General features: G+C 35.2%; 13 protein-coding genes and 1 pseudogene across 26 annotated transcripts; 3 read left to right on the top strand and 11 right to left on the bottom strand.

The window, feature by feature from the left end:
- Positions 1–11,819: 11,819 nt before the first annotated feature.
- Positions 11,820–16,057, top strand: LOC121253101 (leucine-rich repeat receptor protein kinase EMS1-like). Its single transcript, XM_041153006.1, is given in 2 exon segments — positions 11,820–13,046; positions 13,049–16,057. Coding segments are annotated over 2 exon segments (3,882 nt in total). The 5' UTR covers positions 11,820–11,989; the 3' UTR covers positions 15,874–16,057.
- A 2,265-nt stretch (positions 16,058–18,322) lies between these two features.
- On the bottom strand, positions 18,323–20,028 carry LOC121251444. 2 transcript variants are annotated; one of them, XM_041150705.1, is made up of 3 exons: positions 19,619–20,028; positions 19,134–19,225; positions 18,323–18,694 (listed from the first exon to the last, which is right to left on the bottom strand). In XM_041150705.1, exons 1-3 carry the CDS (start codon positions 20,010–20,012, stop codon positions 18,644–18,646), a joined length of 537 nt encoding a protein of 178 aa, XP_041006639.1. In that variant the 5' UTR covers positions 20,013–20,028; the 3' UTR covers positions 18,323–18,643. The 2 variants fall into 2 exon arrangements, with proteins under 2 accessions (XP_041006639.1, XP_041006640.1); XM_041150706.1 differs by having other exon boundaries at positions 19,134–19,222.
- A 4,402-nt stretch (positions 20,029–24,430) lies between these two features.
- Positions 24,431–24,919, bottom strand: LOC121252399. The gene has a single exon (XM_041152006.1). It carries the CDS (start codon positions 24,917–24,919, stop codon positions 24,431–24,433), a length of 489 nt encoding a protein of 162 aa, XP_041007940.1.
- A 7,381-nt stretch (positions 24,920–32,300) lies between these two features.
- On the bottom strand, positions 32,301–35,864 carry LOC121253139 (protein phosphatase inhibitor 2-like). 3 transcript variants are annotated; one of them, XM_041153072.1, is made up of 6 exons: positions 35,723–35,864; positions 35,561–35,645; positions 34,798–34,851; positions 33,722–33,832; positions 33,261–33,442; positions 32,301–32,700 (listed from the first exon to the last, which is right to left on the bottom strand). In XM_041153072.1, exons 3-6 carry the CDS (start codon positions 34,800–34,802, stop codon positions 32,435–32,437), a joined length of 564 nt encoding a protein of 187 aa, XP_041009006.1. In that variant the 5' UTR covers positions 34,803–34,851; positions 35,561–35,645; positions 35,723–35,864; the 3' UTR covers positions 32,301–32,434. The 3 variants fall into 3 exon arrangements, with proteins under 3 accessions (XP_041009006.1, XP_041009008.1, XP_041009007.1); XM_041153074.1 differs by lacking the exon at positions 34,798–34,851; XM_041153073.1 differs by lacking the exon at positions 35,561–35,645 and having other exon boundaries at positions 35,723–35,820.
- Positions 35,865–36,586: 722 nt separating this feature from the next.
- On the top strand, positions 36,587–39,827 carry LOC121251561 (ADP-ribosylation factor-related protein 1-like). 3 transcript variants are annotated; one of them, XM_041150843.1, is made up of 7 exons: positions 36,587–36,700; positions 37,640–37,846; positions 38,001–38,141; positions 38,403–38,511; positions 38,639–38,700; positions 39,275–39,378; positions 39,504–39,827. In XM_041150843.1, exons 2-7 carry the CDS (start codon positions 37,754–37,756, stop codon positions 39,610–39,612), a joined length of 618 nt encoding a protein of 205 aa, XP_041006777.1. In that variant the 5' UTR covers positions 36,587–36,700; positions 37,640–37,753; the 3' UTR covers positions 39,613–39,827. The 3 variants fall into 3 exon arrangements, with proteins under 3 accessions (XP_041006777.1, XP_041006778.1, XP_041006779.1); XM_041150844.1 differs by having other exon boundaries at positions 36,627–36,700; positions 37,712–37,846; XM_041150845.1 differs by lacking the exon at positions 36,587–36,700 and having other exon boundaries at positions 37,319–37,793.
- Positions 39,828–47,725: 7,898 nt separating this feature from the next.
- On the bottom strand, positions 47,726–62,980 carry LOC121251559 (methyl-CpG-binding domain-containing protein 13-like). 8 transcript variants are annotated; one of them, XM_041150836.1, is made up of 6 exons: positions 62,766–62,980; positions 62,418–62,552; positions 62,212–62,307; positions 61,819–61,965; positions 48,600–48,744; positions 47,726–48,084 (listed from the first exon to the last, which is right to left on the bottom strand). In XM_041150836.1, the coding sequence occupies exons 1-6, from the start codon at positions 62,847–62,849 to the stop codon at positions 48,053–48,055; spliced, it is 639 nt and encodes a 212-aa protein (XP_041006770.1). In that variant the 5' UTR covers positions 62,850–62,980; the 3' UTR covers positions 47,726–48,052. The 8 variants fall into 8 exon arrangements, with proteins under 8 accessions (XP_041006770.1, XP_041006773.1, XP_041006768.1 ...); XM_041150839.1 differs by having other exon boundaries at positions 47,726–48,081; positions 62,766–62,968; XM_041150834.1 differs by having other exon boundaries at positions 48,595–48,744; positions 62,766–62,966.
- Positions 62,981–73,961: 10,981 nt separating this feature from the next.
- On the bottom strand, positions 73,962–75,822 carry LOC121252817 (membrane steroid-binding protein 1-like). The gene is made up of 2 exons (XM_041152639.1): positions 75,418–75,822; positions 73,962–74,488 (listed from the first exon to the last, which is right to left on the bottom strand). Exons 1-2 carry the CDS (start codon positions 75,720–75,722, stop codon positions 74,146–74,148), a joined length of 648 nt encoding a protein of 215 aa, XP_041008573.1. The 5' UTR covers positions 75,723–75,822; the 3' UTR covers positions 73,962–74,145.
- Positions 75,823–86,072: 10,250 nt separating this feature from the next.
- LOC121252397 lies at positions 86,073–90,400 on the bottom strand. Its single transcript, XM_041152004.1, is given in 6 exon segments — positions 86,073–86,490; positions 86,493–86,896; positions 86,899–87,552; positions 88,692–88,810; positions 88,901–89,084; positions 89,286–90,400. Coding segments are annotated over 6 exon segments (2,808 nt in total). The 5' UTR covers positions 90,367–90,400; the 3' UTR covers positions 86,073–86,124.
- A 5,450-nt stretch (positions 90,401–95,850) lies between these two features.
- LOC121252395 (PTI1-like tyrosine-protein kinase At3g15890) lies at positions 95,851–97,791 on the bottom strand. Its single transcript, XM_041152003.1, has 4 exons — positions 97,727–97,791; positions 97,468–97,612; positions 97,057–97,319; positions 95,851–96,607 (listed from the first exon to the last, which is right to left on the bottom strand). The coding sequence occupies exons 1-4, from the start codon at positions 97,789–97,791 to the stop codon at positions 95,950–95,952; spliced, it is 1,131 nt and encodes a 376-aa protein (XP_041007937.1). The 3' UTR covers positions 95,851–95,949.
- A 1,339-nt stretch (positions 97,792–99,130) lies between these two features.
- Positions 99,131–102,089, bottom strand: LOC121251938 (annotated as a pseudogene).
- A 769-nt stretch (positions 102,090–102,858) lies between these two features.
- LOC121251937 (probable protein phosphatase 2C 75) lies at positions 102,859–109,154 on the bottom strand. 2 transcript variants are annotated; one of them, XM_041151352.1, is made up of 5 exons: positions 108,465–109,154; positions 107,917–108,297; positions 106,290–106,395; positions 105,302–105,466; positions 103,576–103,711 (listed from the first exon to the last, which is right to left on the bottom strand). In XM_041151352.1, the coding sequence occupies exons 1-4, from the start codon at positions 108,885–108,887 to the stop codon at positions 105,306–105,308; spliced, it is 1,071 nt and encodes a 356-aa protein (XP_041007286.1). In that variant the 5' UTR covers positions 108,888–109,154; the 3' UTR covers positions 103,576–103,711; positions 105,302–105,305. The 2 variants fall into 2 exon arrangements, with proteins under 2 accessions (XP_041007285.1, XP_041007286.1); XM_041151351.1 differs by lacking the exon at positions 105,302–105,466 and having other exon boundaries at positions 102,859–103,711; positions 108,465–109,148.
- A 9,245-nt stretch (positions 109,155–118,399) lies between these two features.
- On the bottom strand, positions 118,400–119,999 carry LOC121251487 (3-ketoacyl-CoA synthase 6-like). Its single transcript, XM_041150750.1, has one exon. It carries the CDS (start codon positions 119,928–119,930, stop codon positions 118,452–118,454), a length of 1,479 nt encoding a protein of 492 aa, XP_041006684.1. The 5' UTR covers positions 119,931–119,999; the 3' UTR covers positions 118,400–118,451.
- Positions 120,000–131,606: 11,607 nt separating this feature from the next.
- On the top strand, positions 131,607–134,281 carry LOC121253160 (alpha-L-fucosidase 1-like). Its single transcript, XM_041153101.1, has 3 exons — positions 131,607–132,388; positions 132,516–132,755; positions 133,274–134,281. Exons 1-3 carry the CDS (start codon positions 131,844–131,846, stop codon positions 133,965–133,967), a joined length of 1,479 nt encoding a protein of 492 aa, XP_041009035.1. The 5' UTR covers positions 131,607–131,843; the 3' UTR covers positions 133,968–134,281.
- A 1,885-nt stretch (positions 134,282–136,166) lies between these two features.
- LOC121252901 (DEAD-box ATP-dependent RNA helicase 7-like) lies at positions 136,167–141,738 on the bottom strand. Its single transcript, XM_041152735.1, has 14 exons — positions 141,165–141,738; positions 140,440–140,574; positions 140,214–140,354; positions 139,994–140,105; positions 139,623–139,693; positions 139,301–139,455; positions 139,080–139,191; positions 138,260–138,361; positions 138,105–138,165; positions 137,851–138,019; positions 137,672–137,768; positions 137,442–137,536; positions 136,936–137,069; positions 136,167–136,724 (listed from the first exon to the last, which is right to left on the bottom strand). The coding sequence occupies exons 1-14, from the start codon at positions 141,615–141,617 to the stop codon at positions 136,492–136,494; spliced, it is 2,070 nt and encodes a 689-aa protein (XP_041008669.1). The 5' UTR covers positions 141,618–141,738; the 3' UTR covers positions 136,167–136,491.
- Positions 141,739–144,179: the final 2,441 nt, after the last annotated feature.

Here is a 144,179-nt window from a genome sequence, read left to right as displayed (position 1 = left end):
AAAGATGGATGTCATTTTCCAAAGAAAATTCACAGTACTTCATTCATCAACTCAAAGAAAAAGCAAGCTAGCACGAACATTAATGACACCATACAATTACATCTCAAGATCAAAATCAGTGGTGTTGTAGCTAGGTACGTCGTACGTAACTCCACATGATAAATAGACGTTCAAACGACCATGATGAGGAGAAACCCAGCCACACAAAACATGATGCATGCCTTGTCATCCCCTACGATAATTATTCCACGCCTCCCCAACCATAGGATGGAGGCCACCTTTTCCATCTGAGCCCTCAAAGGTATAGCTATAGGATTCTCGATCGAACATCAATGTCAGTTAGCCTTAGTTCGGGCATTGAGGTACCGAATATTTTATTTATTATTACTATTTAGTTAGCCTTATTACTATTTATTATTTATTATTTAATTTGTTTATTACTATTTATAAAATATTTAAAAATATCTTATTACTCAAATACAACCTTAACTTGTCGCATGCGGAAAACGAAAAAAAGTACTTTTTTTTTTTAATTTACACGCAAAAGCAGCACATGCAAAAAGACCAAAGTCCAAATTAAAAGAATTTGGAGGATGCAGATCAGAGACCTATAGCTAGTCCGATATCGGTCTGAAATGGGTGAATGCAGGAATAAACCTGTCCATGCCTGACACGTCTTCGATCGAGCTCCTGATAATTACAATAGTGTGATGATAGGCTGCCATCAGCAGTGACAGATGGCGGGCCGCTGGATAAAATTCATCTTTTTTGTTCTTTTTTGTTTTTTCTAAACATCTTTAAATATTAAAAAAAAAAAAATCAATATATTAATATCCACTTTTTTAATTAATAAGTAAAAAGATTTAATATATGAGTAATTAAAATGAGAGAATGAAAATAAAAAGACATATTAACATAATTTATTATAAAAATGTTTGCCAATAATTTCATGCGAAATGCAAAAGAGCTTTCCTGTTATTCCTCGACCAATCGACACAATGCTTTCACTTCCTCAATCATCGGAGTAAAAACAAGGGGCGTTTGACATGACGTCTCTCTCACTTTTAATAACAGATTTGGAATATTATATGAGATGAATTGTGAATAATATTATATTATAGATTTATTGGAATGGATTTAATTTTTTTAGATTAAGATGTGTTTAATTTTTTAGATTGATATGTATAAAATAAGTTGATATGATTTTAACTCTTTTTTATAAGAAATTAAAAAAATAATAGATTTTATTAATAATTAATTGGAGATATCATGAGCATTTCTCTGTCAAATTAGCCATTAAGTCGTTCCATTAGACCCGTAGAATAATTGACAGTGAAAATAAAAGTAACGGCAATTACTTATACAGCTTCAGCATCAGTAAGTATCTCACGCTTCTTTTAAAAAAATATTAGCTACAAATTTTAAATAAACAAATTACGTTTAGACTCTTTATAAAAAAAAGTGAAATTTATTAAAAATTAATGTATTTTTACACTTTTTCAAAATGAGATCTACTTTTTTATTTATCTATTATAATGACTTGTGCGAGATTTATCTATTTAAAATTTATACAGATAATTTCTCATCTAACATTACTCTAAAAGTAAACTACTTATAACAATTTGTTATTTTCTTCTAGTTTCCATGTGCACTTAAATGAATGAGATTTATTATATATCAGTCAGTATTCACTCTCACACCCCGCACCTATAATTTTTTTATAGAATGTAGAGATATTTTTCATAAAATATGGATGGCGTTTTTCATAGAGTATGGGGTATGAGATGTAGAGTTATAAATAGTAGCTAATGAGAAAAAATCTTCTAAATGAATATATATGTCGTATGTTCAATAATGTATGCTATAAAATCAAAAGTAATGTTACATGCAGTCATGGAGAATGCAAGCATTGTACAGTCATTTTGAAAAAGAATAGGATCTACTATTAAAAAATTAATTTTTTTTATGTATGTCTCGTATTTATTCACTTTTTTCAAAGTAATTGCACGACGCGTACGCACTCACGACTGCAACTATCATTTCTCTAAAATTAATGACTAAAGAGCAATTATTCCTAATCATGCAGATTGCATATATATGAGGAAAAGACATTTAATATATAAATGAATCAGAACTCTACCATAGAAACTTATAATCATGTACTACGTTAAGGAAATCTGTTAACAAATCCAAATGATTTGATCAAAATTAATAGGGAGGGAAGCCAATTTCTAAGCTGTTCTTCATCTGTAAGAAGTACAAATCAGAGGGCCTAATTACTGTATTCAATTTAGTACAGAAGTCATCATGGCCAAGTTTCTAGCATTTTTTGTTGTTTTTTCTCTTTATTTATTTAATTCGAAACCCAAAGACGATGTTTATGCTTTACTCTTTTTGCTTAGAGATGCGGATCAGATAATTTATAGCTTTTTGATTTACTCTTAATGCTTTATGTTTCATTTATGTTTCATTTATGTTTTATATATATATATATATATATATATTATCACTTTTAAATATTTAAAAAAAATTCACGATATCATTAAAAAAAACTTTCTTAATCATTAAATTAAAAAAAAAATTCCAGCGAGGCATCATGTTTGATTTCCTATTGACGTAAACAAATCCAAAACTCGGGTAAAAACAAAGCGAAGTTAACCGAAGTGTATTCTCAGCCCATTGTATGTCGAGCCAAGCCCATACATCGATTCCGAGTAGCTGGGCTTCGAGTGATGCCACTTCTTAGGGGTGGTTTGTATTCGGAAGTCATTTCAAGTCATCTCAAGTCATCTCACTACTATTTATTACTATTCATCAACTTTAACTCATAAATTTTACTACTATTCACAATTTATCTCAATTTATCTCAACTCATCTTTAAATCCAAACAACACCTTAATTTGTTTATTTCATTTTAATATAGAAATTGTTCGTGGATGATTGACAATGACAACAGAAACTCTCCATCGCAACAAAAGTCTCTGGGCTATTAAAACCCAAAACCAGCCCTTTGGTAATGTCCTAGACCAGATAAAATTATTGATAAATTCTAAACATAAGTTTGATATTCTTATACATCACTTCAAAATATATGATTTTATTTTTTTATTTAAATATAAAATATAAAAATAAAAAAATAAAATTATATATTTTTAAGTGGTGTATAGAATACGAGACTTGTGTATATTCCAATTCAAAATTATTAGTAGTTAGTACCTCGTTAAAGAGAATTATGTTTTTCCACGGTGTACGATAACTATATGACTCCTTTTGATGTGATAAAGACATTATATTTCTCCCGTAAATTAAATCAATATTTTTTTAAAATTTTTTTAAAAAAATAAAATAAAAAAAAGATATCGTTTCTATTAAAAAAATAAAAGCTTTTTCAAGACCTGTCTTCTAAAAAAGTAGGAATAGATAATTCTTCCAATTAATTGTCTCTAAACAAAAGAAGAATATCATTCAAAATACTGTCGAACAGGGCATAGTGTGAACCCCATGAATGATGCGTATTGTATGTTGTTGATGGTGGGTGGAGCTAGGGCTACATGGTTAAAAAGAAAACCTTAAAATTGGATAAGGTGAAAAACTCAGTTTTACACCCCCAATAAGAGGAAGACACGTCTGCGGTCTCATACACTTATTGTAGACTAAGAGACTGTCAAATAAAACTAATTATTTCCCTATGCTAGAGACAAACCCTGCCCCCTCAAGTCTCTTTCTCTCAACAAGCTCTATTTATCCGCAAGCTCTCTCTCTCCTCAACCCCGAAGCTCCCTCGATCTCTCTCTCATCAAGCCCGAAACTCTCTCAAACCTTGGTCCATCGCACTATCCTCAAGCCCCACGGTTAGGAGTGTAACGAGTCCGATTTTAGATATATTTTAAAACCGAATCGATATATATTAATCTTGAGATTTTTATAACCAATATCGTACTGATTACACCCATAAATCAATACTTCTGATTTTATCGGTTTCGATTTGATTCGATTCGATTTTTTCGATATATTATATATATAGTATATATAATATTATATATATTATAGTATATAATAATATAGTGATAATATATTATAGTATATTATAATTGTATTATAGACTATAGTGATATATTATAATATATTGTGATATAGTATTAGTAGTTATACTAATATCATAAACTATAGTAATAATATATAGTTATTTACATAGAATTTTAAATTTTAATGTTATATTAATTACTAATTTAGCATATAATACAAAATTATTTTATATATAATTATATATAATATAAAAAATCATACAAAAAGTATTTTATACAATATAAAAAATTAAAAATATATATATATGAACCGGTCCGATTCGATTCAATCCAATCCAATCCGATTTATCCGTTCATTGATTTTTTTTTTTTACCCCTACTCTAGTCCGTAACGGCTCTCTATTTTCAACCTTTTTATTTCGAGATTTTTTCCAGGTGATTATCTCTCTTTGTGTTCATAGATTGGGATGCTAGATGGAAGATCTATTTCGTTTGGATCATTAATTCCTCTCAATTCATCATTACAATTTTTTTAAATTCTAACACAAAATATAATAAATAATTTAATTTTTTTAAATCTCAAAATAATAATAATAATAATAAATAATATTCTAACAATATTTTATCATCTCAACTCAACTCACTTCAACATTCAAACACAACCTGAATATTAAGTTAATTTTGTGCAATGGAGTTATGGAGTAGTTGTCCCAATGGAGTAGTTTTATGTTTTGACTGATGGGCTGGCTTAGCCCTTTGATTTTGAGGAGAGAGAGAACTCGAGAGCGATGGGGGAGTGAGAGTTTCAGAGGTGGGCTCGGCGTTAGAGCATTCTCATTGGTTTGATTAAATACATTTTTAAAATTTAATTAATATTATATATTTTATATTTATCCATTCCATTTAAATTTAATCTCTATATTAGATTAACTATTTACTCTCTATATAATAATAAAATATTATTAAATTAATAATTTATTTATTTAATTTATTTGTATCACATTTTATAATTATACCAATTTGATATTAGTAATAATTATATTATAATTTAATATTAAATAAATCATATTTTCAAAGTTCATTTAATGCTAATAATAAAAAATTGAGATTAAACTTATCTAAAATTTTTATCTAATTTCTTATTCATTAACCACATATCTAGCAACATACCCATTTAAATGTCAATAAAAAATTACCTACATAAACACCTATAAGTGGTTGGAGTGAGAAATTAGTATTTTAATATTTGGTGAATCAATTGTGATTCTCCATCTTTGGCCAACCATTGTAGCAAAGTCTAAATTATTTTAAAGATGTCCAATCTAATGTGAGGTCTTTTTTACACAAATTATCTAAATTTTAGTCATCATTCAACTTTGGCCAAGCCAATGAAGATGCTCTTAATAGAGGCTTTCTATTTGCTCTATTGCATTTGCGTTCACTGTAACAAAGTTAGACAATTGACGTGGCTGTATCCCATTAGGAGAGTGTAAGGCCTAGTTTGGATACATATCAGTTATTTTCAGAATACTTCATTGTTATTCATTATTTTATTATTAATTTTCACATATTTTTCACTATTATTCAATATTCTATCATTATTTTTTCACTATAATTCATAGAATATCTGAGAATACCTCATCACTCAAACGCAACCTTAAATCTCAATTTTACGCCTTATTCATATCAACGTGGCTTCTCTCAGATAACCTTAGCATCAAATTACGTTTGGATGCTGAGGTAATTTCAAATTATCTGAATTGATATGTGAATAATAATATTTTATAGATCTTATTGAAATGTGCTTAAATGTAAATAAGTTGATATATGTATTTAAATGTATGAAATATGTTGATATGAGTTTAATTTTTTTTATAAAAAATTAAAAAAATAATAGATTTCATCAATAAATAATTTAGGATAAATTGAGCTTACTCCAACAATCAAATACAACACGACTCCAGTCCAACTAATTGGAGTTTAGACAAACAGAAAAGAGTGGTGTTAGAGCCACAGAAACTTCTTCACCTTCTTTTTACCGAACAGTGTAAACTTTTTATTTTTATTTTTATTTTTGTTTTTATATTTTTCAAACCTTTTTTTTAATCCATTTAAACATTTTTAAAAATAAGAAAAATTTACAAACTCATTAAAAAATATTTTTTTAATTATTAAATATAAATAAATAAATAAATAAATCGGTACAAAATTTATATTCGGATTGGTTTGATTAAACAACCAAATTATCTAATCTCATTTCATATAATTATTATAATTTTATTAAACTTTTAAATAAAATATAATAAATAATTCAATTTTTTAAATTTTAAAATAAAAATTATATTAAAAAATTATATTATAATAATATGTTATATAAATTTTAATAAAATATATCATTTCATCTAACTGTATAATCACGAGGCGGAAATCTTACGTGGATCATCTATCATTTCTCAGCAAAAAAAAAAAAAATCTAAATCCCGCGAAACAAACAACAGAAGAATCTTGCCTCTCCACTTCTCTCTCTCTTTTTCCATCACTCACTGCTGTGTACTGAGAGTTTTCTGGTTACCACTTATGTATTAAGAAGAGAGAGAGAGAGGTTCAGTGCAGAGAAAGCCTGAGAGTCACTTAGCAGATTTGGGATGGCTCGGTTACTTTAGTCACGCAAAGTACTTCCACGATCTTTCTGAATCTTCTATTTTTGGCATTTACTTTTCACGGTTTCAAACTTCCATCATAAAAGCTTCTTTCATTCTCAGAACTGGACCTGTGTTCTTTCCTAGTCTTTTCACTCTTTTTTTTCATCTATCTATAATTTGCGTGCACGCATCAATGCCCTTTGGCTTGGAAATGTATTACTGTCACAAAAACACATTTTACAATAGAAAATTTTTATTCTTGAGCATTGTACATCACACCATTATTTTTATGATTTTTTTAATTTTATTTTCTTATCAAATGTATGATATATAAATTATAAGTAAAATAATTTAATTATTTTAAGAGTAATAAAATGAAAAGAAAAACTTTAAAAAAATTTAAAAAAAATAAAAAAAATTATAGTGTGTGGTATATGGATTTATGAATAACAATGCTCTATAAAAATATCTCTCCTTTTAAAATACTATTGTATAAAATATTATAAAAACGACGTATATTTATCATTTTTTATCTTCCTTTTTTTAACATTGAACCCTTTGGCTTGGAAAAAAAATATTTGTTTGGAAACATAAATTTTAAAAAGAATAATCCTACTTAACATCCACACACTACACATCTTTTATTTTTTCTTTTCTTTTTTTTATAACAAATATGTGGTGTATAGATGATAACTGATAAGTATAAAAATTTAATTAATTTAATAAGAAAAAGATAAATAATAATAACAAAAATTTTAAAAATATATAATATGTGATGTAAGATGATGAGCATAACCCTTTTAAAAAACTCAAAATCTTTTCGGTCTCGGTTCAAATAATTTTACGAAGACACAAAAGTCAAAAGCTTGAACCCATAATATTTGTTTTTTCTAACATCTAAACACTTAACATTTAACTATTAAATTTAACTTAATTCAAAACTTTTTTTATACATAGAACTCATAATATTTTTCAACTCAATACCTATTTATATGTGGAACATATAATTTTTTTCAACTTCTCATAAATATATTCATTTTAAACTCATTTTAAATATATTCTACAAAACTTACTTTATCATCTCAACTCATTATTATTCATAAATAATCGATTCAGTTTAATATCTAAACACAGTTTTAGATATTGTTTGAATAATGAGATGAATTGAGATAATAGTTAAAAAAAATTATTATTAAAAAATTATTTTTTAATATTATTATTATTTTAAAATTAAAAAAATTAAATTATTTATTATATTTTAGGTAAGAATTTAAAAAAATTATAATAATAAAATAAGATAAAATAAAATAAAATAATTATTTATCAGATCTTATTCTTTTTAAAAAGAATTATTATAACTTTTCTTAAAAAAAAAAAATCAAACGTACCAAGATAAGCCGTTGATGGGTTGCTCGATGTGAAGAGACAGCTAGCAGCTGTGGCCTTGGGCCACAGTCCCGCCTTTGGGTTTTCTGATTCTCATGTCTCATCAAATATCACCCAGAGAGTGAAGTTGAAGAACCAGTACGAGAGCTTCGTTTTGTACGTAAATTCAATTTAACTCAATATTATAATTTTTTTAATCTTAAAATAATAATAATATTATTAAAAAATAATATTTTAATAATATTTTATCATTTCAACTCAATTCAATTTAAAATTTAAATTAAAAAATACACGCCACGGTGAGAAGACAGCCCTGATCTTGAGAATGCCCTTTACCTCCGTTTGGGTAGTAGTGTTTTTTAGAAAATATTATAATAATATTATTATTATTATTATTTACAAAATATCTGAAGTCGGTACTAAAATGCAACCTTATTATCCATCCGCATCTGGGCTCCGGTCATCCCCTCCCTCCCATTCTCTGTTGTCTTTAAAATCCCAACTCCGTCACTTGCGAGGATTTTCTCGTCAATTCATCATTCCTGGGGATAAAAGACCGCACCTTGGACTCTGACTGTACCTTAATATATATATATATTATTATTTTTCCCAGAAATTCCTGGGGCCCAAATAATGTTTGCGTGATGGAAGCTAATAAATCAGCTATGTGTCAGAGATTGGGGGGGTCCCCCATTCATATGCTGTATAAATTATTAATATATGTAGAATTTGGATTTTGTATGCGCAATTAAGGCATTGCTCCTTCTTTCCCAATAAACAAGTTTGAGTCATGAGTTCAAATAATAATAATTCATGCTCTTCAGCCAGTACACAACAAACTCACTCTTTTCTACCTCTGTCCATCTGCCCAATGCATTAATATCCCATAGTACCCTCTCCACCCTCAACTGTATCTTTGTAGTTGTATGCTCTGCATCAAGCCATTTTTTTCAAAATATGGAAAATAAAAAATAAAATAAATTCTCAGGGACATTCACACAACTCACGTTGAAGATTAAAAGCATATCTCTCGTTCGTTTTTTAGAGGAGTTAAATTGAGTTGAAATAAATATTAAAAATTAAATAAAATATTATTAAATTATATTTTTTCATATTATTTTTATTTTCAGATTTAAAAAAATTAAAAATTTTTTTATTTCATGTAAAAATTAAAAAAATTTATAAAAATAAAATAAAATAAAATAAAATGAGATAAAATTTTTTATAAAAGTGGACGAGACCTAGTGACCCAAATCATCCGGGACCACATGACAATAGACTTGTTAATAATAATGATGATGATGATAATAAAACTTGCACCTTGCATTAGTTTCATTAAAGTGAATAGGGTACACGAAAATAAAGTCAGTAGAAGATTCAAAATATTGTCTCGTGAAACTTGGGTCAAGATAATTAAAGGAAAAGTCAATATATAAGACAATTCGCAATAGTCCAAAGTACTGTATATTGAGGTGCTGCGGTTGGCCGTTACAGTTTATTAATGCAGGACATTGAAGCTGACTGTTTTTTTATTTATTTTTTGGATAACAAAGCAATTCATTTCAGCAAAACCTTAATGAGTTTTCCAGACCAGACGACTTGTGAGATACAATCTGAAAAAGAATCTCATTACACACAAATATCATCTACATGCCAAGCATATTTTGGCGCTTCAACGCCACCCGTTGAAACTACCGTAGCGGAGCGGAGGCAAATTTGTCTATTGCGTATGGAAGATCAATCGGAACAGAAGCTTATGGACAGCCTCATTCCCATCACATATTTTGAAGCTGACTTTTTGGATGCTTAGATGGAAACGTCATATGCATGCACCTGATACATACCTCTCAATTGCACTCATCAAGAAAAGCATGGCACCAGCAAAGAGGAGATGAGCAGCTTGATCCCTTCTTGCAAGATGGTGCCCGCACATATGGGAATGGGGTGGGGGATACTTGGACAAGGCAGATATTGAAGATATAAGGTTGAGGACTCCCGATCATGTTGTGATCAAGTGTGTTACTGTTAGATGTAGAAAATTGCATGGCGCGCATGAGATCATAGGCTAAATGTAGGGTATGTGAAACTCGCGCATTGGCTTATTAATAACATTTTCAAGCTAGCTTGAACAATTTAGTTGTCTGAAAGTTCTATAAAATAGCGCGTTTGAGCATTAGGTGGTGGTGATTGGTTGAAAAATCAATAGATTGAACCATTTTTTAGTTAGAGAAGAAACACAAAAAAGAAAAAGAAAATACAACTAATGTTAATTAAAGGGACGGAATTAAGAAGGAATAAAGCCTCCATCCCCTTTGGAGGGTTAGATATCCTTAAGATATAGGGCTGGTTTAGATTTTGAGATGAGATGGTTTTAGATGAAAGTTAAAAAAAATATTGTTAGAATATTAATTTTTACTATTATTATATTTTTGAGATTTGAAAAATTTGAATTGAGATTTAAAAAAATGTAATTGTTTATTATATTTTGTGTGAGAGTTTGAAAAAATTATAATAATGAGATGAGATGAAATATTTTTTGAATTAAAACGGATCATAGAGGTTTTAAAGGGAATTAGCGGAGTGATTATTGAGGGGGAAAGAACAACTAATATTAAAAGAAAAAAAAAATATCAATGGCTATGATCATAACAAAGTGCTGCATGTAATGGCTTTTGAATCTAAATTGGCTCAAAAAAATATAAAATGTGGTGACTTCTCCATGTCAGGCCACCCTGGATTTTTCATACTTTAATTGGGATAATATTCGTGATCTTCATTCACCATATATATTTCAATATATAAAATAGTGCCGGAGTTGTTAGATTCCACTCAACCACGAAGCTAGAACCATGAAAAGTGCAAAAGTCACGAGAGTGATCATGGAGAGTATCCATTCATGAACGAACAAACGAACAAAATTAAGGTCTCGTTTGGATTTAAAAATGAGTTAAAGTAAGTTAAGATAGATTGTGAATAGTAATAAAATAGATTGTGAATAGTAATAAAATTTATGAATTAAAGTTAATGAATAGTAATAAATAATAGTGAGATGAGTTGAGATGAATACTAATAATGATATACTAGTAACATATTGTATAATATATTATATAATAATATTATAAAATAAGATATTTTTATGAAATAATATTATTTTTATAAAATATTTTATAAAAATACTTCTCATTTAAAATATAATTATATAAAATATTATATATAAATCATTTTCTCAAAATTATAGATAAAAAACCACAACAACAAAAAAAGGACGTACGAAAAGTGAGAGGCAAAATTGGCCATATTTGCCAACCAAAATGAAAAGAAAAAGAGAGAGTAAAGACAAAACCCGGGTTTTCTGACGTAGCAGCAGCCAAGCAGTAGGAGGAGGATTCCTTGTATGTTGCGTGATGGATGTACATTGTCACTATCACAATTTTTTTATTTATTTATTCTATTTTTATGGATTTTGGTCTAAAAGGATAAATAGCGAGGCCTTTGGTGGTTTCTTACAAAATTAAAAGAGTAATGATAGATATAAGTATAAATAGATAAATTTTATATAAATTTTTTTTGTAAAAAAATTAGGTCTTAATAATAAATAATAATTTTTTTATATTTTTTTTTATCACGAGACTTATCTATTTATTTAAAATTTATAAAAATCATTTCTCGCATAAAAAACTGAGTTGCCGTTACAATGTCTCAAAGTCACGTGAGCTGAGTGCCCTTTCTCTGACACATGTAACTTCTTTTGGCCCCTTCCAGCACCGTACCTCTCCTTCTGCGTTAATTTGTGTGTGTGTAATGGGAAATGCATTGGCCATGGCTTTCAAGCTTCCCAACCTCCATGCCCCTCTCTTTATTGATGGACTCCTTTATATAAGCTTTCTTCATGTGTAAAAAAAAGTTCATTTCTTCACACGTTAAACCCTAACAGTTATGGCTCCCAAGCTCCAGATTCTCACCCTCTTTGTGCTCCACTTTTTCCTTTTGGCCTTTTCAGACCTCAATGAGCAAATACCAGAAAGAAAAGCTCTTCTGGCCTTCAAAACCTCTCTTGAAGACCCACATGTTCTTTTTCAATGGAACCCATCTACCCCTCACTGCAACTGGGTCGGCGTCTCCTGCCACCTTGGCCGAATCGTCCAACTCTCCCTTCCAACACGGTCCCTCAAAGGTCCACTCTCTCCTTCTCTGTTCTCTCTTTCCAGCCTCATTTCTCTAGACCTCTCCTCCAACTTCCTCTACGGAAAAATCCCGTCTCAGATATCCAATCTTCAAAGCCTGACAGAGCTCTCTCTAGGCGGCAACGAGTTGTCCGGGGAGATCCCGCTTCAACTCACTGAGTTAACCCAGCTGCAGACCCTCAAACTCGGGCCCAACTCTCTTACTGGTAAAATCCCAGAACAGCTCGGAGAACTGACCCAGCTGAGAACCCTCGACCTCTCCGGGAACGCACTCACCGGAAATGTCCCGCCCCGGATAGGGAGCTTGACCCGGCTCCAGTTCCTGGACGTTGGAAATAATCTCCTCTCAGGTTCTCTCCCACCAATACTTTTTACAAACCTTCAGTCTCTAACTTCATTGGACATATCGAACAATTCCTTTTCTGGGACAATCCCACCGGAAATTGGTTCCTTGAAGAACCTCACTGATCTTTATATCGGAATTAACAAGTTTTCTGGTCAGGTTCCTAAAGAAATTGGCGAGCTGCAAAAGCTCGAAAACTTTTTTTCACCGTCCTGTTTACTAACGGGTCCGTTGCCCGATGAATTTTCTCAGTTAGAATCACTCAGCAAACTCGACCTTTCATATAACCCGTTAAGGTGTTCAATACCAAAGTCTATTGGGAAGTTGCAGAACTTGAGCATTTTGAATCTCGTATTTGCTGAGCTGAATGGGTCCGTTCCGGCCGAGCTTGGAAACTGTAGTAACTTAAAAACTTTGATGCTTTCGTTTAATTCGTTATCCGGGTCATTGCCAGAGGAGCTATCTGAGCTCCCATGTTGACATTTTCTGCTGAAAAGAATGAACTTTCGGGGCCATTGCCTTCTTGGCTAGGAAAGTGGGAAATGATGGAGTCGCTTTTACTTTCAAGCAATCGGTTCACCGGGGAAATCCCGCCCGAGATTGGGAATTTCTCTATGCTCAACCATCTCAGCTTGAGCAATAACTTGTTGACGGGTTCGATACCAGAGGAGTTGTGTAATGCCTTATCACTTACAGAGATTGATCTTGATAGTAATTTCCTGTCAGGGACGATTGAGAACACGTTTCTGAAGTGCAGGAATCTTACCCAGTTGGTTTTGGTGAATAATGAGATCGTTGGTACGATACCGGTGTACCTTTTTGAGCTTCCACTGATGGTACTTGATCTCGACTCCAATAACTTCACGGGTACAATACCTGCGAGTCTATGGAATTCAACGAGTTTGATGGAATTCTCTGCTGGGAATAATCTGTTGGAGGGCTCTCTTCCTATGGAGATTGGCAGCGCAGTTGCTTTGCAAAGGCTTGTTCTCAGTAATAACCAGTTGAGAGGCGGTATACCAAAGGAGTTTGGAAATCTCACAGCTCTTTCTGTTCTTAATTTGAATTTGAATCTCCTGGAAGGGAACATTCCAACGGAGCTTGGAGACTGCACTTCACTTACGACTTTGGACCTTGGAAACAATCTTCTTGATGGCTCTATTCCGGAGAAACTTGCTGACCTGGCTCAGCTACAATGCCTGGTCCTTTCTCACAACAATCTGTCTGGGTTCATTCCTTCAAATCCGTCCTTGTATTTTCGTCAGGCCACCATGCCTGATTTGAGCTTTGTTCAACACCACGGGGTGTTTGATCTGTCTTTCAATAGATTTTCTGGCACAATCCCTGAAGAGTTGGGAAACTGTGTGGTGGTGGTGGATCTTTTAATCAGCAACAACATGCTTTCTGGAGGAATTCCAAGATCCCTCTCTCGCTTAACAAACCTTACGACGTTGGATTTGTCAGGTAATTTGCTAACTGGCTCCATTCCACCGGAATTTGGTGATTCCCGCAAGCTTCAAGGATTGTATCTTGGAAACAATCTGCTCACAGGCATGATCCCTGGAAGCTTAGGTCGTTTGAGTAGTTTGGTGAAGCTCAACTTGACTGGTAATAAGTTATCTGGTTCACTTCCAATGAGTTTGGGGAACTTAACAGAGCTGACCCACTTAGATTTGAGCTCTAACGATCTCAATGGTGAGCTTCCTGCTTCTTTATCAAGCATGCTGAACCTTGTGGGTCTTTATGTTCAGCAGAACAGGCTTTCTGGTCAGGTTGATGAGCTGTTCTCCAATTCCATGTCCTGGAAGATTGAAACTATGAATTTCAGTAATAATTTCTTTGGTGGGGAGTTGCCAAGGTCTTTGGGCAATTTGTCCTACTTGACACGTTTGGATCTACATGGAAATTTGTTTGCTGGGTATATTCCACCAGACCTTGGGAATCTGATGCAACTTGAGTATTTTGATCTTTCGAGGAATAGGCTTTCTGGACATATACCAGAAAAAATATGTGGCCTAATGAACCTGTTTTTCCTGAATTTAGAGGAAAATAGATTGGAAGGGCCTGTTCCCAGAAACGGTATTTGTCTGAACCTATCAAGAATTCTGCTTGCGGGGAACAAAAACCTTTGTGGGAGAATTATGGGTTTGGACTGCCAGATTAGAAGCTTTGAGAAGTCAGCATTGTTAAATGCCTGGGGGCTGGCTGGGATTGTAGTTGGAGTTACACTCATCATTCTTACTGTAGTTTTTGCTATGCGGAGATGGATTCCTGGAAACTGCTGGCAGAATGGTCCTGAGGAAATCGAGGAAAGCAAATTAGACAGTTTTATAGATCAAAATCTCTACTTCTTAAGCAGCAGCAGATCTAAGGAACCTTTGAGCATCAATCTAGCCATGTTTGAGCAGCCTCTCCTGAAACTAACCTTGGTTGATATTCTTGAAGCCACGAACAATTTCTGCAAGACAAACATAATTGGAGATGGAGGTTTTGGAACTGTATACAAAGCAACCTTGCCCAATGGTAAAACCGTTGCTGTTAAGAAGCTAAGCGAAGCTAAAACACAGGGTAATCGGGAATTTATTGCTGAAATGGAAACTTTGGGAAAGGTTAAGCACCAAAATCTCGTCCCATTGCTTGGGTACTGCTCCTTCGGGGAGGAAAAGCTCCTGGTGTATGAATATATGGTCAATGGGAGCCTAGATCTTTGGCTGAGAAGTCGGACAGGGGCTCTTGAAATCCTCAACTGGGACAGACGCTTCAAGATTGCAACTGGTGCTGCACGTGGGCTTGCTTTTCTTCACCATGGGTTCGTCCCCCATATAATTCACAGGGATATTAAAGCCAGCAACATCTTACTCGATGAAGACTTTGAACCCAAGGTTGCAGACTTTGGGCTTGCAAGATTGATCAGTGCTTGTGAGACTCATGTTACAACTGACATTGCAGGAACATTTGGCTACATTCCTCCCGAGTATGGGCAGAGTGGGAGGTCCACTTCAAGGGGAGATGTTTACAGTTTTGGGGTAATTTTACTTGAATTAGTGACCGGGAAAGAGCCAACTGGACCTGTTTTTAAAGAGATTGAAGGCGGGAATCTGGTCGGTTGGGTGTTTCAAAAGATCAATAGCCGGAAGGCCATTGATGTTCTTGATCCTGTTGTTCTTAATGCTGATTCAAAGCAGATGATGCTTCAAATGCTGCAGATTGCTTGTGTATGTCTGTCTGACATTCCTGCCAACAGGCCTTCCATGCTTCAAGTACTGAAGTTACTGAAAGCGCTCAAAGAGTAGTAGTAGATGTAGAGTTTCTGTTTGATTAGGGGTAATAGGTTTATTGTTACAATAATTTACTGTGAATCTTTAGTTGTAAAGAGTTTCAGTTTAGTAAAATCTAACTGCAATTTGGTGTTTCAAACACGCTTATGAGTAATTTGATATCTCTGCAAGTACTGTAAAAAAAAAACTTTTACGTATCGATTCTGGGAGTTGCACCATTTTGTAGTTTGGAATTTCATGATTGCAGCGAAAAAAGGAGGATGAAAGTCAGTCCATTATGTGTAGCATTGTCGTGATCCAGGGCGCCAAAATGATATCATTTTCAACTCTTTAATCCGTTACTTTTATGGGGTTTTTTGTTTTGTTTGGGCAACTCGTATTCCAATTCACAACGGTACTATAAGGTTGGAAAAGAGAAATCCAACCCATCACATTTCGTGGGCGATCCATTAATCTGTTCATTTTCTGTCTTTGAATTTTTGCTGAGCAAAGTTTGTGAACAGGGCTTCCAGGTGGAGGGATCTTTCTCGTCCAACAACCATTGCTTCTTTTGTTTGATCCATTAGTAAAGAGCTTACAACCAACAGCGTACATACTTTGAGCTGGAATTCAAAAGTCTTGTACCCACAACATAGGCATACATTATCCTAAAATCTGTCTCTTCTGGTGAATGTTCGTTTTTCAATGGTTATTGGCCACCTCGTATCCCTGTCAACCCAAACAAAATGGTTTTAAGAAGTTTGACTCATTAGAGATGCGATAGTTATTAGGTTTCGTTTGGATTGAGAGTTGAGATGAAATAAAAGTTGAATAAAATATTATTTTTTTAATATTATTATTATTTTAAGATTTAAAAAATTTAAATTATTTATTATATTTTATATAAAAATTTAAAAAAATTATAATAATAAGATGAGTTAATATCACTTCTCAATCAAACGGAGCCTCACAATGCAGAAGTTGAACCTCTTCCTTTTCTATCCATTTATGCAAAATATTGTGGATTTTTTAAATAATAGTTTCTTAAGTTCTACTTTTTTTATTTTAAAAAAAAAAAAAAAGTAAAAAATAAAAATAGTAGGAGTGGATGATTGGGGGTAGTTTCCCTCTGCCCGAACATACCATAATAGCACTCTACCTTCTATACGTTGGAAACGTGACAAGAAGGGCCTAGACGGTAAAGGACCGCAGGTGCTCCTTCGGATTTAAGCCATAACTTAGACCCTAATCTCATTAAAAAAATAAATCTAATAACTTAATAATAAGAAGTGAATCAATATTAAAATTGCCTAATATATACTAAATCACTTGAGAGTAATCTACCTTTTGTCACTACTTCCTCTATAAAGTACTCTTTTGAGAAAGAAAAAAACCCAAAATATTAACATAAAAAAAGTGGAAACAGGAAAAAATCTTCCCTAGATCTTCTCTTCTGGATAGATAAGCTTCAAAGTCTAACAAATCCATTGGACTGGATTGCATTATAAGATGAATGGATAGCACAACAAACTTTATTATTAAAATGTGATTTGACCAACAGATCGATATGCAAACTCTCCGTCTGGACGTCCACGTCTCTTATCTCCTTTATCCCTTTTGTACCATCTTCGGCCATGCACTAAATTTCACAATAATTATTGATTGACACGTTCTGTAAATTTATAAATTGAATATGATTTTATATAAATATATTTTATCATAAAAATAATTTTAAAATTTAATGTATTATATCGCAAGAAATTGTGATTTTATAAAAATAAATTTACAAATTAAGAATATTAAAACTCTAACACTCTTATTTAAAAGTGATAATATACGATACAATCCGTTAACTCAACACAAACACGATAATAACAAGTTTAAATTTAATCTTAACAGGTTTGAGTAAAAAACGAATTGATTTATTAAGATATTTTTTTTAACATATTGATAATGGGTCCACTCATTTTGACTCATTAAAAAATTTAAAATTAACAATTATATTCTTATACCTAAAAATAAAATTATTAAAATTTTAAATTTAATATTTTTATTATTTAGATTGTAATTTTGAATTTATAATTAATTTTATATTTTTTTATAGGTCAAACGAGTTAAAACTTAATTAGGTCAAACGAGTTAATTTTAAATTTGTTCAACCCATTAATATAAACAGATTGAAATAAGTCAAGTGGTGTTAATCTATTTTATAGTATTCACTAACTAGTAAAAATGGATATACACGACCCAACAAGTTATGTTAAAAAGTCTGTTAAGATTTAAAATTTTAACACGATAAACTTAATAAGCAGTATTCAAGTTAACCCATATAGTATAATATATAAAACTTGACATGACACGATGCGTTAACCCAATTCGACATCCTACACCTACCCTAAGCAAAATATCTCGTATAAACAATCCTTAAAAGAGAAGAAATTAATAGCAAACTTTATTAGGAATACTAAAAAGAAGAAAACGCTAATTTTCAACCTATGACACACCGTGGCACTGAACCAAATTGACGATCCAGAAGAATATACAAAATGGGTTTGACACCTATGAAGAGTGCACTAAAACGGCCACTAGCATAGCACATTAAATCCTTTTAAGTGCACTCAAATGGTGATCTCCCATGCACAAATCTTCCAGCCATATTATTACAGAAGCTAGCAAATAAAACAAGAAAGAAGAGAGTATAAGGGTGAAAAAAACACAGCAGAAAATAAAACAAAAGAAAAAAATTTATTACAGAAAGAATCTTTCACAGATGACAGGTGCCACCGGTACGTTAAAGCGGTCTCTCTCATGTCCCATCTTGATCACCGTCTGTTTTACTTTCCAGCTGTGGGACCACCTATTGGGACACAAAAATCTTTAATCTATCATAAAGATCAACTGCATTATACCTTCTCAAACAGACTCCAATTAAGATGCAGAACCCAGAAAAAAGGGTGCAATTTCAGCCTCTCCCATGTTGTGGAAGCAATGATAAACCCATGTATACATATAGCAGAAGCACGTATAAAAACAAAGGCTTTTTGACTATAAGGTCGTTCATTGTAATCAATAGCTCACAAAGATCTGTACTTTTGGGTTGAAGAGGAACCCAGAAGCTGAGAGGGGTCAGGTTAAATTTCTCTAATCAGGATCGGGTAGTTAAGTACCTCAAAACTCTTAAATTACACTGCCCAATAAGCATTTGTAGACAAGTTCACATCTTTCACACCCAGTCCAAAATAAAAAACCTATAAATAACACACTCGACATGTTTATTGCAAAAATGTGTAACCAACCTGATCTTTTGATGGATTACAGGGGCGGGATGACACTCTAGCCCTTGGTCTCTTGTCAGCTCTAGTGCTGTCCTTTCTGGATCCTCCGCCTACTGCAAGAAAACCAAAACAAATTATAACTAACGCGATTAACTCAAAAGAACTCCAAAAAGAGCACAGAGAGAATAAGACCAAAAAGGATGTCATAATGTCACAAATATCTGAAGGCATCTTCGACAATTACAGTACCCATATTTCTGCAGGTTGCGTTTGTTTGGCATGTCGAAACCCATTAATTGTACAAGTTTAAAACATTAATATTTCATCGGGAAAATGTTTTTCACCTCTCTACATGATGTTAATAAAAATCCGTTCTTTCTAGACAAACAGAAATGTGCACCAAATAAAGAATTTTAGTTAGCAACTTCAAATGAAACCCATTGACAAGAACATGCGCCACTTGCACCACCAGTGCACGATAGATCACAGCATGCAGTTAACATTACCGGAGGTGGCGTGCTTATCTCTCCTCTGTGCCTTCGAATCTAAGGTCGACTCCGAGCTGTCCGGCAAGTGACGGTCCAGACGGAGAACATTCCGATCGTTGCTCTCAAACATTGAACGCACAAACGTGGCCTCCATGGTGTTCAAGAAGCGCACGTGCTTCTCGTTGGTCCATGAACCAGTTTGATGGGTTGGTACGTGCGAGTCCATGACAACCGGAAAACCACGTCCGACGCCGCCGGTAAACAGCCCGGTGGTTTTGATGCGAGTCGTATGAAATTTGAATAGCAAAGATGGAAACTCTCGTGGTTCTTTATAGAGGGTGTGCAGTTCGGTAGGAAAGGGTAGTTGACTGGAGAATATAGAAAGGATATACTCGCCGCCGTTAAAGCACATGTGGATTTAAAAAATAACTTTCTTCTCTCTCATGCCTTATTGAATGAAATTTAATAAATATTTTATGGAAAAACGCGAGTACCAAAGATTTAGGTAGACGAGGGGTTACCGGTACTGATCAGGTGGGTTAAAAATATCTGATTGCTTTTGAAGGTTCTTGAGATGTTGGTGAAGTGATAGATATTTTTGGCTACGGGAGGGACTGAAGTAAAGCATCAGTCCTGAGAATTTGGAAATAAATATCTGATCAGGGGATTTTTTTTCAAAATGTGTTCTTTTTTTTTTTTACTAAATTAATTTTGGATAAATAATTGAGTAAATCAAATACTGTTTCAATATCTATCTTTTTTTTTTATATAAATTAAATTTAGATAAATAATTGAGTAATATTAGATTTACTTTCAATATCCGTTCATACTCTTTTTATAAAAGTAGCCAGATTTATTGTTAAAAAATTATTTTTTTTTGGTGTCTCATATTTACCTATTTTTTAAGAAAAATACTAGTCTGTCCATGGTTTTGCCTTTTTGGATTTGACGGATAATGTATTTTAATTTTTTTTTCTTTTTTAAATATTTAAACAAGATACTATTAATATATTTAGATATATATATTAAAAAATTTTTAAAGATATTTAAAAGAAAAATAAAAAAAAATACAATTGCACGTGGGATACGCCATACGGTACATGCTCGGAGGAAGAATAGCAGGATTCTTTTTTTAAAGGAATTTGTACGCTGTACAGATTATTTTTTTAAAAAAATTATATTCGATTTGTAGGGTATTATAAGTTAAAAAATGATATTTACAGTTTTAAAATGTATAAATTTTATACATTCATTTTAAAAAAGATAGATAAATATAAAATCTACATTTAAAAATTATTAATTTTTAGTGAATCACACTTTTTTTTTTTCAAATAAATGCGTAAAACTTATACATCAGATATCATTACTATGCTATATATTGCATATTTGTATCTGATAGCAGTGAAGAAAAAAGGGCACAATTTGGCTCAGTTTTGACGTAAAACTAGCTTGATGGTTTTAAGAAAGCTGAATTAATGTAGAATTATAAATGAAATACAAATATGAAGAATTTCGGGGTTCATTATTCTCAATTGTCATATCTTAATTTTAAGAATTATATATATATATATATATATTTATTTTATTATGTGTTGGTCACGATTTTCACGAAATAGTTGTCGCGACAATGGCAACCTCGACGGAATTTATTCGACACAAAAGGTGGCAAAGTGCATTCCAGGAGGCTCTCTTTTTATGTGGACTACTACTTGTGGACCAAAAGCATGCATGGCTTCCCAAAATATCTGTTCGAATTTTTTGTCAATCTACGTTTGTTTTCTTTGTTTTTTTTTTTTTTTCAGTAAAAAACTTATAATGCCTAGCAAGTAAAAAAATTTCATCCTCTCTCTGCTGTCTTTGTAAGTCATGAGTTAAAACATGATTGTCTGTTCATAACAATGACAAAAGAGCAGAGCAGCAAATACTGTAGGCCACCTGTCATATGGAGAGTTGGATATTGTGATAAATGTATTTATTTCATCCTCTCTCTGCTGTCTTGTAAGTCATGAGTTAAAACAGGATTGTCTGTTCATAACAATGACAAAAGAGCAGAGCAGCAAATACTGTAGGCCACCTGTCATATGGAGAGTTGGATATTGTGATAAATGTATTTATATCAAGATAAGGAAACATGGATAGTGATTGAAGAACAGTACTTTTGCTTGTGCTGGGTCCCAAAATCCAGTCCTCGCAAATGCTCGATTTTGAGTGATTTATATTAGGTTCTGTTTTTGTTTTGTTTTTTTGAAGATTCACAACATCGCCGAGGATAAGGCCAAGCTGCAAAGAAAGAGATATTAAGAACATATTTGGGAAGCAAGGGAGTCCATTGAAGTCTCTCTCTCTCTCTCTGATTTGAACATTTGTATTATTGTTTTAGCTTCGATTTGGATAGTGAGTGTGGCGCCCTCGACCCCCACGTGTTATTTTTATGGAGTTCGTGACACCGGGATGATGACCTCATGGATCACGCACCCCAATAACTCTGATGCTCAAAGTGTACAACATACATAAAATGTACAGTAATTTTCGCAGCGGAAATGAAAGGTCTTTCTTTATAAAGTACCAGAATTGTTCATAAAACAGCAAAATAACTTTACAAATATTTTACAGTCTTCCGTCAGATAATTTAAAGAAAGCAAATAACATAAAGGAAACAAGTCCCAAAAACGCTGAACAACAAAACAGCGACTTAAGCTTCAGGCAGAGTTGGTCCTTCAGGTTCATACACGGGCTCTGCGTCAAAATCTACGGCACCATAAACGGAACCGTAGGGTAAACACCACTATGAGATTTTGACATCTCAGCATGTAATTAACCAAATAACATCAAAGAGATTTAAATCATAATTATGCAAACACGTGATCCCAAGCGGACAAATAACAACTTACATTACTTTCCCAAAAATATCATTTTTATTCTTTCACCCAAAATTTCATTTTTGTCCCATTCATATAATAAGAATTCACGCATGCACCACGGTCTCCCCTATGGACCGTCCGCACACCCTGGCTCTCTTCGTCACATCACGGGTAACGTCCGTGCATGAGACTTCGTAACGAGCGATGCTCAGTTCCGCGCTCAGCGCGTACATGGCCAAGCATCCTCTAACCTCGCCAGCCAAAGGTCACGGAATCAGTACGAGAGCGTTACCGTCTCGTCCGTTCCCGTCGTCGCCCTGCGACAACTCAGAGGATGTCACGTCAGTCTGTTACGCTTCCGAGTGACCAGAGAAGCTCCACCGAGATAATGCCCCATCTCGGCTTGGGGTCGTGAAACACACGCACTCATGCAACAGTATCAATATGTAACAGACTTCGTGACGTTTCCGCATAATTTTAACAAAATGATAATTTATGCTTTTTCAACAGTTTATTAAAATACACATTTAAATAATTCATTTTACAAATTCTCAATAAATGCCGAAACATAATTTCATAAGTACACGCATAGTCTCATCCGCTAATCTGGCCCAAAGCCCAATTACATTTAATAACCCAACAATTTTGACGGCCCAAGGCCCATTTATTTCACAATACCATTAAAGCCCAACACTCCAATAAATACAATTCATTTCATCAAATCAATAATGTACAATAACCAACAGTTTATAAAACCAATAAATATAACAATTTATTTATAACTTTGAGAATTTACAAATAAAGAGAAAATTACATACACACAATGAAATAAAAATCTGGAAGATCACGTGAAAGGAAATGCAGCCAACAGTGGCGACGGCGTCTCACGGCTGAAACCGTTTCTCTCAACTCACGGTTTTGAACAACACAGATGAAAAACTTAACAACAACTCCCAACCAAAATACAAGATTTGGTAGCACAAGAGTTCGGCAACCTCACACACCTCACGGATTCAAAACCCAGAAATTTTTCGAGAAATTGTTCTCGGATCACACAAAAATCCCGATTTGTTTAACACAAACAACACCAAACACACACCCATGGAGATCCCTAAACCAAGAGAAGCCGTGGCCTATTTATAGGCCAAAAGTGGCGGTTCGCATGGCGTGCGTGTCGCACGGTGGAGGAAGGAAATAACGGCAGCATGCCGTGGAGGAAAAGAGCTCCTCTTGCGGACGCGTGGCACGGCGGCACACACGGAAGCCATGCCCGACGCCACCGAGGAGCTTGCGGAAATGGTGGCGACCGTGCGATGCCACGGGTTTGATGGCAACCTTCGGGGTGCATGCCGAACGACACGAGTAGGTGGAGGTGGCTCACGGCTGGGATTTACTCCGGTAGTAGCTGCGTGGAGATCGGCAGCAGCTGCGTGGAGAAGAAATCGTAGAAGAAAGGAGAAGGAAGGAGAAGAATCGGGAAGGAGAAGGTGCGGCGCAAGAAGGGAATAAGATGGAGCTAGGGCTCCATCCCAAAACGACGCCGTTTCTGTAATGAGTGGCTGAGCACTCACGGGCCGCACGGCTGGGCTGTGTTCCGCACAGGCCTGGGCCCCCCTTGCTGGGCTGGGCCGGTTTTCGGGTCACACATACACACACACCCACGGCCCGCAGAGAAAAATACACACAAAGCCCAATAAAAATCAAGCAAAGCCTATAAGTCCAAAAATAAAGAGCAAATAAAAATAAATTCTCTAAATTAAAATAAAATACTAAAACAAATAACATATTTAATTAATACAATAAAATAACACTTAGAATAATAAGGATAAAAATCAAGTGAACTAGAGATCTCACAACCTCCCCTCCTTAAAAGAAATTTCGTCCTCGAAATTGCCAAGTTCCTAAATTGATTCCAAAACATAATACAAAACTCTTAAACAAACTTGAGAAAGAATACAAATATTCAAAACTACCCGAATAAGTAAGGGTAGAACTTTCTCATGTCTGCCTCTCTCTCCCACGAAAAATCCTGGGCTAACGGATCTCCCCAAGATACCATAACTAGAGGTATTGACTTGGATCTTAATCGTTGCTCCTTCATGTCAAGGATCTGAGTTGGAACAACTTCGTAAGTGAGATCAGACCGGAGTTGAATGCTCCCTGGATCAACGAAACGAGGCTCCTGCTGACCAAAGCTTTTCTTTAAGGATGATACGTGGAAAACATCATGAATTCCACCAAAATGCTCTGGCAGAGCAATACGATAAGCAACTGGTCCAACCTTCTCCAGAATCTGAAAAGGGCCAACATATCTCGGACTAAGTTTCCCTTTCTTACCAAAACGCTTAACAACTTTCATTGGAGAAACTTTGAGGTAAACCCAATCACCAATCTCAAATAATAAATCTCTTCTCCTCGTGTCCGAATAGCTCTTCTGACGACTCTGCGCAGCTGCCATCTTATCTCTTATAATTTGAACCTGATTCTTCATCTCCTGAACAATATTCGGTCCAAGTAGATTCCCTTCACCAACTTCATCCCAAAATAAGGGAGATCGACACTTCCTCCCATAAAGGGCTTCATAAGGGGCCATTTGAATAGTCGCTTGAAAACTGTTATTATACGCAAACTCTATAAGCGACAGATGATTTTCCCAACTTCCCTTAAAATCCAAAACACAAGCTCGCAGCATATCCTCAAGAGTCTGAATAGTGCGTTCTGATTGACCGTCGGTTTGAGGATGATAAGCACTGCTGAATTTCAACTTGGTGCCCAAGGCTGTTTGCAAACTTTTCCAGAAGTGAGACATGAATCGTGGGTCTCTATCTGACACTATACTCATGGGTATTCCATGAAGACGTACGATTTCCTTGATATAAATCCGAGTCAAGGTTCCCAAAGTATCAGTGTTAGAAATAGGTAAGAAATGGGCGCTTTTGGTCAACCGATCAACAATCACCCAAATTGAGTTCTTCCCACTAGGAGTCCTCGGCAACCCTACCACAAAATCCATTGCGATGTCGTCCCATTTCCACTCAGGAATAGGGAGTGGTTGAAGATAGCCAGCGGGCCTCTGATGCTCACTTTAACCTGCCGACAAGTTGTACATTTCGCAATAAACAAAGCAATGTCTCATTTCATTCCTTCCCACCAAAAACTTTTCTTTAAGTCTCGGTACATTTTTGTACTTCCAGGGTGAACTGAATAAGGTGCTGCATGGGCCTCAGACAAGATTCTTTCTTTAAATTCTGAATCTGTAGGAATCACCCTACGATTACAGAATAAAAGAATGTCATCTTTGCTTAGACTGAAATGCGCGGGTCCTTGTGACTTCTTGACTCTTTCTTTAATGTCTAGCAACTTAGAGTCATTTTCCTGCAGAGTCTTCAACTCCTCAAAATCAAGAATTCGGATATCAAGAATTGAAGTCAACACCTCCTCCTGCTGAGAACTAGTGGTAAGAAGTCTCCTTATACCAGAAAGAAGGGAGTCCAACCCTGATGATTTAACCTCATCAACTGAATAAGACTTTCGACTTAATGCATCAGCCACCAGGTTTGCTTTCCCTGGGTGATACTTAATTTCACACTGGTAATCACTGATTAACTCCAACCACCTCCTCTGTCTCATGTTAAGATTTTTCTGCGAGAAAAGATGTTTGAGGCTTTTATGATCAGTGTAAATTTCACAAGTCTCGCCATATAAATAGTACCGCCAAATTTTGAGAGCGAAAACCACAGCTGCTAACTCCAAGTCGTGCGTGGGATAATTCTTCTCATGATCTTTCAATTGGCGGGATGCATACGCCACAACTCTTCCCTCCTGCATAAGCACACATCCCAAACCAAATTTGGAAGCATCACTAAAAACTACAAATGGCTTATGAGGTTCCGGAAGTGCCAAAACAGGTGCTGTAGTTAACCTCTTCTTCAGCTCCTGAAAACTTATCTCGCATTTGTCTGACCAAACAAACTCAACATTTTTCCTGGTAAGAGTAGTGAGTGGTCCAGATAATCGAGCAAAGCCTTCCACAAACCTGCGATAGTAACCAGCAAGTCCTAAAAAACTTCGAATTTCGTGCACCGTTGAAGGACGTGGCCATGCCAAAACAGCTTCGACCTTACTTGGATCAACTGCTACTCCATCCCGGGACATAACATGACCAAGAAATTTAATCTCCTTCAACCAAAATTCACACTTGTTCAGATTTGCAAAGAGTTGATGATCTCTTAACTTACCCAACACCAATCGAAGATGGCCGGCGTGCTCTTTTGGTTCTCTAGAATAAACCAAAATATCATCAATAAAGACTATCACAAAGGAATCTATATAGGGTCGGAATACTCTATTCATCATATCCATAAATGCTGCAGGGGCATTTGCTAATCCGAACGGCATCACTTTAAACTCATAATGCCCATACCTAGACCTAAAAGCAGTCTTAGGTATATCCTGTTCCTTTATCCTCAATTGATAGTATCCCGATTTTAAGTCAATTTTTGAAAAAGTAGTAGCACCTTGAAGTTGATCGAATAAATCATTAATCCGAGGTAGGGGGTACTTATTCTTAATGGTTACCTTATTGAGTTCTCGGTAATCTATACACATTCTGAGGGTACCATCCTTCTTTTTAACAAACAACACTGGTGCTCCCCAAGGTGAAAAACTAGGCTGAATAAACCCCTTATCTACCAATTCCTGTAATTGACTTTTCAGTTCTTTCAACTCTGCTGGCGCCATTCGGTACGGGGTCTTATGAACAGGTGCCGCACCGGATTCTAGATCAATGGCGAACTCCAAATCACGAACAGGTGGCAAGCCAGGCAACTCATCCACAAATATATCAGAGAATTCCAACACAATCGGAATATCTGCTACAGATTTCCTCTCCGAAAGTGCAGATACCACTTGAACCAAATAGGCATCCGCCCCATTAGCTAAGTCCCTGCTTGCTTGAACAGCAGATATAACTGCAGGTTTCACCTTTACCTTACTTCCTGCAAACTCTAAATACTTACCCCCAGGTAGTTGGAAACTAACAATTCTGCTTCGACAATTAATGCTGGCAAAATACTGATATAACCAATCCATTCCTAGAATAATGTCAAACTCAAGTAATTTAAACCTTATCAAATCTGCTTTAAGAGTCATTCCATTTAAAACCAGAGGACAACCTAAGGTAACCTTCGAACACCACACAGTTTCCCCATTTGGTAACTTCACTAACAAAGACCGAGATAAAGGTTTAAAAACCAGGTTGCACATCCGAGCAAAGGTGACAGAAATGAATGACTGAGATGCTCCCGAGTCGAATAAAGTGCAAGCATAAAAATCATATAGTCGAACTCTACCTAAAAGATTTAAAACTACCAATTAAGTCTAACCAACATAATACCCAAATAAAGTATCTCGAATGATTGAATAGAATTTATACCTGTGATAACTCCAGCATTTTGGGTTTCCTGAGCTTCATCGTCCACCTCACCAGGTGTCACAGCGTAGACCCTAGCTTGAGCAGGTGGTCTTGGGGTAGTCCTCCCACCACGATATCCGCCTCGATTCGCCTGCATCATGGTAGGACAGCTGCGAGCAAGATGTCCTGTTTGCCCGCATCTGAAACACTGAATCCCAGACATGTGGCACTCGCCGACATGCGACCTATTGCATTTGCCACATACTGGCGCTCGACCTCCCATTCGTACTCCGGTGGCCATCTGCGGTCGGGCCCCAGTCCTGGAAATAAACTTAGGTGCAGACCCCGAACTACTTCCTTCCCCAAAAGCTCTTCTTTTATGCCCCATTGGTGTAGCAACAGGATCAATAAACTCCCGCTCTGCAATCGAAGCAACCTCAACTAATTGCTGAAAAGTCGGAATTTGCAAGCAAGCAACCTGTCTACGGATCTCCCGTCGTAGACCCTCCTGAAATCGCTCGATCCGCATCTCTTCCGTAGCAATCAAATGTGTAGCAAACTTCCCAAGTTCTATAAACTTCCGGGCATACTGCTCAACCGTCATCATCCCTTGTACTAAATTGTTAAACTCTCGTGCCTTTTGTTTCCTCATAGTATTCGGGAAGAAACGATCATTAAATTCCTTTTTAAACCGAGGCCAAGATACTGCCGCAATAGATCCTAACTCCATTTCCAGAAGCTCCTGCTTGGTTTCCCACCAAGCAGTCGCGTCACCTTGCAACAGGTAACTTGCGTATAACACCTTCTGAGTTTCGGTACAACCACAGATTTCAAATGTCTTTTCGAGATCACTAATCCACCTTCCAGCACGAAGTGGATCCTCTTGTCCAGAAAAAGTAGGGGTCCTATGAGCTAAAAAGCGTTCGTACGGACAACCGTTCTGTTGCTCCCTTTGCGGCGGAAAATTCTGCTGAAGAAATTATGTCATACGGGTTAAAGCTCTAGCCATGGCGAGATTCCCATCCGAGCGAGACAAGTCATTCTCAGGTTCCGGATGCGGTATTCCTGATCGGTCCATCTTACTGAAAAAACGTACCTATTTAAAACTTGATAAAATTATAATAAAAATTCTGGTACTATACCTAGGTATTTATACGGTTTTACCCAGAGCCAGACCGCTCTGATACCACCTGTGGCGCCCTCGACCCCCACGTGTTATTTTTATGGAGTTCGTGACACCGGGATGATGACCACACGGATCACGCACCCCAATAACTCTGATGCTCAAAGTGTACAACATACATAAAATGTACAGTAATTTTCGCAGCGGAAATGAAAGGTCTTTCTTTATAAAGTACCAGAATTGTTCATAAAACAGCAAAATAACTTTACAAATATTTTACAGTCTTCCGTCAGATAATTTAAAGAAAGCAAATAACATAAAGGAAACAAGTCCCAAAAACGCTGAACAACAAAACAGCGACTTAAGCTTCAGGCAGAGTTGGTCCTTCAGGTTCATACACGGGCTCTGCGTCAAAATCTACGACACCATAAACGGAACCGTAGGGTAAACACCACTATGAGATTTTGACATCTCAGCATGTAATTAACCAAATAACATCAAAGAGATTTAAATCATAATTATGCAAACACGTGATCCCAAGCGGACAAATAACAACTTACATTACTTTCCCAAAAATATCATTTTTATTCTTTCACCCAAAATTCCATTTTTGTCCCATTCATATAATAAGAATTCACGCATGCACCACGGTCTCCCCTATGGACCGTCCGCACACCCTGGCTCTCTTCGTCACATCACGGGTAACGTCCGTGCATGAGACTTCGTAACGAGCGATGCTCAGTTCCGCGCTCAGCGCGTACATGGCCAAGCATCCTCTAACCTCGCCAGCCAAAGGTCATGGAATCGGTACGAGAGCGTTACCGTCTCGTCCGTTCCCGTCGTCGCCCTGCGACAACTCAGAGGATGTCACGTCAGTCTGTTACGCTTCCGAGTGACCAGAGAAGCTCCACCGAGATAATGCCCCATCTCGGCTTGGGGTCGTGAAACACACGCACTCACGCAACAGTATCAATATGCAACAGACTTCGTGACGTTTCCGCATAATTTTAACAAAATGATAATTTATGCTTTTTCAACAGTTTATTAAAATACACATTTAAATAATTCATTTTACAAATTCTCAATAAATGCCGAAACATAATTTCATAAGTACATGCATAGTCTCATCCGCTAATCTGGCCCAAAGCCCAATTACATTTAATAACCCAACAATTTGATGGCCCAAGGCCCATTTATTTCACAATACCATTAAAGCCCAACACTCCAATAAATACAATTCATTTCATCAAATCAATAATGTACAATAACCAACAGTTTATAAAACCAATAAATATAACAATTTATTTATAACTTTGAGAATTTACAAACAAAGAGAAAATTACATACACACGATGAAATAAAAATCTGGAAGATCACGTGAAAGGAAATGCAGCCAACAGTGGCGACGGCGTCTCACGGCTGAAACCGTTTCTCTCAACTCACGGTTTTGAACAACACAGATGAAAAACTTAACAACAACTCCCAACCAAAATACAAGATTTGGTAGCACAAGAGTTCGGCAACCTCACACACCTCACGGATTCAAAACCCAGAAATTTTCCGAGAAATTGTTCTCGGATCACACAAAAATCCCGATTTGTTTAACACAAACAACACCAAACACACACCCATGGAGATCCCTAAACCAAGAGAAGCCGTGGCCTATTTATAGGCCAAAAGTGGCGGTTCGCATGGCGTGCGTGTCGCACGGTGGAGGAAGGAAATAACGGCAGCATGCCGTGGAGGAAAAGAGCTCCTCTTGCGGACGCGTGGCACGGCGGCACACACGGAAGCCATGCCCGACGCCACCGAGGAGCTTGCGGAAATGGTGGCGACCGTGCGATGCCACGGGTTTGATGGCAACCTTCGGGGTGCATGCCGAACGACACGAGTAGGTGGAGGTGGCTCACGGCTGGGATTTACTCCGGTAGTAGCTGCGTGGAGATCGGCAGCAGCTGCGTGGAGAAGAAATCGTAGAAGAAAGGAGAAGGAAGGAGAAGAATCGGGAAGGAGAAGGTGCGGCGCAAGAAGGGAATAAGATGGAGCTAGGGCTCCATCCCAAAACGACGCCGTTTTTGTAATGAGTGGCTGAGCACTCACGGGCCGCACGGCTGGGCCGTGTTCCGCACAGGCCTGGGCCCCCCTTGCTGGGCTGGGCCGGTTTTCGGGTCACACATACACACACACCCACGGCCCGCAGAGAAAAATACACACAAAGCCCAATAAAAATCAAGCAAAGCCTATAAGTCCAAAAATAAAGTGCAAATAAAAATAAATTCTCTAAATTAAAATAAAATACTAAAACAAATAACATATTTAATTAATACAATAAAATAACACTTAGAATAATAAGGATAAAAATCAAGTGAACTAGAGATCTCACAGTGAGATGAGATAAGATAAAAATTGAATAAAATATTATTTTTTAATATTATTATTACTTTAAGATTTAAAAAAATTGAATTATTTATTATATTTTATATGAAAATTTTAAAAAATTATAATAATAAGATAAGATGAGATGTAATGCTTTTATATTCAAACCAGACTTCAATGAAAATGCCATAAGGAAGAATAACATGCACGATGGTACACAGGCCATGTGGGTTGTAGCGTGGGCTAACTTTGTCTGCTTTTGCCAAAAGGAGGAAGACGGTATTGGTGTGCAAGGTGGATGATAGCAATTGCCCATTGAACGAGTGGGCGTGGGCACGACATTTGGAGAAGATGGATGACACACAAGTCAAAACTCGACTCAACTCAGAGAATAATGAACATATAAAATAGGCTCGATTCGTTTTAAAACATGTAACATACATGTACGAATTACAGCCTAATACATGAATCAGATTATGATATGAAGATCCTCGGTAACATAGATTTCTGGTTTTTGGAACTATATATCGACACTCATTAAATGGCCTTGGTAGGCTAACCAAGGTAAAGATCCAAGATTGGATCCCATTCCGTAATTAAAAAAGTGATTAACCAATAAGGCAACGAAAAACATAACAAAAATGACCCTCAGACAGGCCATATATCTGTTCAACAAAAACCATACTGCTGCGCGAGGCTTTGATACACTACTGCAAACACTATTGCCAACGCTAATCCGCTCAAACACCCACACACTAAAAAAAAAAAAAAAAAATGTGGCAGGGCTTAGATCAGAAAGAAGCTGCTCTTAGCTCATACCTAATTGAGACCACATAGTTGGGTAGTTACTACTAGAATAGGACAAATTGCTTTGTCAAGTGAATAGGCTAAGATGCTTCAAGGAACAGTCACATTAACATGTCATAATGTAAAAAATAAATTATTCACATAAGCATTGACAAAGAAAACTAGCCATACAAGTTTTTTCTTACCAGATGACCACAAAACTGTTAACAATATGCAATGACATTTTCAGTTTTTTAAGCCATGACTGTCTTGATCTAAGCTCCATTAGCCAGAGGCGCAGAAGATTTTTTGGGCAAAGTTGCAGTACCTTCTTCGTTGATGTCTATTTCCTTCACACCAGTAGTTAACGATGAAGATGCATCACATTTCCCAACCCTTTCCATATCATCGTCGCCCTCCTCATCAACTTCATCCTCAATAAATGAACCATTGTGCCGAAGTTCTTTTACTTTCCGAAATTCATCATAGTGAGCTCTTCTGTGCTCCCTAAAACTCATACCATTCCTATCGGTCTCAGAATCTGAGTTTTTTCCACAAAAAGAGACAACAGAGGATATATATCATAAAGGGGAGAGGTAGATGCAAAACCAAGTATTCAATTTCAAACTAAAAAAAGCGTTACAAGAGGGACCACCAGGAAAGAAGGGAAATATTTTGATGATTTTATGTCCTTTAGAACTAGCCAACTGCTATCATTGAACAAGATTAGAACTAAAGTACTCAAAAGTTTTTGACCAAATTGTTAACAGAAGAATATTACATAAGAATATGTTCAAAACTGATAGATGCATCCTCCTAAATCTCAGCAATAATCTTAGATGTCTTTTAAGAACAATCAACATGCTGTGAATATTATAACATATGCAACTCCAACTAAATCCATCTATTAGGTCATGTTTCAATAAATAGGCATGGGATATGGTTCCTAGCTGCTCTCTTTTGAATACCTTGAACATTGTGATCAATTAAGATGATTAAGCACAAAATAGATCCAACACTTAATTAAAAAATATGGAAATGAAGATTATTAGAGTGGATGAATAAAAAGGTGAAAACTGAAGAGAAGCACATCATGAAAACCTTCATCATCCTGCTCCATAGCATCTCCCTCATCCTCAGACAATGTCCAGCCACCCGACTTCTGGCCATCGCTTGTACTTGAAGATGAAGCCACATCACTCAAAGCAGTTCGTATTGCTTCGGCATGCATTGCATCGCCAACACATTCGTCAAATCTACTCCGTATAGGAGACAAAGATCCTACATCGTTCAACGTAATCCAAATAGCACTGATTTAGAAAAATGGAAAAACCTTTCTTAAGGCAGGGATAAGCTCTCAGATACTAGAATAAATCAACTTGATTTGGTCCTTCAAGCATTTGAAATCCTTTATATATTGGTGCTTGGAGCAAGAATGGCACCACTCATTGCCTTTAGTATATACACATCAATATACATAGACAATTGGCTTGACAGGGAATCTGCGGAAGGGATTCCATTTTTTTAGGGGGATTCCAAAATGTAACTTGGACTCACCATCATCATCATCAATCATGGGGTGATATGGTGTCTTGGGTTCAGTGATTTTCTGTCTCACAGGCTTATTTGCTTCAATATCCTCCAAATTAGCCTCATCCCATCTCACACGGCCCCTGATATCCAAATGGGAAGAAATGCTAAGATATTAGTATATATATATTTTTTTGATAAGTAAAAATATTATATATATAATAGAGTAAGATATTAGTATATATTGAAATTAAAATTCATAATATAGAGCAGTTAAAACTCAATAACAAAGAATTCATAATACTATACAGAAATAGAAGGGCACAAACCGAATATCCTACAAGAAAACGTGGAAAGTAAAACTGGAAAGTACAAACCCCAAAAAAGATCTTGCACCCACAGTACCAATTAGTACTATGGGCCATAGGCTATGGCTGCTGAATCCAGATAACTATGGTAGTGCACTTTGGGATGTTAAGCTGATTTTTGAAATAGAAAATGCAAAATTTTCTTCTAATAAATTACACAAAAATTGCAATAACATTTGTTCATGCTTTGCTTCTACAACTTCCAGACACAGTCTATCGTTGTAAGGAAATAACTCTTCCACTTTGATCTCTTTATATTTTAAGACAAACCCAAATACACAATCTCACCCGCCAAAACCATGTATCAGGTAATCCAAGAAAACTCTTAGTGCAGAATCAAAGCCCAGATGTCTGAGTCTGCAGCTCATACCAAGCCTGCCTTTTGGCCGCATCCTAACAAGTTATAATTTATCTATCTCTTTTCATGAAAATTTGTTTAATGAATTTCCAGAGTTTTCATAAATTTAGTTTTTTTAAAGATTTTTCCTCTAAAATAATGAGTATCTGTAGCATCTATAGAATTCATATTGTAACATCCACTTCATCCCTATCGTCATCTAAAATAATCCTAGTCACTGAACACCCTCACTTCTGAAGATCTGATGATAATCAACTTATTGATTGATTATTATCTCCAAAATTCTATATCTAAAGGTGACACAAAATCCTTTCTTTCCATGTTTCAAGAAACAAAATCATTAACAACTTTTGATAAAATCTAAAGAGAATGTGTAAATTACTTCATTTTGCTGATGACCTCAGATGGCAAATAGCAGCACAATCACCTAATTCACCTGAAAAAAGAAAAAAATTCAAAACCTCTAGTCAAATTCTCAATACTAAACACCAGTGGTATTGATTATAACAGGGTATCTACAGAAATATGAGAAAGGAGAGAAAACTTAAGCATTAATAAGTGGAAGTGACACGAAAGAGATATTATCAAACCATTTACAAAAAGGGGAAATCACAAGCAGAAACGCAGTAAGAAGCAATGAATATAAGAAATCTCATGATATTCACCTTCCGAGTAGCCCATCAACATAAAATCTTCAAGTAAGGAATAGGATCACATAGAAGCAAAAATGAATATTCTCACTTAAATCTATCTTACGGAAAATGATTGTTATCATAAATCTTTTTATTGTATCTGAATCCAACACACCATTTCCTTGAAGTACTCGGTCAACATTCAAAGGCAAAGAGGATTCTAAAAAAAAAAAAAAAAGAAGCAGATACAAATACGAGGGCATCTAAGATTGCAAAAAATTGAAAAAAATCCTTCTACGAAACCTAAGTATGAATTTTACAAAACTCAAACACAATTAATTGAACCGCGAAATCCAACAAAGACCAAATTCATAGGCTAAAACCCAGTAACCTATCAATTAAAAAGAACAGAAAAAATCGGTGGAGCCACAGATCAACTATGTATTAAAGCATCAAACACAACGTTGAAAAGATTGAAAACATAAATCTCTACATCCAAGAAGAGATGGATACCTTACACTCCGTTTTGAGCGCTGGAGAAAACACGGGGTCAACTCAATGTTATATTATGGAAGGAATCCATATTTTCTTACGGGCTCTGGAGAATCAAACAGATAATAGAATATATAAATTTGAGGAGTGAAAAGCGTTAAAATCAAGATTAATGAGTTAAACCTGTGAGAGAGTGAAATTTTGCGAGCGAGTTTGTGCGAACTTTGAAGAGCGAAAAAGAGAAAGGGAGAGGGCGTTCGTTCTTATTACATTTCAAGTGTTTTTTCGCTTTCCGTGATTACCCTTCGTCTGAGTATGACCGTATATCATGCATGGAAATAAATTAATATTGGAAGTGAGAGATAAGTGAAAGAAAGTTTATAAAAATAAATTTATATATTAAGGTCTATTTCATGCATTTATTTCTCCCATTTTAAGTCTAGATTGGAATAAAAACTTTTAAAAATTTGATATTGTTATGTATATCTAAAATGGTTAATGTAGAGATATATATATTATTGAAGAGAACTATTTTAATCACAAATAAATTTTATAAAAACAAACTCACAAATTAACTTAATTTGATATTTATTATCAGATTATAAAATTATTTTTATCGTAAAATAGATATAATGTATTATATGAAGTTACATTAAATTTTAAGTTTAATTTTATAAAATCTCTTTATAGTCGTAGCACATTTTGTTATTAAAACATGCTACAAAACACAAATGCATAAGAGATCTTTTTTATCATATAATTTTGATATTTGTGTTTTTAAAAATAATAATTTAAGAGATTAGGTAGGAGATTTTATTGTTTCAATTACCGATAAAAAAAAATAAGATGTTATTGTTTCAACTTAAATTGAGAGAAAAATTTATTGGATCGAAATTTTGTTATAAGAAATAAATATAAACATCCAACGAGACATGGCCAATCAGATCTAACCACATCAGCCATCCGACATTAGAGGGCGAGTTTCTATCAATGGCCCACCAACATGAAGTGAAAACCTCAGCAAGGGTAAAGTCGGTATCAGGGTAAAAAATCAGAGGAATGGGGACAAATCTAAAAGAGTATAATTTGTGAGACTCGGGAGCTCATTTTGCAGGCAGCGAAATCAGAAAGAATCACAGCTGCTCTTCGACGCCGCTACAGGTTTCGACCTCGATCTTGAGTTCGACTATTCTGTCTTGTTTTGTCTTTTCCAACCTTAATATCATTTATGAATCCAACTTTCATTTATCTTAATAGATGAAACCCATGCATGATGATTCTTTCTTGATCTGGGTCTTTTTTGGTTACGGCTTTTATTTTCAGCAGGGAAAAATGACTAGGTATTTGTCGATTGTCAAAATTTATCTCTGTATAAGATTACGGTGGAAGTTAGTTTCACGATGTCGAGGAACAATAAGACATTTTCGATAATAATAAACCCCTAGGGGTTGACTAAGTGATAAAAGCCTTTCTTTGTGGAATGTTCCTTCTAAGGTCCAATCTTCGAATCTCATTAGGTGCAAACAATCTCTAGGGACTATAGAACAAGGGATTTTTCCCTTGAATTACTTGTGGTGCATTCGCGGAAAACTCATTGCCGAGGGCTTGTGCATCCTGGGATTGGTCGGGATGCTGTTCCCAGACCACCTGGTGCCAATAAAAAAAAATTAATCACAATTTTTACTATCTTGATTTGCTCAAATTCTTATTTTTCAGATTGTGCTTGTATATTTATCTTCTGAACTTTGGGGTTGCTTCGGCGTTTGTGCCTTTGTAGTTTGTTATAAATCCTTTTGATAGAAAAGTGTGGGGAGCAAAGAATTGTTGATTGGAATGAACTCAATCGATTGTAACCTTCTTAGATGTACTCTGAAAAGGCAAAGTGAAAATGATTTGGCTGAAACTTGATAACTTGAGCAAGAAAATGAACAATAACTACAGTTTTGCCAAAATTTCACACAATGGGACCCTAGGTAATGCAGACGGCCTAACCAGTAAATCAATAGAAGTAATGCAATGAGAGATTGGGCCCTTAAAACTTGAATCTTCAATTCTGTTATATTTGCCACGTAATATTTACCATATCTATTCCTTCTCCAGGGAGCATTAAATTGAAAGTGAAGCCCGGATCAAATAAGCTGTTATGACTTCCTTTTCTTTCTGCCCTTGAAGGTTAGAAGGAACAGGCGATAAGGAAGAGTACACAAGTCAGAGATGTTCTCATTGTTTTATGGACTTTGGAAGTATATGTTTAGTAAGATTGAGTTTCATATCCTCATTCTTGGAATTGACAAGGCTGGGAAAACAGTAATGCGTCATCTTCTTATTTTCTGTTTAGACTTTAGAATACTCAACTCTTTTGGATGGTTTTGAAATAATAGTCCTCAACTTGACCTTTATCTATGTTGAAATTATCTGCTGGATTTCACTCATAATCCCTGTATAATATATTCAATTGTAGGCTTTGTTGGAAAAGTTGAAGTCAGTGTACTCAAACTTGGAAGGTCTCCCCCCTGATCGAATTGTTCCTACTGTAGGACTCAATATAGGTCGTATTGAAGCGTCAAATACAAAACTTGTGTTCTGGGACCTTGGAGGCCAGGTATGTCAAATTCACACATAAAGAGTATATTTTCAACTTTTTTTGCACACAGAGGCATGCCCACACATATTTCCTGAAAAATAACATTTTGTTTGAAGCAATGTAAGACTTTTGCAAACGGTGAGATTATTTATACTAGTGCAATTGTTTTTTTTTTTTTTTTTTTTTTTTTTGGGTTTGGGAGTTCTTTCCTCTTTTTGTGTGTTGGGGGTGGGGGTGTTGTTTATGGATTAGTCCCTGATGCGATTTTGATCCTATCAGCCTGGTCTACGTTCTATTTGGGAGAAATATTATGAAGAAGCACATGCCGTGATATATGTAATTGATGCTGCTTGTCCGGCACACTTTGAAGATTCAAAATCTGCACTGGGTAAGTGATACTCCTTTTGACTTGTCAATGCATATTGCTGACTGAATCGACCACAATTTTAATAGTAGTGAAGATTTGTTGGAGTTACCACTTCAATCATGCACTAATACCTTTAATTTAATACCAGAAAAGACTCTTCGACATGAAGACTTGCAAGGAGCCCCTCTTTTGATATTAGCAAACAAGCAGGTGAGATCAGCTGTTGCTCAAAATAGACTCCAGATCTTGTTCTCAAATTCGCAACAATGCGATGGAAATTTTTAGCATATTGCACTTGCATTTTCTTGAAGTTAATGAAGAATGCTGGCTATGTTGGAAATTGGAAAACTTTGTGTATGATTTATTCTTCAGGTGAATATCTAATTCACAGTGTCTCTGTCTTCCTCTCTCTGAGTTGGGATTCTTTACTATGACATAGTAAAACCTTTATTGTCTGAATCATTTTGATGTTCCTCTTCTCCTGTACTTCAGCATCATTGATCTTTTGATGTAGTTTCTTTTTGTCTCTTAAGAACTTTGGCCTCCAATGAAACTATTGTATCCATTCTATTTTGCTTTATATGGTGAACTAGGAAATACTTGATGAGGGCATGATATCTTGAGAATGAAAACGTGCTCTACATTGCCTTTTCTTTCTTTGTAAGAACTGAATGGAGAGTCATGGGTTTCTCTTCTTTTGTCTTCTTAGTGTTTTTAAATGACTGGCTCAGTAAATAATAGTAATATTCACTTAGTAGTTAGTTACATAACATTTTGATGGCAGGATCTTGCTGAAGCTGTATCAGCCGAAGAACTTGCCCGATACCTTGATCTTAAAAAATTGGATGAAAGGGTTTACATGTTTGAAGGTGTTTCAGCATATGATGGGTAAGTAGATGTATCAAACTGGTTGCTGTGTGATTCCAGTTTTTTATATTCTTTACCAGCATAGTTCTCAGATTCATCAAATGTTAAAAGTGCACAACCACCAACTTTCTGAAATTTGATTGCAGGATGGGGATTAAAGAAAGTGTAGAATGGCTAGTGGATGCAATGGAGAGAAGCAAGAGAACTGAAACGTTAAGAGCTCGTGCAGGTGTAACCGGCTCTGCTACTGCATAGAAGACGGTATATCACATTGAAGTTGTGTTTTTTTTTTTTTTTGGCCCCACTTTAATTTCTGTAGATAAATCAGGGCTTAGTATTGGATTCTAAATGATTACAAATTAGTTTTCTTTTTCTTTTTCTTTTAAATACATATATTTGGCCTAGTAGTGCTTATTGTAATTTCACCAACAGAATTGCAAATAATACTTATTATTACTAGTTTTATCTTCTGATTTGTATTACAGTAAAGAGAAATTCGGATGGGCAATGGGTACCTTAACTTCCTATTCTTTTTTATTTATTTATTGATGACTGCTGAGAACTCATCTTCCCTATCTTTACGCTAGGAAAGAATTGATGACTGGTTCGTTCATCACTGTTTTCTCATCAACCAAGCAGGTTAACATCATGCACATTATACCTTCTGGCCTCCCCAAATTAGTCACGTCAGCGACTTTTGGTCTTAAAACCCTTATTTCACTTCTCCAACCAATTCTTGTACTCGACTGTCAATTTGAATTATCATCTTCGGTTTGATTAAAGGGATTAAACCCATTAATCCTCCGTTAATTCCATGCTGGATTTGTATTGGGTTCGTTGGTTATAATAAAAGATGTCAACCTCTAAATGCGAGTGTTGGATTCAATTTAACTGAACGAGTCAGATCCCTCAATTCATTTATAAAAAAAAAAATACCCACTTTTTAAGTCACCATCTTAGAGATACAGTGATCCAGAGCACTAACCATCGGATTTTCTCCTCCCAGCAATTAAAGTGGCTGTCAAACTAAACTTGATTACAACACTGGGAGTTGGATGAGAAACTGAAGTTTGTGTTTGATCGATACATTACAGCTTCAGCAAGAACAGCAATTAGAGGCAGTACAAGCCCAATGGCATTTCACAGACTAAAATTGAAATTGAAGAGACTGCCTCATGCATGCCCCCGGACGGATTACTACTGGGTAGCTGCTTCTCAAAAAGCTCGGAGGGTACACAGAATCGGATGTAGATCATAGCAAGCTTGCTGAAGCAAGGAATTAGCACGAGAAATTAAAAGGCTAATGGCCAGGAAGCATCATTCTACAAAATCCATAAAGCTGTGCATATGAACTCAGTAGCAGTGGATCGCCTATTACTGGCCTCTATTGCCTCTCCCTTCACCATCAGCAACAGTGGTACTTGAATTCTGCAAGCCGACACGCACTATTTGCGGTAATACAGGCTCTGCCAGAGCTTGATGCCTATAATCGGGCTTCTCCAGAGTGTCAAATTATTGACACAAAAACCTGGTTTGACAAGAGTTCTTAAAACCAGCATTCGATGACATCTTGCCACTGCTTGCCTGGGTCTGCAGTGAGCTTTGCTGGGCCTGAAAGGAGCAGGGAACTTCAAGAACACAATCCACTGGTATTGCACCAGTTCGAGTTTTTACGGCAAACTCTATGCATGGGTCCATCCATGAATCACAAATGGACATATTGTGAGGCGATCCTGGCTTCTCGTGGTTGTCGTAGTTATTTTCAACCTTCCCAACATGCTGTTCCGGAATAGCTAGGTCCTGGAAAGGAAAAACAACATAACATCCTTGTTTCACGTCTCCCTTATTTTTTATTTCCCCCTTTCTAGTTTGTTCTGGAGTAGCTAGAGTAGCCAAGTGCCCAGTAGCATGTTGGATATTGGTTGATGCCGACAACAGTTGTGTGCTTTTGGGACTATCAATGCCTATTCCAGTGAGAGCTTTTATCGCAAATTGGATGCATGGATCATGCCATAGATCCAAGGAAGGCAGGTCAACAAGAATATCTGGCTTCTCGTTGCCTTCTTTCCCATTTTCAACCTTTCCAGTAAATTCTTCCAAAATAGCTGAATTCGCCACAGGCAAAATAGTAGAGGATTCGTCCTTTTGCTCATCCTTATTCTCTGTGTGTATATTTCCAGTATGCCCAATTGGAGTGGTCAAGTCTTCATAACCATGTGTGTAATTGGTGGACTCCAACGCTTTTGTGCTTTTCTAACTGCCAAAATTACTCCCTCCTTCCACCCCAGCCTCAAGCTCAGCAGGCTTCAAGGATGCCCGATGAGCCAAACTACCAATTTGCCAAGCTCGAGTAGTTTTTAGTTCTGGTGTTGGATCAATACCAAGTCCAGCAAGTCGTTTTGAAGCCCGACGAGGCAAGTTATATTCTTTTTTCTTTCTAGATTTTCTCATGCCAAGTTGGGTCGTCTCATTTTCATGCATTTTCCCCTTACTTTTCAATGATTGATTAGCTGGAAGAAACCCAACTGCAGGAGCAGATACAGCCACATTTTCAGCAAAATCACTTTTTCCTCCTATCTTCTCTGAATCCTTGGCTCCAGGTAGGTTGGGCTGCTAAAATTTGTGTCCAGCCTTCCTGCTGCATGTCGTGAATCCATATAAGATGCAACATCTCAATATTGTCACCTGGAGTAAGGCTTATCAACAAAAACCATGACCCAACTTCCTATATCTATGTTTCCTGTAGATAAATCAATAATCGAAGGAAAATCTTTCTATCAGTTAAATGTATCATTAAGCCCCGAATCAACAGACATGCATGTAAACACAACATTAGACTACTCTATAATAGCTTTAAAAAGGAGACCATAAAAGTTAGCCCCCACCCAAGGAAGAGGGGAATCAAAGAGAACTAATAAGAGGAAAATATGTGACAGCACTAAAATCATGTCATGGTGAGATGGAAATTTAGAAACTGTATGCTGAACAGAAGTGAGTTCACAGAGAGGCATGCATTTTTCTGTAGTGACAGATTTAAGATTCTGATTATCCTTAACCGTCTCATCCAACTTTATGTGTTCCCCTGCGCTGCTGAGTTCTAATTTCTGCTTCTTTGCAACAGCAGGTGACTTAACAAGAAGAAGAGAAAAAGTTTAATTTGTAATGTAAATATATTGGTATCTGATCTTAGCTATTCTCTGAAGATTCATGTGCTAGACTTTATGCACGACAATAAGCAAAGTTTCTAACACAATCAATTTGAACAAACAAAAGCTCACAGTCACAGATTTGGAAAATTCTGGATCTTGGTTATACTGGTCATTTGAGACCTTAATGGTTTTCTTGTTCTTGCGTAGCTTAACAAAATAAAAAGGTGGACTAGACATTGCCATCTGCCAACTGGCTCACTGGGCAACCCTAAAGTTGAAATGAATAAAGGAAATGTATTGTGGATGATAAAGAAATAACCAAATAATAACTAGTGAACCCTACCGAGATGTTATCATTTTCCAACTTCACACCAATTATACCTTTGCCCTTTGGCTTGTATGCAAGCCTTCCTAGTTTCCCAGTTTCAAGATAGTGAGATACATCCTTCATAGAGCGGAAGACATATCCACCGACAGGATCGGTGTAGAGTTGCAGAAAGCAAAATATTGATCAGGACATATTATTTTCTGTGGCAGAAGTAGAGCACAACAATTTGTGGATAATAGATGATGAAGCCAAGCACATCAAGAAACTAAACATATAAGATGACCCATGAATGGACCTAGGGCATCAAATATGCATGCCCTACTACAACGGGGTACGTAGCATTGTGGTCACTATCATAAAGAGACCTCTTTAAGGAATACATACCACTGAAAACTTGTGAACATTCGCATTGGAAGGATACTTCATAAGCAGTACCAGCACTCAGTCGACACTGCAAGGCCTCCCTTTTTTTGATAAGCAAATGTATGTATTCTTGAAGGTAATGACAGTCGGGAAATGGCACAAATTTCTGTTCTGTATTTTTATTCTCTATGCTTCCTAAGAGGAACTCTCTAAGGGACTCCTATCCAGCATAAGAACATCGATTTTCTTTCAATCTTACTGTAGTCATCCACATTCTTCTATGATCTCTATTCTTGATATTACATTTGTAATCACAACATACACACCAGAACTTTCCATCTTTTGGCCTTGAGAAATCTCCAAGTAACAAAGTTCCTTGAAGAAATACTAATTAGACAGCAAGTTTTCCATGTAACATATATGGAATCTATTAACACATCTGCCATTCTCTATACTGCATCGCCCCAGTAGGAAACTCAAACCCAGCGATAAATGAATTTGAATAATGTCAGTAGCTTAACGTTCACAAAGAAACTGTCATTTTTGAAAGCACAAAAATTCTCTTTTTCTAAGCTGTCTATAAACCATAAATAGAAACTAATCAGAGAAATCAAAAGCTAAAATAAATAGTCCCAACAGAAACCTTATATAGAAGATCAGCAAATTTATGAAACATCAAGCTTGAAATGGGTGAGGGTATGTTATAATCTTGTGACTCAAAATAACGCCTCTCTCTCTCTCTCTCTCTCTCTACCTTATCTCTTATGCCGTTCTTTCTCACCCTCACTTCCACGGTCCAACCCGGCGGAAGGCAGTCCACAGAACTCCGGTCTGTCATTTTTCTCCGGAATCTAGCTTTCTTCGTCGACGAGCTTCGAAAAATGACTACCTCTCTCACTCTCTCTCTCTCTCTGTGTATGTGTCTAGAGTCAAGCCCTCAAGAACAGAGCATGGTGAGAGCGTTGGGTTTGACAAATGGTGAACTCCGGAACCACGTATTCCCAAACTCCGTGAGTTGCAATGCAATCAGTGCGGCCCCCAAAAACTTGTCTAAGGCCTGCACTTTATCCTCTGCCGTCACTTTTCCATGATGTTCCCTGACACGTGCTGCTTCCTTCTGTACAACATTTGTGTTTGAAACTGTTCTGTTGATAATTGATAACGTACCCAGTATTTTAATAGACGTCGAAAATTGGATATATAGACCTGATGTATGTTGCCTTCGGTAGGAGAATCAAGAGCAGCTCTGCTCGCAGTCAACGACCCAGAATTCTGGAAATTGGACAGTATCATTCCAGAGGAAGACTCAAAATTTAGAAGTTCTTTTTGACTCTGTTTTTTTCATTTTTCTTGTTTATTTTCTAAAATCTAGAGTTAATATTCATAGGTGCATTCTATTTTGATAAGAAATAAAGATATCGTGAGTCTAATCGTCATGAATCATGATCCTGCATAGGACAATTTTTCTTTTATATAGATATAAAAAAAAAAAACTATGATTAAAATGAGACATACTTCTAAACACTTCAATGTAGTAGATGTGGTTTATTGACAACTCTTTCCATATATTACTACCAATTTTATGGACTGAAAAGAATTTATAATGTAGAGACTGCAAAGAAGTTGGGCGCAATCAAAACATTCATGGTGCAAAGAAAATCAGGGGAGAACAGACGATAAACCAAAGCAAACAATTGTAATTCTGATTTTTACTATTCTATATATATATATTTTAAAATGAATGGCATCGGCTTGGAGGGATCGTTCTCGTGTCTATGAACCCCAAATACAGAGAAAACCCAAATAAAAATGAGAAATGGATGAAGAAATGAACAAAATCGACTGATTTGAGAGGGTCACTCTCCACAAAATCCACTAAAGGCGATCAACTTTAGGTAATACCCTTGATCTTAACAAGAATGAGCTATATTAATAGGAGAAATACTTTATCTTTCGTACTAACGTAATTTGATATGATACGAAATATTGTAAAGCTAATCAATTGTGAAGTGGGTTTGGTCCAACAGGGACAAGTCGGTGCGAAACTGTGTGAACTGAAGAGCTCTTGTTCTTCTTCAGGGCCTCCAGGGAGGTCGGTAAAGCAGAGTAGCTTCTAAAAAATATGGAAGAATTCTTGGTTCTTGAACTTTGTTCTTTTCCTTGATCCGATACTTGGTGAATATGACGAGAGCTGGAACTTTGTGTGAGTGCAAGTATAATGATAAGCAATGGGAAGAGGAATAAGGATTTCTTGGTCTCCATGCTGGAAAAATAGATAGGTAAGGGAAGCTCAAAGCAAAGAGAGCAGATTTTTTTTTTTAGTTCTTGCGAGGTTGGCAGTCCACACACACGTACATATATATTAGAATAATTTTCTCCTCAATTACTATTCACTATCTCACATCTCATATTCTATGAAAAACACCTCACATTCTATTAAAAAAAAAGTATCAGGTGTAAAGTGTGGGAGTGGATAGTGACTGATGTATAGTAAAATCCGATATATTATCAATTCTCAGACAATTTGATTCTCATTTGGAAGCATATCTCATGCTTTCGAAAAACGTCAAGAGATGACTTTTGAGGAAGTCAATTTTATCCGATACATGCTCAACTCATGGCTCCGAGTATAGTCCTTTGTCATCATATTGTATCATCAATCTACTATGACATGTTTTATATTTTATTTTTAAATATCAATCATCTCGACTAGTGATTTATTAACCTCTATATTTTGGTCAAGCCAAATAAGAAATACATTTCTCTCTGTCATTTTCCCATTGGAACAGTCGAGGGATGTTTGCAAACTACATCAACTCCCAACTACCACTGGTCGTCACATCCCGTTTTGAAATATAGACTGAAAATGTGTTTAAAATAAGAGAAATGATATTTGTTATCATAGAGTATGTAAACACCGCGTATTTCTTCTGAAAATGATAAATAAATATGAACTCACATGAAAAAATTAATTTTTTAATAATAAATCTTATTCTTTTTTAAAAAAAATATGCAGTGTTTGTTTAATCCATAATTGTATCTAATATTACATCTATTTATGTGGTATATTTTAAGCGACTCCAACTGCTTAAAATATGGCATATTAGTAGACCAAAGTCGATAAAATCTATAATTATTTAATGAACTTTTTAGACATGGAAATCAAGAATCTCTTGGGATGGTAGACTTCATTTGTTATTTAAGAGAAGTATTATGCATTTCATTTATTATATGTCCCGAAGTCAATAACTCAAGTTGCAAAGCATTATAGAGAACATAAAATTAAAAGTATACAACAAAATAATAACCCACTTTCTTCTTCAATACTATATATACACAATTGATGTTGTCAGCAAGCAGGCTTGTCGATTAAACTGAAATGAAATTACATATAAAAAAAAACCACCAATTGCCATCTTTTGTCTTACATGAGATATGACCTATTCCAATTTTAAAGAATTATTCCCGGTTTTGTATCATTGTATGCCGTTGACTTGACCCCTTCGAATTATTCATGCATCTTGAATGAATTAACTATCAAATATGAGAGAAGAAGAAACCCCTCGTTCTATGAATTGGGCCATTAGTGACAAAGAATGAATCTGGGCTTTCCGAACTAGGAGAATGGTTTGGAATCGTTAACTATCAGGGCAATAACTCGGGTAGTTGCTCGAACAACTTCGTTTGTAAAGATGCTTTGGGAAATTTGTTGCAATTTTGTTTACATTTAGAAATATATGAGAAATATGTGAGTAGTAAAAAGATAGTTTGTAAATAATAGTTAAATAATTTGAGTTAATGTGTTTTATAAGATTTTAAAAAATGAGAGAAAAAAATTGAATAAAAACATTATTAAATTATGTTTTGAAATTTGAAAAGGTCACATTATTTTGTGTTTTGTTTTGAAATTTAAAAAAATTGTAATGATTAGGTAATAATTAGATGAAAAAATTAAAAAATAATTTTTTAATGAAAATTAGATTTTGAGATCAGATAAAATGGTATGAAATGAGATGAGTTAAGACCATCTGTAGATTCAAACAGGGTCTGAGGTTGTTTGAAAATATATCTCATCCCAAAATTATCATTTAATCTCATTCTCAAACATAATTCAAATACAAACATTTTCAAACTAATCATTACAACTTTTTCAAATTAATTATTATAATTTTCCCAAACTTTTTAAATAAAAAATAATTCAACTTTTTCAAATATGCAAACAAAAATAATATTATAAAACTATATTCTAATAATATTTTAACTTTATAATATTTTTTATTCAACTTATTCTCACTTTTTTTTCAAAAATTTTAACTCAAACTATCTTACTACTATTCATAAAATTTTTATCTCATCTCACTTCCCAAACGAGCCGTAAGAGTCCTAATCAAGTTTACTTGCCAAATGCAACGGCAATGATGCCTTGGAAACAAAATCATAACAAAGCCCGTAGGTTATATCTTCTTCCTCTAGCGAGTGTGTGTAAAGATTGACTTTTTATTTCCTAATCGACAAAGTAAAACCAAAGTTACAAAGTCTGAGACTTGTTTTATTATTAATAATGAGGAACTACAGGAGAAGAACATGAAGTTGAAGATAACAAGGAGTCGAGGAGAGTAACGTTCGATTATCAAAGAAACAAACTCCGTAGTGCATTGATGGGGGAGAATGCATCAAATGCAATCTCTGCGACTTTTCGTCAGCTATGAGCCGTAAGCCGCAAATGGTTTTACACAATACATACGCAGCATAGAAATGAACAATTAGCAGATAACCTTAGATGGCGTTCAGAAATTCAGAATCTTGCTGTTGTAATTCTGCATTAGCATTTTAGACTTCTTACTGCTGAAGAATGCTAGAACAGGCTGCTGAAATCAGGCCTTCCTGCTGCATGTCGTGAATACATATCAGATGCGACATCTTAATATTGGCACCTGGAGTAAGGCACCCATGACACAACTTCCTAGACCTATGTTTCCTGTAGTTAACCAATCATTGGATGAAAATCTTTTTTTTTTTTTTATAAGCAAAATGAAAATCTTTCTATCAGTTAAATGTTCCCATTAAGCCCTAAATTAACAGATATGCATGTATTATTGAAAAGGAAATATAATTAATTTCAACCTAGAACAAGCCAGATTCTAATCGGATTTTAGAGTAATTGATTATTACCTTTAATCATTCAATAGATTAAGCTTTTAGAATAAATGATTATTAACAAATTTCATTGGGGATTTTTAAAGAAATTTGTGGAGTTTCACTCTTTCCCATAATAAATATGGAACTATAACAGTCATCCCCCACCCAAAGGAAGACAGTTATCAAAGAGAATTAATATGAGGAAAAATGTTACAGCACTGAAATCATATCAGAGTGAGTAAAATGGAAATTTAGGACCTTACACTGATCAGAAGTGCATTCAGAGAGGACAGATTTAAGTATCTGTTCATACTGCACCTTCTCATCCAACTTTGGGCTCTGATCGCAAATTTTCTGTTCCTCTGTGCTGCTGGGTTCTGGTTTCTGCTTCTTTGCAACAGCAGGTGACTAAGAGAGTAACAAGAAGAAGAGCCAGGTTGAATAACTACATTTGTTCTTCGTCTAAAGCTCATGATGTGACAACGGTAAAAAGATAAAACATATATCCAAAGACTAGATAGAGCTCAATTATGAACGAATCTCCAAATCTACCTATTTTTAACAAGTCACGTGCTCAGACTAGTATATGGCAGACTTGAATATTTAACATTTATATGAATCCAAAAACATAAAAACACTATGTGACAGCCTAACTGATTTGCATCCAGATCACCACTAGTGTAGAGTAACTGTGCAAATGACAACTAAAATTAATTCACAGCAACTCCCCAAAGTGGGCAACAGATGGAAGATTGGCAGAATCTGGGTGGTCCAGCTTCATAGCATACACGCTGCAAAACACGGCACATGATCACACTCACATACTTCATATGTAATAACCACATTGGCTGAACCATGTGAAGGTAAATAAGTTAAATCCCTCGAGTTTGTACAAGAACTAACTGAAGTTTAATGGGAGAGGCTTCTGGCCCAACACTGCACAAGAGTAAACTTCGAGAACCCAGGGATTCCTTGGCAATTCGAAGAAGCGACATCGGGTGAATTGCAAAATTTTGCAATTTTGGAAACCAGGTCAGCTGTAACTCCCACCTAGTGCTTCCTTGAGCAAACTTTGCAACTTAATGAACCACCACCTTTGTCCACCAGAGCAAACTCATGCTTCTTGCCACCTCTGCCCGCAGCCTATCCTCTCTCTAACATTAAGAAAGTGGGTGGTTCGGCTTTTACTTTGAGAGTTATGGAGAGCTATTGAAGATAGAAGTTATTAGAGCCGCTGAATTTAGAGAACTGGACTCTCTTTACTGAGACAATTCAGTTACTTGGTGAGTAACTATGTCCATGGTTCCCTCTTGTTCCAGTCCAATTTTCTGGAGTGATTCTTTAGTCATGATTTATTCAATTAATTTTCATTGTTTGAAAATTCTATGTTCGTCGAAACTTTAGTCTATGTTTCAAGTATTCAGTTTTGGAGTTCAGCTAGCCTCTAGGTCCGATTACTATGTTATGCTTTATTTTTTTATTTTTTATTTTATCAGTGATGCTATGCTTTTATTCTAGCGAAGCTGATCTTTCAATTTCAATCATGGCTCTAACTGTAAGATCGGGGATATGTTTTTTTTATATATAACTAAGAAAAATTTATTAATCCTCATAATTAGGCAAAGCCCAAGTACATTAGTAGAGTATACAAGAGAAATATACCTAATTATAGCCTACAATGGCCTTAGCCCAAACTAACAAAGATTGATCAAAGAAAGCTCTAATACCCCCAAAGAATGTTCTCTATTTTCAAAGCATCGTCCATTCCTCTCGTTCCATATACACCACATATACACCACATAAGACATACAGGCACCGTCTTCCAAACCTCCTCTACTTGACGGTTTCCCCATACTCCACTCCAACAAGCCAAGAGATCCACCACCCTCTTAGGCATCACCCACGAAATGTCCAGCATTACAAATATATCATCCAAATGAGCCTTCACCACATCACAATGGAGAAGAAGATGGTCTGTTGATTCTCTATTCCTTTTGCACATAAAGCACCAATTCATTATGAAAATACCGCGCTTCCTCAGCTTGTCTATGGTCAGAATTTTTGCATGAGAGGCCAACCAACCAAAACAGCAACTTTTAGAGACACTTTGCTTTTCCAAATACGCTTCCAAGGGAAAACAGTAGAAGACTGAGAAGTCAAAGAATTACAAAAGGATCTTGCTGAGAAGTTCTTGTTCCCAGGATGAATCCACAACAGTTTGTCGTCTACACCATGTTCCAAAGTCAATAAGTACAGGTGCTGTTTAAGTTAGAAATATCTCCCACTTCCCAATCTTGAACTGCTCTTATAAATGGCACATTCCACTGCAGCAGGCCATTAGAAGTGTCCATATGATCAGCAACTGAAGCTTCCTTATACAATGCTATTCTGGAAAGAGAAGGAAAAGCCTCCTTAAGAGCAACCTCCCGCACCAAACATCAAACCAAAAACTGACCCCAGTGCCACCATAAATCTGAAACTACAAAAGAAATCCTCCAAGCCATTCTTAATAAATTTCCAAACACCCACACTATACAAACCACGCACTTCATTTGATATCCAGCTACCCCAAGTGCTTCCAAATTTAGCATCAACCACGGTCCTCCATAAAGCATCACTTTCTTGATGGTACCGCCAAAGCCATTTCCCAAGTAAGGCCTTATTGAAAATACTTAGCTTTCTTATCCCCAAACCACCACAAGATAGGGGGAACAAATCTTGCCCCATTTGATCAAATGGAACTTTTTCTCATCTCCAAGTCCACCCTACAAAAAATCACGGAAGATTTTTTCCATTCTATTAGCCACACCAAGAGGAATCAGGAAAAAAGAAAGAAAGTACGTAGGGAGATTAGATAACATACTCTTAATAAGAGTGATTCTCCCCCTTTTGGAGAGATACATCATTTTCCAACCAGCTAATCTATTCTCAATTTTTTCGATAACACTATCCCATATCGACTTGGATTTATGCGGGGCCGCCAATGGAAGATAAGATCGTGGATATGTTATTTGAGCTTTGAATAATTTGGATATATTTTTTTTTTCCTAAGTTATACACTTTTATTAAAAGCTCCAAGGAGCGCACCCCAAGTACATAGGAGGTATACAAAAGGGAACACCCCAACTAACCAGGAGGAAAAGAGCAAGAATCTGTGAAAACTAGAGAATTCGACGCCATGGTGAGCAGCCATATGAAAATAGAGGGTGTGACGCCCAGCCCTTTAGGCCCAAGCCATTGAAAGCCCATCTTGTTTAAACGCACTGTTTAGTCCCATAGGGTTGGTCACCCTGTTCTTTTCCCCTCCCCTGCACTGAGACGCCCAATTTCTATTTTCCCTCTCTCACTTTCAGTTACACACATTTTTCTATTTTCCCTCCCCGTGCACTTTAGCCCACTCCACAACTACTTCCACCCCTTCTCCGTGCCTCACTCCACCATAGATCCCCCATATTCCAACCTTCCCCACGCCTTTTTCAATTTGTTCTCTAACCCCCCCCCCCCAAAAAAAAAATCACTCTCACTCGTTAGTCTCTCTTGCGTCTTCTCCCTTGCGATTTTTGGGTCTGCTGTCTCCTGGAGTTTCACTCGGCTTTCCCTATTCTCCATCGCCAATCATAGCGCCACCATCCATGCTGATCCACTATATGCTCCTCTACGCCAACCAACACCAACCCCTCCCTAGACGCCACCTTAAGAGACCAAACTGCCAAGAAGCCGCCCGAGAACCACTACTTGAAGCCACAGTTGCACCGTGGCCCCTCCCTCCACTTTCAACTGTCCCCAACCACAGCCCCTCAGTGTTCTCAAAAGAAAACGAGGCCCACGCACACAACCCAACCTTTCCACAACCAAGAATACGGCAACCACCAAGCAGCACGACCATGCCCACGTCCAAACTCCCATGTTTTAACCCCACAAAAACAGAGACAGTGCAGCACCACCAGCCACTGCTCCTGCACAACGGAAGCTACCTTAGCACGGCACAACGCCAAAACGCCAACCTCCACCCACAGCGAACCAACCAACCTCCACGTCGCACCAACAACTGCCGCAGTTCCTTCTCCACGACAAATCCTCAAGTCGCGCACCACCATAGCACATTGGGGCCAAACCAAGAGCCACGCCCACCGTAAAAACTAGAGAAACGTTGCCCAAACCGAGAGCAACCGAAGCACCATTCCACGTCTGCCCAACGCCACTGAGTTACCTGCATGTCTCTGGGTTGCCTCACCGTAAGTGCCGCTGCGCCGCAAGACACTATGTTAAGAGGCTCGGTCTAGCCCTTAAACATAAGCCTTCCTCTCCTTAGATCTGAATGATGAAGCCTCCTAGACCGATCAAGGGAAACACAAGATCTCCTCCCACAAGCCTAGATCCGACAATGAGGTTAAATGTTGGTATTTGAGTTAAATGAGGGTTTAGGTAGGTGTTTGGAATGCAAGCAAGAAAATAACATAGAATTGAGTCACTCTTATTCACGGATTGCAAAGAGCCACTCTATACAATGGATTCACAAATTGCACCCTAGTAGCCCAAGTATAGAGCAAATCACCCTAGCACCGAAAATCTAAAGAACTAAACAAGCCTCGCTGAAATTTCTAAAAGCCAAAGAATGAATAAAAACTAGGCCACAAGGCCTTTATTTATAGGGCTTTCTAGCAAATTCCAAACACAAATGAAATGCTAAAAGCAAGGAAAATAAAGTCTAAAACATAGGAGAGAAAGTCTAAAAGCTAGGGGAATGTAGGGATAGGCTTATCCCCTCTTGGTGGCCGGCCACATAGTGCCCTCATGGTGTCTTGGCTTCATCTTGGACTCTTCCTCACTCTTTATCTCTCTTAGAGTCAATCTTGGACTCTACCTTATCTTGTGTAATCACTTAAGAGTCCTGTTTGATCTTGTCTCTATCCTCTCCAACAACCTTATCTTCTAGAAGCCTTGAGTCCCCCTCCTTCATGTCTCCTTGGTGGCCATGGGCTGGGCTTTCTTGGCCATGGGTTGGTCGTGGCTTTGCTTGGGCCATGGCCTTGGCATGGCTTGCCATGGCATGTTGTAGGCTGGCCCGTGGCTAGCCTCTGTTTGGCCCTCGTGGGTTGCTTATGGGCAGGCCATGTGTGGTCGTGGCCTGTCCATGGTTGGTCCTTGGTGCTGCTGAGGCTCAGTCGTGCCATCGCCTGTTGTGGCATGGTCATGGGCGTCCTGTTGGTCGCGGGGAAAGGGTAGGCACGACAAGGTCGAGTCATGGCCTACGTGTGGCACGGGCCATGGTGCAGCTGAGGCTGGGCCATGGCCTACTCGTGGCATGGGTTGTGGTGCAGCCAAAGCTGGGCCACGACCTGTCATGGGTTCAAGGTGCCATGGCTCTGTCATGGCCGAGGCAAAACTCGGCCTTGGTTGAGCCACAAAGTCCTTCTAAGACCTGGCACGTCCCCACCAAGTCTTCAGACGCAGCTGCCCAATCGCTCCTCTTTCCTCTCCCGGCACCTTTTCTTCTAGGGTTCTTGTCACATTGCCCTTGGTTGATCGTTGTTACACCATAAGTCTTTGTCGCTACTCTCTCCCTCTCCTTTTATATTCCATGGTTTTAACCATCCCACTTGGCCATTAGCCGCCGGTGACACCCACAACCATGTCGGAGAACCACCAACGTGCACCATGAACAACTAGTACACACACGCAGCACCATATGTGAGACCCTCTCTAGCTCTCAGTTCCACCCTTTCCCGCAACTTATTATCCCTCTCGGTGAGTATATCTATCTCTCAATCTCAATATTTTTTTTTGGTTTTGTGTTTAAGTCAACTAGTTAGTGGTCTCAAATGCAAAATTAAAAGAGATTAGGTTAGGCATGTATATTAAGTTGGGCTTGGTGTTATATTATTTCAAAATAATATAAATATCTTAAGTGGGCCGATTTTCTTATGGGTTAGAATTTTAAGTTGGACTGATTTGAATGGTGGTAGAGCACCATTATAATATTTTGTAGTGGACTAGGTTGAAAAGAGAATTTTAGGTTTAGGAAATATGAATTATTTAAGCATTTCAGGTTTTAATTGTAAAGTATGTGCTTAATTAGAAATTCATGCATGATTGGAAATTGATGCAAGTCACATGCCTATTTATAGAATGACGACTGATATTCAATTGGCACTATTGAGAGAAAATTCAGAGAAGTTAAAAAGTTCAGGTAAGCGGAGTTCCTACACTAGACTTTACATAAAAAGAAAATGAACTGAGGTTGAATTTATGAAAATTGTGCATGATATGTTTTGAAAAGAAATGTGAAAACAATCTCATTTATGTGTTTTGCATTACTCATGAAATCTATATAAGAGTGTTTATGACATGACTAGTGTAGACATGAGCAATATTTTGACATGTTTTTAAAATGTGCAAAAGAGCAAATATAAAATATGTGAATTTCGTACATGTTATATGAAGATGTTCTGAATCCATTTTGATTATGTGACAATGTTCAGTACTCTATTTGATATGATATAGCATCTGAAAAACCTTTGGCATGATTTTCTGATTTTGTTCTGATTCTATATCTGACTCTGTTTCAGGTTATGATACGATGGTTCTGATTCTGTTATATGCTTGGTACCGACATCTCTGATACGAGTGCACCCACTTTAGAAACAAAGTGATTTTTTTGTGTGTTCTTTCATGTGTGCACACTCGGGACTCCGAGAATGAATTAGAGAAAGTTTCACTTTATGATACTGCCTAGTTTAGCCACCGAGAATAGCAGAATCTTACCACGGGAGTTAAACATGGTATATGATATGATATGCTGACATGGTATATGATATGGTGACATGGTATACGATATGATATGGTGATATGATATGATACGATATGATATGATACGAAATGGTATGATAAGATGAAGATGTTCAGTTATGTTATGTCAAAGGGTCTTTAAATATGAACAATTGGTTTAAATATGAAAAGTTTGAAACATCGCTCTGATATTCTAATAACATGTTTTTGAGATCTGCATATTGAAACTAAAATATTTTGTTTTTGTATTCTGAACTTTCTGAAAAGGCTCATGTTCACATACTAGTATATGTTATCTGTTTACTGAGTTGTTATCTCCACAATATTTTTATATGTTTTGGATATTTCAGCTGAAGTTCAAGAATGAGGTGCATGAGTAAGGCTATGAGAGCATAGTAGATCAAGTACAAATAGCGTATTTTGGTTATTGGAGAATTTTATTCAATAGTTTTGTTTTGCTTTGTTGACTTGATATTTTGGAAGGTTGACATTTATTTTGAGGTTTGGTGGCGTTCTTAGTTAATTACTTTGGGAGTAGTTGGTTTAAAACAATAATATTTATGTGTAATTGAGAAAATTGGAGTTTATATATGTACTGTGATATACGTTTTAAGTGACAAGTAGCTCTCCTACCCATCTGGGATCGGGGCGTTACTGAGGGTGCTGAATAGGATAGCTTTTAATTCGGCAACCATCTCTCTCGGTCCTAAAAAGTTCATGATAACATATCATTTGGATGATTTGGATACTGTCACTCCGAAAAGTAAGGAACTAAGAACCATTCTGCACTCTTGACTATTTCAAATTTGGTGCTTGTGATATTTGAGAATCCATGTTAAGTTAATGAACATCCCTATGAACATTAATACTCTTATTTGTACCCTAAGTTTTCAACACTTCACCCCATACTTTGATTATGCACTATCTCTTAAGTAACTCTGTTTTTCATCTTTTGGGCTATGGAATTAGTTACTGAGCTGTGGTCGCTCATTCAGACTATAGACCAGTTTGGATGAGGTGGCTAGACTATTTGAAATTTGAGTGAATTATGTAGCAACCAAAGCTGAGTCATGATGTGCACCATAGTATACGAAACTCTTAGCTATGCCCTGAACATGATCAATTTGCACAAACAAACGTCACAGCTACATATTTTGGACAATTCAGGATCTTGGGTCATGAAATTATCATTACAATTGAAGTATTGAACCAAACTATAGAAAACAAGAATAATAAGATGATGAGTTCGTGTATCCTGAAAATACTTACAAAACGAGACTTCTGTCAGTCCAAGAAATTTAAGCTTTATATTCCATGGCATTAGTTGTGTTGTTTAGGGCCATTTCAGCCGCCTCCCCCCCCCGCCCCCCCCCCCCAAAACCCAAAATCCCCAAATCAAACAAAAAATAAAGGCTTTGCCATTTTGAGACCTTAGTGGTTTGTTGCGAACTTTTTTTTTTCTTTTCTTTTGTTAATAACTTCTTTCGTAACTTAATTTTCTTTTTGATAAGTAAACAATTGTTTTTTTTTTTTTTATAAGTTATAAGTAAACGATTGTATTAATAGAATAGGCATAGCTCAAAGTACACAAGATCGTAAACAAGAGGAAAACACCTATCTAGGATGAAGAAAAGGAAACAAGAAATTCATTCAAGTCTAAACCATTAAAATCTATAGGTATGGCCCATATGAATAACATTCTAACAAAAAAAGATCTAAGATCCTCCTCAAAATATCTCTCCTTGTCTTCGAACGCCCTGTCATTTCATTCCTGCCATAAGCACCATAGAATACAAATAGGAACCATCTTCCACACGGTTTTGATTTGTGGAACACCTCCTAGATTTGTCCAACAAGCCAAGAGCATCTCCACTGTGGCGGACATAACCCAAGCTAACTCTAATCTGCTGAACACTTCGACCCATAGCGCTCTAGCAACATCACAATGCAGTAGAAGATGATCCATAGTTTCACCACACTTCTTGCACATGCAGCACCAATCTATTATGATTACCCCACGTCTTCTCAGATTATTCGCCGTCAAGATCTTTCCCAGTGAAGCTGTCCATGAAAATTGCTTTGGAAGACGCCTTATTCTGCCAGATCATTTTTCATGGAAACTAAGGCCTCATTTGGATTCAAAAAGTATTTCATCTCATCTTATCTTATCATTACAACTTTTTCAAATTTCAAAACAATAATAATATTAAAAAATAATATTCTAACTATATTTTTTTTAACTTTCAACTTTTATCTTTTATCTAAAACCATTTCATCTCATCTCTGAATTCAAACCAGCCTTGAGTATTTTGCACTTGCGTGAGAGACTTATAGAACGATCGAACTGAGAATGTGTCTTTACCAGCCGGTAACCACCATAATTTGGCATTCCTTAGCTCGGTCTCACAGTATACAAAAGTCGGAAGAACTCCTCAAAACTACCATCTTTCCAGTCTTGAGCCGCCTTGCTTAAGACGATGTTCCACTGTACTTGATCTCTAGCCATCACCATAAATCAGCCACTGACGCTTCTTTATCAAATGCAATCCTGAATACTAAGAGGAATAAATTTTTAGTGTATTATTTCCACAAAAATGTCGCTCTAGAATTTTATTCTAAAACCATCTCCCAACACAAGTCTAGTATGACGAAAAAACACCTCCCATCCCACTAATATGCTTCCAAGTCTCCATTTTGTGAGGCCCATGTGCCTCTACTACACCAACCCCCCCACCCCCCCCCCCCCCCCCCCCCCCCCCCCCCCCCCCCCCCCCCCAAAAAAAAAACATACTTCCATATTATAATTAATCACCGACTTCCATAGAGCTTCCGATTCCATATTATATCGCCATAACCATTTCCCAAGTAATGCCCTGTTGAAAATCTTTAGGTTTCTAATACCTAGCCCTCCCACAGCAAGTGGGGAACATACCTTATCTCATTTAACAAGATGAAATTTAAAACCATCTCCCATGCCACTCCAAAGGAAGTCCCTATACAGTTTCTCAATCCAGGGCCACAATTACTGGAATTGGGAATAGAGATAAAAAAATACATTAGTAGATTAGAGAGAGTACTTTTTATTAAAGTGATCCTACCTCCTTTTGACAAGTACAGTCTCTTCCAATCAACCAATCTACATTCAATCTTCTCGATCACTGTATCCCATATTGTTATAGTCCTTGAGGCAGCCCCCAAAGGTAAACCCAGGTAATTCATAGTTAGGCAGCCACCCTGCATCCCAGAGTGTTAGCTAGTTGTCTGATATTACGAGCATTACCAACTGGCACCAATTATGATTTTTCAAGGTTCATTGTCAACCCCGATGCCGCTTCAAAGCAATGTAGGAGTGCCCTCAGTGCTCGCAATTGGTTTTGCTTTGCCTCACAGACTATAAGCCTATCATCTGCAAATAACAAATGAGAAATGTTAATAATACCCCTAGATGGGTCACCCACTGAGAATCCAACCATGAAGCCACTGCAAACCAACGCCAAAGTCATTCTACTCAGTGCCTCCATAACAATGACAAAGAGGAGTGGGGACAGTGGGTCCCCTTGTCTCAGACCTCGAGAACTGTTGAAGAAGCCAATTGGATTACCATTTACTAGCATAGAGAATCTCATTGTTGATATGCACCATCTAATCCAAGAGCACCGTCTCTCCCCAAACCCACACCTCCTAAGCAAGTAGAGTAAGAAATCCCAATTAACATGATCATAAGCCTTCTCCATATCTAACTTACATAGGATCTCCAAGTTACCAGATTATTGTCTGCTATCTAGACACTTATTGGCAATAAGAACTGAATCTAGGATCTGTCTTCCTCGAACAAATGCATTTTGGGGTTTTGTAATAATCTTCCCCAACACTTCCTCTAAACGGTTTGCAAGCACCTTAAAACTGATCTTATACACCCCACTCACAAGACTAATGAGCCAGAAATCTTTGACATCCAATGCTCCAATTTTCTTAGGAATTAGAGCTATGAATGTGGCATTAAGGTTTTTTCAAATTTTCCAGCCATTCCTAAAACACCTTCATCAAGTCCTCCTTTACCACTTCCCAACAAGTTTGAAAAAATCCCATAGAAAAACCGTTTGGCCCAGGTGCTTTGTCTTTGCCCATTTTCCTCACCACATCATGAACTTCCATCTCCTCGAAAGACTACAACCGACATACTATGGGTCAAAAAAACCAACAACATGATCTCTAATTACAAGGGGCCTCAATACATGTTACACCCTTTATATTCAGCATCTCTATAGTATTGTTTCTCCTGTGTGATTTTTATTTTTTATTTTTTATGTTGGGAAACCTCTCCAAGGTAGGGCCCTTCAGACCCACCCTTGCAGAGTAAACCCAGGTCTCATGCACCACACCCTCGAAAGTTTTCCAACACAGAACTGGTTAAATCGCTAACTTTTCACTAAGAGGTATAGCCCCAAATGATTGTTTGTACCCATGAGGTGTTGAATCTTGGACCTTGAAGAGAATGATATTCCAAGACCAAGACCTTCACCGCTTGGGCCAGCCCCTTGGGGTTTGTTTCTCCTACGAGAATTGGCCATTCTATGATGGAATTTTGTACTTTGATCCCCCTCTTTTAACCACAAAGCTCTCGATTTTTGGCGCCACGAAATCTCTTCCAGCAAGATAACCCTCTCTAATTTAGTAACTACCTTAGACTTTCGAGAACTTTCTTCCAAGGAAAGAACCCGGTCCTCCTGTGTCCTCTCTAGCTCTTGAAGCTCTTCCAATATGGACTTCTTTCGTTCCCCTATATTGCCAAAAGAGTGTGTTCCAAATCTTTAAATCATTTTTTAAAGCTTTCAGTTTACCTGCAAGAATGAAACTAGGGGTTCCTTCAAACTAACATGAGGACCACCATTGTCGAACCCTATCCACAAAACTTTCAATCTTCAGCCACATATTTTCGAATTTAAAATACCAATGCCCTCCTTGGATACTACCTCAATCAAGCAAAATTGGAAAATGATCCCAGCACAAACGCGACAACCTCCTTTGACAAACATCCGGATACTGAGCTTCCCAATCTGAGGATACTAAAAATTTGTCCAATCTAGACCACTAGACCACGTATGATTATTTGACCACGTGAATGCCCCTCCCATGAGAGGGATGTCCACCATATTCAAGTCAAAAATAAATTCTGAAAATTCTCTCATTCCTAGTCGCATCCTACTATCTCCTGAGTGTTCACTTGGAAATCTTACAACATTGAAGTCACCACCTATACACCATGGTAATTCCCACTAGCTAAATACTCCAGTTAATTCTTCCCATAACATACTTCTATCGTTGTCCAAGTTTGGCCCGTAAATACCAACAAAAGCCCACATAAAGTTATCTTCTACACTTCTAAAAGAGACTGCCACTGTGTACTCCCCTATAAAGTCCTCCATTCTCTCCACCACTCTTCTATCATCACTAATACACCCCCCCACCCCCCCCCACCCCGAAGCCCCATCAGCTGCAAGATAAGTCCAATCCACATATGTATAGCTCCAAATACTTCTAACAATTCTTCTTGTAACATATTTCAACCTGGTTTCCTGTAAGCATATGATGTTTGCCCTCCATTCATGAAGCAAATTTTTTATACGAATACGTTTATTTGTCTCGTTAAGCCCTCGGACATTCCAAGAAACAATTTTAGACTTTATAAAACAGGTATTATTCCCTTCCCTTTAGATCTCTCACGACTTGCACTATCCTCATAGTTAAGAGACCACGTTAGCCTCTTTAGCTCCCTTTGTTTTTTAGAAACTGATTTTTTAGGATGACCAGCTTCAATGGCATAAGCAGTGCCATAAATTGCTCCTCAAAACCTTCACACTTCATCCCTACACAATATTGAATTTCTTTTACCTTCTGCAGAACCCAATTCAAAACATTAAACTGATCTGGAAGCACACAGTTTAGAGGAAAGAGTTCCCCCTCCCTGTTAAGCCATTGTGAACTATCGGCATCCTCAGCTCACCCTCCTCTGAAGGACCTTGTATCAGTATAAGGCTCTTAACAGACCCTACATCTGCACCCAAGTCGCTTTTTTCCTCTAGAAAATGTCTCAGATAACTTTTGTATCTTCCAATTGCTGCATAACCTTCATCGGAGAGGATGCCCGAGGAGGAGGGGTGGCAGCCTCATCCTCGTCGCTTGTCGGCATTGTCTGGCTTAGATGCACCAGAGCACTAGCACCTAGGCACTCATTGGCGTTATTTGGCTCGGAAGGGCCGTCAAGTACCATTGCAGGGGCCTCTGCCATCACCTCTCCCGCCGTCGCCTTCACCATCTGCGGCTCCAACGAATACTCCTTAGCCTGTCGCACGATCGACAGTGCTTTTACCGGTGAGGATACCAGCCTCCCGCCAATTGAAGGCCCATGGTCATCCTTTGACCTAATTCTCCACACGGGCTTCACCAAACTCCCAATACCAGAGTGGCTTAATTCGTAACTTAATAAATACAAAAAGTTGGACTAGCCATCTCAATATGGATGTCACTCATCTAATTAAAAAATTTATATGTATTGATGTCATCCATCTATGAACCGGGCAACTCTAAAGTTGACATGAGAGAATGAAAGGTATTGCAGATGTGATAAAGAAACTTAACCATGTGATAAGATAAAGATATGAACTTGGTGAATTCAATCGTGAATGGACTTACAGAGATGTTATCATCTTCCAACTCCACACCAACTATACCCATGTCCTTCGGCTTGTACGCATGCCTACCCAATTCCCCAGTTTCAACATAGCGAGAAGCATCCTTCAATGAGCGAAAGATATATCCACTGACAGGATCAGTGTAGAGCTGCAGATATCAAACATTGATCAAGGTCATATGAATTTCTGCAGCAGCCATCAATAATATATTGAGGAAAACAATTCACAAATAATAGATGATGAAGCCAAGCATATCAAGAAACTAGCGAGATCTGGACGACTAATGAAAAATACATACAGAATTCTAGCAATTAAATGAACATGAAAAGTGTTGTAAACTAAAAAAAATAAGCAAAATTAAACTGACAGAGAAAGAAATTAAATTTTTAAGTACCGCATCTCTTCTGGTCTTACGACCCTTTTTTGTTACTTTGACTTCTTTGATCCATCCTGGAGGTAACCCTTCTGCTATAGCTTTCTCAACTAAAACCTAGACCGCTTGAATAATCAAAGTTTTCATCTCCACATTAATAAGGTCTAATACTAGATGATAAGAACAACAATATCACGATGAGTAGATTGTGTTAGTAGCAAACAGACCTTTTTTGCAGATCGCTTGCGGGTGCCTTTTATGTTCTGTCTTGGCCTAGGATTTCGGACTTCTGGAGTGTTCAGATAGCGAAACACCTTTGCCCTGGAATCGAATTTCAGTCCGCTTGAGGGGGCAAAGTAATACTGCACAACCACAAATGGTCATATTATAATTTTTAGCTTCAACCACAGCTAGAAACTAATCGGAGAAAACAAAACCTAAAATAAATAGCCCCAACAGTAAAATCATATAGAGTATCTAGAATACTTCTGACACTTTAAGCTTGAAATGCGAAAACAAGTAGTAATCTTGTGGCTCAAAAGAACATCTTAATTCTCCATTTTCTCTCTTCATACCTTATCTCTTCTGCCGTTCTTTCTCACCCTCACCTCCACGGTCCAACCCGGCGGAAGCCCGTCTTCAGAATTCTGGTCCGTCATTTGTCGTAGGAATCTGACTTCCTTCGTCGACGATTGTCGGGAAATGACTCTCTCTCTCTCTCTCTTCCCCTCGATAAAGGTGCCGGTGTAGACTCTTGGTGGGTAAGGAGAATTTTACTTTTCTGAAGCGAAACTTACCTAATTTACGTAATTACCCAGAATTAACTGTTGTTAATTTCAAGTTTCCCGTTTTATGCGTTATCCGAGTAGAATTGATATTCATAGTTGCATAAAGTTGGTGCCTTTCTTTAAAAATAAATAAATAAATATCTAATTTATATGAAAAATGTTATTTTTTAATAGTAAATTTTTTTATTTTTTAAAATAAATGCATGATGTCTATATAATTCATAATTATATCTAATATTATTTTATCTTCAATCTTGATCTCATGCGCCACGAGTTATATATAAAATGAAAGAAATCTATATTATATTATATATTAAAAATAGTAAGTACGAAATTTATATAAAAAAATTAATTTTTTAATAATAAATTTTATTTTTTTAAAAATAATTACATTATATTTATACATTCTACTATTACATAAATTACGTAGCATTACTCGTTGTGACCACTTGTCTTTATACGAACCAATGAACTTTTTCTTCTGTATTACTATCCCATCAAAGTGCAACCAAATCGGCAAGGAATTGTGTCAATTGGAGAGAGATTGCTTTTCCTGGACTTCAAAGAGATAAGGACAAGAGTAACTTTGCACAAACATGGAAGAACGCTGGTTCTGCGGTGAGATGAATGAATATGTTAAAAGATGTAATATAAATAATAAAATTTATTAATTTTTATTAGTGTAAAGTTTTTTTTTTTTTTTTGAAGGGATTAGTTTAAAGTTTTAAGATAAATAGTTATTTACAAATTATTAGAAGAGAAATTCTAAATTCAATCTTCACTTTACAATTTATTTTGCCAGAGGGCTAGAAAATATATTCTTAAAAAAGAGCGAAGATTTTTTTCCCCTTTTTGGAGCTGTTGAGGTTATAAGTCTATTTATAAGGATGTAACACTCCTTCAGTTTAGCAAATAGTAACTAATTGAAACAGATACTGCAATGGAAATTGGAAACAAACTGAATATAGAATTGAAATGGAAAGGGAAATGGAGCTGGCTTTGGTCGAGGCTAGCCTTCCTTGGAGGGCAAGAACAGAATATTTTCTTCCTTACTCTTGAGTTATATTCGGCCTTATTAAACTTCTAGGATGGAAGAGCACCTTCTTCCACTTCTCTAGACGTCCATATTCTTCAAAATATAGGAGAAATTTTGAGGAAAACCTCTATTCCCCCTCATATGGTTCCCTAAATTAGGGATTTTATTTGCAGTTGCTACAGTGGTTCTCCAAATATGAGGAGCCACTGTACATCCTCAAATGCATTGTTTATTATTTTATCGCTCTTTGTCTTGCGTTCAACTCTCTTTCGTGCCCTAGTTAGTATCGACCATCTCTCATACCATTTATGTCTATAAACGGTAGCCCCTCCGATCGTCTTCGATAGGTAAGTTTATGCACTTGTCACGTGCAAATTAACAGCCACACACACTTTCAATCTCTCTCATGGGTTTCATCTGGGAGAAATGATCTTTCAAATCCCTTTGTACTCTCTATCTCGCATGTGTTCCATTGGTTCTTTGTGAGTTGAAAATCGAAAACCCTAGCCTAAACTAACTGTATTCACTATTTCGCATGTCTTTGTCTGAGCTTCTCTAGGGTTTCACCAACTGAGGTTTTGTTAGAAATTTTGAAAGAAATTTAGGGAAAATCAATTTCATTGCCATTTGATTCTACAACTTCTTTGATTTGTGCGATTTTCATATTCTCCAATGAAGTCTTTATGCTATATTATCTGAGTTGGGTTTTCTGTCATTACTGGCTTTGTGTGATTCTGTGATTTGAGTCGTTATTGTTTGATAAATTTTGCGAGGACCAAGCAATTTGGGCAATGTCATACTGGACTTTGCAAAAGTTGTTGTTGTGATATTTGGCTTCCACATATGTAATTTGTGATCTCTTGATTATTATTTTGCGTTGCTGGCTTACCTGATTCTCATTATTCAATGGTTATTTGCTTTGTTGTTCAGTTATACCTTTGTCATTTGCAGCTTTTGGTGTTGAGGTAGGGTTGTCATTAAGGCTGCATGTAATGTAAAATTATGATGATGATTGAGTTTTGTATTGGAAGTGTAAAATCACATGTGCTGTGAATGGTGCTCGATTAATATGGCAAGATAACCCGGATGACCATCTTTATTGTGAAAGTTTCACAAAAAATATCAGGATTAAATGTTTTGCAGCCATTCGAGCTTGGGCTCCTTTCCTACGAAAAAAAGAAAACAAAGCCATTCTGAGGCCCATGAGAAAATATTTATAATACTTGGCTGTTACTTATCCCCTATTTACTTATCTTCCCAATTTGTTATATGTTGTGTTGTGGCCCTTGCATCAAGCTATGGACAAATTGAATAAATAAACATATTGTTTTTCAAGCTTGGTCAGATTTGTTTGTTATTTTTCCTGGTGTGCGGTGATGGTTTCATGCTTAACATATTGAAATCTTCAAATCAACAATTGTTTTCATCTTACTTTAATAATGAAACTCCGATTGCTCAATATATTAACCAGTGGTCCCTAAATTTGTTCCATTTAACATGTTGTTTTTATTTGTTGGTTGGATCAAGCAAATGGTTTTCATATTGCATTGTGTTGGTTGTTACTTATCCCCTATTGTCACTTATCCCCTATTTACTTATCCTTAATTTGTTATATGTTGTGTTGTGGTCCCTGTATCAATTACCATAAAATCTCAAACAAAAAATGTTATTGTTAGACAAAAGATAAAAAATATTATTGTTAGATCTTGAACAAAAGAAGTTATTATTAGACAAAAAATAAAAAAATATTACCGTTAGATCTTGGACAAATCATGAGTATTTAAAATTTATCCGTTACAAAATAATAACGTTTGGAAAATGCGGATTTTGATAATAAAAAATTATATTATTTTTAAATCCATAATAATTTACAAACTATTATGGTACTTGAAAAAAAAATCAGCTTTATTTAAAATATTAGCTAGAAAGTGATGGTTCAAAACATAAGAAAAAAACCAAAAGAATGAATAGTTAAGTTTGTAAAGAAAAATGAGAAAAAATTAATAAAGAAAGAGTAGAGAAATATTATTTTAATAGAATAGAGAAATGATAGGAAATGAGATGTAAAAAGTTTTTTAAATATGAGTAAAATTTATGATAAAATTTTAGAAAATATATTTTTTAGTCAAAATTTATTAGGAATCATATGTGATTTCTCTAAATCTGTTACTACACGTGTATCTATTGGCCCCATTACAAACAAATATGAACATGACACTTGACTTTCATATAGCCATCCAATGGCCCAACCAGTGCACATTTTATGGCTATAATTGGCATCCAACCTTTCTACAAAAAGAATGGTTTAACTCAAAGAGATCCTACAATAGTAAAATCACAAATTGATATGATTTGATATAGTATGTTAGATTGTAAGTATATATAATATATCATATGAAATTATGTCAATTTGTGAGTTTATTTTTGTGAAGTCTTTTCGTGGCTATATCATTCTCTTGTGAAAAATACTTCAATAGGCAACTGACAAAGGGACACAACACACAGAGAGGGAAAGACCAATCCAAAACTTACATCTACATTTATTTTCAATTTTCAAGTCTCAGATAATTTTGATTCTTCGTTGCAAGGGTAACTCATACATCTCAAAATGCCAAAAGATTACTTTTGAAGAAGTCGCATCTACATTTCATTTCTTACCTTTCATGAAGTCAATATGCAAAGCATCAATTATAGTGAAGTAAAAATTGAACATGAGTATGAAATGTTTGAGAAAAGTTTAAAGAGAGTATTGTATTTCAAGAAATGATATTCACTGCCATGCGATTTCCAGTACACAGAGACTCCTTTATATAGACAATTGTCATAATAGAATTTTTCCTATAGACATACTGGGATGACACCTAGCCAAGTCAGTTACACAAATATTCTTCTAGAATAACTTGTATTCTATTGAATATTTTCAAAGATTCTAGAAGCTTCTGTGATATAGTTGAGTCTGATGCAGGTACATTTGCTGCCTTAACATCTCCTCATGTTGCAAGCGGCACTGGAGTGAGAGTGAGGCTTGATTGGAGCTAGGAAAACCGTGCAAAGGCAAGAGGCTTTGTGAGGATATTAGCAATCTGATCCTTGTTGGAAATGAATGAAATTTGAAGGTATTTGGCTACAACTCGTTCTCTCACAAAGTGATAGTCCAAGCCTACATGCTTGATCCGAGAGTGTAAGACAAGATTATGAGACAAATATGTAGCACCAAAATTGTCACACAATAAAGTAGGATGTGCAATAAGAAAAATTTCAAGTTCACATAAAAATGACTGCAACCAAAAAAGCTCCTAACACCAGATTTATACTCGGCTTCAGTAGAAGACCAAACAATGGTAGGTTGCTTTTTAGAACCCCAGGAAATGAGATGACTTCCAAAATAAATACAAAAACCATCAATGAATTTACGATCATCAAGGCAAACAGCTCAGTCAACATCAGAAATTGCAGATAATGTAAAGGTGGAAGAGGGGAAAAAACACAAACCTAAATGTCTAGTATGGTTGAGGTAATGAAGTATTCGTTTGACAGCCTACCAGTGGGGAAGGCGGGGAAAATGCATATACTGGCATACTTGATTTACCGCGAAGGAGATATCAAGTCATGTAAAGGCTAGATACCAAAGACTGCCAACTACACTGCGGTACCATTGCGGATCCTCAAATGAACCATCAAATACAGTAAGTTTTTCAGAAGATGACATAGATGTAGAAACTGACTTGGAATTTTTCATGTTGGTTTGAATTAAAAGATCATAAATGTATTTACTCTGAGATATATAAATATATATATATATATAAACCAGCAGATGTTCTATGTACTTCAATACCCAGAAAATAATATAAAGGTCCTAAATCTTTCACAGGGAAATATGAATATAAAGAATTTATGAAATCTGAAATGAGTGTAGGATTAGACCATGTAACGATTATATCATCAACAAAGATCAGGATAAAAATACAACCAGATGCATTTTTTAGTATAAAGAAGGAGGAATCTGAACAGGAACACTGAAAATCAAAAGGAAGTAGTAGTCTATCACTAAGCTTAGCAAACCAGGCCTTAGGAGCCTACTTCAAACCATATATGGATTTTTTTTAACTTACAGACATGTGCTGGAAAGTCAGGATTCGTGAACCTGGGAAGCTGTTTCATATAGACTGCTTCCTCAAGGTCTCCGTGCAAGAAGGTATTCTATATGTCTAGCTGTCAAAGAGGCCAGTTAAAATTAACTGCAAGGAAAAGCAAGAGTCGAATGGTAACATGTTTAAAAACTGGGCTAAACATCTCATTGTAATCGAGATCGGGTTGTTGATGAAATCCCTGAGCTACAAGGCGTGTCTTGCGACACTCTAGGGTCCCATCAGCTCGACGTTTAGTCTTGAGTATCCATTTGGATCTAAGAATGTTGAAATGTGGAGAATGGGAACCAGATCCCACGTCTGGTTGTATAAAAGGGCATCTATTTCGGAATTCATGGCTTGACACCACTCAGGATATTTAGAGGCTTCAAAGAAGGATGAGGGCTTTTCCAGTACTATAGAAATCGAAGGCACCAATTTAGGAGGTGGTTTGATGAGTGAGAGTACCGGTTTGGGAGGAGGCCAAAGGATGGTTCCATCAGTGCGTCGTCGAGGACAAGAAATATTGGATTGGGAACGAGTAACCATTGGGTGGGAAAGGGGCGGTACGATATGTGTTATGAGAGAACAGTTTGTGGGAATTGGAAATTTAGACACAGAACTGGTGGAAGAGGCATCTCGAGTAGAAGAAGGAATTGTGGAAATGTCTCAAAGGGAATCATATGTTCAGGTAGAAGACCTAGTGGGCTGAGGTACTAATGAGGGCTATGATAGACTAGGGTGTAGACATGGGCCTGGGTTTGACTAGGTATGTGGAGTTAGAAAAGAAGGTAAAAATGGAAGTGGAATGGAAGCAGAGGGAGTGCTACGGGAATGTGAGTCCAGAACCAAATTTTGAGACAAATTTGACGTAGGTTGTGATGCAAATAGAAATGTGGTCTCATTAAAAGTGACATCCCTAGAAATATAGGTCTAGCCCGATGGGATATGTAAACAGCAATAACCCTAGTGATTTAGGTTGTAACCCATAAAAACACAAAGTTTAGAGCGATAGTCTAATTTATGACGAGCAAACGGCCTTAAGTTAGGCCAACAGGTTGTTGGTAGACCCAAAAACACATAGGAAATTATAATTCAGGATTTGATGCATTAAGACTTCATAGGAAGACTTATGTTAAAGAATTGTTGTGGGCATGCGATTAATTAAAAATGTAACAGTTTGAAAAGTTTCGGCTCAATATTTGTGAGAGACCGAGACATGAGATAGAAGTGAAAGACCTGTTTCAATAATGTGTTGATGGCGACGTTCAATACTTCTATTTTGTTGATGTGAATAAAGATAAGTGATTCTATGAGAAATCCCAAGGGATTGAAAAATTGATTTAAAAGGGTGAAATTTCCCTCCTCAATCTGACTGAACCGAAACAATATTTGTAAAAAATGTATGACTTACAAAACGGAGAAAAGCAAGAATTAAGGAAAAAAATATTGAATTTAGTTTGCATGGGAAATAACCAAATGATATTAGAAAAGTCATCCACTATTGACAAGTAAAAGTGTGAGCCATTAGAAGATAAAATGGGTGATGGACCTCATACATCTAAAAATAAAAGTTGAAAGTATGAGAGCGAGATGGTGATAACAGATGTGGAAGAGTATGAGTTTTAGCTTGTGAGCACGCTAAACAATGACCAAGGGCTACATTGGAGGTGAGAGGAAGCTAAAATCGACAAAGTATGAGTGATGTGGTACGGGAAGAGGGATGACTCAACCTTGAGTGCCAAAGCTGATATGAGGTACACAAGCTCATCAGTGCATGTGGAGAAGAAGCTATCAAGGTACTGTAGTGGACGACAAGACATACAAGCCATCTTCAACACGACCCTGTAGAAGAACTTCTCGGGAGCGTAAATCCTTCACAAAAAAAAAAATTTGAGCGAAATTCAAAAAAATACCATATTGTCATGACAAAATTGACAAACTGAGAGGAGATTGCGAGATATAGAAGGAACATGAAGGAGATTGCACAATAGAAAATTGCTAGAAGGGGAATGCATCTGTGCTAAGCCCGTGTGTTGTATGGGCAAGGTGGATCCGTCTCCGATGCAAACTTGGTCGGAGCCCTGATATGTCACTGAGTCAAGATTGAGGTTATTGAAGTCAACTGCAAAATGATGTGTAGCTATAATGTCCGAGAACCAGGAGGAAAAGGATGATGTGGTTGTGTGAAGGGACGTATAGTTTGTTGTGAGGGAATTTGAGGTTGAGGCCTGATATATTTAGTTGAAATGATGATAGCATGAAATTGCAATATGACCGGGTTTAAAACATACTTGACATACAGGTCGTGGGTCAAGGCAATTTGAGAAGGTGTTTGAAGGTTGCCCCCTAGGTTGTGGTGTTTGAAGGTTGCCCCCTAGGTTGTGGATTATGAAAAGACCCTCTACCACTATAGTCACGTCGTCCACTACAAAAATAAGAGTTACGACCACGAGAAAAGGATGGTCTGGTCATTGTGTTATGTGTAGCAAGTGTTGTACCAGACAGAAGAGATTGTGTTTGATGTGTAATACGAGATTCATGATTAAAAAGGTAATTGTAAATTTAATGAGGGGAGAGTGGGTCAGGTCGTGTGGTGAGGGAAGTGACAAGAGATTCACAGTCTGTGCCAAGATCAGCTAGGAGATAAATGGAAAACTCAAGCGTCAGAAAGGGTATGTACAGCGGCGCCGAGTGATGCAATCAGTGCTTTGGCTTTGGTAAAATATTCTAAAACTGATTAAGAACCTTTTTTTAGTGTAGCTAGCTGATATTTGGTATGAACAATATGAGCTGATGATTTGGTAGAAAAAAGATTTTGAAGAGTTGTCCAAACCTCACAAGAAATAGTGCAGTCGAGTACTTGAGCCAATACATTATCAGAGATGGAGGAATTAATTGCTGAAATGATCAATTGATCATGTAGAAGCCAACATGTATGTGTTGGGTTAGGATTATCATCAAGAATGGGAGTGGGCATGGAGAAGGAACCATCAACAAAACAGTAGAGTTGATGACCCTTCAAGAACAGCACAATTTGTGCCTTCTACTAAAGGTAGTTGTCGATGGTAAGTTTGATTGTGATGAAATGTGTGGCTGAGTTGATGATAGAGGTATTTACGATGGGTGTTTTGTCTGGTGATTCCATGAGGTGGGAGAGAAGAATTGAAAAAAAAAAAATTGGACATAGGTCCTTTTAGGCTCTAGATACCATAATGAAGTAAAAATCAAACATGAGTATGAAGTGTTTGAGAAAAGTTCAAAGAGAGTATTGTATTTCACGAAATGATATTCACTGCCGTGCGATTTCCAGTACATAGAGAGTCCTTTATATAGACAATTGTCATAACAGAATTTGTCCTATAGTCATACTGTGATGACACCTAGCCAAGTTAGTTACACAAATATTCTTCTAGAATAATTTGTATTCTGCTGAATATTCTCTAAGACTTTGGAAGCTTCAGTGATATGGTTGAGTAAGATGCATGTACATTTGCTGCCTTAACAAATTAGAACATAAAGATTAAAACATATAAAATAACAAGATAATAAAATAACAAAATATTTTCTTCAATGCTATATCCAAAATTGATGGTGTAAGCAAGCAGACTTCTCCATTAAACTACTATGAAGCTAAAATTGCTTCTGCCATACATGAGATCTGACCTATCCCAGCTTGCATAAATCAATCCCGATACCTTGTTTTTATGCCATTGGCATTGACTGTACCCATTATATATAGTTAATAATGCCATATTCTCGCAGGGATGAAAATAAAATATGAAAAAAAACAAAACAAAACAAAGGAATCCCTCGTTCTTCATTGAATTTGGCCATAAATGACAAATAATGAAGCTGGGCTTACCAAGCATGGAAGCTCTTAAAAGCTCTAGAGAATCAACTCTATTTCCAAATTATATGGCAAAGCAATCATGATGAATTAGCAAACAGAATCAAATTTAAATTTCAATAATGCTCATTTCTGAACCATCAATGATATTGAGCTACTGATGAATATATAACTCAGTGCAATAACAAAAACCCATATCTTCTGTTTCATTTATAGGTCGTATTTTTCCTCTTATCCAAAGTCTACGGAGTAATTGGTAAGGATCACATAAATCATTACTCGTCCAGAGTTTCTGGGAATTTGTTCGGGGTTGTTCTGGCTATATAGCAAACCAAATCCTTAATGATGAACAACTTGGTTTTCTAGAAAGATTATTAATGTGATAAACAGTTTGACAAAGATCTTTCACTAAAGTCAGCAAAGCTACAGGCTCAAAACATAACTGAACTCTATATATGCTTCGATCTTCTAAACATTACAGCGGCCACTCAGTCGTGAAGTGGGTTTGGTTCCCCTCGAACACGTGGATGTGAAACAATGTGCACATCATGCTTGACCTTCTTGTCTCTGAATGCCGCGAATTGAGCAACAGTACTACTCGGATGATGCAGGGGAAATGGAGAAGACGGCTTTGTTCTTATTCTTGGTTCTGTTAATTCGTCATCGAGTGTCCTGTTGGTTTGCCGGCAACTAGAAGGATGTGCAGATGCTAGAAGAAAAATGAAGAACACAGTTATAAGTGAAAAGCTATGAATTCCCATGTCTCAAAACTTCAGGAAAAGGAGATTGGAAAGGGAGTTTAAAGAAGAGAGAAAATAGGATCTTCGGTGTTGTTTGATTGTATAAGAATACTTATACACACATATAATGGAATCAGGCAACTTTGTGAGGATGAAGAAAAGGCCAAGATTCACAATCAGTCAGTATCAAAATGACTTCATACCTGTTTTGTTATCATTATTAGGCCTAACTGAAAGAAAGATTAGATAATCAGAGATGCCGCTAACGAGTTGGTGTATGACACCCAATGTTGATGTCATTTTAGCACTGGACGGCGTACAGTTAGTTGGTCGGATAAACCGTAGAATGTGATACTGCTAATTAGACTGTATATAACTAACTAGGTGTAAATTGCATGCTCAATCACATTCTGACACGTAACCCACCACTTGGGACAAATATGTCTGGCTCCAATGTGCGTTTAGTCGGCCAAGCGTGTATTGGAATATCATAATCCGACAATTTAGGATCTACTTTTCAATGGCTAATCTCAAGGGGCGGTGGTTAAGGGTCCAAGGCATTTAATCCAAGTGCACAAATTGTTGTGCTGAAAGGATAGCTTGGTCCCCCAAATTCAACCCTATCTAGTGCCTGGCATTCTCATTTCCCCCGTTTGTTTGCGGAGAAACTCAAGAAACGCAAAGAAAATGTTGAATTGATAGAAGAATTCTTAATAATGAGTGTACTTTAAGTAAGTGTCGAATTCAACCCTTTAGTGTCGTCTAATGGAGAGGTGTAAATTGCTTTTCGTTACCGAGAAACCTGTGAAAAGGAAAAAAATCCCTTCTTTTTTTCAATTTGTTCTGTTCAAAATTTTAATCTAAATTATAGAACTTGCATCGATTTTGCTCTAGAAAATTCAGAAACAAAATATTCTTTCCTTCGTGTTATTTTCTCAAGAACCAAGCAGAGAGGAGGGAGAAGTGGAAGTGAGTATTGGGAGAACAGATAACGGGATTGAGACCTGTAAGAGGGAGGAGTGAAGAAAAATGAGGTAAAAGCCGAAAATGGATAGTAGTCTGTGGGAAGGAGAGGATGGGCGGGCCAACAGCTTCCCATAGGAGTGGTACGTCCTTTCATGCTGGATCCGGACCAAAGTTAAATTCACATTGCATATCATGGAGCAAAAGCCAACTACCTATAAGTATTTTGCTACACTCCTCCGATCAAATAAAATGCACCGAAGGAGGTAAGGTAAAAGTTGCAGCTATGAAAATATCCAGGGTTTACCATCACTAATACATTATTCGACAAACTAGACTTTAAACAGACCTGTTCTCAAGAGAGGTATATTATACTGCAATCTTAAACTTGTGTCAAACATGATTCATGAAATACCAAGTTTGCAATGGCGGCGCTTGCTTTATCCAAGGATTACTCTTTTGCAGCATCAGCTCCTAAAGGAGTTTCCTCGGTTACAACAGCTGCACTTTCTGAAGGACCATCTTCGGCAGGTTTAGCAACGTCACGATCTGTAGATTCTGCAGGTTCTTCGGCAGGCGCCCCATCCGTCACTACTGCAGACTTGACACTTCCAACCTTAACATACTTGCTCATAAACTTGTATTCCCAGTCCTGCAAAGCGTCAACTTCAAATGGGCTGAGACCAGATACATCCCCAGTCAGATCTTTCTCTTCGAAAGACATTTTTGCAAGAGCTCTGCTGGCATCCTTTCCAGCAAACAGTGCATAAGGTCCACCAGGACCATAAAATACCCTACCAGGAAGACGGGTTTAGATTAGATGCTCAAATCAAAAGCCAGCCTTTAATCTTGATTTCAAAAGAAACATACTGAAAAGAGAATTCCAAACAAAAACAAGCACAAAAAGTACTTAAAAGCAAGCATATTGTAGGGAAAGCAGAAAAAAGTTGGTGAAAGAAAAAGGCTGGTTCAACCCATAACTCGATCAAGGAGAGACAGGAACACACACATAAGATAGGAAATCATGAAAGTTGGCCCAGCTTTTGTCTAAAAAATGGGTTCATCATGGACTACAGATTACTCTCTCATCCAGTGTGATGTATAGAGAATCCAAAAGGTTTCAAGTAATAAGACCCCTCATCCAACCTATATTAAGCACCTACCATATATTTGAATAAGCTAACAAATATCGAGACAGCCTCTTTTTAGACAACCAAATTACCATACCAACAAGTCTAATCGTATTAACAATGGATCATCAAAGCACAAAAAAATGACATATCAACAACAAGCCTCTGTAACTTCATATGAAAATGGAGGTAAAAGTTCAATAACGAACTAAAATTACATAAGTACACTTTCCTACCGAAGATGATAATCAGTCAAGATGCGTCTTCATGGAGAATCGTCAGGACGCTCGAAAAAAAAAAACCCTCGATCATGGAATTTGTTAAAACCTAAAACGTAATACATTGATTTAAAAAAACCATCGACGCAACCCTTTTAAAGGTCACTTTTCACATACCCAGAAGCCAAAGCCGTTGAACAAAAACAACCAATAACACCTCCCCTCCCCCAAAAGATTTCTAAAATTTTGACTACCCAGAATCCCAAAGAACGAAAAACGCTCTAAAAAGTGAATTATACCATTATTTCTACAAACCCATACGCTAAATTTATATTTCCCGCAAATTCAATCGACAAATTCGGTACAAAATAGTACCTGCTCTGCGACACGTCGTAGATCTGGCCCTTGATGGCCATGAGCAGAGGCTTCGCGGGGTCGGATCCATCGTACTGCTTGAGCTCCTCCTCAGTAATCTCCCCGAGCTGTACCGGAGGCGGCGGAGGCTGCGACAGCTGCTCGCTTTCCCGGGGACTATAATGACGATCGGACGACCCGAACAGCCCCGATATCACGTAGTAGACGGCGAAGAAAAGAGCAAGAACCGTAAAGAAGGTAGCTGGAGATAGCCCCGTGTAGACTGGGATCGCCTCCTTTAATGTCTCCCACAGTTGCAGAGCCATTTTGGTTTTGGTTTGACTTCAATTCAAGCGAACGAGTGAGACAGAGGCAAAGAGGTAAACAATTTATAGAGGCGGGGTGGCATTACTCAGCGGTGGTGTTGGCGTTGTCTGAATGCGCTTGAGCAGTGAGTTATTTTGAAGGATTTTGTGAATAATAATAAAAAATAATAATAGAATATTAAATAATAATAAAAAATATGTAAATAATAATAATAAAATAATAAATAATAGCGAGTTATTAAGTCAAAATCTTTGAATTTTGATTATCTAAATCAAACTAAACTCCATCGTTTAGCTAAACGAGTTATAAATTTAAATTTTAATACGATTTATTTAAATAATAGATTGCATGATATCATTCATTTAATAATTAATTAAAAGATAGTCAACATAATACGATTTATTTTAACCTATTTTATATAAATGGATTGAACTAAATCGCATAACTAATTTGACCTAATTAACATAAAATTTAAAATTTATATTTATTAATAATCATAATATCTAAATAATAATAATAATAATAAGATTGACAATCAAAAAACCTATTAATATTTTTCAGATTTTAACTTATAATAAAATTAATATTAAAAATCTAACAATAACAAATATGAGCATTGATCCATAATTACAATCCACATAATAAAAACATAAACATGTCTAAAATTATTAATATTACAACTTAACAATAATAAAATTGTAATTTTAAAATAAAATTTAAATAAGCTATTGTGGGTTGATTTCAGATTAATTGTATTGATCCATCTATTATTGGCCCATTTATTAATCGTTTCTCAACGGGTTTTGACCTAAACCTATTTATATCAAATTCAAACCTATTAATTTCATATCATTTTCGTATTAGATTGATTAGTCGTGTTATATATTCTCACTCTTATATTATAAATATTTTATCAGAATAAAGATAAAGGCAAAATTTTACTGTATTTTATATAATTATAGTTTAAACTAAGAATATTTATACATGATATTATTTTATAAAAATGTCTTTTAATTCAAATATAATTATATAAAGAATTATAAAAATAATCTTATTCGTCATTTTCCATTTTACCAAGTCTAAATTTCTTACCAGCCTCGTGAAAATAAATTTGGACCTGTGCGGACTGGAAATAACTAGAAAAGTGACTAACTTACATCCATGTTAAAACGTAATTTTATAAAATCTAAAATTATTTTTAATGAAGTAATGTTTGTATTGGCTCATTTGAAATCATTTGTAAAAAGTTGTGAGAAAGTTATATAAATATATATATATATATATTGTTGATATCGTGTTTCGCAGTCCGAGTAGTGCCACGGTAACCAAGCTCACACCACCTGTAGTTAAGTGGAAGAAAGGACTCCGGTGACTTCGAGGGTCCCTCTAATACCAAATTCAATAAATAATACTTTATTGATAAAGAAAGTTTAGAGAACTAAAGAAAATGGTAAAAGGTTCAAAGAGCATTCTCGTGGGAGGAATGACTATTATTTATACCTAGTTTAGACCCGACTGTCGAGGGAGATTGTGGTGTGTCAAGTCGTACCTGGGTCAAACCTGCTACCACTCCCCCCTACCGTGACATTGTGTCAGGCCGTGGCTCAGACTGTCAAGGGAGATCGTGGCGTGTCAGGCTGTGTTCAAATCTGACCTGCTGCCCCTGTTGTGGCAGGGTGTTAGATTGTGGTCGAGCCGTCCTACATACCTCTGGCAGCACATCGTTGCGTGCTGGGTCCCCTGACATGCATTGAATGCGACTTGTCTCGAGCCTGACGTGCCCACGATCAGACACACCCAACCGCCTGTGTCCAGTTGCGATAGTCTGCACTGTACCTTATGACAAGGCTTGGTAGGTCACCGAGCCCCAAGGTGGTCACTGCCCTATGGTGGGATTATTGGCGTAGCCGAGCTCAGTGCCAGAGCCTTTCCAGATGGGCTATATGGTCGTGAGCTCGGTACGTGAGCTCTCAATCTGGCTTTGGATTTTGGCCTAAGGGGCCTGAGGTATTCGTAGCTTGATCTCTTTGAGCATGTGCCTCTCTCTCAAATGGGTCACCTCACATATATAATTAATTATTCCACGAGCCTTGAGATCGCTTAACTAAATTTAAATTTAACTTTATTATTTACTAGATGAGCAACTCACAACACAAAATTATAATTAATTAATAAATAATACAATTCATATAAAACTTGAATTAAAGCTGGTTTTGATGTCAAAATCTCAACATCACTTAAATATAAACATTTTTTAATTTATAATTTTCAATTTTTTTTTATCTAATCATGATCCAATTTACAACTTTTTTAAACTTTTAAACAAAACATAAAAAACAATTCAATTTTTTTAAATTTCAAAACAAAAATTATATTAAAAAATTATATTCTAACAATGTTTTAATTTTATAATATTTGTATTCAATTTTTTTTCTCATTTTTCAAAACTCTATAAAACATTTTAACTCAAACAATTTTACTATTATTCACAAATTATCTCACTGCTATTTACAAATTTTAATTTCATCTCATCTCAACATCTAAATGAGAATATCTTAAATATTTATAGAAACAAAAATATATAATGTTCTTAATGTTATTAACTTATTCATGTTACTTGAATCGTTATGAACATATATAATTAATGATATATGTGTTAATGTAGGCAAGTTAAGTATACAATTAAATTCCATACATAAATATTCACGTTGCATATCCCTCTCTCCCACGCAATATAAATTATAATGCATGTTAGAATTTAGAACGATTATATATACTTTTATTTTAAATTTTATCATCTGTAATCACATTTGTCAATGTAGTACATATTTAGTAATTGATATACACAAACAATTAAGATGATAAAATTTAATAGGAAGAATATAATTTCTCTAAAATCTAAAATTTTAGCAACTACTGATCAAGGAATTAGCCTTATTTGAGTACCAGCAGTTTTGACACGTTTAATCCATCATGACATGAGCCATTTAGGACTCGTTTATTTTTAGAGATATGATGAGATGAGATAAGTTGAGATTAAAGTTAAAAAGTTGAATAAAATATTGTTAGAATATATTTTTTAATATTATTTTTGTTTTGAAATTTAAAAAAGTTGAATTATTAATTTTATTTTTATTGAAATTTAAAAAAATTATAATAATAAGATAAAATAAAATAAGATGAAATGAGATATTTACTAAAAACAAACCAGGCCTTAATTTGCTGCACCTACCCAAAATAAAGAAGGTGACCTTGACCCTCCGGTACAAAATCGGATGGTCACCCTTGTACTGGATCATTATATCTATCGTGACTTGAGCCATGCATATAAAAGAAATGAAAATATAGAGTTACTATCTTTTTATTATTTTTTATATATTTAATTATTTTTTTATTTTATTTAATGGTTAAGGAAATAAATTTTAGTAAGATTATATATTTTTTAATTTTTTTTAATGATTAAGGAAGTGAAAAAAATATTTAAAAAAATAAAAAAAATAATAAATATATTATAAATAATAAATAAATAATAAAAAGATAGTAATCCTGTTCTTACTTTTAAGAGAAATGCTTTTTGTATTTTAAGAAAGCGTACAAAAAACGTCTAATTAAAACCCCACACATTATAGCTGACAAAAGAAGAAAATAAACGACAATGTCAAAAGAAACGGAAAAGTGAAAAAAAATAAAGCAAATGTAAAAAAGTTAAAAGAAACGAAGGGTTAGAAAAGTAAAGAAGTAAAGGTAGAAATAAGGGTTGTGATAGAGTTATTATTATTTTTTTATTTATTTATTATTTATAGTATATTTGCAGTTTTTTTATTTTTTTATTATTTTATTTTAAGTATTTTTTTTAACATTTTTAATCAATAAAAAATTTTTAAAAATATATAATTTTATTAATAGTCGCTTCTTTAATCATTAAATAAAATTAAAAATTAAAAAAAATTAAATATAAAAAATAATAATAAATAAGTAATAGTAACGTAGTAATTTTATCATATTCTTAGAAATAATAGCCCCATTGCCTCTTCAACCAGTACGCCTCTTCAATCGCCTCCCATCCTGCACTTTTTTTGAGCAAATTGTTATTTACCAATAATCTATTTTTCTCTTTTTATGTTTCAAATATAATAATTCTATTTCAGCATCATTTAGAAAATTAGAAAAATTTGAAATTTCACTTTGCTGATTTTCTTTTTTTTTTTCATTTTCGTTATATTTCCGGTGAAATCCTAAAAAGTTTTTCTTCATTTTTTCCGGCTAAAGAGGCATTGCTGGGTGGGATGATGATCTAGGGCATTTTCTTCGTGTTTCCGTTTGTACGTTATTGTTTCTTTTGCTTTTCCATTTCCTTTATTTTCCGTTACTTTTACTTTTTATTTTTCCATTTCTTACTTTTCCGTTTACTTTTCTCTTCATTTTGTCAATTCACTCACGTGAGTACGTGTAGCAAGACCAGGCATATGATATTTGGAAGCAGTAAATGAATAAAGAGGCTGAAATACAAAATCGGAGAATACAATGTCATTCATATGGACGCTGGACCAAACCCACGCCAGCCAAACCCTATACGCGCCGCTCCCTCATCTTTTTCCTATTATTTAGGGGAGCAGTCGTACACCCACGGAGGTTGTAGCAAGAGACGGTCCCAATAAGGGCAAAAAAAATGTATTTATTTTTTATTCATTTTTATTATATCCTTAAATATATTTTTTTAAAAAATTAACAATATTATTAAAAAATATTTTCTTAATTACTAAATAAAAAAAATTTCGAGACCCAATCGGACTCCTATCGGTGAGAGTATGGTACGTTTAGATTCTTAACTACTATCAACTCATTTCAACTCATCATTACAATTTTTTTAAATTCCAACATAAAATATAATAAATAATTTAATTTTTTTAAATTCTAAAATAATAATAATATTAAAACATAATATTCTAACAATATTTTATCATCTCAACTCAACTTAACTCATTTCAACATTCAAACCCAACAACATTTTTCTATTTAGGGACGGTTGAGAAGTAACAACATTTCCTTCCCAACTACTCTGTTCTCCCTTTTACAATTACCAGGGTTGTATGTTTACTATGATCACTAATTATTCTATTCTCTAAATCTATGCATAGACTATAGAGTACACAATTCATATTATTTAAAAGAAAAAATTTTCTTACGACAAATACCGTAATAATCATTAAAAAATAACTGACACACAAGAAGAAGAAAAATATAGTCTTTAATATGATTAGATTGTAGAAAGTCTTTAATAAATTATATTCAAGCACTCCAAATGACAAAACAACGGGAGTTTTAGAGTGGAACATTCAGGTCTCGTTTATTTTTACAATACTTCTCAATTTATTTTATTTAATTATTATAATTTTTTTAAATTTTTATATAAAATAAACTAAGTAATTCAATTTTGTCAAATCTCAAAATAATAATAATATTAAAAAAATATTTTATAATAATATTTTATTTTATTTTTAATTTTTAACTCAACTATCTTACCTCATCTTAATTTCACACCTGACATATTAAACTCTGATTTGGATTGAGAGATGAGTTGAAATGAGGTAAAACACTCTCTAATCCAAATACTCTTTTATTTAACTTTGAGATGGTTTCTATTGGTTTCTACTATTATAAAAACAAATTGGCCATTTTCTATTAAAAAATTATTATTACTTATTTATAAAACAAAATTATTACAAATAATATACAATTAGTTGTAGGACTCGCATCTATCTTCTCTCCAATAACTTAAAGAATAAATCTTCACAACATCTTCACACTCGACATTCTAAATTTTTTTTAATTTTTATTATTTTTTTCTTTAAATATTTATTATATGAATAATGAATAGAAAATTTGAAATAATTTAAAAAGAATAAACTCAAAAAAAATAAAAAAAATTTAAAAATTTAAAAAAATATAGAGTGTGGTGGAGGTTGTGTAACAAAATTCTAACTTAAAACCATCTCATCTCACTTCCATTAATCCGAACACAAAATTTTCAAAAATCATATCAACGACTCATCTCAACTCACAAGTTTTACTATTTATAAATCATCTCTATTTATCTTATATCATATTTCAATTCAAACAGACAAGATAATAAGACCAAGGGGTGGTTCTACTCCCACCGCTATCCACTGGTTGATTTTTAATTTTTTTTAAATTTATAATATTATTAAAAAAATATTTACTTAATTATTAAATAAAAATAAAATAAAATAAAAATCAGCAATAAAAGTAGGGTGTGCAAATTAGGGTTTTACAACTTTTACTACGACAGGCTAGACATGACAGATCGTACATTAAATATCACGATGGAAATTACAAATCAGACCATCGAGAGCTCAAAGGACTAAACCAAAATTATAAGGTTGCGCTTTTTTTTTTAATCAAAGCATCTAACATTATACATGAGCGTCAGCAAAGAGCGTTGACATTGACTTTATTAAAATTATCTTTAAAATTTAGTAAAAAGTACTTAATTTCTATAAATTTAAAATTTCTCTAATCATAACTTCACATTAAATTAGTTATTAAATTTATTAAAATAATAATATAATATTATTTTTTTAATAAAAATATTTTTATTTTTTTTATATTTTACAATTACACTAATCATATGTTGATTAATAATTTAATTTGATTCTTACATTATTATTACAAGACGGTTAGAGATTAAATGTGAATAAAAAAGACATTTGGAGATTAAAAGTGAATAAAAAATAGATTTGATGAATGAATAGTAGACCTTCAAATTTGAAGAAACCTATAGATTTACTGTAACTTAAAGTTTCACATTTATCTATTTGAATAATCTAATGCAACCCTATTTTGAAAAAATTCATCAAATTTTGCATTTGACTAGGCTTTTGATGAAGCCAATGTCAATACTCTCAGGATAAAAGGTGGGTTTTCCAACTGTGGAAGCTTACTAAAGAAGGTGGAATGACAGAAAGTGTAATATTTTCAAAAATATTTTTGGAGTCAGTCCACTAAGTAATGTAATGTACGCATCGATTCTCATCTAGATGTATTTTTTGAAATTCTCATCTGTCAAAACCTTTAAGAGCAAACCTGATATCATGTATATGGTTGCACTTGTTTGTTGAATAAACTAAACTATCTCAATCAAATTAATTATTAATAGGATTTATTATTTTTTTAAAATTTTTTATTAGAAGTTAAACTTATTTCAATCTAAAAAGTTAAGCATATGGACATTAAAAAAGTTAAATATATCTTAATGAGATTTACAAAATATTATATTTATAATTTAATTCAACTTAACTCATCTCAATATACACGCGGAGCGGCTAAGAATAGGTTAATTCGATGCATTCAGCAAACGTATGTACCCACTCCAATGGTAGTACTGACGAAGAACAAGAAATTAATTAGGGACTCTAAAAATGGAGGATGTGATCATGTGAGGGCAAATAACTTTAACCAAGAGAAACAATTTCTCTAGGAGCCCCCCAAATCGGCCGGCAGTTCAAATCTTCTACAAATCGTCGCTATTATTATTTATTTATTTTTTTTTATCACAATATTCAACCAACCTGAACTTGTTAATTTATATTAGAGCTCTGCGTTCGAGATGTACGTGCAGTACAAGAAAAATAAATTTTTATAATTAATTTATTGTAATTAAAAGACTATTTGTAACTAATTTTAATTATAAATAATCATTTCGTTAGAATTAACTGATCGTTAATAAATAATTTTTTTTGTAGTGCCTTGAGTTTTGTTATTTTATTATTTTTTTAAATTTAAGCCAACCCAAACTTGGATTTGACGTACTCCTCCTGCTATTGACATATGATGAAATCTGTATCAAAGTAAACATTATCAATTATAATCAGAAGGCCGGAAAGTAAAACTCCACGAAAACCTTAAAACCCTCGACATCGTGCATGCCCACACATGCATTAACCCGCTTATACAACAATCACTTCTTCTGTGCGTTAATCATTGCCATGCAACTCCATACATGCATGCATGACTACTGAACAACAAAAAATGGTTCCATTGTGTTGCGTTTATTTGATACTGTTTTGTTTAAACTACCATACAAAAAGAGAAGCGATATATGTATTTTTTTATAAAAATAAATTTATAAATTTACGTAATTAAAAAATTTATAGTTTTAATCTTGTAGTATTAATTTATAAATTTAATCTTACAGTATATTATATATTTTGGATGAAACATTATATCGTTGTTGTGGACGTTATACGTACATGATCAGCCATAAGCTAGTCCAATAAGAAGGAATTGTAAGTGCATTTGCACATCAGTATTACCCAATGTTTTGAATACCGTTTCAATGATTGTTTCGATCGAGGTATTGAAACGAAATAGTTTGATATCGATATCGATACAGTTTTAGATACTGTTTCAGAATAGTCTATATATGAATAAATTATATATAAAAATTATATTCCAAAATAATAATCTATATATGAATAAATTATATAGAAATATATATAAAAATTATAAATAGTATGGTCTGAATTGAAGGTAACAAAATGAGGTTACAGTTTGAAGAAATGAAAATAAAAGAAGAAAAAAGTAAATGCCGAAATATTAGCTAGTATGGCCAAAATTCTGACCGGTTCGAAATTATATATTTCTCCTTCCCCTCCCCCTTTTTGTATGTCCTTGGTATTTTATGTGTAGTGTTTTTTTTTGTTTTATTTTTTTGTTTTTTAGGTCGAAGAAGGGAGGATCGCCGTTCGGGTCTCTCCAGCTGTTGCTATCATAGACGCGCCCCACCGGGATGAAGCCCAGCCGCCGATCTTCAAGACCACCAAATATGGTGTTCATTGGAGTGGAGCGTAGCCAGCACGCGCGGGATGAAGCTTCCAATCTCATCGACGCGTGCCCATCACGCGCCACCGCAGAGCTCTCTGCCGATGCCACGCTCTACTTCTTTGGACTCCTTGACTCCGGGGCTTCCAAGATTGACCGTCGGTTTTTCCTCCCCGAGTGAATAGGACCCTACACGCGCCACTGCCGTCGCGTCGTGCATTGTTCATTCGTTTTGGTTTTCTATTTCTTTGTTGTTCTCTTCCAGTATTTTATTGTGTTTGCTTTTGTGTTCTTCTGTTGACCCAAGTGAGGTGTTGTGCCTTTGGATCGTATGCAATCTAGGGCAAGAGCTATTCGAGAGTGGGGAGCGATGTTATGGCCGGTGATATCGTACGATCAGTGCTCGCGCATAGGTGCTACCTGCGTAGTGGAGGCTGTTGTGACCGTGCGTGAGCTGGGTGCTCGTGCCATCAGGGTTCGAGATGCCGATGCTTGCGGTGGGCGTGACGTCCGGGTCTCACCGAGGCTTGTGGTTTTGTAGTTTAATTGTTAGTTAGTAGTTGTTAGGTAGTAGTTGTTATCTTAGTTTTTAATAAAATAGAAATAGGCTATTGGATTTAGTGTTTATAGTAGTGTCCCGTATTCTTCCTCCCTACGAGGATAAAGGGGCCTTCAAGTTCTGTCTACAGAATGCTTTCTTTGTTAGGAGAGAGTTTATTAAGAAGTTAAAACAATGTCCACTACAAAGAAAATTGTGTGTGGAGAAGCCCTAGAGCTTATGCGTAGTTGGCTTATAGTCTGAATTTTTTCATGTATTGATAAGTCACAGTTGTAATTTCGGTTCATTAATGAAATGAGACTATTTCTATAAAAAAAAAAAGTGCCCGCATAAGCAGTTGTGAAATATCAATTGTGTCCAAATTTTAAATTAATAAAAAATGATAGATTTTATTATTTGTATTTTATTTAAAAAAAATTTTAACCAAATTCAATGAGTAAATCCATCATGTGAAATATTTATTTAAATAAAATAAAGTGTAAAGTTACGATTGAAACTCAAAATCTTTATTGCAATAGAGAAATGATACTTGCAATCGTGAGTGTGCAAGCGCCGCGCAGTCGCTTTGAAAAAAATGAATAAATATGGGACCCACGTGAAAAAAAATTAATTTTTTAACAGTGGACCTCACTCTTTTTCAAAACGACTGCGCGGTGTTTGCACATTTCACGACTGTATGTAGCATTACTGATTACAATATTACGTAAAATCACCACTAATTTCAAAATGTTAAACTTTTGAAATTAATAGTACTTCTCCAACCGTCATTTCTGTTCCAAATATTCAAGTATTGTTTGAAGCCCTATATCCATTTTAATTTGAAAAATTCTACTCATCTTTTATTTTCTATTATTTATTTATTTTATTAACAAATGTACAGGATAAAGATGATAATAACCCTTTTCATTTTCAACGCGAATATATATCAAAATTAAAAGAACGTTCTCCTAAGCTAAGAAAAAAATATAAAAAGCTTAATAATTCCATATCAATCATATATGTCAGTAGCCACCCGCCGACAGAGATGACTGCAGCTGAAGCAGGTGGTGGTAACAGTCCACTGCAGTCGGCCTGTGTTCCTGGTTCGGGTCCAAGCACCGGCTCTGAAGCTCTCTCACCATCTTCGGGACCCCAGCCAACCCACCCGTTTTTATCAAATAACCCACGCCCCATACATCTACTTTAACCCCATGTAGTCCTCTTCCCATCTCCGGCGCGTACCGAATACGCGCCGCCTCTGCTGGCATCCTATGTGGATATATTTGTGGTGCACCCACTGCCTCGTCTAATCCGCACACGAACCACTCATTTTCCCTGTCGTTTCGTCGCATCACTTTGTCCCAACCCAAGTCTCTGTGTACGAAAGATATAGGTCATGTAGTGCCACCAGAGCCTTGGTCACGTACTTGAGAGCCTCTACAAGTAGATCACTATTGGTAGGTTTGAATTTGCACCCTCTTGGCTTAAACACCAATGCCAGATCTCTCTCCGATGATAGGAAAATGGATTCCACGTGTGGGATTCGGTGATCAAGAAAATCGTAGATTTCCTTCACTGCAGCCCATTTTCTTTTGCTCGAGAAAAGCCGAGTCACAGTGTTTGGTGTCGTTTCGATGACAATTCCATTTCCCATATTAACCCTCTCAAAATCATTATAAGCAAATAGCTTAAGATTTCCACCGTTCTTGAAGCTGCTGAAGCACCAGTCTGCAAGCAATGGCAATAGGCCAGCAATTCTGTAACATGGAACTAGGGCTTTGAGTCTCTCCACCGTGAAGATAGGTCTAGGGAGCACAAATCCGTTCGGATAATCCGGTCACGTCCGCGGCTTAATGCGCAAAAGGTGACCAAATATCCAACAGCATGGTAGCCCAAGATGTAAGGAATATCCGTGTAGGTCCACAGAACCTTTTCCGCTATGGAAGACGAGGGCACCAAGGCTCCATCCCTTAATTGATCAGCCTCCTCTCCTCTCCATAAGCAAAAGTTCCTCACGAAACCTGTCACATTCGGCCATTGATCCTGCAACCTTTCCTCCGATGCTGAAGAGGGTTTTCTTATAACAACCATTTCAACAGAACAAAACTTAGACACAATCCTGTTAATGCAATCATCCCAAAGTCCAATAAAAGAGTCTCTACACGTAGCAGTGGTACCACTGATACTAGGGTTATGTCGTATAATTGGGCCAAGAATATCGTCGGTGATGGCTCGACAGTCTAACATATCGGTAGAGGTTGTAAAGAAAAGCTCTTTCTCTTGAGGTAAGTCCCGGTAAACATCCCATAGCAGTGGAAAACGCAAGTCTTCAGCTGGTGGCTCTTGTAAGTGCCATGACAACTCAAACAAGCTTGGTAGTGTGGGTGGCGGAACTCGGAGGCACCCTAAGTAGTACTCCGACGGATCTTGAAGTTCCCATGAAGGAGAAGCTGCACCAACAAAGATCATTGCACATGCATACTGTATCATAAATTGAGTACCCTACCCCGGGAATCAATGTAGATTTATTAGAAAACTGCTCCATAAATTGTTTAATTCACAACGGAAATATTATCATTTAGGCTTCATTTGGTTACCAAACATCTCTCAACTCATCTCAACTCATCATTACAATTTTTTCAAATCTCAACATAAAATATAATAAACAATTCAACTTTTTCAAATCTCAAAATAATAATAATATTAAAAAATAATATTCTAACAATATTTTATCATCTCAACTCAACTCAACTCAACTCAACTCACTTCAACATCCAAACACAACCTTAGAGTTGTAGAAGTGGATTCAACAAAGTTATATATATTTTTGTCAAAATTTAACTAGATTGCATAAAAGCTCACTGTAATAGACTCAACAAAACTACAATATTTTTAATTTTGATAATTTTCACTAGTCAAATCGTCCAAATTGCTAGTCAAATATTATTTTGTCATAAAAAATTCTCTCTTTCGGGTGCTATTCATTTCGTACGAGCTCACAACTCTAGAAAATTCTTTTTTGTCTCAAAAGCACGAAACGCCCAAATCTCAAACTCAATCACATAAGGCGGTCAATCTCAATCACTCATCATTTTAATGACGTGGCATCATCTTGGTGAAGTGTTTCAAGTTTTAATTTTGTAATATTATTATTAATTGATGACACTTCTTTTTTTTAAATCTAATATCAATATTAGAAAATTAATGTTTATTTTTTTAATAACAAATAAATATTTAAATTGAAATTAGAATTAAAATAAATGAAAAAATTAAAATTAAAATTTTAATAAAATAGTGATAAATTTGAAGAATATGTTATTTGATAATGTTGAAAAGTAACTAATTAAATTTATAAAAATGAATTTTCTAACTAAGTTTTGGCCAAGGCGACTAGAGCTCAGGACTACGATATTGTTGGAAGTAAGAATGGTAAGAAATAAATCCTGCTTACATCTTGCGTGGGAATCGTTGAAAGGAAGCTGCTAGAGTACTCTCTCTGTAAGGCCTGGCATGCATGAATGAGAAGATAGTTATAAGATGGTTTCCCAGGCTGTTAAGAAAGGCAACTTAATTGTACAACAGTACGTACCAAAAGAAGCTGTGGCAGACGAAGACTTTCTCCTGCCGAAAACTTTGACTTGTTTTCCTGGAACGAATCTATCCACAGAGAAGCCTCTAAGAGGACCATCTTCGAAGGTTTCCATGGTGCTAGGGACCATGTCATCGTCAAAAAAAGTGAGCTCATCCGCCTTCAAAAGACTTGAGCCTGGAAGCCTCACTCTCCCCTGTGGTGCTCACCTTCTTCGGCCCATAAGCAAACTGACTTCCCATGTCATTCGTATCTTTCCAATTCGACGAAGCTCTTTTGAAGACGAAGAGCCTACAATGTCTAGAGAAGGCTCGAACCCTAGTAAGGTACCTCTGGTACCATGGAATGCAGGCCGTTCACTTCCACCGGTCATAACCAGTTGTTTTGCCTGAGCTGTATAAGACAAAATAATTGTTTTCGTTACAAAAGTCTGACTAGGAGGAGAAGAAGACAGAACGAGATTTTGTTCATGAAGTTTACATACATTCCTAAATGCGTACTGTAGCAAAGAGAAGGAGATGAAACTATAGTTTTCATTGATTAACTCATAAGCTTGATTTTTCTATCTTATGCGAGGAAAGCTACAGAATTTACCTGAGAGAGGGAGCTCATCTTCTTTGAATGAAGGAGGTGGAGGCAGGGCTTTTGCCCCAGCAAGAGCTTTGCGAGTATCATCCATGCCGACAATTCCTGAACTGATTCCTCTACTACTTAGAGAAGTTCTCGTTCTAGACCCCATGAACTGCAAAAGCTCGTCAAAAACTTCTTCATCAAACGAAGCCGGCAATCTATGGAGCTTCCTCTCATAAGGAGAAAGCCTAAAGTAACTCTTTCCAACTTCTCTCTCACTTCCCCTCTCCCACTCGTAAACCTTCCGGAATTCCCCCAACATATTATCCCACTTCGTTGCAGCTATTTTAGCATCCCTATTGACCCCACGTCTTTGAAGAAAATCAGCGACTTCTCCATCTTTATCGGCTCTAGTTTTACCTCTTGTCTGACCACTCTCTAAGTACTCCACTCTTGAAGATGAACCAGACCCATCCGATTCAGACCCACCTTGGTACTGAATCCTCCAAGCTCTTGCCAACCAAAGCATCTCATCGGGTTTCCAGACTGGGCTTACATATTTCCCTTTCCTGGTTTGATGGTGGACTTGCTCTCCCTCTGACTTGTTCGTGTCCTGGCCAGAAGCAGCAGACAAAGAACGCAAAGGAGAGCGCGAAGGAGATGACGCCGTATCTGAGGAGGAAGCAGCCGTGATATCTGGTTCTCGGCTTCGTGGGTTGGTTGCAAGTTTCGTTGGTGACGGGCTAGATTCCGTGCTTTGTATTGCCAACTGCGTCTGCTTTTGATGATGTGAGTTTGGGGATGGTAGAAGCTGCTTCCATCGGCCAGTACATCGAGTTCTCTTTGGATTCACAACCTCAAATTGTTGTTCAAACGATGATGAAACTGCACCACTTGGAGCATAAAGATCAGGGGCGGCAGAGATAAATGGAGAAACTCCACCGGTGGGGAGGACCGGCGGTGAAGGTTGGTGATGGTGTGATATTGTTTCTGTTGCTTCCTCGAGTACTGGGTCTTTGGGAGAAGACGAAACTGGCTGTTGCTTTTGCTGTGGTGGTACTGGAGGTTGGGGTTGCTTCTTGGCTGCGTCTCCCTTGTCACCCATATTTAACAGATGGGCCTAGAGGAGAGACTTCGCTAAACTGAAACCTTGTCATGCAAGACCGAACTGATTTATTCCGTTTTCCGTTCTTCTAGTGTGTACCTTTCCTGCCGTAATCGAACAACATTGTTGATAAGTTGTCTGTGGTGAGTTTGATCAAACCAGAATGAACTCTTTTTCAGCTATGTGATTACCGATGAACTTATCTCATTTTTATAATTATTTTAAATTTATTCACAAAATATAATTAATTAATTAATTTTTTTAAAATTTTAAACAATAATAATATTTTATTTAATTTTTAATTTTTATTTAAAATCATATCATCTCACTATCCAAATAACTTCAGAATTTTATAAAAATAAATTTATAAATAGACATAATTGGATATGATATATAAAATTTATTTTATAATAAAAAAATTTAACGTGTCATATTTAATCAAATTAATCTATTTACTTTTGTAAAATTATTTTATAATTAAAACATTTCTCTTCAACAAAAACTTATAAATAAGTCATAAACTAACTTAGATTATTATATAAATAAACGAATATTAATTATAAGTTGATGATGAGATCAAAATCGATTTATGTTTGAATAAAAAGTAATGTTATTATGTCTCTAATTTATATTATTCATTTTACTTCATTGACGTACCACCACATTGGTACTGTCATGTGGCTATATTCAAAATAAAATAATGTCTAAATGTATTATAAAAAATTAAAATCTAGATTCCCTCTATCTTGTATTTTTTAATAAATCATGTGTCACCCCAACAAAAAAGAGTGAGATAAAGTAGGGGTATTACTCTTGAATAAATATTAAGCTGACAAAAGGTGATGCTTCCATACTCATTTGAGTAGGGGATGACTATTCGTGTTTATGGGTCGTGTCAAGTTACGAGCATTCGACTATATAAGTCAATTTAAATTCGATCTGTTAAGTTAAACGTATCACATTTTTAAATCATAACTCAATCCATTTAAATAACGGATTTTGTTACCCGTTTAATAATTCATTAAAAACAACTCATTTCAACTTGTTTCATATAAATGAGTTGGGTTGAACTAACATGTATAATCTCTTATTTAATCTGATTAACATAATGTTACATAAAAGTTAAAATTTATATTTATTAGTAACTACAATATCTAAGAAAAAAAATAAGATCACCTATTAATAAAAAAATATCAATATTTTTTATAATTTAACCTATAATAAAATCGACATTACAAACTCTACAATAACAAATACGAGTATAAATCTTGAATTAACAACAACAAAATATAAGCATATTGAAAAAAATCAATATTACAATTTAATAAAGTAAAATTATAATTTTAAAATAAACTTTAAATAGATTATTGCGGGTTACTTTCAAATTAATTAAATAGATTTATTCGTTATTAACTCGTTTATTAATGTGTTTTAATCATCCTGATTTAAGAAAGAACACATTTATATAAATATAAACCTGTTTCGTATTCATGTTGAATCTATGGGATGATAATATTTTTTCATCGGTACATTTGAGTCCACTAGTAAGTACGATCTCGTTTGTTTTCACAATTATTCTCATCTCATCTCATCTAATCATTATAAATTTTTTAAATTTTCATACAAAATAAAATAAACAATTTAACTTTTTTAAATTATAAAATAGAAATAATATTAAAAAAATATATTCTAATAATATTTTATTTAACTTTTAACTTAATTCAACTCAACTCATCTCATCTCATTTGTCAAAACAAACGAGGACACTGTGATTGCGTTCCATGTATTGCAGTATCTTTGTAGAATGAAAAATACAACTCTTACCGCTCTATTCTACCGCTGTGATTTTTTATTTTTATTTTTAATTTTTTTTACTTAATGATTAAGGAAATATTTGTTAATAATATTGTGATTTTTTTATTTTTTTAAAAAATATTTAAATATTAAAAAATACATGTATAAAAAAGTAAAAAAAAAAATTCCTGTAACTCACGGTAGCTCCACCAAAATTTTAAAAATCGTTTCGTATCGGCCGGTACGGCCGATATTTGCCGTACCGGCCACTGGACCGGTACAGATACTATCTATATTTCGTACCGACTTAAATACCGGTCGTACCGGCCATTTCGGCCTGTACCAGCCTAAATTTCGGTCTTCATTTTTTTTCTATTTTTTCAAACTACAAGTTTATTTTTTAACTTCAAATTTAGACTAAATTATTTATAATTTATATATATATATGTATTTATATATAATTTATCCATATATAAATTATTATTTTAAAATATAATTATTATATATATTTATATATATAATTTACTCATATATCAATTATAAAATAATATTAATATTAAAATATTTTATTTTAATATCTTTATAAACACGTCATTTGATACAATATTCAAAACATTAAAGTCACCGCTGGAAGCGTCGTCAGTAGAGCCATCTGGCGAGAGGTAGAACTCTCGCCAGAAAGCGCAAGATCTCGACTTTTGAGCGCAGTTGGTTGGCTTGCATGTCATTGAAAGGGTGGAAAGCATCGGGATCATGACTAAGAAAAGCAGCACTAGAAAAAGTCGTACGTACGTGGTCGTACTGGAACTGCCATGAATAAGACCCCTCAGTTTATTAACCAGTTAATTCACCGAATCACAGATAAAATCTTTGATGCGTAATTTTGAGAAGCCAGATAAAGAGATCAGAGAGAAAGATGGTGCTATATTTATATAAAAAAAAGGAGAGAAGATCATGAACGATCATGACTGTACTAGGACTGAGGAAAGCGGCTCTAGAATCTAGCATTGTTTACGTTCGAGAGCATTCAGGCCTCTTTTATTTTTAGGAAAATTTCATCTTATCTTATTTTATTTTTATAATTTTTTTAAATTTTTTTATAAAATAAAATAAATAATTTAATTTTTTTAAATTTTAAAATAAAAATAATATTAAAAAATATATTTTAATAATTTTTTATTTAATTTTTTAACTTTAATCTCATCTCATCTCATCTCATTTCATCTTTAAAAATAAACGAACCCTCGATGTTTTTGATATCTTTACTGTTTGGAAAGAAAGAAAAAAAAGAAAAAAAAAAATGAGGAGATTCCACGACTTCCCGCGTGCAGCAAGGGACTGTGTAGAAGGAATCACCGATCCAGGAAAACATTGTTTTGGGAGGACGATACAACGGATACATGGACAGCTCAAATCATGGCTCGGCTCCAAATGCTCCTCTCCTCAGTGTCCGTAGATCCGTTTAAATAGTAAATATTTTATCTAATTTTATTTTATTATTATTATTTTTTAAAATTTTTATATAAAATATAATAAATAATTTAATTTTCTTAAATTATAAAATAATAATAACATTTTATTGAACTTTAACTTTCATTCCAACTCATTTCAATCTACTATCAAACAATATTTTATTTGTATCTTATTCTCTCTTTACTTCTTTGCAAAGCGCTCTTTCTCTATTATTATTATATTTTTTTAACTTTCTTTTGTTACGAATAAATTTTTTTAAAAAAGTAAATTCATAAATTCATAGCTAAATATAATACATGAGTAATGATACACAACCTCTTCAACCTTCATATATCATATTTTTTAAATTTTTAATACATTATGAAAAAATTTACACAACCTTCTACTATTCACACAACTTCCACACACCACACTTTTTTTAATTTTTATTATTTTTGTCTTTTATCAAATATTTAATATATGAATAATGAATAAAAGAATTGAATTAGTTTAAAAAGAATAAACTCAAAAAAATTTAAAATTTAAAATTTTAAAAATATAAAAAAATGTGATGTGTGGAGGTTGGGAAGGTTGTGTAGCATTGCTCATACATTATATTGTAAAATAAATTTAATTTATCATATAAAATTATGTTAATTTATAAATATATTTTTATAACAACAGATTCAGATAATATCGAGACTGGCCAAAAAGATAGGGAGTGGGATAGTCTACTCTACTGCTGAGCTTTAGGCTCTGTTTGGATACAAAAATGATTTTATCATTACAACTTTTTTAAATTTCCACACAAAATATAATAAACAATACAATTTTTTCAAATTGTAAAATAATAATAATATTAAAAAATAATATTCTAATAATATTTTATTTAATTTTTAACTTTCATCTAAAATCATCTCATCTCATAATCTCACTATCCAAACAGAGTCTTAATCATTTGCTGCAAATTTATCTCATAGCCCATTATTTTTAGCACACCTGCAAATTGCAACTATTTAAACCTAATTAAGCTTAGATCTCATCAATTAATAAAGCCCCCAAACCCGACTACAATTTATTATGGGCCTCATGCTTCACGCGTTCTCAAAGCTCATCTGCATAAAACCGCATCTGCATGGCCATTTCCAAGTGAGAAACATTACTCATCATCTATTTTCTTATCATCTTATAATATAATATTAGATAATTAAAAATTATTTTTTATATTTTATTTGTGAACCTATCATTTAATATCACATTATGAAATGATAAAATAATGATAAAAAAAAGATGATGTAGAATTTTTCTTCTCAAGTAGATTCTAGATTGGCCTGCATTCTTTTATCTGCCATTATTTTATTTCTTAGAAGAAGAGTATACCTTTTACATTTTAATAACACGAAGGGTCTTTTCAAAGTGCATTTTTTTTTGGAGAGATTTTCAAAGTGCATTTTAGATCGTTAAGATTGATACATTTCAATCAAACTATCTATTAATGTTGATAGGTTAATTAATAACTATAACTTTAACCCGGATCAAAATGTTCATTCAAGTTTTTATCCGAATTTGAGGACTTCAAAAGAAATAGAAAATGGCCGTTGAAGTGGAATATACAATATTTAAAGAGAACTACTACATATACAAAAAGATTATATAAAAATAAAATTACAAACTGACATGATTTCATAAGATTTGTTAGATATACTTTTCAATAAAAGTAATTAGACAATCTGACGTACCGTATCAAACCAAATCAGTTTGTAAGTTTATTTTTATATAATCATTTTGTATCTTAAGTAGTTCTCATATTTAAATACTCAACAATAAATATTGTAAAACCTGCTTTTAAGGCTCTCATGAGAGGAAAGGTTTTTCGGCTTAACCATCTTCAACTTAATTTTGCTTCTGAGTTCTACCTGCATGACTGTGGTATCCTTAGGTCACATATATAAATGGGAACATTGACTATTCACTTTCCAACCAAATTTGGTACATGTCCGGCCCTTTCTTAAACAATAAACCTTCGATGATTATCGAGTGCTATTAATAATCGCTATGATGACCACAAACTCTATATAATATGCAGGTTAGTGGCAACCATATACATAAGCAACATATATACTTGCATCTTCTTAAATCATTGGTGGCAATTCCTTATAATTTATAAGAAATCATCAAATGAGAAAACAAAAAAAAAAAAAGAAGAAGGAAATGGCCGTGATTGGCCCGGCCTGTACCGTACGCCTTGATCTCCATTAATAAGTACCTTGGAAGACCAAGTTATACCAGTGCTTTTCACATTGCTTAGTCAAATTACTAAAAGTCAAGAAGATACATTTAAAGAAAAGTGGGTTTGGCCCATGTGGCTCTCACGTCAGATGGCTCCTTTCCAGAGTCTGCATGATCCATATAAGTAATATTACTGTTATTTTCTTCATCTTCTTCTTCATTAACCATGTCTTTTACATGATCATTATAATTATATACCTCTTTCATCCTCCTCCCAACACCACCTGTGAGCCACTCGACCACGTCGATCATGCTCGGCCGATTGTCAGGGTTGTTGTCTGTGCATCTCAGCGCAATCATGACCGCCAACTTGAGTTGCTCTCGATCGAACTTGCCCTTCAACCTCGGGTCAGCAATATGATTTAGAGCACCCTTTTGGACGTATGGCGTGACCCATTGCACAATATCACGCTTGACTCCACCGGGGAGTTTTTCTAATGGCTTTTTCGCACTGATAATTTCTAGGAGTAAAATCCCAAAACTGTAAACATCGCAGCTCTCGGAGACCTTCCCCCACATGGCATATTCAGGAGCCAAATATCCTAGGGTTCCTTTCACTCTAGTTGTCATATGAGAAACACCTTCTGGTATCAGCTTTGCAAAACCGAAATCAGCAACTTTTGCTTCAAATTCAGTGTCTAATAGGACATTGCTTGCCTTTATGTCTCGATGAATAATATGAGGATTGGCCTCGTGGTGCAAGTACCTTATAAAAATGAAATATTGGCAGTGCATACATAAAATATCAAATACATGTAGTACAAGCTAGCATTGTACAAACCAATGAGCAGGGAAACATCCAAGACTGTATATTTAAAAAAGAAAATTATTGACACAACTTTTTTTTTTAGGACTCTTTACACAACCATGTTTTAAATTATGAGTATTTTGGTAAAATAACTTATAAAATAAACTTATTTTAAAACACAGCTGTATACATATATTATTACTCGTTTAAAAAACACCATGAAACAGGCCTGGCATCTTTGACAAGTTCTCCAAAAGAATCTATGAACAGTTTATTCTCGACCAGCCTTTAAATAGTTCAAAAGATTTTGGTTATTTTTTGTGGGATTTTATAAAAGTATACTTTTATAAAAGATGAACAAATTTGTTTCCGATTAAAAAAGAAAAAAGGAGGACAATGTTACTTACGCTAAACCTTCTGCTGATCCAATGGCTACGCTCATTCTCCGGGGCCAATCTAGCGGACAATCATCAGCGAGTTGGCCATGCAAATGGGCAATCAAGCTACGATTAGGCATGTAATCATAGACAATCAGCCTCTCCTCCCCACCAGCATGAAACCCCCTCAAACCCAAGAGATTCTTATGCCTCACCCTTCCAAGAATTTCAACTTCCACAGCAAATTCCATCTCTGCCTTTGCACTCATTGCCTTTAGTCGTTTCACAGCAATCTGTAATTAGATTGTGGATGCATGGTTCAATATACATTCGAGAAATTAAAAGGTTTAATTACTATATATGTATGATATTTGTTTTACATGGCCAACAAAAAGAAGGAAAAAAGATGAAGAATAAAAGGTGAACATGATCATTAGTTACCTCGACGCCTTTACTTGTTCGACCCCAATAAACACTTCCGAACCCGCCTTCGCCAATCTTGTTATCCTGATGAAAGTTGTTTGTTGCATGAAGTAGCTCCTTAAGAGAGTATATTTCCCATGGATAATCCCAATTCTTGTGAAAACTTCAAATTTCCAAAAAAAAAAAAAAAAAAGACCAAAAGTCGAAAAATTACAATTTATTGACATAAAAATAGTAGATCAATATGAATCAATATGCATGATCTAAGAAATCGTACCTGATCTCCGGTTGCTCTTCTATGGAGATGCAACAAACGCATCTCCAGATCGTGAACTTCCTCATGGGAGGAAACAAAGTATATGAAGAATCCAATTAATGTATCTGCAGTGGGAGACAATGAAGACTGAAGGGGAAGAAACCCCGGTTGATTAAGCAAGAAGAAAGTAAAGAGGAAGGAGTCTTATGGTGGAGACAAAAGGCAGCCTTGGAAGTCAAGGAATTTGTTGTTTAATGTTATTAATAAGCTTAGGCTGTTCATAAGAGCCCTCAGGTTTATGTATTCTAGTCCTTGTTTTTTTTTTTTTTTTTTTTTTTTTTTTTTTCTGGAAAGCTATGTTTTCCCGTTGGAAATATCACATTTTAAGGATTTTTGTAATGGCTTATACTTTAAATATTAAGGTAATAGTATTATCTTTATGGCTACAGGCTACATCTGTGTGTGTTGTTCAATGGAAAGTTGTGATTTTTAAATTTGAGTCTAATACAGTAAAATACGTCATGGATAATTAGCTGTACCGAACACATTAATGAATTTATTTAAAAGAAAAAGGCCATTCCAGTGGCAATCATGCATGCAGAAGAGATTTGGGGAGGGTGATTGAAAGTAGCCAAGGTCGAATTTGGATTTGAAGATCTGAAAATTAGTAGTGATGAAAAATATTTACGAGTATAAATTGTCTTGCGGTTTGTCCATTGTTTCTCAAGTGTTGCTGCCGTCGTCTTTACTCTCTAGAGCTGGCTTGAGTTGCTGTCAAGAACGGCATTGGTGCTTTCATTCGTCAAAGTCCTGTTTGCTGTCTAGTACCGTAGAAATGCTCGTTGCCTCGTTTTTACTGGTTTTGGTTATGCTTGTAATTAGCTAATGCCATGAATTGATTTACCCAGATCAATATTATTGGTTGTTGTGCAATTCTTGTGTGTGTGTGTCTGTTAATTTTTTATTTTTTTATTTATATATATATATTTATTTATTTTGGGGTAAAGAACCTTCATTTTGGACTAACAGAAATTCAGATCCAGCCGCGTCAAAGACCTATGGAATTGGCTGAAAACAGCATTGACAAAAGGTCCACTTCCCAGCAAGAAAACTGAATCTAATGATCTTCCAGTTGACAATAGATTTTACAACTTTTAGTTTGATCTCAAGTTACCAAACAATCCAACAACAATAGCTCGACCAAACCCATCCATATAATGTAAAAATCTACGTATGTATGATGCGATCCTACCATTTGAATATGGTCCGTTCACAAGATGTACTCTCTAAAAGAAAATTCTCCGTACGAAGCATTTACTGCAAGATTATAGGATATATGGCATTTTTTGGAAGAAAAAAAGAATTGCATCATATTAGGTGTCTCAAGAAGAACAACGAACTGAATACTTTTGAAAACAAAGCCTATTTTCTTATCTAATCTCTCTATATACTCTCAAACAAGAAGAAATGGGAACTGGTGGCATAAGTACCCGAAACAGAAAACTGGACAAGCTAGAAAAAGAGGGAAAGAATACCACACAAATGGAATTGAAAACCATGAGATTCAAAACTTAAAACATGTGCGCCATATGCATATGACCGTAGTTCCAGAAGAAAATAGAGAATATATACTACTGAGATTGTTATTTGACAGGCAGTGAAGAAATGGAACAGGTAAAACTACCAGAACCATTCATGCCTCGCATCCACAGCTTTAACATTGGTTGATACAAGAGGCATAGTTCCATAGAGAGATATGAAATCATTGAGGCATTTGTTCCTCACATCACTGTGCCCTTTCAGACTGCTGATGCCTGATGATCCAATCTCATAGATCTTCCCTGTAAAAGTGATAGACCACATTTTGTGAATTCTTAAGAGGAGCCAATCTTTAAAGCTAGCCTAAAGAACGAAGATACAGCCCGGATTTCATAGTTTTATGCATAAGGATAATCCGCGGTGAGAAATGGGTTTACAACTGGGACTCGTCGGGAATTTAGGTTAACAGAGTTGTTATCATTTCATGTTCCTATGAGGGCTTAGTTTCCATACACCAGTAGGAACAGTGAATAAAGAGAGCAGATAATTTCTCATTTCGAAAATGCCCATTCTTCCTTTATTTATTTAAAGTAATGACACATGCACCTCATCAATTATAAAGATCATTATACTAACCAACATTTATGCAGTACCGACATCATAATCACTTCCTAGAAGTAGAAGGCTTTTGGCATCAATATTCATATGACAAAACTTCCCATTTGTCTATACTCTATAGTCCTTCTAATGTTTGGCAAGTTTTTGAATCTGAAACCACTTTCCAAGTTGCTAGTGCACTTAAAATTCAGAAAGACAACCAAAGTAATCAAGGGTAAATTCATCCAAAACAAAGCTACCGTAAAAGACTATCAAACAAAAGACGACACTTAGATGGAACCAGAGTTTAGAGAATAGACAAAAACAAATAGCAAGCCAAAGGGCAAAGGGTATGGTTGTAGATATTTATAATTAAATAAATAAATCAAAGGCAGATGTATCTACAGTCCTTTGACATTGAGATTTTCAAGGCTTATCCAGGGTGCTTTGAAAATAAACAGTGAAGAAAAATGTTAATATACCTTTCATCCATATAGGGGAGCACTGGTGGCATTGGCAACAAGCAGTGACATAGCAATATCTTCACAGTTCCTGTAGGAGAAATAGGGTAAAGCCAAATCAAATTACTCAGTGAGGAGTATTTAAAAAGTACAGTGATCGTGCCACAGGGAAAAAAAAAACAAAAAAACCTAGAAGATAGTATAATATTAACCATTCACCTTTCCCTGGATACATATTCATGAATCGATGTGGGCATCTTGTGAGTATATATATCCAAGTACTTCCTGTGGAAGAATGCAGCTTTTGAGAGAACCATACTATAAGTGCCCGTCCACCAAACTGACCACCATCCTCCATATTTGTAATATGCATCACCATTCTTCTGTTTTATATGAACAATAAATTGTCAGATGCAGTAAGGTAACTGAAATCAGCATTTTTAAGAAACTAGGGACGTGCATTTGTTTCACTCTCAAGTTTTATTGTCTCAGGAGAGCCAGCGAGTTTAATAAACTTCTTAAAATTCATGCATCAATTCACATAATTGTTCATCAGACTTTCCAAATTCTGCTGACTACCAAAGTATTTTAATATAATCTTCCAGATTAAAATCCTGCAAAGCACTTGTTAATCTGAATTAATGCAAAAGAATCTCCCTCCCCCTCTCTCGACCCACACACCACATGGATTTAATCCTTTCAGAAACTTAATGCAGATCATTCCCTAGAGATATATTGCTGTTCATGGATTTAATCCTTAAACGCTAAAAGTAAGCAGATCAATATTATACAAAGCAAGTAGGCAATTATGTGGCCAAGATCGCTAACCGCATTATCCAGCCTGTGCGTACGTGGTACAAATCCCACCATTGTGAAAGGAGCACTTTGCCATACGGTGAAAGCAAAATTCAACGTAGCACAAGGAACGATCACATCGTCATCAATGGAGAAAATTGCATCTGTCCGGAGCTCCTCAATGGGCCTGAATCTGTTGTTCAAGTTATCTTCTTGATTTATATCAAACCTAAAGTTGGGTTTGTGAGCTGCCTGGGACTTGGAAAACACAACTTTCTTCAGATAGGCTTTGAGAGTCTCTGGAGGCGGATCGGTTTCACTCCACACGACACGAATTGCATCAGTTCCGCTGCATGATGCATAGTGAGCAACCGACTGCTTGAGAAGAGAATTCCGTTTCCAAGTGTTGATAAGCACCGTGTAGCCACCCCTGAAAGGCACAATACATGAAAATCAATCCAAATAAACCGCATCCCGAAAAAACAAATAAATAAACAAATCTATTAGCTAAAAGGCACCTTAAAGGAAAAGTGAGAAGAGGAGAAAATGCACCTAGAAGGAGAAGAAACTGACGAAGGGTAGTGAGGATTCCAACCCATCAAGGAACTAAGTCTTGAGTTGACCATGACGACGATGAAAAGGGTAAAGAGACCCAGAAGGACCTTCACCTTGGTCGCGGAGAGTAGCTGGCGAGCTCGGCGAAGGAGAAGCGGCGAGCGGCTGCTGTAAGCGCCTCTGATCGCGGCTTTCTCCTTTGCCGGCGAGTATAAGCCGCCGTTGACGTCGGAGGAGGCGGCGGCATCTCGGATCCCGATGAGCGTGGACATGGGGAGTCAAAGTCCATTCAATCGACGGCCGCGATTGGGTTTCATTGTCGTGAATCTGCTTAGACAAACGTTGTGGGAATAGGACTTCGTCGTCGGCAATTTTAGATGGAGAAAGAACAAGGCGCAGTATTTGGGTAGACTCGGATCAGCTAATCCACTAGGCTCGATCAGAGTTAATTATATCTAATTGGGCCTGGGCTTCAAGTGAATGTCTTTATCCAATTTTAATTCGCGAGTGTTGCTTAGATTTATTTATATCTAGACAAAAAAAAAAAAAAACCTATTTATCTATTCACAAACCCACTATTAAAGTGAGGAACTGCCGCACTAATTGGTACATAATATATTTATATTTTGATTTCATTATTATTTTAATAGTTATACACTAAAATGTTTTTGCACACTAACCTATAAATGACATAACTCTCTCTTATGTTTGATGGCAGCAACTTACAGTGTCATTATTTTGGTCCCATCTCTCGTTATGCATTGCATGTTTTTGGAATGAGTACTGCTAAACTTACGGCTTAGATAGCCTTTGATGTGGCATCTTATTAAAAAAAATACAAAAAATAGAAGTGTCCAAAAATAACAAAAAAATAATATTTTTATATTTTTTTAATAAATCACATGATGGTGTTACCTCAAAAATGCTATCTGAACAATAAGTTTCAGATCGCCAGTAGCATTATTCTTTTATAATAGACAAGATTCATAGCAATGAGTCGTGAGGGGGATTCTTGGGCCATAAAATCCCAAACATGTAAAAGTGATGGCCATTGGACTACAATCAAAGCAGCTATTCTCATTAAGACTATTCTCCCTCCTCCATTCAGACCTGCAATCTAATTTACACGTTTCCAAATTCCAACATTCCACTGATCTTCCATGTAAACCATAAACGAAGTGTAATAATCCAATGGGGGCAGAATAATGCTAATTAAAACATGAAAATTAACCACCAACAATCTTTGAAACAAGAGATCCCTCATCCCATCCCATCCCTCTTCATGTAATGGAGGTTTGTATTAAGTGATCCCTCCCCTCTTATAGCAGGGAGGAGTGTGACGGTCTAGAAGATTGAGAGAATCTTCACCGCTCCTTTGACCACAACCATAGAAAGTAATATTCTATGAAAATCAAGCATCTAAATGCTTTCATGTTTGTTCAGACAAATATTCTTCAATGCCACATATCTGTGCAGTGTGCATGCTTTTCACTCCCCCTTCCCCCCCTCCCCTCTTTCTCCTTTGTGTTTTAAAGAAAACTGTACAACGTTCATATCAACATTTAAGTTACCTTTTTCACTCTTAACATCCATTTCTCAGAGCAATAACTATGGCAGTGACTTTATCAGAGCTTTCTAGTGCAAGGCAGCAGTAGAACAGGAAGTTTGATTTGAGGTGGTATACACAATTCTCCCGCCCCTACTCCGTTTTATCTTCCCTCTCAGCTCTTCGTCAGATCAACCACTATGACACTGATGTTATCGGAGCTTTTTCGTCCCAAGGCAAGGCGAGTCAGCAGTGCAGCTGCGAGTACACTTCGAGATGGATACAATGCTCCAGCTCCTTCATCTTCCATCTGAGGCCTGGAATCAACTATTGCAGCAGCAGGAGCAGCAGTTTCTTCTCGAAGGCATTCACGTGCTACCTCACAAGCCAATTCACTCGACAGAACATCCCACAAGCCATCACTTGCGAGGATCAAGCACTCATCTTCCGGTTCCCTTTTTGTGAAAGTTATCTCAGGCTCTGATGTTACATACGGTTTGAGATATTTATCACCTGTTTAATCAAAACGAAAGTAAGAATCTACAACATAAATTCAAAAATTTTAAGCCGACTAATTTTCTATTTGCATCTTCACAATATCACCCACTATAAGGACTAATCGTGTGGTAACCAACAAAAGCTGCTTTTGCCTGGATTTTGGTAGTAAATTACTTCCCAGTTCTGCAATCATGCCAAATGATAGTATGAATTTCCTCGGTGGAAACTTTAAGTTCAAAGATTAATAAGATACCAAGGATATTCAGACCCATTCTCCACCCATATTTCAACAAATGTTTCTTACACTGAAAAAAACTCAAAAAAGGGTCATTTCAGTTAAACTTAGCAGCAAATGCTAAGAACTATGAAAGGAACCCTTCAAACGTTCTGCAAATGGAATTAACTGTTTTGTATGGTTCCACAACTCCTGAAAAACAATTGCCACAAATTCTAAGTTCTTGCCTTTATGGTTATGGACCCTTAATAGAGTAAATTTTAAAATTAAACCAAAACCTCCCCCTAAGACAATGCATTACAAACGGACTTGGCATTAGTGGGAGGTCTCCTCACAATATCGATAAATATTATACATTCTAAGGATATACCCAAATATATTCCAACTTTTTCAACATCGAAGATGAAAATAATTAAGAAAAAAAAAAACTCAAAGATGTATCATCGTTAGAAGCAAAGATATGAATAAGAATGCTGGCCATGGGGTAACCAAGACAGTTTGTTACACCTATTTTTGGAGACAGGAGCAGCAAAACAGCAAGGCCAAACAAGATCAGAACCCACTTTTTTGTGCCGGCTGTCCCAAGGATTGGCCTGCTTCATACGCCACTAGATGGATCCTAATGAAAATTGATGCAAAATGGCATAACCATCTGGCTTCTCAACTAGAGTGCCCCACAATTTAAGGGGTTTACTGAAAAACAAATGTAATTCCAAGATTCTTATTACATAATCTTCGATAGACACATTTAAACATTAGTTCAAATTAGTGCGCTGGGCGAAAAGATGAAGACTATCTGTGTTATTAACTTCTCTGGTGCCTGAACTGCCATAATTTCAAAAGAAGTTTTATTTGCTTAAACAATTTAAAATGAAAATGCATACAATCGAAATTCATGTAACCTTATAAAACTGAAAAAAAAAAAAAAAAAAAAAGCAATAGGCAGAAACATCAGTAACAGATAGGATGTACACAAAAGTAATATTAACCATATAAATATCTACATATACATGCAATCATCGTGTAACAGCCAGCCAAAACGCTGCAGTTACATTATAAAACTCGTGCAATAATTTTTACTTACCCCTAGTGACTAAAACATTGTTTTTCCCAGTCTTTCTTTAGTTTAATGCCTTGATAAAGAAGGCAGTTACCTAGCAATCGTTAGTCTTTAAAGGACAAGCATGCTGTCAACTCTACCCAAAAGAGACATTCCCAATCTTTTGGGATTGGCTAAATGGCATTCATATGTGGAAATGGTAGCTTAAAGGGAATAAAGCTAAATAAAGTAAAAGAGGGACTCTCAATTGGTTGCCTTTCTTAACTAGATCAACCAGCCAAACTACATGTCATAGTAATACTCAGTTCACCTGTTCATGGAACGTTAGGCTTATGGAAAACAGCTGATGCCACTCGGATAAATGGCATACAGCATCGCTGTACTTGACCTAAAATTGCAGTGCTCTCTTCTACTTCTTTACTGATATCTGTTGCTCTTTGGATGTCTCCCCTCCATGAAATGTACTTATTCTCATCTGTTGGCAAACTGGCTTTCAAGAATATAAATCGTATGATCAAGCCACATATCATACAGAATTAGATTATCTACTACCATTATTGTGATAATCGAGTTGTTTAACAATTGTTTTTCTTCTTGTTCTCGACATTTTTACAACTTGAAAAGGCAATATTATTGTTAAATTCCCTTAGAAACAAGCTCTCGAACCAACTAAAATGTACAATAGAAACTGAATCCATATAACAAGTTCAATAAAATAGTTGCCATAAATTTAGAAGAATAAAGCACTAAAATATCATGGATGATGGACTGCATGATATTTGTAACAATAGGAGGGAAGGGAGGGGAGGGACATTTCATGTCATTGTATGAATTGCATGATGATCTAACCAAGAGATGTCAGCGAAGATCCACAAATACCATAAAGATGTCATCAGAATACTGTAAATAATTTCTGATATTACCAAAATTTTTATTTGAAGCTGAAGCTAGACTCATTCTCCAGCTGCAGCTCATGGCAGAAATGAAAAGAGAAAAAAGGGCGATGACTCGTGTGAGACTGCAGTATCCAAAACAGACGTTCACCATGGATACGACTCCCATTTAGATAGAAAGTCCATCTAAAATCAAAATGAGAAAAGGTTTAGCCCATCAATGTTTTCCATCATTGGGGAAATTCTTCCTTGCTCATTCTGACGGGAGTAAATAAATAACCTTTTCCAGTAGAAAAACTCTAGCAGACTGCTTGGAGTAAAGAGTCACGCCATGTGCTAGTAATTATCGATTAGACAACACCTGAACGGTATGATGACACTTCGATTAGATGAGAAAAACATTACCTATTGCACGGGACATTGCAAGAATGCCTTCAACCCGAGCTCCATTCACAAAGATCACTCGGCCGCCGGCAGCTTCAATTCTTGCCAGTTCGTCTGATCTATCAGGCTGCACGTAGAGTTTAGAGCGTCATCCAAACAAACAAGGTATATCAACATGCATAACAGGGAAAATATCTCATTTTCATTTTTTAAATCTCAGAAAAAAATCGACATGGGTATTCTTTAAACGATTACTTTATTTAATCGTCACTCATCAACTATCCGGCACAACCAAAGAAATCCCATAACACAGAATGTAAAAGGAAAACGCCAGCAAGCATCACGCACAAACCAAATCACGAAATTATTGTAGCACCAGGAATCTTCAAGCAATCTTGTAAATTTGTTTGACAAGTAAATCTTCAAGTAATCTCTATGACGAGCCGTACAAACTAGAAACACATAAAACAGACAGCAAAGCATTGGGCCAGCTCCCCATGTAGGATTGTTATACATGAAGCACCAACATTGGCCATGCAAATTTATAGATCCAGCATCACATAGAAGTTAGAACCAATTCGTTATGGCATAATTTCATTCGCCCAAAAACATAACGGGCTATGTAGCCCTACATATATAAACGTAATAATATCATCTTCCATGTTAAAGACTCGAATAGCGTCCTAAGGCCTAAGGGTAGTAGTATCATAAAATTCACTTCATACGCCTGACAATATTATATGCGGTTTGGATTTTTGGACGAGATGAAATGATTTTATATAAAAATTAAATAAAATATCGTGAAAATATTATTTTTTAATATTATTATTATTTTAAGATTTAAAAAAATTAAAATTTTTATCATATTTTATATAAAATTTTAGGAAAATTACCAAACAGGCCTATTTATCTCGAAGGGCCAGTATTGGTCCTCAAAACTGGCTGCCAGTATTCCTGCAACGAGCTAGTCTCAAAATTTCAGTCTCAAAATTTCCACACAACCCCATTTGGATAGTTTGTCAGAAAAGACATCTTGTTGACAGTGCCATGTGAACTGTGAAGTGTGTGGCTCATCCAATAATGAAAGTTCCGTAAGGGAGCAACTTTCATTCTTGCTGTCAATACAAGATTTCTAAAACAATATTCCCAAATACGCTGTGGAAGCGACCCAAAGAGAAAATAAAATTGGTATGAGATATTTTTTTATGAAAATTAAATAAAATATTATTTTTTTAAATTATTATTTTAAAATTTTAATTTGAGATTTAAAAAATTTAAATTATTTATTATATTTTATATAAAAAATTTTAAAAATTATAATAATAAAATAAAATGAGACAAAGATAACATAAAATTGAGTTATAAATGAGTGAGAATTGTGAAATCCTTAGCCCATTGCTCTTATCCTACTCCTCCACAAAAGACAACCTACATGCAACACACGTCAAAACCAAATGGATGCATATGTCAGAATCTCCACGATCCCCACATCCCCCTCCCTCCCCACTAGAAGCACAAGCATTTACACTACAAACACTTTTCAGTTCCAAGAATGGCAACAAACCACGTGTCCGTCACGGACCGCGACTGCAATTTTTTTCCACATACTCGATTATGGGTTGGAGACGAGGACAGATAGATGCCCAACCTTATGATCCTGCGAGAGAGGTATTGCAGTGCCTGCACGGCAAAGGACAGCGCGTGAGTCGCCGCAATTGGCGACGACAATACGTTCGGGCGAGAGAAGAGCCACCACGGCTGTAGAGCCACCCAGCGCCACCTCCATCGGGTGGCACCTGCACTTGTACCCCACTCTGCCACACGTGCACGTGCTTAATGCCACCTCATCCATCCTCTCGAAGCTCTTTCGCAGCGCTGTCCTCCACCTCTCTTCAAGTAGACCCTGGCGTTCTTCGTGCCCGTTTCTGGAGCTGCTGCCACTCCCAATCCCAGTCTCCCCCGCCCTACTCAGGCGCGTCAGCTCCTCCTTTACGAACTCGTGCATTCTTTCCCTACACAATGCCGCCACCTGAACATATCAAAGTTTTTTTTAATGATATAGATTTTCCTACCTCTTCTTGAACATGAAGAAACTGATTTTCTAAGCCTATAGTTATATTTTGTATTTTCGAATTCGGAATGACTGAAGTTTTTTTGCTCTAAAATGTTTGTTATAAGACCATGAGGAAGCCATACATGAGGTCCTCCGTGGCCATCAAACACAGCAAAAAAATGCACTGGTCGTCGTGTGCTGATCTCAGACCGGCAAAGGCTCGTCCGCACAGAAATCGTATCCTCCATGTCACGCGACCTCCCCGAAACCGACATGGATCCAAAAACCGGTTCGCTTACCGGCGGAACCTCACTCTCCGGCGCGGGAGAAGCCTCAACTTCATCACCGGAAGATGAATATGAAGGCTCCGGGAGATCTAATTTTTCCGTCATCCGAATCCGTTTTGAATCTGCCGAGCATTCCGTCCTGCTAGTGTTCTCCCTCTGGTTCTGGTTCGACGGTTTCGGTGGAGAGCTCGCCACAGATATCACTGCCAGCCTCCTCATCTCGATCCTCCGGCGCCGTCGTTCCCGACATTTATCTTGATCCTCGTTGTCGCTCAGCATTCTCCAGAGACATCCGTCATTGAAAAGCCCCACCAACCATAATCTCCGGTAAACTGATCTCGCCGCCGGCTACATCCCCTTCGATCTAAACAATTAGTAGAACATATAAAACATCGGAGAGAAGAGTGTTGTTTCCATTCTGTAACTTCCTTCCGCTTCGAGAACCGTAATAGAAACAGAGAGAGATACGCAACGTGTTCTGCGTTCTTCCCTATCCCTCTGCGTGGAAGCCTTTAGGGCAAGCCAACTCTACGGGCAGCTGCCCAAGCTGCCCTTCACCGACCATTATTCTCTCTCACCGTGACATGTGTCTCGTCTGTCATGACGACCCGGTTTTCGGTAATCAGCTTCCTCCCACTGCTTTCCGAGTGTTTTCTTCTGAAGTCAATTTCTCGTATTGCGGAATATTCAGTACTTTCACACAATCTGCAACACGTGTCAAGGACTCTGACAAGTGGAGGCCCATGCTCTAGGAGTGTTACAGGTGGGCCAATCAGGACCTTCCGCGCAATTGACAGTTTTTAGACACAGGGGCCCATGGCCACATCGGGTACGTTATTCTTTATTATTATTTCTTGCTCCTAGAATTGCGAGGCCGTACATACGTGGCGAGCAATGGGAGCTCATAACACGTAGGAAAGTATTTTTATGGAGAAATAAAGCTAGCGTCACATGTTGCTTTGTGGCTATGATGTACTAAAGACAGCACATGGATAGCCAATGCGACTTCGTGTAGGGCTGTGAGGCTAGCCCTCCTTCGGTACTTACTTTTAAGTAATGTTAGACTACGCATATATTATACAATCATTTTTAAAAAAATTAGTATTTAATATTAAAAAATTAATTTCTTTTATATAGATTTTCATATTTTTTTAATTTTTTTAAATTAATTGATCATTTATCTTCCCTTTTATCCAGCAATTGATAGCAATACTGTAAGTGCAACACGTGGCTATTGATGTAAGTGCAGTTTCGAGGAGAACTATAGCATGATGAAATTCCGTCACCACATCTCCCTCTTACGTCTGGGCAAAACATCCGGAGCAGGCATCGCACCATCCCGACTCCAACTCTGATAGAATTGAAAATTTCAAAGGTTGGAATCGGAGTTGAAGTTGCTCAAAAAAAAAAAAAAAATTGTGGGAATTGCTTCCACTCCGATATTTATACTTGATATATTAAATATTGTAATATTTATAATCGGTAGTTGAGTGGCCTGATGGTGTTTTGGCAGCACGAGAACCTGCATTTGGTCCCCCACCCCAGTTTCGTATTTTGTAAATGTTATTTTAAGAAAATCTTAAAGGACGCCGTTTTCAATAGTCATTTTCTATCTTTTTTTTCTTTTCTCCCTGTGATGCCTCCACTCCTTCCATTATGTCTGCCACTCCATCATCACGTCCACATTCTTTGATCAGACCGAGTCAGATGCCATTCTCTTCCTCTTCTTCGTCGTCCCTCTTCCTCTTGTCTTCCTTGAGCTTGCTCGCTTGGCTTCGAATACTTCAAGATTCAACCCAAGGCCAGGTTATCTTCAATCAAGTATTTTGCTCCTACAAGGACGTCATGAGCAAGTTTTCCTCGGTCCCTTGCAAGTTATTTTCAACCCAAGTATTTCGCTCACTCTTTCGTTATAGCTTGATTTGTGCATATAATTTTTTTATGTGGGTATTTTTGCAATCTGATTTGGATTAATTTTTGTTTGTGTGGGTGATTTTGGCAATCAAATTTGGATTATAATATATTTTGTGGGTGATTCACTGATTTCTCTCTGCAGCTTTGACTCCGGTAACTCCAAGTCGGAATCCACTCCAATTCAAAGTCGGAGTTGAAGCCTAGTCCTACCCCTTTGTTATATACACTATGCTATATTATACTATTAATATTATTCTTCCTTTAAATTTTAATATTTCTATTGAACTACATTTGTAGTGTGCAGCGTTCCGATTTAGTTCGGCTTTAGACAAAATCTATGATCGAATCTATAACATTGGTTTTACATTTTGTAAAATTAATTACGCACCAATTATCTTCTAAATCGATATTTCAAGTGTTACCTATTCCGGTTCGGTCTGGTTTGATTTTTCGGTTTTAATAGTAGTTATATAGTCTATAATGATTTGTATAGTTGTTTTATGTTTATATATAAACTTAAAGTGAATTAGTGGATTACTAATACTATTATGTATTTATTAAAGATTCAAATGAATATGTTGAGAATTTATTAGACCATAAAATGTAATTAATATATTTTTTGTTATTAACAACATATTATCAAAAAAATTACAAATATTCATATTTAAGATTAAGATCTTATGTTATAAATTATAATATAAAATTATTTCATATATATAATATAATTATATATCAAAAATCCATATATAATTATATATACATAAAATATTTTATATAATGTTCAAAATTAGTTTTTATATATAATTTTTTCACAATGGGTCTAGTCCGGTTCCGAAAAGGGAGAAACTGAAACCGGACCGGTTTTGACCGATTTTTAAGAACCGGGCCTGAAATCGGACCGGTTATGAACCGGCCAAATCGGGCCGGTCAAAACTTTCACCTCTATACATTTGTCTTATTTTTATTTTTAAAAATGATAAATTTAACAATTAATAAATTAGGTTAATTACACTTTATTTTTTCGAACCTTCACTTAATTCAAAATGTACTTTCGAAACTACTAATTGTATCAAAACGGACACTCAAACTTTCAAAACTTTCCAATCCCTTCATTGCGTCTACTAGCAGCATTAAATCTAACGAAAATTCACTGTAAATATATGATTTTTACCTAATTTATTATCATTGATCATATAAAACATAAAATAATATATGCTATTAATTAAAATAAATCATTAATCATTAACCATATATAAAATTATTTTATATCTAAGTTGCAAGCAAGTATGAATAATTTATGTACATAATGAAATTATTTGATATTCATTAACCATATATAAATTAATAAAAAAAATTATTTAATGATTTATGATTTATTATTAATTGATAGCATATATTATTTTATATTTTATATGGTCAATTATAATAAATTATATGAAAATTACATATTTGCAATGAATGTTATGTATATGAGCAGTACGTGCAGTGATTTTTTGTTAGATTTAACGCTGCTGGTAGACGGATCGAGGGGATTGGGAAGTTTTGAAAATTCGAGAGTTCACTTTGATGCAATTAATAATTTCGGAGGCACATTGTAAATTGAGTAAAAGTTTGAGGGGATAAAGTGTAATTAATCCTAATCAATAATGATGGCGCAATAAAGTAAAAATAAGATGATAGTATAATATATAATATTTTTTAAAGTTGGCTCATAAAATTGAAATGAGTAATACTATAATGGTCGTAAAGTGCGCAAGCGTAACGCAATCATTTTAAAAAAAAAAAATTAGAGTTAACCGTTAAAAAAATATTTTTTTTATCATATAGATTTTGTATTTATTTATTTTTTTTAAAGCGATTGGGTGATGCTTACTTAAATAATAAGATTTACTTTATAAAATTGATATTTCAAAATTGATATTTCAAATCAACTTATACTATGTAGAGAAACACTACTCCCACCGAATTTTTCTACCAAATTGTATTTTTATTTTTATTTTTGTATTTAATGGTTAAGGAAGCACTTTTTTAATAAGTTCATAAATTTTATTTATTTTTAAAAAAAAATTAAATTGATTAAAAAAATATTTGAAGAAAAAATAAAGAAAAAGAAAATTACACTATTCACTACCCATTCAGTACCAAACTCTGGGAGTAGCACCGTTCTACTATATAAACACTTTGGACGCTTCTAGCATGCCGCTCGGCCTTGATCGATGGGAGTGCCCTCTATTGTAAATTATATATTTTTTTTATTTTTTATTTTTAATATTTTTTAAATATTTTTAAAAAATAAAAATATATATATTAATATACTAATAGTCATTTATTTAATTATTAAACAAAAAAATAAAAAATATATATGGGGCAAATATATTGGGCATGCTATCATTTTCCAAACACTTTACTATTGCAGCTTTTTTTATTCTCAAACTAATATCAATAGGATAATGGTAGAGTTATTATCCCCTACCACCCGTTCACTACTTCTCTTATTTTATTAATTTTTTTACTTCATAGTTAAGCAAATGATTATTAGTGAAATACTTAAATAATCATTTAAATTTTTTCTCAATGATTAAGGATGTTAAAAAAATACTTAAATAAAAATAATAATAAAAAATAAAAATAAAAATACACTATAAAGTAATAAACAAATAGTAAAAAATAATAAGCCTATCATTATCGATGTCAATATTGCGATAACGTATATGTTGAAGAGTCGGCGTCTTCCTCGCTCCCTCGCTATAATATTACTATATATTACTTTTATATTTAAGAGATGAGAAATGATAATTGTGATCGTGAGTACGCAAATGTCATGCAATCATTTTAAAAAAAATGAATAAATACAGGATCCATATAAAAAAAAAAAAATTAAATTTTTAATAGTAAATTTTTTTTTTTTAAAATGACTGCATGATACTTACATATTATACGACTATATATAACACTACTATTAAGAGATATGGAGATTATCCGTGAGAAGAAGCTAAAAGAAATGATTGGCAAGTGAATTGACATTCTTAATTTCTAACCAGACCGACAGATATCTGATAATATAAAGTAGAACATTTAAAAACATCGATATAAGACAATGATCGATTATTTTTCTATCTTTTAATTAGAAATTAAGAAATGAGTAATGTCAAAAGTCTATAGCTTGATTGGTATAAACTTCTAACTTTCAAACTGGAGGTTTTGGATTTGAAAACCCTCTTCCCAAATATATTTATATATATAAAAAATGAGTAATGATATATATAAATTTAAAATATACAAATATCGCATAGTCCACTTATTAAAAAGTATATCTCACTATGAAATTAAAAAACTACTTTTTTTATCATAGCTCATTTTTTTTTTACAAAGATATGCACAAATCTTACACACTTTAAACTTATACAATCTATAACAAGCTTTCTATAAAAAGACAAGTTTCGTGACCCTAAAATGATTTTATAAAAATAAACGCATAAATTGATATGACCTCGTATAATATTTTAGATCTATTTTAAAAAAATAACTTAATAATCTAACATTACATATTAAGTCACGTCAGTTTGTAGTTAAAACATTTCTCCTATAACAATCAATTAGGACCACTTATCTTTGACACCAACGTTTAGATTGTAGAATCAAGATTTGGTGTTTCCATATATATATATATTATATATATATATACATTTTTTAAATAGTTATATATGTAATCATTTAAATAAATAGCCATTTAAAATATACAATATCGACAAATGTGATAATCTGGAATGAAGAAAAAAGTCTAGATAATTTCAATCCTCTGTTTTCTTCTTATGTTCGTTTTTGGGTCATCGTCCAGCCTTCACAACTCACAGGGGACATAGCAGGCCAATATGTTCAGAAAGCACCGACAATTCTGTAGAATTTGCGCATGCATAACCTTCCTTTGTACTCTTTGGAGAAAGAAAATAAATTAATTAAACCGGATAAAATATTATCAGGTTTGAATTCATTATCTCTTATTGATATCATATTAAATTGATATCATATAAAATATATAAAATTATTATTTATGAGATATGAGAGTGAATAGTAACTTATCCATAATATTTCTGTTATATTTTATTCTTAACAATCGGAGCCGAGTAGCACTGACACATCTTAATAGCCATGGTAAGATTCTGGATCATGTTCATGTACATGATGATGGCCAGCTGTTTGGGTACATTACATGCAAAACTGTGTGCTTAATGTTTTTATTTCCTTTCTGGTTTTCAAACATGTTGAAGTGCATAATTAGAATTGAGAGAGGGGAAGGAAAAACCATTGAAGATGTTAAAAAAAAAAAAAAAAGCACCAAAAAAATTAGTCCTTTTCTGAGACAGATGGGTTTCTGCCAAAACCTATTAATAGCAACATTTCCCAATGTTATTTTACTTTTGTATGCACTCTGTAATGTATCCGTGCCCTGTTTGGATGAAAGCAATGACTGGGTAATGTAAGTGGAGGGTCGATTGATGCCTGATCTCTGAACTGAGATGTAGATATCATCTGCATGCAAACATAGGGCTGGAGGCATTTGACTGTGCATCAGTCAGCTGGGTTTGGGTTCAGCCCCAACTGTTCTGAGTTCCTACAATTTGTGATCTTTTAAGATAAAACGTGATCATGTTCTTTCTCTAAGTAATGACATGCATTCCTCAACTTTAGATCGGCACATTACAGCTACAAAATAGCTGTAAGACCGAAAACTAAAAACAATTACAGAAACACAACCGTGCGCAATTACAAGTATGCAACCACCCAGTGGGAATTGAACAACTTCGGTTTTGTTCGTATAAAACTTAGGCTATTGTATGCTAAACTTTGTTTTCACAGGTTATTGTAGTTGAATTCCAATGTGGACAAGGCATGATCATTGATAAGAAACAGAGGAAGGTAAGCATTTCTGGCAATAAAAACGATCGAGCTACTTGGCTCTTCACAGCACTGTTTGCCGAGAAACTGTAGTGAAGGTAATCTTGAAACAGATTTTTTTATATTTTCTGGAAAATCTCTGGGTTTTTGGCCCGACTGGGATTAAAGAGGTCTCGTTTCAATAATTAAAATGATTCAATCTCATTTTATCATTAAAATTTTTATAAATATTAAAATAATAATAATATTAAAAAATAATATTTTATTTAATTTTTACCTAAAATTATCTCGTACATATAATTCGAAACCGGAGGGCAACATTGGTGACGCGGTTCTTGGAAGTGTCAAAGTAGTGATGATTGCCTTTTCTGAGAACACAGCTAAGATGGCAGGGTTCTCAACTTCTCCTCTCCATGTAGAGTGTTTGGCAAATCTGTCTGATAAAACTTTCAGCTGGGCTCGAGTCAGCTTCTGCGTGCAGAGGATTAATTCAAAGTAATCATGTGCCTCAATGTCATAAATTAAACGATTCAAACCTGGGTTAAGCGCCTTTATTGGGTTAATATGTCCCGCGCCATCACCATATCACCGTATGAATTTCAACTAATCTTATTTTATAATTATAATTTTTATACAATTTTTACATCAAATAAAATAAATAATTTAATTTTTTTAAATATCAAAATAATAATAATATTAAAAAATAATATTATAACAATATTTTATTTAAATTTTAATTTTCTTCTCAATTCATCTCATCTCAACTCACTATCAAAACTAAATCTAACAATATTGGTATAGGAAGTCAAGATAATCTAGTAACTTGAATACAACTTTAAATTTTCAACAAGTTATATATATTTATATATAATATATTTATTGAATAAATATTTATATAATAATTTAAATTTAATCTTTTCTATTAAAGATGGTGGAGCGGGAGGCGAGGCAGAGCCCACAGCGATCAGCCCGCCCATGCGGAGGCGGGGGGTATTGCTCAGCTTTTGGAAACCATGTGCATACTCCAGCTAGCAAATTTTTATGATTAAAAGCGATGACTGATGAGTTGCACGATAAATTTTGTTCAGCCAAGTGAATTGGAGAGTCTATATCTGGCGGAGAATGGTTATTTTGGAGCGAGCACAGGTGGCAAGAATTAGCAATTTTTAGTAATAATTTAATGTAATACGTTATATTTATTTAATCATAAAAAAGAAATAAATTTTTTTATATAATATTTCTATATAGAACAGCTAGGGTTCCAACTCCCATGTGGAGCATTTATGTTTGCTTTCAAAGCTGTCATTAAGCAGGTTTTGTATTCTTTTTAGCGAGAGAACACGACGGATTCGGTAAAACAATTCTCTCATTGGTTTTCATATATAATTGTGACTATAAACACTAAACAGTATAAACTAAATGAGTAATATCTTCACCATTAAGGTGGTTGTCCAGTTGGTACGAATTTGTATTTTATAATTTCGAGATCAGAAGTTAGAGTTAGGACTAAAGTTGAAACTATGTGTAGTAATAAAACTTGACTTTTAAATCATGAGATGAGTTTTGGACTAATTGAATATTTTGGTAGTACTGTACTTGCCATTGGAGTAGCAGTTATAGTTCAAACCGGATATTCTACGGTAGGAATGGATTCTTATAGTTACATCTAGGAAGAATTGCTACGCTCATCACTCTTATCTCCCATTTTGCTTAGGAAAAATAAAAAATATATATATATATATAAAAATAAAGGCCGAGAAACATCAAACGGGCAGTTAAAACGGGAGCTCAAAACTAACTCGCTAGCATTTTCCATTATTTATTACAAAGTTAAGAAACATTTCAAACTTTATCACTTGTCAAAATGAAATGTTGGTTGGCTTCGAGATCAAGACAAGGGTCAACAACACCTTGAAAGTTGAAACTTTGGCTCTGGGGAAATCTGAAAAGCTCATAAAACCGAATTCCAAAGTCAACAAATGTCATCAATGCCGAGGAGCAATCCCAATCCCCATCTGAAATTAATATGGGGAGCAGGAGCAGCTGAAGCATGCTCATATTAATGGCCAACTCAACAATGCAAACTAACTCAATCAAACTTTCATTTTAAAATAAAAAAGATTTTATTTTGTTTTGTAAATTACTAGACTACTCAAAGTACGTCTCAGGCTCGAGTAATGTATTAATGAATGTACATATTGATTTCGTGAACTGAACTAGTATCAATAAAAATATCCCCAAACTTTTCAGCACTCCCATTGTACTTCTTCCCTCGTGAGAGCAATCTCAATAGATTAGTCAAAGATTTTGAAAATGTCCTTGTCCATTTTATCCACATCTAATTTTATAAGAAATTACTTTGATCAGAAAGTGATTATACAAAAATAATTACATAAATTAATATGACTTAATATAGTACGTTAAATTATAAAATTATTATTATTATAAAGTAGATCTAACAGATTCTATAAAACTACATCAATTTGTAGATTTACTTTGTATAATCTTTTTATGCATGTAACAATTCTCATCTTTATATTGGATAATCTATTTATTCTTTATATAATAATAAATTAATTTTTTTATATTTTTAATTTATTTATTGTTATCATATTTTACCATTCTACCAATTATTTAAAAATTTAAGAAAGTTGTAATGATTAGATTGGAAATATTGTAATGATTAATTTGAAAGTATTTATATTTGAATATTAAAAGAAATGAGATGAAATGAAACACGTTTACAAACAATCCCTATACCCACCGGCCGGCGGCCACCACTGTTTTTAGGAAGCAGACAGACTGGATCCCAACCAAAGGGCCAAATGCATAAATTGCTCAGACCTGGATCTTTGCAGGGGACCCGAGGCATACTACAACTTAACAAACAAAATGATGAATTAATACTGAATTCACCCATAAATGAAAATTCAAAGGTTTAAACCATGCAAATCTCTTTCAAGTACTTAAAAAACATAAAATAAAGTAAAATTTCTCGTTATTTAACTTGCATATAGGACTTGTATAACCCTGCTAAATCCCTTTGTGATCAACAGTGGGGATTGGATAACAAGATATACAATCAGCCCATGGGCCCTTCTTGGACTCCCCCACTATGGGCCTGATGCACTCCCAAACCAGACTGCTGCACTTAAGCCCACTCCCTAGCCCTAGTTGCCAAACCTTGTCACCTTTCTTCACCCTAACTTTGGCCTCCAAGTAAGCTAGCTCATACCACAATGAAGAAGAAGACTGGTTCCCAAACCTGTGCAGTGTCATCAATGCAGGCTCTATGTCTTTGTCCCCAAGCTTTAACCCTTTGGCTATATCCCTTATCATTGCCCTTCCTGAAGTTGGCAAGCAAAAATGCTGTATCACAGTCTTAAAGTTTGGCACATAGATTTCACTGGATTTGTCGATATATGTTTTCCATAGGATGGAAAAAACAAGCCAAAGTTTCTCCGAGAATGGCAAGATTGAGGAACCAAGAACGGTGACGTTTGATCTGAGAGTTTCTCCGACGACTTGTAGTACATTTTGATTTAACGTAAACCCCTGGTTTCCCTTGGAGTCCTCCTCGCGAACTGCTGAAAAATAAGCCTGGTCGTCAAAGGCATTTTGAGTCCTCACTGTCCGAGACAGTTTGTATTTTGAAGACTTCTTTACTTCCTTTTTATTGGAAAGCAAAATGGCCGCACTTCCCATTCTGAAGAGGCAGTTAAGGATCAACTTGGACCGCTCGTTGCCTGAATACCAACCAGTAGACAAGATTTCAGTGCTGATAACAACGGCGTTAGAGTTTTTGTGAATTCTCAGAAGACTTTGAGCCAAATCAACTCCGATGGCGCTTGCGCTGCATCCCATTCCGGAGAGAGTGTAGCTCTTAATATCACTTCTCAAGGAGTATTTGTTTATGATGATGGAGGAAAGCGAAGGAGAGGGGCAAAAACCACTACAATTTACGATGAGAATATCTATATCACATGGGGAGAGTCTAGTTTTGGACAGAAGGTCTTCCATGACAGGGAAGAGCACCATATGCACTTCTTGGATGGATTCTTGCAGGTGGGTGTTTGGTGGAATGTATTGCAAAGCTGGGGGCAAAAAGGTTTCTTCACTTAGTCCTGAAGAAGTGAGTAGTTTGGCCATGAAAGAGATACTTTCGGAGTCAAAACATTGAAACATGGAAACATTTTCAATGAAGGTAGACAAGGGGACTCTGCAGAAGCTTGGTGGCCTGAGACATGAGAAGTCAACTAAATAAACAGGAGCGGCTTTTGAGAGGATCAAGCGTTTGAGGAGGATGAAACAAGAGATCAGGAAGAGGAAGTAGAGAATGGGTTTCCATTTATGAAAGATGAAGAAAGCTGCGATAGATATTAGGAAAGAGGTAAATCTTAGAAGTTCCGTGATATTTGAAAGAAGATGCTTTGAGAGAAGACTGGATGGGAGGAGGGTACTGCTAGTGGTATTGAGAAGAGGGTCGTTTCTGAGCTTAGACAAATACTCCATTTCAGAGAGAGATAGAGAGGTGGTGGAGAAGAAAGTGATAATGGTGTTTTGAAAACTGCAAAGGGTTTAAATGGAATTGGAGGGTGCAAATGAGAGTGGAGTCTGCATGAGGTGAATGCAGGTCGATCGGTTTACCAATTTGGTGTGCTGGGTCAGCTGCAGTTGGTTGGTGTAACTTGTGAGTAGACCTGCAGTGCTAATAACTCGTGTAATATGTTGTTAAAAATGGTGTATTTATTATTTTTTTTAAAATTTATTTTATGACTAGTGATAGAATTACTATTTAAAATTAAAAATTAAAACAAATAAATGAATAGTAAAAAGGCAGTAAACCTTATTATTTTTCTTATTTTATAATTTATTATAATATATCAAATTATGTATTTTAGTTTTATAAATTTTTTTTTTTACTATTAATCTATTTTTAAAGTATTCATTTGACATTTTTTATTTCGAAATTGGTACTGCTAGGGTGGTCGGTACCATGGTCCCAGTGTGACCAATAAGTACATTTCTGCATTTATTTTTAGCATTTATTGATAAAAAAACACAAATGCTAAAAAAAAAAAAAAAAAAATTCAAAACGCACTTATTGGTCACACGCATGATATCGAGCAACTTAACTTTATCCTTTCGAAAATGAGAGCACTGTTAATATTAACGCCGAATTTATTGAGTTTTTCCATAAATTCTCAACTCATCTCATCATTACATCTTTTTCAAATTTTTATTCAAAATATAATAAACAATTCAACTTTTTTAAATCTCAATTCATTTTTTTTAAATCTCAAAACAATAATAATATTAAAACATAATATTTTAAACTCTCAAACAAAAGATAAAATTCTCATCACACTATCCAAATCTTACATATATTATTAAAAATGTTTGTGAATAGTAATAAAAATTAATAAAAAAGTAATAATAGAATATTAAATAGTAGTAAAAAGTAGATGAAAAGTAATTAATAATAGTAAAAATAAGTAAAAAGTAATAATAAAGTAAATAATATTAAAAATATTTGAGAGTACTTAAGATACTCTTGACTGCCAAACCCAGTTCCCAAATTGTCTCTTTCCCGACTAGGATTTAGAGCAATGCTACGTACAGTCTTTATTTAGAAACTGCATTGTAAATCTAGTTAATTTTATCTTTAAATTTTTTTAAAATTACAATAATATCCTTATTAAAATAGTACTTTTTTCATTTAATGAAGGGCTTGCACATGCAGTCCCCAAATAGAATTTTTCTTTGGATAATGAGATTAGATGAAGTCATTTTAGTTGAAAGTTAAAAATTGAGTAAAATATTATTAAAATATTTTTTTAATATTATTATTGTTTGAAAATTTTAAAAAGTTGAATTTTTTTATTGAATTTTATGTGAGAATTTATAAAAATTGTAATGATAAGTTGAGATAGTTTTGGTATTTAAACAATATATGTCTAAGAGTTTTGCTACGTACAAGCAAGTTTGCGTACTAATGTTGTTACCTTCATATTCTAAATTTAAATTAGCACTGTTTTCAATAAAATCTACTTTCTGACCAATCATATTGAATGGGTGCGCGTATTTGTGCACATAATCGCTTACAATTAGATTTTTCTTATATCTAAAACCTCTTTGATTTTAGAGCATTCTCATCGACTTCTCCATCGACTTCTCTAAGGTGCGATTTAGATAGTAAAATGAGATGCGATGATTTTATATGAAAGTTAAAAGTTAAATAAAATATTATTAGAATATTACAACGTTTCTAAATTTTCACACAAAATTAAATAAATAATTCAAAATTTTTAAATATCAAAACAAAAATAATATTAAAAATATATATTTTTAATAATATTTTATTTAACTTTTAATTTTAATTTCAACTTATCTCATTTTATATGTAAAAATAAACGAGCATATATCTCCTTATACTTAAAAATGTCTATCGCCAGATGAATAGTGAGATGAACAGTAACTTATTTTACGTTTTCTTCCTCCCCCTCACGTCCCTCTCTACCTCACAGCAAAATCACCACTTCCCCTTACGTCCCTCTCTGCATCCTCACAGTAAATTCACCACACAAATCACAAAATTACCAAAAACATTTTCACACAAATCACAAAATCACTACACAAATCACAAATCAACAGATCCCGTAAAGAGAGAAGGCTGGAGCTGGGGCTTCGGCTGGAGGAAAGGAGGAAGATGAGGGGTCGTCGGCGAAAGACGAGGCTGGTGGTGGTGGTGCGGTGGCGTAGGGTGGCTAATGGCGACGGTAAGGGGAGAAACCCGTGCATTGAGACCCATTTCGGGTTGCTCGCGTGCGGTTGTGGGAGGACCTGCCAAGGGGTTTCAATAGTGGGGTTTGCACACCGGCGTGAGGGGAAGCCGGTGAGGTGGTCGGTTATGCCGCAGGGTAGCGCACGGCGGCTTTGGGCTACCTAAGGGAAGAGATCAAGGGAAGAGAGAGAGGGAAGACGCGTGACGAAGGGAGGAGCTGCCAAGGGATTTCGACATTGGAGTTTGGTCGTCGGTGTGAGAAGAAGCCGGTGACGTGGTCGGTGACACTGCACAGTGGCGCACAGCTGCTTGAGGGAGGAGATCGCGTGAGAGAGAGGGAGGATGTGGCTGAGCGGAAGGAGAGAGAGGGAGAAAGAGAAAGTGAGGAGAAAATGAAGGTTTTTAGGATTTAAATCCAACCCTTCATCATAAGTCTCCAAATTTGATCCAATGGTGAAATTTTAAATACTGATTTAAATTAATTTAAAATAAATAATTAACATATAAATATCATATCATAAATAAATTATCAAATTTAATTTATAAAATATTAAAATTTTTTGGATTTAAATCCAACCCTTCATCATAAGTCTTTAAATTTGATCCAATAATGAAAATTTAAAGACTGATTTAAATTAATTTAAAATAAATAATTAACATATAAATATCATATCATAAATAAATTATCAAATTTAATTTATAAAATATTAATCATTCATCATTAGATAAATGATAAAATTTTGTTAAATAATTTAAAAAAAAGTAAAACTATATAAATAATTAGAATTTTAACATAATTTAAATATGATAATATTCTTAATTAACAAAATTAGGCAAACGTCCATTGGACGTTACCTACTGCTAGTATATCTCCTTATACTTAAAAGAGGCTATAACGTGAATAGTGGTGAACATAGCAAAACCACTATATCTCTGCGTCCCTCTCTGCATCCTCAAAGCAAAACTACGGCAAAATTACCACAAAATCACAGTAAAATCATCACAAAAATACCACAAAATAAAAAAATCACCACACAAATCACGATAGTGGAGGGGAAACTAGCCGTGTGTGAGAGGGAGAGATGCCGTAAGAGAGTGAGGGAGCATAGGTGGCAAATCAGGACTATGGGTGGTTGAGATGGGTCGGTGGTGGCCTGAGGATGTTGGAGAGGGTGGTCACACGCCGTTGGTGGCGGCGTACAGTGGTGGAGGTGGCCTAAGGGGAAGTGGGCATCCGTGAGGGAAGGTGAGCATGCATGGTGGCTCGGCTGGAAGTGGGGATGGCTACGAGAGGTGGTCGGTGGCCAAAGAAGTTCCCGGTGGTGGTGCGGTGGCCAGAGGAGGTGGAGCTCCACCGTGGGTGTGGAGAACCCGTGCAAGAGAGAGGTGGACTTCGTGGGGGCAAACGGCAAGGAGATGGAGGCTGAGCTCTCTAGAGGAGGATGGCCAGTGGGAGGGGAGGCTACCATGGAGGTGGTCGCACCAGAGGATGGCGCACGGCGGCGCAGCAACATCAAGCCCATTCAGGCTGTGCACTGCCGAGAGAGAGGAAGAGAGAGCGTGAGAGAGGGAGACCGGTGTGGGGGGACTCGCCGGAGTGAGGTGGTGCCGGTGGAAGGGGCGGTGAGGCTCACAGGCGCACGGCGGCGCCAGGCTGTGCAGTGGAGGAATTGGACATGGGGAGAGCTACGTACGACGTACGCTGAAGGAGAGGGAGGAGAGAGAGAACCGGGGAGAGAAAAGTGAGGGAGAAAGAGAGAGGGGCTGGGGTTTTATCGTAAAATCCAACATTTGGAATCTAAAATTTGTTTAAAGATATTGTGCAGATTTTACACACATTAAAATTATATAAATAATTTCTATTAAAATTTAAAGATACAATTATAAGACTGTAATATTTATCACTATAATAAATAATTTCTCTTGTTAAAATTTATATATAAATAATTTCTTTTATTAAAACATTGATTTAAACTAATTTAAAATTTAAATAATTTAAATATAAATAGCATATGATACATAAACTATCAAATTTAATTTATAAAATACTAATCTTCCATCATTAAATCAATGATGAAATTTTACTAAATATTTTTAAAAAATTAAAACTATATAAATAATTAGAGTTTTAACATAATTTAAATATGATAATATTTTTAATTAACTAAATTAGGCAAACGTGTATGGGGAAGGAGAGAGAGAGAGAAAGAAAAAGTGAGAGAAAATATTGATTTTTGAGTTTTAAATCACAATCCTTTATCTTGAATTTTCAAATTTAATCTAAAGATAAAAATTTAAATATTGATTTAAACTAACATAAAATAAATAATTAAAATATAAATATTATATCATACACTTAAAATTAATTTTAATTTATAAAATACTAATTTTAATTTATAAAATACTAATTTTTTATTATTAAATAAAAGATAAAATTTTACTGAATAAGGCAAACGTGCCTTGCACGTCATTATACTGCTGGTGTGTGTGTATATATATATATTCAAGATGAAAGCTGAGAGTCAAAAGCTAGGATTTTTCTTCTCTTCTTAATAAAAAAATAATAAATAATTTATAAATAATATTAATAATAAAGTAGGAGGAGTTTCATTTACCAAACATTCATGCGGCCAGAGTCTGGAGTCTGGAAGCAATGCGACTGTGGTGGTACTAGTTGGTGCAAATGTGGGCTTGGTTCATGTCAAAAGAGTTGTTGGTGGGTGAGAGTAGAGGTGCATTAATAATTAGCAGAAGCATTTGGTGTGTGGATTAATGCTTGTGACATGGGCGGCTCTGTAGATTGCAAATCTTGCCGGCAGACAGGGAAGGCAGACTCGACCCTTTTTGACGGCCTTTTGTTTTACGTGGCAGTTTCTGCAAGTGGGTCCTCATATATGGAAGGAAAGAAAACAAAGTAGAGATCAGGAGCTCTGATTCATATCAATTGCATCTGTACGAGAGGGAGTGATATGCACATGTGTCACTAGACAAATCGCATAAATTATGCCAATAAATTTATCACAGCATCTTTGGTACGTATGGGCTTTGATGTGAGCTAGACATGATGATATTCATGAGATAGAATACCATGTGGTATATGAATTGTGAGATATGTTAGACTAAATATGATTTTATAATTTAGAATAATACTTTAAAAACAAGAATTAACAAGTTTTTAATATCAAAAAAATACCTTCAGCTATTGATGTTCTTTATTATCTTTTACTGTATTTTCTTATATGTTTGGTACTTCCAAACTTTACTTTACTCTATTTAGATGGTATAAAACTGAAAGGAATTGAGTGAGTGAGTCTGGAAACCAAATACTGTATTTATAGCCGAAACCTCCATTAAATTTCGGTGCAACGTGTCCCACGTGCTCAGATTTTAATGGGATCAGTTTCTACGTTTCATGAACGTGATTAATTATTAGAGTGGACCACTTCAAGGCTCCTCAGATAGAGGAAGCAAGTGACTCGTTCTCATGAACTGTTTCTGTGAGAAACAGTCAACAAGATATACACTTATCTCGCTTGAATTGTGAGTTGATTTTAGGTGTGCATGTGATATATGAATGATGAATAGAAAAATTTAATTAATTTAAGAATAATAAAATAGAGAAAAATATAGTATGTGAAGATGATGAATAACAAAATTCTAAAAGAAAATACTTGTAACTTGATCAAACTATGTGGCAATAATGTGGAGTGTTAAGCTCGAAACTTTGTGTTCTTCTCTTTTCTTTTGATCTCTTTATAAGATATGATCAAACTTTCACAATTTTGGTATAGTGCTTGGAGAACATGTGCTAATAAATAATATCGGGTGATCTTAGAGCACTAGTAGTGGCTGAGCTATTCTTTGGTCAAATTTTAATTGAGAAATTTATTTTTTTAAATTTAACTAACAACTTTTCAACAACATTAAATAACAAACTCTCTAAATCTATCAATATTTTATTAAAATATTGATTTTGATATTTTTATTTATTTTAATTCTAATGATAATTAGAATATTTATTCATTATTAAAAAAATACATATTAATTTTTTAACGTTTATATTATTGTAACGGATATAATATTTTAACTATTTTTGTTTACAACAGTTATATTATTCCAACAAATATATTCTTTTAATGGTCATAAGCATACCGAAAAATATGAACACAATTTGAAAAGGAAGCCCAGGATAAAGTGCAACACTCCCTAGCTAGAGACTTTTCAATAAAACTTGTTATTCAAATGCACGGAAGCAACCATTAGAGTAATACACAAACCATTCAACTGTCAATACTATATATAATAATTGATCCAGACGCTTCAAAGATTACAAAAATAAAAGTTGCCAATAGAGTATTTAATTGATGAAAGATACAAATGTGTAGACGATGGTCGTGTGTTAGTTTTAAGAGAGTCTATTATGCTGTCCCATTTTGACCGCTGGTCAATTTTTTATTTTTATTTTTTACTTAGAGATTAAGGAAGTGATTTTAAATATATTAGTATATTTTTTTATTTTTTAAAAATATTTAAATGTATTATTAAAAAAAAAAACCGCTGGGCAGTGATTGTCACTACTAGCCAAACTTGAATTTGGGCAGGTTAGATTTAACTAGCCAAGCACATGATGGATAAAATTACTGTAGATTTAGCTGGTTTGATATAGATGTATTTTAAATGAATTAATTAAATCTTAACTAAATTTTAACTATGCCTATCACTACTAGTGCTCTTTAGAGAGTCAATTAATTAGTAAAAAGTTAAATCCATCATATATTTAGTTATTAGACTCTAAAATATTATCATTAACTAAATTACAAATAATTGAAATTTAACTGCAATAACTTCCTAAATATTTTCCAAACTTGAAGTTTGCCGTTGAAGTTTGCACCAAATACATATTCTATCACGATAAATGTTAGAGAGAAGTCACTGTAGCAGTGCACACTTTACACTCACTATATGGCTGTTTTTAGTTCTCTACTTTTTTATTTTAGACTTGAGAGATGTGTGACCTATATGATGTCACATCATGTGTGCAAAATAGTTGTTCCCAAAAGTGACTTCTATTTATATTTATTCTTTTATCATTTATTTCTCATTTTTCCTTTCTCAGCCTTCTTCAACTTCTTCCCCAAGCAATGATCGGTTTTGTTCTTCAACCAGAGACAACACCACCGTAACACCACCGCACCACCACTCGAAGTCTCATCGGCAAGAGGATCACTGCACCTTCTCCTCCTCCTCTTCCTTCAGTTCCTCACCACCACCATCCCCTCTTTGTTTCTCGTCATCATCCTCCTCTTATTTCCCCTCCTCCTTCTTCTTTTGCTTCTTAGCCTTCTTCTTCATCTTATTCCCCCCAGCTTCTTCAGATGCCTCTTTCTTTTTCTTAAGCCTCTTGTGCTTCTCCTTCTTCATTTCGTCAAAGGGATCCGCTTGATTTTGCTCTGTTTGTTCGGCCATGGCGAATGATTGTAGAGTTTTTTTTTTTATTTTTTTTCTCTATCTATAATGCGATTCGTTCAGCGGAACATAAAGGGTTTCTGTGCTTCCGTCGAATTTAAACTCCAATGCATTAAAAAATATATATATATAATAGGTTAATGGGTTAAAATATAATTTTTTAACCCAATATGATTTTTTTTAGCAATTAAAATATAATTAATAATTAACATATAATAAATAGAATAGTAAAATATGATAAAATAAGTTAAATTAATAATTAAAAAATAAATAAATATATTGTTAATTATTAATTTCTGATTATTATATAATAAATGTATGAATAATTTAATGTAGAGATTTGATATGAATTGTCAAAATTAAATTTATCTTGTATTATTTTATTATTATATAATAAAAAATAGTTATGTCAATATAAAGATTTATATAAATAAAATACTCAAAAATTAAATTCATTTTACATTCGTAAAAAATTCCTTTAACTAACCCATGAAGAATGCTCATAGAAATTCAACATCAGGCGCGCATGTCAGAGCCAAACGAAGTGGATTTAATTAGAAGATAATTAAAAGCCAATCGAAACATTACAACTCAAAAGAGTCTTGAAGTGGTTTTAATTTATTCTTATGTAAAGGAAGGCCTGTTTGCATCAGTCCAACAATCCAAGAATGGATGGGAGGAAATTACAGTCATGGGAAGAGGAGAGAGAAAGCCCCAAAAAAACAGAGTATGATGTTTAGCCCATAAAAAATACTGAAAATGAAAAGAAAGAAAGATATAAGAATAATGTTAAATACGTAAGCATTGCATATTATTTTTCAGGAATTTATTATTAAAAAATTAAATTTTTTATATAAATTTCATATTTATTCAATTTTTTTCAAAAAAAAAAAAAAAAAACGCATGTCAACACGCCTTAATCCATGGAAGAGCCCATGGGCTGGGCGAGGCTTGTCCACGAACTCAAGTCATTAGGTTCAAATGAAAAGAAGCCAGCAAAAACAGTAATGAGCTGCATCAGGCGTATCACCCACTTCATTTGACAACTATTTTTTTTATAATCAACATTAAAGATACTTTTTTCTTTCGATAATATTGGAAGAAATATCAATAAAAATTAAATTTCCTTTAAAAAGTATTTAAAAATTAACGAAAATCACTTTTATTCATTATAAAACGATTGTCGAATGATAAATATTCGTGTTAATCATGGAGACTGCACCCAGCCAAGATATACCACTTTAACTTCGCTTTAGAGCATCTTCTGTGGATTAATTAAAAGTTAAATTCATCACATATTTAACTATTAGATCTCAAAATATCATTACAATAGATTAACTAAAATTCAAATATTTAGACTTTAACTGCAGTGAATATCAAAATCATTTCCAAATTTACTAGTTACTGTAGATACACCAAATGTATATTTTATCATTTATTTATCTCTCTGCTTTCATATCTACTTTGAAGTTGAACAAAAGTAATATTATCAGGTGATATTTGGAGGGCACGGCTTCAAGTAAATTAACAACTTTCAAGTAAATATCTATATTTTCTAAGTAACTATTAATGCACGGCTTCAATTTACTCATAAAAAAAGCCATTAATGCACAATTCATGTGCTGAGAGGCCTCGCATGGTATCAGATATTCTCTTTTTTTGTTTAGAATATAATTACTAATTAACATAATTTAATTAGAATATGATTACTAATTAATATATAATAGGTAGAATGATAAAATATGATAAAATAAAATAATGAATAAATAGATAATTCAATGTGGAGATTTGATGTGAATAGCTAAAATCAAATTTATCTTATATTATTTTATTATTATATAAAGAAAAAATAACTATTTCAATGTAAAAACTTGTGTGAATGAAATAACTAAAAACCAAATTCATTTCACATGCATCAAAATTGTTCTTTAATTTTGACTAATCTATTGAAAATGCTCAGTTTAGAGTTGCAAAACAAGTAACGTATGGGATCAAAAAAAGAAATTGATATAGCCACTGAGAAATTATACCGATTATTTGTATCGAAATGTATTTTTTTAAGCATTTGTGTTTTTATATATATATATATATTTTTTATAAAATAAATACACAAAAATACTTTAAAAAAATACTTTAACACTTATCGGTGAATTTTCTTGAAATGAATTTTCATTTAAATCATCGAATCCATTATATCACTTAATATATATAACTAAGAATAGAAAATAGCATTAGTACTTATGCTGACATGATTTTTTAATGATATTCCGTTGCCAAGGTACTTGAAGCCAAATGACACCTCAAACCTTCGAGACAATGTGCAAGCAAGTCATGAGGAAAAATCAACGTCTCATTATTCTGTTTTATCTTTCTCTGTGGTTGTTTCCTTTGTGGTATGATGTGAGAAGAAGCATCATGCAACATGAATCACATGACCATTCGAATCCTCCTCAAATCTCGAAAAGCTTATAGAAAATGACGTATCTTCATTTTTTAATATACTTAATTACGATGATCTTGGGAAGGAATCAAGGACTTGCCTTGGGAGATCGTGAGGATCCACCCGCTTCTCAATCTCATTCCACATGCACTACTATTCTAATTACTTCTTTTAGAAAGCGACACCGTGTCGGCCGTATTCTAAAGGCATACCCACCACCGACACGAGGTAAATGGCCGCCCTACCATGGCTGCTTGCATTTGGTCCATTTTCAAGTCATAAATTATATGTCCCAGTGGGGTCTACCTGTATAAATGCGAAAGGGATATTTTAACATAATTAATTAATCATATGTACAATTCTAAAGGATACGACAATTGTATTTAACATTCATTTTTATAATTTAGATTCTTTTTAGATGTTAGGATCCACGTTGAAATTAAAAGTTAATTTATTTTTACAGATGAGATAAGATGAGGGATAAAAGTTAAAAATTAAATAAAATATTATTATAATTAAATTTTTTTAATATTATTTTCGTTTTGAGATTTAAAAAAATTGAATTATTTATTTTATTTTTTGTGAAAATTTAAAAAAATTATAATAATTAAATGAGATGAGATTAAAATTTTTGTAAAAGTGAACTGAGGCCTAAAAATATAATAGAAAATTTTAGGACTAAGAAGTTAAGAGTTGCCATTGATTATTTTTTTTATTTTTCTTTTTTAAATCCACAGAAAAGGATTTATAGCAAGTATGGCAGAAAATTTTGTGACTCTCCTAAAAATGTTCTTCCAATTTGTAGGTTCGATTGTTGCATCGTTTGTTTTAAAAAATAAATTAAGAAAATTGCCTTAATGGTTAATTCAAGGGATTTGATAATTTTTCAAATTGGTCCTCGGAGTAAAAAGGAAGTTTCAAAACCATCCATGAAGAAAACTTCTTCACTTCTTCATCCCTCTACCCTATTCCTTTTTCTCATTACTTATTTTTGTGAATCATGTTTTACAAGAAGAAAACTTTATTCTTGTGCATGTTCTCTTGGAAGTAGGCTAAAAGATCAACTAAACTGTAGCAAACAATTTGGGGCGTGTGGAGTGCATGTTGTGGGTGTACGGATCGAATGTGGTAATCAACAGACTTAGGAAGCTCGTGTGGGCACGTTACAGTCCATAATTGTACGATTTTCCTTACAAAATCATCGGCAACACTTGAAGAGTCGTATGGTGACCACATTTTTGTCGAAAATGTGTGACACGGACATTAAATGGTGTATTCTCTAATACCATTTAAAAAATTGTACGTAGAAAACACTAAAATTTGATGTGTATTGACAATATATATGCTAACACAACGTACACCCACTTTCTGGTTCTATGTCTCACTAGATCTCTTTCCCACGCAGCTTTATGGTTCTCACATGTTACAGACTGAGATGAAAAAGAAAAAACGAACCAACCCGTGACTCGTGAGTGCTTGGCAACACATACAGCAATATATAAGAAGGCCTATGTGCTCAAAATTCAGAAAACCACGCAAAGTTCAATTCAAAAGGTAACTATCTCATTTGACTTTATAGTTTGCACCATTTAAAGAATCTTGGACCCTTTTCTTTTGGCTTGATCCACGGGATATCAGCTTTTAAACCACCCCCCGTCCCTCTCTTCCACATATTTAGAGAGAAAACAGAAGGACGAAGAAAAAACAACCACCACCAAGGCCCCAATCCATTATTATGCCTAAGATGCGTTGCTCTTTGTGCATAACAACACTTTTTTTACTGTATTTTGAACTTGCTGTTTCAAGACTTGAACAAGTACCACCCCCACCACTGCCAATTCTTCCACTTCCATCATTTTCCCAGTTGAAATGGCAGCAAAGGGAGCTCATAATGTTCCTGCACTTCGGAGTTAACACGTTCACCGACTCTGAATGGGGCACGGGGCACGAAAGCCCTGCTATTTTCAACCCCGTCGGACTCGACGCAAATCAATGGGTAAACACGGCTGTGGATGCAGGAATCTCTCTTGTAATCCTCACTGCAAAACACCATGACGGCTTTTGCCTTTGGCCTTCCAAGTACACTGATCATTCTGTCATCAGAAGTCCTTGGAAAAATGGGAATGGAGACGTCGTTCAGGAGCTTGTCGATGCGGCAAAAGCCCGTGGAGTTGATGTGGGGCTCTACCTCTCGCCTTGGGATCGACATGATCCAAGATACGGGCATGATTTATCCTACAATGAATACTACTTGGCCCAACTCCAAGAGCTTCTCAAAAGGTAAAGTGTCTTAATTTTGTGCTAATCTTTGTTTGGATGAAATGAAAAACTAAACAGAATTAGCAAGAAACTAGGCGCATTTGAATTCTATATAATGTAATGTCAATTTCCATTCAATGCATGCTAGGTATGGTGGTGTGAGAGAAATTTGGTTCGATGGAGCAAAGGGTTCTAACGAGACAAACATGACATATTACTTCACGGATTGGTTCTCCATGGTTAGAGAGTTGCAGAGTTCCATTAACATATTCTCCGACGCCGGTCCGGACGTCAGGTGGGTCGGAGATGAGAAGGGGTCTGCCGGGAGCACGTGTTGGTCCACCGTTAATCGGACCTCGCTATCAATCGGGAATGCAAGCATTGTTGAGTAAGTGGCATTACCTAAGCAATCCGTGATCACTTTCTTTCCTTGTTGTTTTGCACTCCATATTTGGCCGTAACGTGCACGTGAACTTAGCTTCGAACGACAAATCACCAGCAAATTTTTTAAAAAAGGGCATTTTTCGAGAAAAGGGCATACAAATTCCATGAAAATTGTCCAATCTTGCCCACACCATTGGTTTAATAGAATCGTAGATTCCACGTGACATGTTCTTATATGTCTTTTGGACCACTATTCTAAGTTTCAAGCTTGATTTGAGAATGACATTCAAAAAAATAAAAACCTTGATTTGAGAATGAGTGAATTCAACCAAGACAAAAATTGTGCTTTGCAATCGTCAAAAGCACAGGAGGATATGCTGGCTGTCGAATTCCCAATGAATCATTAGCTGTACCCCATTTTTTAGATTCATATGTGAAAATGCAATTGTACTCTTTATGTTAATAATGATGCGAGGTCTCTAAGCAAGATGCAATGAACTTTCCTTTTTGACAATATTGCAGCTATCTTAACACTGGTGATCCGAAAGGCACAGACTGGGTGCCACCGGAATGTGACGTTTCGATCCGCCAGGGATGGTTTTGGCACAAATCTGAGTCACCAAAGAAGCTAAGCCAACTACTGCAGATTTACTATGACTCAGTGGGAAGAAACTGTCTTCTACTGCTAAACGTGCCCCCTAATTCAACTGGCCTTATATCCGAAGAGGATGTTCACAGATTAAGAGAATTCAGAAAAGCAGTTGACACCATTTTTTCTACCAATTTGGCTAATGAATGCTTGGTAAAAGCTAGTAGCCAAAGAGGTGGAAAAGAGGGAGGTTTTGGACCTGAAAATGTGCTGGATGATGACCATTTATGGACATATTGGGCACCTAGGGAGGATAATCATGGTGAAGGGGACCATTGGATTGAAGTTAGAGCAGGAGATGAAGGGCTGAGATTTAATGTGATCAGGATTCAAGAAGCAATAGGGCTTGGCCAGAGAATCAAAAAACATGAAATTTATTTGGATGGGAAGATGGTGGCTAGAGGGACCACAGTAGGGTACAAGAGGCTTCACAGGCTTGAAGGGGGAGTTGTTCATGGGAGGGATGTGAGGATAAGGATTAGGGAATCAAAGGGAGTGCCTTTGATCTCTTCTATAGGTCTGCATTTTGATCCCTTTTGGCACCCAAAAAGGCAGGGCCCTAAATGAAAAAGGTGTACATAAAAGCACCCCAAAAAAGAATAATAAGGTACCCCCCAGCCCTACTTTCTTCAAGGCCATCTTTTTTTGGTGCCCATGCCCTATTGTTTCAGCAGTATTTTCTTATGTTTAAAGAGAAATAGTACTTGTAGTCGTGAGTGCGCAAACGACTCAGTGCAATCGCTTGTGCACTACACGACTATATGTAGCATTACTCTTGTTTAAAAGATAGCATAAAAGTTCTGAAATTCCCATGGCCTTGATATCAGGTCTTATATTGATGTTTCCAGTTTATTTAATTTGCAGAAATGGTGGGAGTTGCAGATGATGTTGTGTCACATTCATTAATCAGAACTTGAATTTGGTAAAAAGAACAAAAGAAAAATGGATCAACTTTGATGTGTCCCACATTAATAATCTCATCACTTTTCATCTGTTTTAAAAGTTTTGTGCAATTACTACACTACGTGCGTGTTCTCTACTTCAAAGGAAATTTCAAAGTGAGTTCAATCACATGGGATGTTATACTGCCAAAACCCCAAATCTTGTACAGAAATTACAGATCCCAAATCTTCAACGACCACCATGACTAATGAGGGATCAGTGTAAGATCCATCGTAACTAGGGAACTATTAACATATTCATCTCATCTCATCTTGAAAATTCTGCCACTTCTTTTGGTAAATTTCACCTGTTTTATATTTTATATCACCAATCATCTCGTTCGACTTTGGAATATGATCATCAAAATCATAATACTATACTTTTTTTTTTTTTACAGTCAAACCTGAATGAATGAAAATTTACAAGGCTTTCTTTTCCTTCTCTAATTTCTCCTCTACTTTTCCGAAGGCTTCGTTTAGAAGTTTTTAAAATAATGAAAATAAAAGAAACTAAAATGAATGAAATAGAATATAATAAATACAAAAAAAAAAAAAATGAATCTGTATTTTATTTAGGCGTTTTTGTAATTTTAGCAGTATAATCTTGGTTTTTTTTTTTTTTTCCTAATCCAATCTGGTTCATTTATATATCACTACTGTTATGTGTCTCTTTGGGCTTTGTCTAAATAAGGTAATATTTAGATAGTAAGTTTAGATGTGATGAATTAAGATGAAAGTTGAAAGTTAAATAAAATATTGTTAGAATATTATTTTTTAATGTTAATATTATTTTGGGATTTGAAAAAGTTGAATTGTTTATTATATTTTGTTTGAGAATTTGGAAAAATTGTACTGATTAGACTATATGAGATAAAATAAGTTGAGATCAACTCCGAATCCAAATAGGGCCTTAAAAAGTTTTATTCTCTTTTGGGTAATGCTAAATATAGTTTTAGAGTGTACAATCCCCGCATATTCTATTTAAAAAAATTAGGATTCTCCATTAAAAAAATAATTGTATATAATTTCTCATCTCTTTTATTTCCACATTCCTGTATTATTTATTTATTTTCATTTCGTCTATCACTGTTGGTTTCCAATAATAATGAGTGTAATCATAGGAATAAATGACCTATGATGCTATGCTTCGTTTCTTTTTACAGATAAGATTATATATGATGAGATGAGTTGAGATTAAAATTAAAAATTAAATAAAATATTGTTAAAATATATTTTTTTAATATTATTCTTGTTTTAAAATTAAAAAAAAAATGAATTGTTTATTTTATTTTGTGTGAAAATTTAAAAAAAAATTATAATAATTAAATAAGATAAATGGAGAGAAATTATGAAAACATCCTGATATTCTAAAGGGATGATCATTAGTTTCTCGCTAATATCCGAAAGGGATGTGCTCATTAGAGTCTATAGATGTACATTGTCTCGAGAAATACATTTTATTCACCATCACATAATCTGATGCACCACATTTATTATTATTATAATTTTAATTTAGAAAGATGAGTAGAGTAGAGTAGGGTACCCCCAACATTACAGAATATGAACCATGAAGCACGCACAAGATAGAGCATTCATAAAAGCCAATGATCCAAAAGATCTATGGGCTTCTGCATACTTGTACAACTTTGTCAATCCTAGACTCCTAACTTTCTACACCACCCAACTCCTAAGTGCAAGCAACAGATCAAATCATCTATGGTTTGTACAAGGTCAATTGGAACGACAAGGTATGATTTGATTATTATTATTATTATTTATTTTTGTTTATAGCTTGCAACATCGTCTTATTGAAATACATGAAGTATAAACTTAATGGGAGAGGACATTTGTTTATTTTCTCGCGGGTCATTCAATAATAATAGAGATTCGAACACAACTTACATTTGCCGCAAAAATGAGAAGCAAATGGGGAGAGACGGAAAAATCCCCAAGACCTCTATAACTTAGCCCCGATAATTAAGGCAAAAAATTAAAAAAAAAAAAAAAGGGGGGGAAAAGAAAATTTCTATACCGAGCCAGTCTACACTTCAAGTCCCCCGTACCGAATATTTTCTTTCGTTATCACACATAACTCTGCCTCGACCAATGCTCACCGATGGCTTACTTGATACTAACAGCTTAGAGGCACTTCACCATTTTTTGTAACCACTCCCACCAGAGCCATTGTTAAACCTATTATTTCCTCGGCCGGAAAAACCACCACCCCTGCCACCTCTTCCACCAGAAAACCTGCCCCCACTTCTATCACCAAAACCACCCCGACCACCACTACCAAATCTTCCCCCTCTTGACTGGTCTCTTTCCTGCAAGCGTGGCAATGCTTCCAACACTTCTAAGCTCACATTAGCTGCATTCTCCTGACCTGCAATCCAAAAAAATAAAAATAAATATGCGGTTGAACATATTATCAATGAACTTAGATTCAAAAGTTTGGAAATATCGATAATGATGTTGGACCAAATTTTCTTTACAAGTAAAAAGAGTGTTAACGAAATTCAGGATGCAATTGAAATTAACCTATAGTACAGACACTCCTGTTCATTACAAACTAATAACTATGAAGTTGAAAATACCAGCAAGAAATGTATCCAAGTCTTCAGCAGGAACATCAAACACTGCACCCTTTCCATCGGCTGTGAGAGCAAGACCCTTCACCGCCTCAACCTTCTCCTCAGGCAAGAATCTCCTCAGGACTCTATAAGCAAATCTGAGAGACAGTCATAGAAACTTGAAGTCAGGCAGAAGTTAACCTATAATAGGAAGATAGACACCTAAAAATTAATATTCTGGTGAAACCTTAATTAGTTTTTTGATAAGCACTATTCCAGTGGAACCTAATACTACATACGAAATTCCAAAGAAAATGTAAGCATGTCCAAAACTATTCCAGACACCAAATCTGTAGTTCATTTTACTTTAGCACAATTTAGCTGGTGACAGACAATGTCGATATCCATCACATTTACTCATTCTACTTGTGACACAAAGGATTATCATCATTACGAGTAGATTCCAATATCTACCTTGTGCCAGAGGAAACTATTGAAAAAGAAGATGAAGTTAGAGTTCAAGCGCTCACGATGGTGTATAGATTGGACTTCCAGCCTCAACAAGTACTGTGACGTAATTCTCCATTGAAGTGAGAAGTGATCTTTTCTTTATCTCTGTATAACCCTGCACAAGATACAATAACTTCATCAAATTAAAACCAAAAGCAGGTAAACAAATTTGAAAGATGAACACAAAAACATATACATAAAAAATAGGACATGAATAATTTGAGAGGGCAGAATGGGAAGAGAGACTCACAGCAGCCTTGGCAAGAGCTTTTGCAAGTAATTCAACAGCTGACAGACCAGAGGTGTTCAGCAACTCCTCAGCAGCAGATTTGAAAGCAGGAATTACACTGAAATTTCAAAGTATATTAACACCAATAGCCACACACACAAAATTATCCACTAGATAATACCACAAAGGAGCTGGCATACTTGTCAGAGACTTGGGTTATCATCTCTGCAGCTTCTCCACCAGCAGCTTTGGCAATATCAGCTTGCTGAGGAGCAGATATGTGCTCAAACTTCACACCAGATTCTCTTTCTATCTTAGATATATTGGACTTTCTGGGATCATAGAGCATTACTGCAACTCCAGTATTACCTTAAAGGAAAATAAAAAATAAGACCTCTCAGTACCACATAACTCCAAGTGATTCAAAACAAAAGTTTCAAGTCTCGACCATTACCAGCTCTTCCTGTGCGTCCAGATCGGTGGATATAGTCTTCAACATCACGAGGAGGTTCACACTGAAGCACAAGCACCAATTTCAGAATACCTTAAGATAATAAGCATTGTAGAGATTCTACATATACACCTATCTTGCACACATAACACACAAACCTGGATAATTAATTGCACATCATTGATGTCCAATCCCCGTGCCGCCACATTTGTGGCAACTAATGTCATGAACTTTCCAGACCTGAAGCCAGCAAGAGTGACCTGCGAATGCCAAATAGATCACATGTGAGATACCAAAAAAAAGTAATAGTAAAAAAAACATTACACCCTTATTCCTACTTGGAATGATTTAGTGAAAATAGTAATCCTCCGGCTTCCAAAGTTAAGATGATAGAAGCACAGTTTGTTAAATATAGAAATCATTGGTTACCATGCTTCTTTTAATGTTCAATAACTAAAACATAGACGACTCTTAACAGTTTTCAACAAAAGAATGGACAATATGTAATTTTAAAAAGGCTAGACCCTCTGAGAGCCCGCAAAAACCCATTGTCTATGGCAACCATTGGACAGTCAAACAGATGAACCTTCATCTTTTAGCTTTTTTCTATCTCCTAGCTCCTAGCTTGTATTTATGTGTTTCTGCTTGTATACTACGTACTTGGGGCTATGCCTATTTACTTGTCTCAATAAAACTTTTTATTACTTATAAAAAAATGAAAAATAAGATTTCCTTTTTATTATTAATTTTTTTTTTTGTGGGGGGGGGGGGGGGGGAGGGGGAGGGAGGGCGATGGATGAGTACAAATAATCAATTCTTTTATTACTAGTTAAAGGAGAGGAGCCTCAATAAAGACCACAACATTGACCATGGATTCTTTGAAACATAGCCTTCTCATTTATCAAGGAATATATAAATAGTAGCTCCTTTCTGTTTCTTGGAAACGGGAAAAAAAGTAGAACACCATAAGCAACTAACCTCACGTTGAGCCTGCTGTATATCCCCATGCAAAGGTCGTGCCCCAGGCAACAACTCAGCAAGTGAAGAAGCAGAATCCTTTGTTTCGGTAAAAATAATAGTCCGGCCTCCACTAAATCAGACACGATCCCACCAGGAAAAGAATGAGAAACACAATTCAACCAGTCGAGGACATGAAAGCATCATCTATAAATTATAATTGGACGAGAGAAAAGATGCACCTGCTATAACAGCGAATGATGTCTGGAATAAGCTGGGATCTTGCAGAGCTAGAACAGGGAAGGACAATATGCCTAACATTTGTACTAGCTTTCATTTTATCGTTTCCAACAAGGTCAGCAGTTTTCTTGCTTGGATTAAGAAACCTAGAAGCGATCTAGAAATAGAAAACAGAACTTTGAGTAGGATTAGATAATAAAATGGATACAAAATCTATAATTTGAGTATTTAACAGAACATTTATATATCATAAAAGAGGTGACCTCACAGATCTGAGAGTGGAATTCAGAAAGAGATTATATCTGGAATTAGTAACATACTAACCTGCTTAACCCAGCCAGGCAGGGTGGCACTGAAGAGCAGTGTTTGAACTTTACTTGTATCTTCTACCTTGCCTGTAAAGTCCAAAGAAAATTGTTAAATCCATGTAACCACAACTGAAAATAAACAGCAACGGGCATATTCCAGTAGTAACACTTGGAATAATCTCAGTCTCAAAGGTAGTGTTTCATTTTAAAATATTACCAGGTTATATAGATTTCTAGTTCAGTTAGGAAAATATTTTTTTATAAGTAAGATTAAAAAAATTGTTCAGTTACGAAATTTTAACATAGATAGTTGAAAGTGTCTTTAACAGACTAAAAGAGAATCCAGTCATAAATGAAAAGCCCCAAGCAATTTATGCAACCACACACCTAGAATTAGTTCAACATCTTCAACAAAACCCATCCTCAGCATTTCATCAGCCTCATCAAGGACCCGGAACTTCAAAGAGCTAAAGTCAATATTCCCCCTCTCTATGTGATCCTACAAAAAAATTCGCAGGAATCTATTAGGACTGTAAATATGCAAGTACAAATTTATGCATTTCACATTCCATAGATAAACACTAAATGAAATGATTATAAAGGTTACCTTAATTCGACCAGGTGTTCCAATGACTATATCAACCCCTCTCTTGAGTTTAATCTCTTGACTTTGGTATGGAGCTCCGCCATATAGACAGCATGAAACCAACCCCAACGCTCCACCATAAACTTCAAAGTCAGCATGCACCTGGAAGTAATTCAAATGAGGATTAGACAACAGAGAGGTTACTTTCACAGAAGCATAAATTCCTTGAATGCCCTTCATATATTACCTGTTTGGCCAGTTCTCTAGTAGGTAACAGTACCAAAACACTTGGTGCCCTCCCATAACCAGTTTTTCGCAAAGCTTTAGTCGGCCCATTTGTGAGTGACTCCAATATGGGCAACACAAAGGCAAGCGTTTTACCCTACATCACAAACAAAGCCAAGCTCATTATGCAAACAAGAAAAGTTTTAGTACCAGCTAAACGACATTCTTTTTGTTCCATCTTGCTAGCTCACTGGCTATTAACAAGTTTAAAACGCATTGATAACAACCGAAAACTCAGATTCATTACACTAAATTAGCATGGTAACCACTGCAATCTTAAACAACCAATCGACTCAAAAGAATAACCAAAGTTTATGCAAACTCGCCATCACTGCTACCTTTCATCCAATTCAAACAAAGTGAGCGCGATACAAACTGCTCTCCAAAAATACACGATTCAAAACCATATTCGTTATATAAATCATTCAATAATTGAGTAGAATTGTTAAGACCATCATAACTAAGTTCAAAATTTCACTGGAACAGGTTAGATTCACTCATAGGTACACTGAAAAATTGTGAACTTGAAGATGAATTATCAAGTTTCTTTCCAATTAAACAAATTAAAAATAAATTAAAATAATGCAACATGGAGTTCAATCTGAGCCAACATAACTGATGGGAATGCCAACGTACAGAGATAGATGCAAAATTCAAACAATAATAAGACTTGCGAAGAAAATATACCTGACCCGTGCGCGCGCGACCGACCAAATCCGAGCCGTCTAGAATAGTATCGAAGGTCATTGCCTGAATCGGAAACAACGACTCGATTCCCTTCTCCTTCAACTTGGCCTTCAACGGCTCCGAAATCCGAAACCTGGACACCGCATTCGGACCCTCCTCATCCTCCTCCTCAACCTTCGCCTTTTTCTGCTTCTTGTTTTTTTTATTCTTCTCCGACTCCTCGGCCTTCCAGTTCACAGGATCAAATAGCTCCGAGCTCGTCTCGCTCCTCTCTTCCGCCTCCTCGATCTCCAAAGCCTTTCGCTTCTCCTTCTTCTTCTTATCGCTAATCGGAGAATCGGCTTCTAGAGTTTTGTTTACTGTTTCCATACTCTTCATCTTCTTGTTCTTCTTCTCCTTCTTGTCCTTGGGGGTATCGGAGAGAAGAGGATCAGCTAGGGCTAGTGAAGGCATGGCTTTCTAGTTTCGTAAAAGAAAAAAAGGGTGTGTGTGTGTAGAGAGAGAGTTGAGGTTCTTGATCTTCTCCTGCTGCTGCAGGAGTTGCATAAAGCGGGAGAGGAAGAAGGGCAGTTAGGGTTTATAGCGTTATGGTTTAGCGGTAGATTTATTTAGGACCGTTGGATGGTGAAACCCTATGGAATCTGGATTCTGTACGTAGGATTAGAATTTTGATTGGTATTTGAGTATTACCGTCTGTTTTTGAAGTTAAAAACGGCTTATAACTCTATGCTCAAAGTTATTTATCTTTGAGCGGAACGAATAGTGTACCAGACCGTAGGATTCGGCACATGCTGACTTGAGCATTGAGCTGTCGGGCTGCTATTCAATTTGATTTTTCCTTTTTTCTTTTTTCAATAACTTTTTTCCTAAATTATAACGTTTGTGATATTAAAATTCAATTAAAATTAATTTAAAAGAAAATAGACATGAAAATCTTACTTGATAACTGATACTAAAGGGGAAAGTATTTTTGTATGTCATATATTTTTTTATTAATTTTTTTAAGATAAATTGTCATAATTCATTTATCAGATAAACTTACATCCATGATCGGATATATTATAGGATGTCCTCATATCAAACATGACATTATAAATCAAAAAATGCATTTGGAGCTCCACCAGTACATTATTTTCTTTTGTGATTGGTTTGGTCTTCAATATTGTCAATACTCTTTACAGACAAACATCTAAGAGACAACACTCTCCTTAATCAGAGACTCAACCTCACCCTTCATAGAAAGAGAGAACTTAACTTATACAGAAAAACGTCCAAGAGACGAACATTTTTTTTGTTTTAATTAACAATAAGGAAACCAAAAGGAAAAGCAGTAGATGCGAAAAAAAAACGGATTATAGTTTGGACCAACTCCAGTTGATTTCAGAATATGTAATGGCGTGTGAAGGCAACATGATTGTCTCTTTTTAGCCACAAAGGTTAAATCTAGACGATTTGGTGGTGGCGAGTCCCGTGATCTGTGTGGCGAGAAGAGCTGTCGAAAGGGGTGGCGCGTGAGGACCGCGCGCAGTGATTTTCACAAAACCGTCACTTTCCTCCAAACAATTTGGATTATTTTTTTATTAATATTAACTGTTATATGTAGGTTTTATTTATCTCATTTCAAAATTTTCGATCTTATTTTCTTCTCAAACATCATTTAAATATAAATATTTTTTCAATTTTAAATTTTTCATCTAATCATTACAACTCTCCCAAACTTTTAAATAAAATACAAAAAATAATTCAATATTTTCAAATCTCAAAACAAAAATTATATTAAAAAATTATATTTTAACAGTATTTTAACTTTATAATATTTTATTCAACATGTTCTCATTTTCTAAAATCCAATAAAACATTTAAACTTAAGGGAAACGCTTCTAGACAGTCATGTTGTTTATAGGAGAAAAACAATCATCTAATAAGTATAAGACACGTAAGAAAGTGGTGAATGAGGACAATACACAACAATACAAGTGAATAAAACCGAATTGCTTTGCTCCAGGTTCTCTCTTTCTCGAAATCCTTCCCCCACCGAAGTTTCCCATGCAAATTGTAGTAGCTTTTGTGGATGCACTTCTCCATTTTAGCATACAGAGAATTGAAACTGGATTCTGCATATTCCATCATTGCATGCAAACGTTGTATTTCCCTAGATACCGGTGACTTGCTTTTGAAGATTTAATTATTTATATGTTTTCCTTATGCAGACCCAAAAATGTTTGCTCGTGTTTACCTGTAAGCAAGCAAGCCGGCCGTCACATGATCACTTAAAATAGTCTTGCTAATGACCTAACGGTTTTATCATGTCACCTGAAAGGTTCACTGAAAAAAGTAAGTAATTTCAGAGATTTGAAGCTTTCTGCAATACTATTTCCACAAAGTGTGTTGAAAATATAAACACAGAGTTGCATTGTATCTATTTGATAAAATGCCATAGAGAGGAATTTGAACTAAAAGAGTTCATTTCATAACTTGAGTTTTCCTTCTTACAATATAACTAACACAGTGCAATATTTATAGACTTCATTTAGTCTATATTCCAGAATGAAAGAAAAATAGAAAATGAAAAATGTACAATAGCAATTTCCAGATTTATTTCTCACGTCCTTTGTATGGGTGTGTTGAGCAATGAGAATTTCCAGACTTATTCAAGCACGTCCTTTGTACGAGTTTGATGGAGAAGATTCCTTTGATTCTGAGTCACTATTTGCTCTATTAGCCCCCCTCGAGTCAAGCGGCATAGGAAGTATGGTAAAACTTGATCGCAGTAAGGAGAAGCGAGCTGATAATAAGGGCTTGGTGAGAATATCAGCAATTTGATCATGACTAGGAACAAAGGACACAGTGAGTGTCTTGGCTGCCACACGGTCTCGTACAAAGTGATAATCCAAGTCCACATATTTTGTTCTAGAATGCAAAACAGGGTTTACAGAGAGATAAGTAGCACCAAGATTATCATATAGTAAAGCAAGAGGAGCAGTAAGAAAAATGCCCAGTTCTTTTAGAACAGAT

This window comes from Juglans microcarpa x Juglans regia, chromosome 2S, assembly GCF_004785595.1.
Source record: "Juglans microcarpa x Juglans regia isolate MS1-56 chromosome 2S, Jm3101_v1.0, whole genome shotgun sequence".
Classification (NCBI taxonomy): Eukaryota; Viridiplantae; Streptophyta; class Magnoliopsida; order Fagales; family Juglandaceae; genus Juglans; species Juglans microcarpa x Juglans regia.
This window is presented reverse-complemented; position numbering and strand designations above follow the sequence as displayed.

Coding starts and splice junctions, on each gene's coding strand:
- LOC121251444 (XM_041150705.1), bottom strand. CDS start 20,012: ATGTGCTTTAACGGCGGCGAGTATATCCTTTCTATATTCTCCAGTCAA. Junction 19,226..19,618: donor AGATAAGCACGCCACCTCCG/GTAATGTTAACT, acceptor GTTTTCTTGCAG/TAGGCGGAGGATCCAGAAAG. Junction 18,695..19,133: donor GTAATCCATCAAAAGATCAG/GTTGGTTACACA, acceptor GTGTCCCAATAG/GTGGTCCCACAGCTGGAAAG.
- LOC121252399 (XM_041152006.1), bottom strand. CDS start 24,919: ATGGCAGCTGCGCAGAGTCGTCAGAAGAGCTATTCGGACACGAGGAGA.
- LOC121253139 (XM_041153072.1), bottom strand. Junction 33,443..33,721: donor CACCCCATGATTGATGATGA/TGATGGTGAGTC, acceptor GTTGAACGATGT/AGGATCTTTGTCTCCTATAC. Junction 32,701..33,260: donor TATGGAGCAGGATGATGAAG/GTTTTCATGATG, acceptor GAAAAAACTCAG/ATTCTGAGACCGATAGGAAT.
- LOC121251561 (XM_041150843.1), top strand. CDS start 37,754: ATGTTCTCATTGTTTTATGGACTTTGGAAGTATATGTTTAGTAAGATT. Junction 38,512..38,638: donor AGATTCAAAATCTGCACTGG/GTAAGTGATACT, acceptor ATTTAATACCAG/AAAAGACTCTTCGACATGAA. Junction 38,701..39,274: donor TGATATTAGCAAACAAGCAG/GTGAGATCAGCT, acceptor TTTTGATGGCAG/GATCTTGCTGAAGCTGTATC.
- LOC121251559 (XM_041150834.1), bottom strand. CDS start 62,849: ATGACGGACCAGAATTCTGAAGACGGGCTTCCGCCGGGTTGGACCGTG. Junction 48,745..61,818: donor TGGAAGATGATAACATCTCT/GTAAGTCCATTC, acceptor TTACTCTCTTAG/TCACCTGCTGTTGCAAAGAA. Junction 48,085..48,594: donor GCACTTCTGATCAGTGTAAG/GTCCTAAATTTC, acceptor CACGACATGCAG/CAGGAAGGCCTGATTTCAGC.
- LOC121252817 (XM_041152639.1), bottom strand. CDS start 75,722: ATGGCTCTGCAACTGTGGGAGACATTAAAGGAGGCGATCCCAGTCTAC. Junction 74,489..75,417: donor TACGACGTGTCGCAGAGCAG/GTACTATTTTGT, acceptor TCTTCCTGGTAG/GGTATTTTATGGTCCTGGTG.
- LOC121252395 (XM_041152003.1), bottom strand. CDS start 97,791: ATGAGGAAGTTCACGATCTGGAGATGCGTTTGTTGCATCTCCATAGAA. Junction 97,320..97,467: donor GAACAAGTAAAGGCGTCGAG/GTAACTAATGAT, acceptor ATCTAATTACAG/ATTGCTGTGAAACGACTAAA. Junction 96,608..97,056: donor GGATCAGCAGAAGGTTTAGC/GTAAGTAACATT, acceptor CATTTTTATAAG/GTACTTGCACCACGAGGCCA.
- LOC121251937 (XM_041151351.1), bottom strand. CDS start 108,887: ATGCTGAGCGACAACGAGGATCAAGATAAATGTCGGGAACGACGGCGC. Junction 108,298..108,464: donor ATGGCCACGGAGGACCTCAT/GTATGGCTTCCT, acceptor TGATATGTTCAG/GTGGCGGCATTGTGTAGGGA. Junction 103,712..106,289: donor TGCAATGTCCCGTGCAATAG/GTAATGTTTTTC, acceptor TTGATTAAACAG/GTGATAAATATCTCAAACCG.
- LOC121251487 (XM_041150750.1), bottom strand. CDS start 119,930: ATGGAGTATTTGTCTAAGCTCAGAAACGACCCTCTTCTCAATACCACT.
- LOC121253160 (XM_041153101.1), top strand. CDS start 131,844: ATGCCTAAGATGCGTTGCTCTTTGTGCATAACAACACTTTTTTTACTG. Junction 132,389..132,515: donor CTCCAAGAGCTTCTCAAAAG/GTAAAGTGTCTT, acceptor AATGCATGCTAG/GTATGGTGGTGTGAGAGAAA. Junction 132,756..133,273: donor GGGAATGCAAGCATTGTTGA/GTAAGTGGCATT, acceptor ACAATATTGCAG/CTATCTTAACACTGGTGATC.
- LOC121252901 (XM_041152735.1), bottom strand. CDS start 141,617: ATGCCTTCACTAGCCCTAGCTGATCCTCTTCTCTCCGATACCCCCAAG. Junction 140,575..141,164: donor GTCGCGCGCGCACGGGTCAG/GTATATTTTCTT, acceptor TTTGTGATGTAG/GGTAAAACGCTTGCCTTTGT. Junction 137,769..137,850: donor ATAACCCAAGTCTCTGACAA/GTATGCCAGCTC, acceptor TTGAAATTTCAG/TGTAATTCCTGCTTTCAAAT.